Below are 117,312 nucleotides of genomic sequence, written 5' to 3' on the forward strand. Positions count from 1 at the left end.
TCTGGACCTCGACCGATCTGCTATGGAAATCTGTATTGTTGTCCTCATATTGATCTGGCAAAATTTTACACTGGATGCCTTTCTTGATGTAACCCTCCCCATTTATCTTAATGATTATGTTTAATAAATTTCTGAAAATTTAGCCTGGTTGGATTAAAGCCGTAAAACATGTAAAAGAGGTTCATCTGTCTCATTAAGTAAACATTATTTTTTAATTGCATAATTACAGATTAATTTTTTAATCCGTTGTATCGATTTTTTGAAATTCCTTTGGTACACCTGTTGTAGATTTGGTATTAAATGTACCAAGAGTGTGATAGTTATTCAATTTGCTAATGCTTTTGTACACTTTAAATTTAACAAGAATTAGAGGCCCAGAAATCTCATGTAAAAGAGGAATCGGAGCAAGCAGGGGGTTGATGGGAGGGGTACGTTAGTCGCTCTGATCGAGCCATTTTGAATGTTCTTTATCAGTAGAATGTGGCACTTGTGTAACGTGACAAGCCCTTTTAATCACATTCACTTTGGTCTTGTGCCCTTCCTGGCACACTCCCGTGGTGTGTTTGGCCAACAAACAATCAGTTGGCCTCCAAGTCGGAAATCCTGACAGGCTAATGGAATTAAAACTCCAGAGAGGACATGTGGAGACTTCATCCAGCAAAATTCCGTCATGTGACCAGTGAGTCACACACTTGAGGACACCCAGCAGAAATTAAGGGGAATCCGGAAAGCATTTCTTCATGAACCAGGGTGTAGGAATCAGAAGCAAACTACCAAGTTACAGTGGAGGAAATAATTATTTGACCCCTCACTGATTTTGTAAGTTTGTCCAATGACAAAGAAATGAAAAGTCTCAGAACAGTATCATTTCAATGGTAGGTTTATTTCAACAGTGGCAGATTGCACATCAAAAGGAAAATCGAAAAAATAACTTTAAATAAAAGATAGAAATTGATTTGCATTTCATTGAGGGAAATAAGTTTTTGAACCCCTACCAACCATTAAGAGTTCTGGCTCCCACAGAGTGGTTAGACACTTCTACTCAATTAGTCACCCTCATTAAGGACACCTGTCTTAACTAGTCACCTGTATAAAAGACACCTGTCCACAGAATCAATCAATCAAGCAGACTCCACACTCTACAACATGGGAAAGACCAAAGAGCTGTCCAAGGATGTCAGAGACAAAATTGTAGACCTGCACAAGGCTGGAATGGGCTACAAAACCATTAGCAAGAAGCTGGGAGAGAAGGTGACAACTGTTGGTGCGATTGTTCAAAATGGAAGGAGCACAAAATGACCATCAATCGACCTCGCTCTGGGGCTCCACGCAAGATCTCACCTCGTGGGGTGTCAATGGTTCTGAGAAAGGTGAAAAGAATCCTAGAACTACACGGGAGGAGTTAGTTAATGACCTCAAATTAGCAGGGACCACAGTCACCAAGAAAACCATTGGAAACACATTACACCGCAATGGATTAAAATCCTGCAGGGCTCGCAAGGTCCCCCTGCTCAAGAAGGCACATGTGCAGGCCCGTCTGAAGTTTGCCAATGAACACCTGAATGATTCAGAGAGTGACTGGGAGAAGGTGCTGTGGTCTGATGAGACCAAAATAGAGCTCTTTGGCATTAACTCAACTCGCTGTGTTTGGAGGAAGAAAATGCTGCCTATGACCCCAAAACACCGTCCCCACCGTCAAGCATGGGGGTGGAAACATTTTGCTTTGGGGGTGTTTTTCTGCTAAGGGCACAGGACAACTTAATCGCATTAACGGAAAATGGACGGAGCCATGTATCGTGAAATCCTGAGCGACAATCTCCTTCCCTCTGCCAGGAAACTGAAAATGGGTCGTGGATGGGTGTTCCAGCACGACAATGACCCAAAACATACAGCAAAGGCAACAAAGGAGTGGCTCAAGAAGAAGCACATTAAGGTCATGGGGTGGCCTAGTCAGTCTCCGGACCTTAATCCAATAGAAAACCTATGGAGGGAGCTCAAGCTCAGAGTAGCACAGAGACAGCCTCGAAACCTTAGGGATTTAGAGATGATCTGCAAAGAGGAGTGGACCAACATTCCTCCTAAAATGTGCACAAACTTGGTCATCAATTACAAGAAACGTTTGACCTCTGTGCTTGCAAACAAGGGTTTTTCCACTAAGTATTAAGTCTTTTTTTGTTAGAGGGTTCAAAAACTTATTTCCCTCAATGAAATGCAAATCAATTTCTATCTTTTATTTAAAGTTATTTTTTCGATTTTCCTTTTGATGTGCAATCTGCCACTGTTGAAATAAACCTACCATTGAAATGATACTGTTCTGAGACTTTTCATTTCTTTGTCATTGGACAAACTTACAAAATCAGTGAGGGGTCAAATAATTACTTCCTCCACTGTACATAGTAGTGACAACTTGAAGAAGGCTGTGGATGAGGTGGTGGGGCACCTTAGCTGTTAGTTAGCCAGATGGGTTTGATGAACTGAATGGTCTCTTCTTGTTTATAATTTTTCATGTTAGGGTCCTAGAGCAGTGCAGGGTATTTTTTTAATGTAATTTGGTCGTTTACTTATTTGGAAAGTCTGTTAAACTGTGTTTTTACTCTTTGTATTTGTCAGTTCCTGTTTAAAAAAAAAAAAAAAGCACGGACATACTTTAAGTTACTGTGTGTCACTTGATCGTCTCATCTCTTTCATTGCCTTTTGTGTTGTTCATTAATTCTAGCACAGATTTCTGAGGACTCTTTTGATTATAATCCATGTTAATGAGTACTGTCTGACACACCTGAAACGGATCATCTCATTCTTTAGTATTTCTGGGTTTAACTCATATCAACAGTGGTACATTTGTTTGTAGTCACCTCATCGGATGTGAGCCTTATAGCACAATCTAAGGCTGGCTTTTTGCTCTTTAAAGTTATTTTCTTCTGTTGGTTTCCTCACACGTAAGTGGCTTGCAGTAGAGACGCTTGCCAAATGAACAGCAGTCAGTATAGCTCAAGTATCAAGGTGTGAACCAAATATGTGCTGAAAAGTTTAACCTCAATATAGACAGAAGATAAAAGGGTCACTTTGCCTTGAAGTAATTCTGCATTTTGTTAGTTTTTATGTTAGAAGAGGGTCGTCTTTATGGAATAAACTGTGTAGCCAACATATAGCCATGGATCGCTAAGACATTTGTTTGGAAACAAATCACATATAACTTCTGGTTTGTCCAGATGTAAAGTCCCCTTGTGTGAATTTTATGTCAGACACTTACCGTAAAATTGAAATGCATGTTATAAATAAGGATAGGCAGGTTATTAAGATAAGTTTCCTTTATTTAAAATGCAGCAGCACGTCTGGTGTATGACCGTCTGAGGCAGGCAGGCACATTCCACTCCTTTCTTCAGATCACTACAGTGACTCCCTCTAGCATCACATACTAAGTTCAAATCCTTGATGCTTGCCTGCAGAGTAGTCAGTAGGTCAGACCCTATATATATATATATACAGTGGTGTGAAAAACTATTTGCCCCCTTCCTGATTTATTATTCTTTTGCATGTTTGTCACACAAAATGTTTCTGATCATCAAACACATTTAACCATTAGTCAAATATAACACAAGTAAACACAAAAGTTTTTAAATGATGGTTTTTATTATTTAGGGAGAAAAAAAATCCAAACCTACATGGCCCTGTGTGAAAAAGTAATTGCCCCCTTGTTAAAAAATAACCTAACCGTATATGTGCGACGCCGAAGATGGCGTCGGCGGCCATTTTATGTAGGAGGAGCCGGAAGTGGAGGAATGCTGGGAAGGAACCGTGAGGGAAGATGGGATTGATGATGTCAGGAACAATGGCGGAGGAAGGGCGGAAGTAACGTGCTGAGGGCAAATGAGGCTTATGGTGGCGGAGCGTCTTTTTTCCTGGAAGAAAGCAAAGGAGAAAGGTTAGTACCCCGCCACTCCCTACCGGCGAACGTCTTCCGAAGCGTGTTAAGGTCCGTCCGCTGTCTCCTATTCGCGCATGCGTGACACAACCAACCCCAGCCCAAGAACATCAGGTCAGGCGGACCTAACCGAGAGGTCGTGGATGCGAGAGATGGCATCGGCATTGGCCTGAAGGTTGCCGTGACGATAAGTGACCGTGAACTTAGAAGCGCAGCGTGATCAGTCACTAGAGTGAATTCGCGACCCAACAGGTAGTACCGGAGATGGGTTACAGCCCACTTAATGGCCAAGGCTTCCCTCTCCACTGCCGCATACCTGGTCTCTCGGTCCAGCAGTTTCCGGCTTAAGTACATCACAGGGTGTTCGACACCATCAACGCTTTGGCTCAACACGGCGCCCAGGCCTGTGTCCGAAGCGTCGGTCTGGAGGATAAAAGGGAGCCCAAAATCAGGGGTCCTTAATACAGGTGCCAACGTTAGGGCCTTTTTTAGGTCACTGAATGCGTGTTCCGCCTTGTCGTTCCATACCACATATAGGGGAGCGCCCTTCTTTGTTAAATTGGTCAAGGGTGCTGCCCTTTCAGAGAAGCGGGGTACGAACCGGCGGTAGTACCCCGCCAACACCAAGAAAGCCTGCACCTGTCTCTTGGTATTTGGACGGGGCCATTCCAGGATGTCTTTGATTTTGTAACATTGGGGTCTCGCCTGTCCTCGTCCCACAAGGTAGCCTAAATATTTGGCCTCCTTTAAGCCAATAAAACACTTACGGGGGTTAATGCGGAGGCCGGCTTTAGCTAGTGTCGTGAGGACAGCAGAGACCTGCAATAGATGCTCCTCCCAGGTGCCGGAATAGATGACGACGTCATCCAGGTAGACGGCACTATAGGACTGGTGGGGCTTCAGCACTCTATCCACCAGACGTTGAAATGTCGCCGGGGCCCTGTGCAGCCCAAATGGGAGGACCTTGTATTGCCAATGTCTACTAGGGATGCTAAAGGCCGTTTTTTCTTTTGCAGATGCCATTAAGGGAATTTGCCAATACCCTTTCGTCATGTCAAGAGTAGTCAAGTATCGAAAAGCACCCAGCCGCTCAAGTAGGTCATCAATGCGGGGCATCGGGTAGGCGTCGAACTTGGAGACCTGATTCAGACGTCTAAAGTCATTACAGAACCACCAGGAGCCGTCCGGCTTTGAAATGAGGACGATAGGACTGGACCAAGGGCTATGGCTTTCCTCAATAATGTCCATATCCAACATCCGTTGCACCTCCAGTTCCACTTCAGCGCGTTTTGCCTCCGGGAGTCTATAGGGCCTCGCCCGGACGATTACTCCGAGGTCCGTGACTATATCGTGTGCAATCAGCGAGGTCCGGCCCGGTGACGCGCTCACTACTTCGGGGACGGCCCGGATTGCCTGGGTTATCTCCTGCCGCTGTAGGGGTGTCAGCTCGTCACCGAGGTTAAGGGCAGACGTGCTAGCGAATAGGGAGAGGGATCTACGAGTGTCGGGAGACTCCTCCCTGTCCTTCCAAGGTTTTAACAAATTGACGTGGTAGATCCTCTCACTCGGCCGACGATTAGGTTAACTAAATAGTCGACGAGCCCCTTTCTTTCCTTAACCTCATATGGCCCCTGCCAGTGAGCTAGCAACTTGGAGTGGGAGGTAGGAACGAGCACCATCACTCGATCCCCTGGGTGGAACTCCCGGAGGACGGAGTTACAATTGTAACACCGGGCCTGTGCTGCCTGCGCACGAGTCACATGGTCCTTTAGGAGTGGCCTGATTTTAGCGAGTCTGTCGCGCAGTTGCGCCACATACTCCAGTATATTGGAGGAGGGAAGGGCCTCAGCCTCCCAGCCCTCTTTTAGTATGTCCAAAAGTCCACGGGGTTGTCGCCCGTATAATAACTCAAAAGGGGAGAAGCCCGTGGAGGCCTGCGGCACTTCCCGGTAAGCAAAAAGCACGAGCGGCAGGAGCTGGTCCCAGTTCCTGCCATTTGCGTTGACTACCTTGTGGAGCATCTGTTTAAGTGTCTGATTAAAGCGCTCTACCAGCCCGTCTGTTTAAGGGTGATAGACAGATGTCTTCAGGTGCTTTATTCACAGTAATCTGGCAACCTCCCTGAACGTATCTGAGGTGAAGGGTGTACCCTGGTCCATGAGGACTTCTTTGGGGATACCCACTCTAGAAAATAGGTTGACTAATTCCCGTGCAATATTTTTTGTGTTAGCGGAGCGTAGGGGAACCGCCTCTGGGTATCGGGCAGCGTAATCCACCATGACCAGTATATATTTATGGCCACGGTTTGAGGATTTCCAGGGGTCCTGCTAAGTCCACCCCTATTCTGTCCAAGGGAATATCTATCAGGGGTATTGGGACGAGAGGAGTGCAGTCCCTCCTAGGAATCTGGCGAATCTGACAGTCCGGACAGGATTGGCAGAAGCACCTGACCTCCTCGTTGATCCCGGGCCAGTAAAAACGGAGTTTTATCCTTTCTAGTGTTTTTTCGGCCCCGAGGTGGGCGCCTAGGAGGTGAGCATGAGCTAGTTCACATACCTCCCGCCGGAAGGTACGCGGGACTAGCAACAGCTTCCGCACCTCGCCCTCGTGGGTCGCCACCCGATACAACAGATCATTCTCCATAACAAAAAAAGGCTCACGTGGCATGGATCCGTCAGCTTGTGAGCTGCCTGGAAGAACAATCGCATTACGGGAAAACCGCAGGGAATCGTCATTCCACTGCTCCCTTTTAAATGAGGCAGGTGTGGAGCGAAACTGATGGTCCAGACTGCTCAGGGGGTCTTGTGAGCTGGTTAGTGGAAGCGTTCCCCGGCTCGTCCCTTCTCCGGTGGATACTTCCGGGTCAGGGTCCGTCGCCAAGGAAGCGTCCCCCGATATGCCTGCGCCATTAGTGCCTGCCCCAGAGCACGGCGTGGAGACCGCGGGAAGGGCGCCTCGCCCCCTCATAGCCAGACCCAATGAGGCCCCGGGAGCGGTGTGTGTCTTACCGCACTTTTTGTGTGACCAGTCTTGTCCCAAAATCACTGGATAGGGGGGTTCGGGCAACACCGCGACCACCAGATTAGACAACTGCCCCTTCCAGGTGATGTAACAGTGAGCGGAACGATATGACTTGGTCTCCCCATGTACACACGTGACTTGCAAATGTTGCTTAAGCCACCGTCGCGGTAATACATAATGGCAAGCAACAATGGTTATGTTGCTGCCGGAGTCAAATAGAGCCACCACCGAATGCCCATTCAATAACACCACTCCCGTGTTTGGACTCGCCAGGGGGTGCGACGGAGTACAGTCCCTTTCTGCAGTGGCCCAGGTGCAGTCCATCGGCTCCGTGGTGTTCAGAGGACAGGTCGGCAGTAGGTGGCCGGTCTCACCGCACTTGTAACAGTGCGGGGAGGCCGGCCTTTCTTTTGGTTTCTGCGGCGCTTCTGCAGTGCGTCGAGAGGGCTCGGGGGTGGCCGCCCATCCCTGTCGGTTCCCACGAGCTTGCCTTTCTGACCCCCCGGCTCAGTAGACCGCGAGGTGATGTTCCAAGACTTCCAGGAGTCCTGGCATGTCCTTGTAAGGATGGCGCCGGACCTGCTGGGCGAGGGAGCTAGGCATGGCGTTCACAAGGCCCTCACAGACCACCTGCTCTACTACCTTCCGGGGTTGGGGACCCTCGGGCCGTAGCCAGCGCCACATTTTACCCCAGAAGTCGAAGGCCTGGGCTTGGGCCGGCTTTTCTGGGTCAAATTGCCAGCTCCGCCATTCACTCGCCTGCAGGCCCGGCGTAATGCCGCAGTGTGCCAGGATCTCCTGTTTTAGGAGGTCGTAACTCGCAGCCTCCTCCTCGGGGAGATCGTAGTAAGCCTGCTGCGCGGGTCCCTTCAGGTAGGGCGCCAGGATGGACGCCCACTCGAACCGCTGCCACTTATTCCGGGTGGCCGTCCTTTCAAATAGCCCCAGGTATGACTCTATGTCATCAGCCTCTGTCATTGGGACTAGAGGTGGAGGCGTTGGCCGAGGTGGATCGGGTCTTGCCCTCTGGGCTTCAGCCAGCCTGGCCTTCGTTGCCTCCAACTCCCGGGTGGTAGCGGCTTGCGCTTGCTGCAGGGACAGGATCTGGGCATTCATCCCCTGCAGCACTGTGTTGAGGTCCTGTCCTTCTGTCATCTCTATCGGAGCAGTATCCTGCTGACTACGCCACTGTAAAAGATGTAACAATAAGCAGCATAAAGGTTTGGGGTTTTCCGCCCCGTATATTGCAGACAATCCACAAAAAAATACTTGGTCAAAATTATAAACACAACAGGTTCATATGCGCGATGCCGAAGATGGCGTTGGCGGCCATTTTATGTAGTAGGAGCCGGAAGTGGAGGAATGCTGGGAAGGAACCGTAAGGGAAGATGGGATTGATGACGTCAAGAACAATGGCGGAGGAAGGACGGAAGTAACGTGCTGAGGGCAAATGAGGCTTATGGTGGCAGAGCGTCTTTTTTCCTGGAAGAAAGCAAAGGGGAAAGGTTAGTACCCCACCACTCCCTGCCGGGGAACATCTTCCGAAGCGTGTTAACGTCTGTCCACGGTCTCCTATTCGCGTGTGCATGACAATATATATATATATATATATATATCCTATATAAAAGCGGTCGGGATTGTCCTTCTGTTCCGTGAGTGCTACGCAGGTGCGGAGTGTCACACACGCCTCGTCCATTTTGCAATGCACGATGGGATTTGTAGTTTCGTTTTTCCAGGTAAAAGATGATTTTCTACTCCAGACTATGCGATATCTTCTTCTTCTTTCTTACTATATAAAAGCGATCGGGATTGTCCTTCCGTCCCGTGAGTGGAAAGCGTAGCAGTATTCTGCTTATCACAGACTTACTACTTGCAGCTTGGCGGCGACATGATGTGAGCAGAGTTCTGGTGCTCCCATCGTTCCCTTGCTTTTGTGCGCGCGCTTGAAAAATAGACAATTATGTCTCTGGAAATAATTCATGTTGATGGAGTACAAATGCCTCACTGTGTAAATATTAGGGGGGTTCAAAAGGGTGACCTCAATATAGAAAAAAAGTTTAAATTTCATCACAAAAATAACAGAAACTATGAGTATTAAAGTAATACCGCTCAAATGCAATGTAACGAAATTAATGAGTTTGTATAAAATATCAAATTGATCTACATATTGAATTGCTTTAAGAAGTGTATATATATATAATATAAAAAGCCAAACACCACTGACACACTCATCACGGAATATCCCAGAACATGAGGACATGGGACTTGAAATTTGGAAGGTGGGTTACCTTTGGCCCATAGGTGCACGGTTTTAAAAATTTCGTGGTCTAAGTGCATTCTGTCTGTATGTCTGTCCACTTTTCACGAGAGATCTGGATTTAGATCTGGTTGTTTTCTATAATTTCCTTGAACTTTCCGGTTCACTTTGTGACTTCTCTCATAGCGCTAAGAACCATTGTTCACTTGCGGTACCGATGTATTTATGCAAATCCAAGAGAGTGGTTGTGGGCCAAGAGTGGGGGGGGGGAAGGGCTTCTTCATTCACTTGCCAGCCTTTGTTCAAGTTGGTCTACGTCTCGCCACGTGTTGGAGTGCACCTTGCCTCCACTTAGCTAGCGATACCTGTTTGTTCAACAGACATTATCATCTACAGATTGTTAAGGAGTAACATTTGACGTTTTTGAGAGAGAGATTAGAGCTCCAGGTGTTTTAGTGGGTAGCTGCTGATTGACAGCGATATCACGGCCATGTGCTTTTCTCCCCATGCGGGGAATGCTTTCCTGTCAGAGCTGAACACGATCAGATATACAGTAGTGCCAACGTCTTTTGATTTTTAAAGCTTGTCCTGTTTCATTACTATGTGGGCGCAGCCACGGGGTACAGCTAGTATATATATATATATATATGCGCGTGTTTGTGTATGTATATGTGCTCCTTCTTTTCCACACAGGTCTGCTAGTAAATGGCCTCTGAGGATGTCACCTCTACATGGTATTAAATCTCAGTCCAGACTTTCTTCATGTTTAGCTCCTGGCTGGTTGAACAAACTGCTCCCTGCCGGTTTTTGAATTAAGTTTTGATTCCTGTTTGTGTTTAAGAAGCATCTGAAGACTCTTATTTGGTAAATGTCTGTTGAACTGATGTTAGGTCTTGTATACCAGACAGTGTAACTTGCATGTATTTTGCTGAGAGCACTTCACTTGTGGTGACCAATGTTGTAACCTTGTCCTGTAACACTTGTTCCCAAACAGTCGCCCAGACTGATGCAATTCAATTATATTGACCTCTTTTATAAATCACTTTGGATAAAAAGGTCAGCTAAACAAAGAAATGTACATGTAAATACAGTATCATTCTTATGCTGAGGTCTCGATTCAAGCTAGCAGCATGGACATGGAACCCCAAGTTATGGAAAGGGTCTGTTTTATACAAAATAAACCCGTACACATCCACTTAGGCCAATTCAGGGGGCCAGAGAGTCTCCTGGCAGCACAGGCCCAAAGCAGCACCCATGTTTGATAGATTATACCTACCAGGGCTGCAAGTTTGAGGTAGCATCAAACTCAAGACAGGAGCTAACCCTGGAATGAGGTGCGGTGGGCCAGCAGTGCTAATTGCTCTGTCCATTAAACATTTGTATTTTTTTTAATGATTCAGACGTTGACAGCAGGCCATCTCATTGTCCCAAAGTGTCTTTGCACAGTTGAGTTTTGTGGCTCCTACTCAGTGGAACTCTTTCCTTACGTCACACAATGCAGGTCTGCAAAATTAAACTCATAAAAATTGTTTTAATTGTGAATAGTTCATTTTATTTGTATTCATAAACACAATAAAAAATATGTTTAGAATGTCCCCATCATGTCACATTTTTTTCATGTATGCAATATTCTTAAAAATCATTTTAACATGAAAATACTTAGTCAGTCTAGTAGTTTTAAACTAATATGTAAAAAAATAATACGTTTGCATTGACATTCATATAACTTACCTAGTTTTTGTCACTTCTAGTTTTTACGTTTGGTGGTCCACTTTTCCTGGTGCGTCTCCATGAATCATCTTGCAGCAGACTGCCATCAGACTGCCATCACCTCATCCCTGCTACCTTCTTTCCATATCCTTGGTATTGTAATAAACAAGCAGAAACCGCAGGAAGTGTTGGGTCACCTGTGGGCAGACCCCATGTAATAGGAATCTCAAAAAAGAGATACAGTTAAGAGATGTCTTTTCAGACTGGAGTCTGGTTTCGATGGCGATTCTTTTGGCTATAAGGTTTTCCAGCAGGAAGAGGTGGGTCAAGGCTGATGGACATCAGAAGTGACATCAGTGCTGGAATAGCCTTCGATCTCCTGGTCGTCAGAGAGAGGAAAAGAAAAGGTATTGTCATAGAGTGCCATCTCCTGGAGTGGGTAGGAGAATTATTGTCACCAGAGCCCTTAAACTGTGCCCTAGGTGCATGCACGTGACAGTAAACCAACAGAGTCTTTCTCCCTGGACTTCACTCACCACTCCAAGAATTTTAGGGAAAATTCCAAATGTGAATCCAAAAAGTGAGCTTTGAGACTTGTGAGCAAACCTAATTCCTCATGCTTAATGGTAACATTTTGGTTCAGCTACTGAAAAAATGCATCTGTTCCTCATTTACTCTTATGTAAGAAGACCTCAGCAAAGGCATCTTTTGGTCCTCATAATTCTTGTAAAATATCAGTGGCTGGGTTATTCATCTCTGTGCTGTGTGGCGTATTGACATGTCGGTAAAATGACGTGTTAATATGAAGGATTCACAGGTCTTCTACTAATTATGTAATGTCCAGAGCAATGCGTCTCAGTTAAGCCACCTCAGTACACTCCAAAATGAAGTTCTGTAAATCGGTCACCTTGCAGAGATGAAGAAACACTTCACTGATGCTCTGTAAGTGTTAGCAAGACCCAAGAGGGGTTTATCAAGGCCAATTTAAATGTGGTGAAGTCATCGTGTGTCCCACCCTGAACATGGAGCAGAGAAAGCAAAAGAGAGAGTTGTCTGAGCAGGTTAGAAAGAAAATTCGAGACAAGCATGTTAAAGGCAAAGACTAGAAGAGCATCTCCAAGTAGCTTGATGTTCCTGTGACAACAGTTGCAGATATTATTAGGACGTTTGAGGTCCAACCTCCCTAGATGCGGCCGCAAAAGGAAAATCGACCCCAGAATGAGCAGAAGGATAGTGAGAATGGTAGACAAAAGGCCAAGGACAACTTCCAAAAAGATACAAGCTGAACTTCAAGGTCAAGGTCCATCAACATCTCATCACACCATCCATTGATTTCTGAGTAACAGTGGGCTTAATGGAAAAAAATCTAGGAGGACCACTATTGGAAGATGGACATTAATCCAGACTGGGATTGGCTAAAATGCACATTGACAAACCACAGTGCTTCTGGGAGAATATCCTTTGGGCAGATTAAACCAAACTGGAGCTTCTCCGCAAGTCACATCAGCTCCACGTCCACAGATGAAAAAATTAAGCTTTCAAAGAAAAGAACACCATAGCTACTATGAAACATGGAGGAGGTCCGGTCATGTTTGCTGTGTCTGGCACAGGGTGCCTTGAGTCTGTGCAGGGAACAATTAAATCTCAAGACTGTCGAGACATTCTGGAGTGAAACGCACTGCCCAGTGTCAGGAAGCTCAGTCACAGGATGAGAAGCCAAAGCACATGGCCAGAAGCCTCCAAGAATGGCTAAGAAGAAAACATCGGAATACTCTGAAGTGCCCTTCTATGAGCTGTGATTTGAATCCTACGGAACATCAATGGGAAGAACTGAAACCCACAGTCTGGAGAAGACCCCCAACAAACCTGACACAGCTGGAACAGTTTGCCGAGACCAAGTGGGCCGGACTGCCTGTGGACAGGTGCACAAGTCCCATGGAGAGCTCCAGGAATGGCTGGTTTACAGTGATGGCCTCTAAAGGTTGAGCAACAAAATTTGAGGTTGAGGGTCCAAGTCACTGCCAGTTTTATTATTACGTGAAATATTCTGTTGAATCAAAACTCTAAAGCAAAATTGGATTTTTCTTAAATACGGAAGAAAGGAGGATGCGTGCCAATTACTTTTGTCAGTTTCAAGTTATTTCAGAGACAATTGTGCATTCCTCTTTTTTTCGTGGAGGGGTACCCACACATTCGTCTCCATCAATTGTAAGATTTACGTCAAGGCTGAAGACTCCACGTCATGTCATTTCTAACTGCTGTGCCAGCAGTGATTATTAATTTCCTTTTCTCTGTGTTTCCTCATAACGCTTGCACTTTTCTAGCACACACACAATGTTGTTGCTCAAACACTCCCTCAGTATTTACAGCTAGGTGGCACAAAGGTCACTGATGTGAAGGTGGCAATGTTCTCAGGACCAGAGTCAAAAAACAAAACCGTGTTAAATCAGCGGAGGTCTATTTTTAGACCGTCAAGCTCTGCATGGCAGCGTGCCATGAAGTACTGTGAGAAAAGCTGCGAAAGTGAAGTGCCTGAGAGAGGAAGAATGCTTTGATGATCTAGTTATTACAATTTATTTTTGCATGCAAGTTCAAATGCCTTCTCTTTGGCTGATTTTTGAAATTTCATTTGGCGCTACTTTGAGACCAGTGATAATACAAATCGGGTTGGAATTGATTTATGTTGTGCCAGCAGCAAGGTGGGACCCACAGCCTCATAAAGATGGCAGAGAGGAGGTTTGCGACATCATTGCTGCTGCTGAATTGTGCTCATTTTTCAGGTGCTCAGATCGCTTCAATGTGTTGGCTGCACAGAGCATAGTGGTGACGTCCTGTATGTTACATTATCATATGCAGATTTTAAATTATTCTGCGGTGCCAAGGTCATTGCTGCTGCCATACTCGCCCCATGTTCCGGAATTCTCAAAGTCGAATTTATGTATTCTTCCTTTGTTTTTGTAGGTTTTTCTCCAGGTACTCCGGTTTTCCTTCCACATCCCAAAGACACACATGTTAAGTGGCAATTCAAATATTTGCTTTATTAAAGTGTGAGTGTGTGTGACGGTGCCTTGCAATGGAATGGCACCCCATCGTGATACTGATGCGATCAGCTACAGCCACCCCCTTTATGCTGAAATTGGGTGAAGAGGTCTCGAAAATATCGATTTTTTTTTTTTTTTGTGGTGGAGAGAGTTGTAGCACATACCGTATGTTCATATGTGATAAATAATTTAAATGTCTTTATTTGTAAACTTGACAAAACAAATGTAGTATTAGATAGTGTTTCAGGAGGCATGTTTGACTTCACTGATGTTTCGATGTTTATCTAACTGAACCCCCACAGTCTACAGCAGGGGTCGCCAACTCCAGTTCTGGAGGACCACCGTGGCTGCGGGTTTTCATTCTGACCCTTTTTTTTTTTTAAATGAGTGCCCTGTTTGTGCTGCTAATTAACTTCTTGTGAATTTCTTCATCGTTCCTCTAATTGCTGCATTCTTTTGTTAAATGGCACCCAAACAGAAAGTGAGGGAGCCAAGAGAGGGTGGCACGGTGGTGCAGTGGGTAGCGCTGCTGTCTCGCAGTTAGGAGACCCGGGTTTGCTTCTCGGGTCCTCCCTGTGTGGAGTTTGCATGTTCTCCCTGTGTCTGCATGGGGGTCCTCCCACAGTCCAAAGACATGCAGGTTATGTGCATTGGCGATTCTAAATTGTCCCTAGTGTGTGTTTGGTGTGTGTGCGTGAGCCCTGTGGTGGGCTGGTGTCCTGCCCGGGGTTTGTTTCCTGCCTTGCACCCTGTGTTGGCTGGGATTGGCTCCAGCAGATTCCCCGCGACCCTGTAGTTAGGATATAGCGGGTTGGATAACGGATGGATGGATGGGAGCCAAGAGAAGACCAACAGAGTGAGGGTCTCAGACTCAACCAATTTCACTCCAACCAGCTGCTTAATTAGGTACTGATTCTTGTTGTTAATTAAACTTGTTCTTTAATTTTGTGGCTTGTTGCTGCTGTCATGGTGCATTAGCAGACATTTACAAAACTGTTAATTTTCTCTTTTCTAAGAGCGCAGTTAAAATGTTTTGTGGACCTGAGCAGATCGACATTCCTGAGACCTTCACAAAAAAAACAATATTAAATTAAAGAGTGATAACAATGAAGGTATAACAGACAGACAATAACTGTGTATAATGTTAACGTTTAGCCCCCCGGGTGGAATTAAAGAGTCACAGAGTGTCAGGGAGTACCGATCTCCTCAGTCTGTCAGTGGAGCAGGATGGTGACAGCAGTCTGCCGCTGAAGCTGCTCCTCTGTCTGGAGATGATCCTGTTCAGTGGATTCAGTGGATTCTCCATGATTGACAGGATTCTGCTCAGCGCCCGTCACTCTGCCACGGATGTCAAACTGTCCAGCTCCGTGCCTACAATAGAGCCTGCCTTCCTCACCAGTTTGTCCAGGCGTGAGACGTCCTTCTTCTTAATGCTGCCTCCCCAGCACACCACCGCGTAGAAGAGAGCACTCGCCACAACCGTCTGATAGAACATCTGCAGCATCTTATTGCAGATGTTGAAGGACGCCAGTCTTCTAAGGAAGTATAGTTGGCTCTGTCCTCTCTTACACAGAACATCAGTATTGGCAGTCCAGTCCAGTTTGTCATCCAGCTGCACTCCCAGGTATTTATAGGTCTGTACCCTCTGCACAGTCGCCACTGATGATCACGGGGTCCAGGAGGGCCCTGGGTCTCCTAAAACCCACCACCAGCTCCTTGGTTTTGCTGGTGTTCAGGTTTAAGTGGTTTGAGTCGCACCATTTAACAAAGCCCTTGATTATGTAGTGTTGGTGAGAAGAAAGGTTAGAAGAAAATTGAAATTGAATTAAAGAAAGAAATTATTGAAAAGTATGAGCGTGGCGTTCGTGTTACTGATCTTGCCACCGAGTGCAAGAAGTCAAAATCTACGATTTCGACTATTCTAAAGCAGAAAGAGGCCATTAAAGCAGCTGCTGTTGCAAAAGGAGTTACAATGTTAACTAAGCAGAGGCCTCAAGTGCCCGAAGAGGTGGAAAAACTGTTACTAGTGTGGTTGAACGAGAAGTAATTTGCAGGGGACAGCGTAAACGAGGCGATGTTACGTGAGAAAGCCAGGAAGATTCATGGTGATTTGCTGCAAGGTTACTTTTCTTGGTTGTTTATGGTTAATTTTTGTATAAATTAAGGATTTTTCAAATTTTCATTTTTTTCCCTGTGCTTAAAACTCATTTAAAAAAAGTGTTTACAGCGAGCGGTTCGGATGGCTTTAGCGCCAACTCTTGCAACGTTGGTTTTCTCTGTTGTTCAAGGTTTTTCACGGTGGTTCGTAAGGCTGTAGCGTTAACTCTTGCAGTGTTAGTTTTCTTGGTTGTTTATGGTTAATTTTTGTATAAATTAAGGATTTTTCAAATTTTCATTTTTGTCCCTGTGCTTAAAACTCATAAAAAAAAAGTGTTTACAGCGAGCGGTTCGGAAGGCTATAGCGTGAACTCTTGTAATGTCAGTTTTCTCAGTGTTATTCAATGTTACGGTTGTGCCCCAAGGTTCCACTGTATTGTGTGATGGACACCAGTTGTTTTGGCTCATTTTGTATCTCATTGTTTGGCTGCTAATTAAAGAAATTAAAGAGTTTTTAAGAGCATCCATCCATCCATTACCCAACCTGCTATATCCTAACTACAGGGTCACGGGGGTCTGCTGGAGCCAATCCCAGCCAACACAGGGCGCAAGGCAGGAAACAAACCCCGGGCAGGGTGCCAGCCCACCGCAGTCTTCAAGAGCAAGTCAAATAAAATTAGTTCAAAAGAAGTTAATTAGCAGCAAAAACAGGCCACTCATTAAGAAAACGGTGAGAATGAAAACCTGCAGCCACTGCGGCCCTCCAGGATCAGAGTTGGTGACCCCTGGTCTACAGTACTGACTTGGGATGTGAAATTTATGGTGTGGCATCAGAGCAGCTTGTCAAGGGTGACTGTATTTGGACTTCGAGCCTATAAGCCGTCCACCACAGGAAGGCCATAAACTGACTAAAAAAAGCAACTGGGGGATGAGTTGTACCTGAGCACTTCCATTGGCAACTGGTCAGGAAGGGACAGTAAATGAATTCTAATGGTGTAAAGTGTGGCTGCCATTCTGTACTACTACATTGGTTTAAGAATGGTACGAAGTTGTTCACCTTGCCTTCTCACTCTCACCATCTGCCCATGAAGAGAACAGTATGAGGAAGACAACTCTGTCTTGGAAGCCATATTGAGACAGGCATGTTGGGTGGTTTCAATACTCCATTCAAAAGCCATGTGGTAACAAAGCAAGCTAGACTGACGATAAGCCGAGAGCCGCCTATGGACCCAAGATGCACTTCTGCTTAGGCTGTAAGGTTATGGTTTGAGAATATACACATAGTATTCTACTTCCTTAATTTTTTGGGGTATTTTTATGAATCATCTATAACTAAATGTGTAACTTAACTCCTGCCTGTTTCTTTACTCTGTCTTATCGCCTGAGCTTACAGATGTAGCAGGGAAGGAGGGAGGAAGTCCTAACGTACCTGATCACAGAGTGGTAGGTGAATGGGATTTTAGACATTTTATTAAGGTCTACATAAAGGGGAAAATAGGGTCACCATTGGACCTTACAAGATAAAACAGTAGTATCATTTTTGAAGCTGCTACTTCCAATTTGGGGTCATGGGGGCTGTTGGAATCTATACCCGCAGTACTGGATGCAAGCCAGGATGCAACCCTGGTTAGGATGCCAGTCCTTCACAGGGCACATTTACACTCACACCTACACACATTCTGGAGGAACACACAAATAGGAATTTCAATACTGCTGCTACAACAATGGCAAATGTTGATCTGGCACGTAACTGGAGCTGTAAGGTGCCACCATGCCACCCTCTACCTGCCTGCTCCAGCTGAGGGCTGTGTTGCTTCACCGTACTCATAATATATTTTTAAGGAAACTCATGTCACATAACATGCTGAAACAGGCTTAATCCAAATCAGAGTGGCTGGACATCGGTATCTTATCCTGGTATCACTGGGCATTAGGAAACCCAAAACAGCCTGGGACCGGTCACTGTGGCAAAGAATGTTTTAGCAAAATGCATAAATATGCTTTATTTTGTAACAAAATGTAAAATACCATTTAAACAGGTCTGGACTAACTTACATTATCTGATCCTTCAGTCTCATTCCCTTAACTGCAAAACAGTTTTGCAAAACCCACCTGCCCAACTTCCCTACATATCTCAGCAAACTTTCTTCATCAAGATTTCCATTCCTGGCATCCCGAATCTCTGACACAACTGCCATCTTGCCTCTGAAGTAGGCCGTCACCAGTTAGATGCCCAGCTCCCCTCTCTTTTACCATTTCAAACTGGCCTATTAACATTTGCCATTTGGACTCCTTGTCAACAACCAACTTTTCTTCATATATGCCCTTCGTGTAGTGAGCACCATGCCAATGTGCTGTACAGAATACCTGTCTCTGTCTCTGTCTCTGTCTCTGTCTCTGTCTCTGTCTCTGTCTCTGTCTCTGTCTCTGTCTCTGTCTCTGTCTCTGTCAGGTATCATTTACAGCAGTGTTTCCCAAACTCGGTCCTGGAGACCCCCTGTGGCTGCAGGTTTTTGTTCCAACCAGATTCCTAATCAGTGACAACACCTGATAGCACTGAACTCATTTAATTAGCTGGGATTATTTTTCTTTTATTCTACATTCAGAAAAGCCCAGCAGCATGATTGTTACATTTATAAGACATTTAGAAATATTTCTGCTTTTGCTTTTGATTTAACTGCTTAACTTTCTTTTGTTGATTTCATTATATTTTGTCCTTTCTCTGTGCAGTTTTTCCCCTTCATTGTGTCTTATTAATGACAATTAAAAACGAGCAGAGCAGACACGCTGGCAAACAACACAGAATAATCAAAGCCTGCAACTACTTTAGAGTCCGACCCACCAATTAGTTAATAATGGATTAATTAAACAATTAGAACACCTAGAAAAGTAGAATGAAAATCAAGATGAAAATATTGTAAAAAAAAAAAAAATACATTATTCCCATATAACTGCTTGGTATATTTTAATATATATAGATTTTTTTTTTTTTACCAAACTTAGTTTTTGAATTTCTATATTGTTCCCAAAACACAGAACTTGGTAAATAACACATCATCACTTAATTAGCCCAGGAGTCCAATTAAAAACAGAAGCTGGTTGGAACAAAAGCCTGCACCACAGTGGAGGGCCACGGGACTGAGGATGGGAAACGCTGATTTAGAGTTAACTGGCATCCTTAGGATTTACAGAAAAATGTCTTAAACCAGGGGTGTTGAACTCTGGGCCTGGAGGGCCGCAGGGGCTGCAGGTATTCATTCTTTTTCTAATCAGTGACCAGTTTTCACGGCTAATTAAATTCTTTTTCCCTTCATTTTAAAAGAATTGATTTTTTTTCTTCATTAAATGGCAGCCAAACAGAAATGAGATGTGAAACGAGCCAAGAGATGACCAGCTAAATTGGGGCTTCAAACTCCAACCAATTTCACTTCAGTGAATTTCTTAATGAGAAGCTGATTCTTGCCGTTAATTAAACTCATTTTTTAATTCCACAGCTTGTTGCTGCTCTCATTCTTCCACAGCAGACATCTCCAAAACTGTTGGTTTTCTTTTCTAAGAACACCTTCACGGTGTTTTGGTGACCAGAGAGATCAGCCTTAATGAGACCTTCACTTTTCTTTATTTTTCAGATATTGTGTGATGGGCACAGGTGAGCTGCTCATGTGGCGGCTTGTTCTGTGTCTCATTATTATTTGGCGGGTGACGCAGTGGGTAGCGCTGCAGCCTCACAGTTATGAGACCCGGGTTCGCTTCCCGGGTCCTCCCTGCGTGGAGTTTGCATGTTCTCCCCGTGTCTGCATGGGTTACCTCCCACAGTCCAAAGACATGCTGGTTAGGTGGATTGGTGATTCTAAATTGGGCTTGGTGTTTGTGTGTGTCCTACGGTGGGTTGGCACCCTGCCTTGTGCCCGGGATTGGCTCCAGCAGACCCCTGTGACCCTGTGTTCGGATTCAGCGGGTTGGAAAATGGATGGATGGATTATTATTTGGCTGCTAATTAAGGAAAAAGAAACAGCAAAGGGACCTGAGTCAAGTTAATTAAAATTAAGGCAAAAAAAGTTAATTAGCAGCAAAAGCTGGTCAGTAATTTAGAAGATGGTTAGAATGACTCCAGGACCTGAGTTCGACACCAGTGCTTTAAACTACAGGCCACACGGTCTGCCGGCCTACCATAATGATCTCAGACCCTTCAGATGTGTCCGAGTCATGGATCATGATGATAACCAGATTTAGTTCTATTCCGCTGGGGCTTTCTGTTTGGATTTTGAATGTTCTTTCCATGTTTGAAAATGTGCAATCGGGCACACACTGGCTACCATGAAGTGTGCCTTCCAATGCGTTTTGGGTCCTACTGCTGCTTCCCACGAGTCAGGCTTCTGTGGGTGGATGGATGTATCCTGAATATTCCATCTAACTCTGGTATGCATTTAAGTTTTTAAAAGCACCAGTCAGCACAAAATGTGCACCTCCCTCACCACCAGCCTGTGACTTATTACTTTTAATAAACACAGGAAAGGAAACACGTTAGAACCGACCTGGAGCTGGTTAGTTCCATGATACGTGCCAGGTCTTAAGCAGCCAAGCATCGAGCTATGCAGTTAGGCCTTGCCTTATCTCTTTCAGGGGTCTGTACAGCCTTCTTCTAATTCCTAATTTAGGTAGAGAAGCTTTATCAGGACAAGTAGATGAGTGTCTGTCTATTTCGATGACAACCTGTCAGTTAGCTTTAGCACCATGACGCAGTTCAGCATTACCTACAGTCCCATGGACCTTTTTATCTTTACATTCAGTAAGCTGCTAACAGTTGCTTGTTGACCTCTATCCATTATCTCAATATCCTCACTGCTCTTAAAATAATGTTATGCTCACATTTACCTCTTGGCTTATGTTTTAATCCAAAGCAATTTATAAAACTCTAGTGTACAGAATAATTCCTTTAATATTCCTACAGCTGGACCACTTGAAAGATAAGTGGTGTGTTCAGGATCACCCAGAGACTCAGAAGTGGAATCTGAACCAGCAGCCTGGTAGTTTACAGTCCAGCTACTTAGCCACTGGCTGCTTATTCTGGTTTGAACCCTAAAGGCAGCCATAGCACCTGCACTTCAGAAGAAGTCATCCAGCCAGTGGCATAGCCAGAGTTCGTGCCGCTCGGGGCAGGGCTTCAATTTGCCACCCTTCAACATATTTGAATATGTTAACCTATTTAATTAGAAAATTAAAATGACGTATAGAGAAAAATTGAGACATTTTGCATAGATTTATTCATATATAGAGAAACAGCAATAATTTTTCACATATAATTATTTATAAGCATCAACTAGACAAGAATATAGTATAGATGCACTAATAAGCCGTGTGATAATTATTAGTTAAATATAATTACACGGTGAAAACCAGAACCAGTGTGTTGTACAAGTGATAGGTGGGGATGTTTTCTGCGCAGAGCAGGAACCCATTCGGATTGATAACGAAACGAAATTGTACATTGTAAATTAGGTGTTTATCTTCCTAGAAATTATTATCAGTGTAATGTTTATGTTTACTTATGTTATTGTCTCATAAATTTCAACTGCTGTATCTGATTGCATCACAGAAGGACAGTCTGAAAATTATTTTTAAAGCATCTGTGGGTAAAAATCAGAGAATTTAACTTTTTTCATTCATGAGTCATATTTTTCCGAACCCTGCTGCTTACACGCGAATTGTACTGAGCCTTTGGGCCCCCTCCGCCCGCCACTAGCTACACCACTGCATCCAGCTGAAGCTAAGCATGTTTGAGCAGCTCAGCTACTACTTGGATGGGAGATCAACCAGGAAAAGCTTGGGTTGCTGCTGGGTGAGGCTGGCAGGGGGTTGCCTACCCTGTGGTCTGAATGTGTATCTCAATAACCCAGTGAGGTGATGGGGACACTGTGTTGTAAACATTGTGGCGTCCTTCGGATGAGATGTTAAACTGTGGTCCTGACTCTCTGTGGTCATTATAGATCCCTGGGTATCCTTCGTAAAAAGCAGGGTGTGCCTCGATGTCCTGATTAATTTGCCCACCTTGGCCTAGTCATTCTGGTCCCCTAATCATTGCCTGTCTCTAATTGGCTAACTGTCTCTCACCACCTAACAGGTAATGTGTGGTGAGCGTACTGGTGAAAAAATGGCTGCCGTCACTTCATCCAAGTGGATGCTGCACATTAGTAATGGTTGAAGTGGCTCCTGTGATGGACGGCCAGCATCTCAACACGGCCGGGATGCCCATGGACTGGAAGGATGGGGAAGGCACCTACTTGCTGACACTACTTGTAATCAGAATATAAGTTTAATATATCACTGTGCTCTGCATAAATATTTTAAATCTGCTTTTCTTTTCTTCACACATGCACAGCTAACACAAAGCCAGATTTAGTACAGGGGCCCAGCATTTAGAACTGCTAGACAAGTTAAGGACAACTGCGAAATGGGCAACGTGCAATATTTCTGTGTGTCAAACTCAGCATGAAATTGTATCCTCTCTTTGCCTTGTTTGGAATGGCATGATTTACCAAAGTGGGGGCCTACACATGAAGAAAGGGTATAAAATCTTGGAACATTGCCCGGCACACGTTTGAAGCCGACGGACGGAGGGAGATAACGTTATCCGATCCTGAAAATCTTTCCAACGCAGAGACAAAAATGGCAGACTCTATACATCGGGCCCCCACTTTGGTGACGGTCTTGTCATGGCTTCCTCGTTTGTTATGCAGCGTAAACTGTCATTAAAGAAAGCTAAGTTATTTCTCCTATGTGATTTCTTACCGCCATATCACTAAGGGAGGTTTATCGCCTTTTTATATTATATCTATATAGTTTTGGGTTATGTAACATGCCACAATTACAAAAGAACTTATTCCAACAAGGGAGCTAGCTCCCCCTACTAGATACACTGCTTCCCCCAAAACGCTAGATGGCAGCACCCCTGCAGTGTGGCGGTGCCCTGGATTCCCGCAGGGCATCCTGGGACTTGAAATTCGGTTTCTCAGCCCTGTTGGGTGCCGCCAGGGGGCGCTGTTGAAGAACCTGGGGACTCATACTTTCCTTTTAGCCTGGAAGTATGAGGTAGTTACGAGGATGAAAGCCCCAAAGTACTTCCAGGCTGAAGAAAATGTCAGTTGTTCATTAGACCCGGAAATGCCAGTCAGTCACGTGGTTAGAAGGACAGAAGCACTTCTGGGTCAAGGATTATTTAAAGGACTGATGGGAACGCAGCAAGTGAGCCGGAATTGGGATGTAGAGGACAGAGCTTGCTGGGGAGTTTGGAGGAGAGAATTATGATTATTGTTTTTAACTATTTACTTGTATATAGTGGCTGTGGTGCTTAGAACAATATGAATAAGAAGAATTAGAATTAAAACTCTTCTTAGTACTTTTACCTGGTGTCCTGAGTGTTTGTCTGTCAGGTTAGAGGAGCAACAGCGACTCCTAGTGTTGCACTCCACACTCACTATATAAAGCGCTTTGAGTAGTGAGATAGCACTAAATGAAATGTAAAGAATTCGTCTTATTATTAAGGCCACATCACATTGCGTGACTTTCCCATCAATTTTCAGTCATTGCCTTCATTTACATAATCTTAGCAAGTTTGAGGCAGTCGACAGTGTGCCCCGTGATGCCAGTTGCATAATGGAACAGGCCCAACGACTCACCCCAATTTGTCTACAAGTCGCCCTGACGGAATCAAACAGGTTTGGGTGTGTCTTTAGTCATAACGGTAGGCTCTCCGTGCATGAGAGCTGGCAACCAGCGAATTCCCTTCTGGAAGTGCAGTGCATTTAATGCAGTGACAAGGAATAAGGAACACAAGTGTTTAGGACCTCACAAAAACAAGAGAAGGTCATCTGTCTGATGTCTCTTGCTTTACATACCATAATTCATTGTAGCTGTTAACCCTTTGTACCGCAGTGACTCCATCAGGCAGCACGTTATTGGCTGTCACAAAAATGGGCGAGGATGACTGTACTGGATAATTGGCATGCAGTCGCTAAATGTGACATGGCCAGCAATGTTCAGTCATTTAAATTGATAAGAGCAGCAAACTGCTGTCAGCAACTCTGACGTGGTCTACGACTTGAAGCCGCACAATGTGACATCAGTTCAACTCGAGGAGTTTTACAGATTTCAGTGTGGACAGAACTGACAACTGCAATTTTCATCACGATAAGTCTAATACTGTTATTTTTGTTTTTTATAGATTTGGCCCATAACTTGACTTAAGTCATGCAGAAGGGCAGCAGTGAGGAGTGAACCAGGTGTTTTGTGACTTTGTCTTGGGTATTTTTGGGTTTAATATTCCATATTTAACATTTCCATATTTATTTAGATTGTAAACCATTACTTCCATTATTCTATAACTGAAGCACTGGCAGATTTAATGGTTTGCTGGGGATTAAACCAACAGGCTTGCGATTGTGTAGAGTGTCTCTTGAAGTGAAATTTTGTTTCATTTTATTTAATTTTTTTTACTGTTGTTATTTTCTGAGTATCATTGGACCACATTCTGGTTCATTTTAAATAATTTTTTCATTGTTATTTTATCTTGTTGTTTAATGGTGGTGTAAAAGCAGAACATCAATATACCACATTTTAAAAAACAGAAGCCCACACATATTGATGTCCAAACTTTGGGCTAGCAACACAACAACCTTTCAGGCCCGGCCTTAGGCATAGGCAAAGTAGGCGACCGCCTAGGGCCCCGGATCGACGGCGGCCAGGCCCCCGGCCCGCCCCTCCCCTCGCATGTTTAAATCACGTGGGCCAGCGGGGGCGTGTCCGTGTGGGCGGCTGTCTATAAAAGCGGAGCGGTTTGAGTCAAGATCTCTATGGGTCGAACGGGCAAAAAAGGGACGCAGGGCGATGACCTCGTAACGTTACTAGAAAACGTCTCCTTGGTCTAATTTTCACGCATTTCGCAGAGCTTCCAGGGGGGCCCTGGACCCCCCCTTCGCCTAGGGCCCCATAATACCTAAGACCGGGCCTGAACCTTTGCTAGCTTAACATTAACACATTACAAAAAGATAACTGAAACACAATAGGTTCCATTAAAGAGTAGTTTTTCTTTAACTTTTGAATATGAATTTTGAATAATGCTTTGGTTTTAGTGGAAGGGTTATTTGGTTATTGTGTAGGTGCCGTCCGCTGGTGCATGACAAGCTTTTCAACGTCCTCCAAAGACAATGACCATCTTTCTCTCATTCTCGGAATACACAAAGTATGTTAATAAAACAAACTTAATATCAAGTATAATTTTGCGTATATTTGACAATTGAAACACAGCATTCTTGGCTATGAAAATACTGCTGTACAAATAAAATTCTTACCAGGAGTCAGGGTGATGAAGAATGAACTAAATATGACCAAACGTGAAAAGCAGCGTCATGGCCAGAAGTGTTACAAAAAGGAAAGAAAAAAAAAAACAGACGATTAAATGAGGCTGATAGGAGCAGGCGTGAATCTTAAACAAGATTCTGGTTAACAAGAAGGAGACAAAGGCAGGAGTGGATGTCAGAGCTGAAAATACAAACTCAAAGTCATACTTAAAATGCACTATACGTTGCAAAAGGTCGAACTGAAGCACAAAATCCTCAGCCCTCACTCTGACTGTTGTTCAGAACTGAATCCAAAAGCTTGGATGCCTGAAGCCATGTGCAGCCATCTTAAATAGGTGTGGAATTATTATATATTGTGTTTGTTCTATACATCTTGCCCCTCACCAAGATTACAAGGAGGAGATCCAGTATGTTCTAGGGCAGTGATGGCGAACCATTTAGAAACCAAGTGCCCAAACTGCAATCCAAAACCCACTTATTTATCGCAAAGTGCCAACATGGCAATTTAACCTGAATACCACCTAAAACTGAACACCAGCATAACCAAGGAGCTGGTGGTGGATTTTAGGAGGCCCAGGCCCCTCATGGACCCCGTGATCATCAGAGGTGAGCGTGTGCAGAGGGTACAGACTTATAAATACCTGGGAGTGCAGCTGGATGGTAAATTGGACTAGACTGCCAATACTGATGCTCTGTCTGTCTGTCTATCTACTGAGCTTTTAGTTTAGAAAAGCCACTCATACATTAACATCTTTTGTCTTAAAAGAAAAACATAATAACGGAGCTTTCAATGATACAAACAACTTTTTGTTGAAAGGTAAAAGTTTGCATTCGGTATGCTTTTGAACAATTAATGTGCTTTTTGCTGTTGTATGCATGCTGATAATTTGTCTAACCTTTGCTCATACTTTGTAAGTTTGAGAGCAACACATGCATCACTCAGGTGATCTGTTAGTCTGTTTCTGGTGTCAGATTTGATTTAATTCAAAGCTGAAAACAGCTGCGCACAAGCATAAGATGTTCCAAACAAAGTAAGGAAAGCAATCTCAAGTGCCTTCATTGACTTAAGATTATTTGGCAGAGAATTCCACACTTTAAGGATTTCATTTTCATAACTAACTGTGCTGTCCTTTGTCATCCCTTCGATCCTCTCAAGTGTTTCACGCAGGTCTTCCCTATTAAGCTCCGCCCCCAAAGCCTCTATTATATATTACGGGGTCGTGGATCAGGTGTGGCGATTAGCAACTCCCGGCAATAATTACATATGCGGACGACTCCTCACCTGTGCGCTTAAGCGAGGACTGCCCGCGTCACAAAGCTCCCGGAAACCGCCCGCCACTCTACCATAACCCTTTAAGCGCGAAGCGGCAATTATCTGTTAAAACTGGCCTTTTCAATTTTGAGCTGTGGACCCGCTATACCACATCCCCTCCAACCCCACCACGGGAATTACAGACTCAAAAGGCTGCAGTCCGTGTCGCACCCTCAAGCAGCATGTGTGTCGCCCGCCTTACCCCAGACAGGAGAGGAAGGAAGCGCTCCCATTGGGCTGCTGGGCAGAGGGGCGGGTGATGTGAGAAAAGTCCTCCGGAGCGCGTGAAGAGGGGGAGCGGTGAGGGGAGCAGCCCGGCCCCGCATTCCTCTGGCTTTATAGTAACGAACTCTGTGCTCGGGCGACGGCGCGCGTGCCCACTGAGAGGGCTCTGCGTGCCCCCTTTGGCACGCGTGCCATAGGTTCGCCACCACTGTTCTAGGGTGCTGTTCTGATCAGGAGGTAGTTTAATAAGGACAGGCCCATGAGATGAACACAAAACAGAAACCAAAGAGTCTGGCTGATGTGTATGACTGGGAAGACAGAAGATCTGCCACTACTGTAAATCCTTATCACTAGACAAATTCAAAGGTTTGTCATTGCAAATATTAAAAACCCAATTCCAGATTCAAAATAACACAAAATATTGAAAAATGTCAAGCTTCAGAAAATAAAGAAGAAGAAGAACTAAAGAAGTGTCACTTGCTATACACTCTGGAACTTATCCACAATCTCGGACAATGAGAGGTTGGAGATACTCACCCTGATACTGTCACTCAAGTGACATCACAGGTTACAACTTCTAAGACCACGCCCACTACTAATGGGTCTGCACATTATGGCAGCAAAGCCAAAAAATGGAGGTACCCATGAATAACAAAATGATGGAATAAAGACAATAAAAATATAATATTAAGAAATTTTAACAACGTAAAAAAGAAGTATTTAGATTCAGCACATTTCCTAACCCAAAGAAACTTGCAAAAAGCAAATAATACAGAATTAATCACAAAATAAAATAAAAACCTTTCAAAATCCCAAAATGTGCATTCATTCAAATGCTAGTTGGAGACCTGGCCTGCATCTGATAAGATACACTCCATGAATAACTGGAAAGACTTTTAGGAACAGCCTGGACTTTTTAAGAAAGATGGTCTATGACCTATGTGAAATAATTTTGTCAACCAAACTAGCCAGTTAAATATTCAGAGGACCTTCTAAGACATTGCTTTGATTTATATTAACTTTCACCATGTAAGGGTATCTCAAAAAAATGTTTCTGCTACTTCAAAATCAATTACAAAGTAGAAGATACTAAATTAACTGTGATGCCATCTAAAGTCATTTGTAACATATAAAATCCTCAGATATGGAAACAATTTTTTCAGAATAAAACATGATACAATGTTGCCCATTAACTTAACATCAATTATTTAGAGCGTTTCTTAAACTGTCAGTTGGGTTTGACAGGGTTAGGGTTAGGGTTAGGGTTTACTGTGTAATAAAATCAGTTTAGTTCATTCAAGAGCAAATTTTCTCTCAAGCGAGACTGAATTCTTGCCCTCTTATTACTGCAGTCCTAATCTATAAACAACACATTTGATTGTTTCTTTGGCAAGAAGATATAATAAATATTCCTCACAACACAGTCAGTCATCTCACAAGCTATGAAACAATTTAATCGTGATGACCGACAAGCTAAAATGCATATAAGAAAGAGAGTAAGAGGAGAGAATGACACAGAGAGGTCTGTGAAGTGAAAAGAGAGCAGCACTACTTTGAAATGTCTAAGTGAAAATTGCACCAACAATAATGCCACGGTTGAAATTACTGAGAACACATTTTTTTCCCCATTTTGGTGTTTTCTGTGAACATGTGTATGATTGTATGCATGGCATGCTGCTGCATGATTGGCTGATTAGCTTACTGTATCGATAAGCAGATGTACAGATGGTCATAATAATTTGTTCAGTGAGTGTAGATGAATGGGTGCTACGTCAGTAAAATTGTGATCTTTATTAGCAAGGCTGGTATGAGATGCAGGGCACAGTCAGACACATGCCCTGTCTTACCTGTATGGCTGGTCTGCCTCTTTTTGTCAAGTCTCATTTCTTCTGAATATGAATCACTACTCTATCCGATTTTCCATTCATTTTCATTTACTGCTTATGCAGCTGGGCTTTGACATGTTTTCTTAATCTGATAATCAAGTGCAGATCTTGAGCAGCATTAATTATAAAGCAAAAACTCATGCCAGTCCATCGTAGGACACACTGATGCACACGCCTCTTTGAATTTTACCAACTTCCTTACTTTGAACTGCAGAGATAACAAGGTGCAAAATAAAATGAACACAGAGAGAACATGCAGACTGCACAAAGAAGGCGTTCTGGCCTGGAATTGCACCACCGTCATAACATGATGAGGTGGCAACATAACTGACTGTTCAGGTGGGCTGCTACCCTTTATGGAAGATGGATACATGAGAGCAAAATATGTGGAAAAAGTGCAAATAGCAAGAAAGGAAATAAGAGAGAGAGAGAGAAACTTCAGAATAGAACAAGTTATAATAATTAGTGTTAAAGATTAACACATTTTATGGCAGGTTTGTGCTACAGCTGACCTGAACCAGTGCAGTTCAAAGTTAATCTTTAACTCGGCTAAAACGACAGCCTTTATCTAATCTGGAAAGAATTTGCTCGTTTACATATTAATAACATAAAACACTAATGTGCCCATAAGGTTGCTCCCCTACTGTACAAACATAATATGGAATCTAAAGCAGATAGCATTTAAAATGCACTTCAGGGTTATCTCTGTAATGTGCTTATTTGCATTTTAGATTTATTAAGATTATTTTATTAAGTTAAGCCCATCTTGGAAGAAAGACATGCAGACAACTCAACATCGGCCCAGTGTGAATAAGTGTGCCTTGTGTTGAACTGGCATCGCATCCAGTGTTGGTTCCTGTCCTGTGCTCACAGTTTCTGGGATAGAATTGTCCTTCTCATAAACCTATAAGGGAATAAGAGTGCTTGATGGGTGGACTGTGTGGCACAACCCCCTAGACAAAGGTTTCATTCTTAGGCAGGGCACATAACTGTTGGGTTGAATGATTGTGAGAGTGAGTGCATGAGACGAACTGACATCCCACCTAAGGGTGGTTCCTGCCCTGCACTGTACTGTAGCTACCTAGAACAGACTTTGTCTCCTCATGACCAGACGATGGAATTAACAGGCATAACAGATAGACTGTTTGTTATACCCCCATGGTCCAGGGATTGATTACAGTGTAGGTTAGGATATTGTTGGCCCAATATGAGTCAGTGTGACCCTGATTTGATGGACTGGCACCTTGCACTGAGTCAGTCTTTCCTTTGTGCAGTCAGTGGGTTCCAAAAAAAGGTGAATGTTGTAAATCTGTTTATTTAACTTGAAAAGGTCCATGGAGGCCACAGCCATCCCCAGCAGAGATACATTCAAATAATTGTATTTCCTCCTTATTATCCACTTCCAATATCCTTTAACATCCCCTCATTACTTGTCCAGTCTAAACAATCCAGCCTCCAGATGGCAGAAAGGCAGATTGGTGTCCCTGGACTACTGGGTTCAAATCAAGGACCAACCCTCAGGTGGAGCTCCAGTTCGCTTGGCACATTCGTGCTCAATAAATTGGTTGCCCCCAGAGGCAATAACACAATTTGCATGCAAATCAAAGTGGAAGATTACAATGGCCAGGTATCCTATCCACCTAATTATTCCAAAATAACATCAAATTGAGTTTTGAAGGTCTCTGAAGTTCTACTCTCTGCCACACCACTTGCCTTCAGTTTTCTTTGTGAAGAAAAACCTTTATGAGTGCTACTAGTAGGTAAAACATTAGGCTTACACTGAGAAGGCCATGATTGGAGAGGGTCCGATCATGGAGACCCCAGCACACTAGGAAATGATTACGCATTTGTCAGACATAGAAACAACTGACAATTTGATAGGGAATAAATAATTGGTCATAATGAATGGCTGATCATCCCATGAGTAGCATGGCTCATGTCTGATGCATTGATATGGCATATACATATATATATATATATATAACACAGGGTCACAGGGGTCTGCTGGAGCCAATCCCAGGCAACACAGGGCACCGGGCAGGGTGCCAACCCACCGCAGTATATATATATATACTATATATATATATATATATATACTGAGTATACTTTATACATAAAATATATGTTGTCATACCTTTCATAACTGAATAACCTTTATGGCACCATAACAATTCAATACATATATGGTCACTACAGTATTTGGATTTAATAATCTTCATGTGGGAAAAGGCTGACTTGCATAAATAAGTACAGGCGAATAATGCAGTCAAGGAGGTAGCTCTTGGAAGAACTTCTTATGCTTAATGATCGAGTGACTCACCTGGAACGATGCTTCGGTGTGTCTACCTTTGCTTTTGAAATCAGCCGAGTGAAAAATGACGGATGTCCGATTAACTGCAATTTTAGTTCCCTCTCCTTTCTCTTTCTCAGATCTCTTTTCGGAAGGAAGTCAGTTTCGTTGTTTTTTATGAACAGTTCGAAAGTGCCTTTCCACATTTTTCTTCTTTGGAATAGCAAATGATAGATTGACAGATCAGACAAACGCACTTCGTTTGTGACATTGTGAGAAAAAAATCCTCATCCAATTCCACATCCAGCCCATACCCTCCCCAAACAATTTTTCTTAAAATCCCTTCTTTAGTCGATATAAATTGGAAGGCTAACTAGACCACAGCCAGAGTTTTGCAGTAGCTTGCGTGTTTGATTGTGCGTGCGGGATGACCAGTGTGTTAAAAGAAAAGAGATCTCAGACTGGCCGCCCTGTATGTCAAGCAAGTGACAAATGCCATAGGGAGGATATATGATAGACTAACGTTTAAAAAGGTTTTTTTGAATGCAACACGATCTACTGTACCTGCACTACCTTTGTGATCTACTGGTCAATTGCGATCAACGTCTTGGACACCCCTGATTTAGAGCAAGCATCATAATCGGACTACATAAATCAACAGCATCTGTGGTGTCCTCATTCTTCTCCACTCTGTAAATCATTCATTTATGAGTACAAAGCAACATGCAATTTGTTAGGAACGATGACTAGAACAACTTCAGAAAGTGTTAAGCTTGTAAACCTGAGTTTGTCAGAAAATGGCTAGCTTGCACCTTGGCATGCTGGGTCTTCAAATGCCTGCCTTAATCTGGGGCCATTTCCTGATGCTGTCTAAATTCATGCCTGAGTTAAGACTGACATTTTGTTTACCCAGTTTCCTCATTAGGAACTGATCCTGCAGAATGTGATTTGCTTCTCTTAGTAATTTGACGTAGTGAGAAGTCAAGCAAAATGACACCTTTTATTGGCTAACTAGAATTATTACATTATGCAAGCTTTCAAGGCAACTCAGGCCCGCAAGATGTAATCAGATGTAAAAGCTTGCATATTGTAATCATTTTAGTTAGCCATTAAAAGGTGTCATTTTGCTTGACTTCTCACAGCTTCCATAATGCGGTACAACACCCTAGTACAGGGGTCCGCAATCCCAGTCCTGGAGAGCCGCAGTGGCTGCAGGTTTTTGTTCTGACCTGGTTGCTTAATTAGAAAGCAATTCTTGCCAATAAAGCACTAACAAGCTATGAAATTAAATTAACTCTGCTATGTCAGGTCATTCTCATATCCTAGATTTTCTTTCCCTTTCTATCATGCAAATGATTTGAAGGCTAAAATGGACGAGTAATTCTCAGTCCTTCACTTTTTTCTCTTCATTTTTCTTCCAAGTATTTAATTAAACCCAATAGTGCAGATAAATACACACAGGTGTAAATGTAAATAAGGTAAATGGAGAAATGCTGCTCTCTCTTGTCATTTGCATGTTATTAATAAGAAGGAGCAATTAAAATAGCTGTTTAAGACAAAATTAAGCAATAAGGGCTCAAAATCACTAAAGTGAAGCAGAAGTGTTACTTTAGCAATAAGTGCTTTTTATTAAGCAACTGGGTTGGAGCAAAAACCTGCAGCCACTGCGGCCCTCAAGGACCGTGTTTGAGGACCCCTGCCCTAGTACTTAGTAATTTGATGAAATCAAATCGCTTTGTGATTCTTTGGACTCAGACAGGGCTGCTTGCGCTCTCCCACCCTCTTCATCATCTTCCATCTTGGAACAGTCAACATTGCAGACAGGACCATCAACAACCTTCAAATTGCTAATGACATTGATTGTTGGACTGACAAAGTAAGTCTAACTTACTGATAATTGTAAAGAAGAAGAAGCTCAAGTGGCATGGGCACATCACTAGATCATCCAGCCTCACAAAACCCATCTTACAGGGCCAGGAGAACAGAAGAGTGGCAGACAGGGAACGAGTTGGGACAGCAACATCCAGGAGTGGACTGGATTGTCTTTCAGCAGCTTCAGAAAGCGCCACAGGACAGAGACAGGAATGACGGAAACTTGCCTGTAATGCCCCAATGACCTAATGGTTAAGTTATTCCTTATTTCTTGTTATTTTTTCAGCTGTTATTTAATTTGTGAATTAATATCAGAACATAGATCTAGTTTCAGTTTCTGTACCTGCCTTATTGTCTCCATGCATATATTTGTAAGTCCCTTTGGATGATATTTGCTATAAAATATAAATATGCATTCTGAACTGGTCAGCATGAGTAGGTGTGGGTGATTGCGATGTACTGGTGTCCTGTTCAGAGTTAATTTATGTGTTGTGCCCTGAACCATCTCTCTGCTACTTTAAAACTTGCATTAATTGGTTTATAATTTAAAAAATAAATGGACTTCACTGCTGGACTGCGTATGTCTACATATATTTGAAATGTTTCCTCAGTACTGGTCTGAGCAGCTCCATCTGTGGCTGGTTGTTTGACTTCCTTACAAATGGGCTCCAGTCAATGAGTATTGGCAACAAAACACTCCTCCACACGGTTCACCAACATGGATGTTCTGCAAGGCTGCAGCCTCAGCCCACTGCTGTATAGTACAGTCTCTTCACCTGTGACAGAATAACAGAGCATGAGGGCAACAGCATTATCGAGTTTGTGGATGATACCACTGGGACTGGCCTCATCAGTGACAAGGAGGTAAAAGACCTGACTGCATGGTACCACAACAACAACTTCTCCCTGAACGTTGACAAAACAGAGTAGGCCATTGTCAACTTCAGGAGGAGCAAAAGCAGTCCGGCTCCACTCCACATCAACGGCTCCCCCGTCAAGACAATTAGCAGCTTCAGGTTCCTGGGTGTTCAGATCACTGACTGCTTTTTCTGGTCTTTTAACATCACCTGCATTCTCATAAAGGCACAGCAAAGGCTGTGTTTTTTTCCATGGAGGCTAAAGAGCGTTTGGTGTGGAAACCAAAATTACTGGTTCTGCTGCTGCACTATTGAATGCATCCTGACTGACTGGATGCATCATGGTCATGGTATGATTTGGTAACCTGACTTGCCAGGATCACAGGCTACTCCAAAGGACTGTTGGAAATCATTAAGACTGACCTACAACACCTTCATATCATCTATCCCACCAGATGTTTGCTCATCCACTCATTCCCCGTTTTCACTTCTGCCTTCTGGTAAATGGTACTGGAGTCACACTACACGCTCCACCTGCTTCAGGGACAGCTTCTTCCCCCAGTCACTGGCGTTTTGGTAACCTGATCTTACCCAGCCTGTACTCTATCCACCTGCTGGTTTATGTCTAATTTAACTGTATTTTTCATGTGTACTGCCATCTGCATTTTCTCCCACTACTGTTAATGATAATATTTTACATTCATATAGAGCTTTTCTCACTACTCAAAGGGCTTTAAATAGTGGGTGGGGAGCTACTTTAACCACTGGTAATGTGTAGCATCCACCTGGATGATGCAATGGCACATTTTTTACCAATATGCTCCCCATACATTTAGCATACCTTTTAAAATCATAGTGTCCCCATCACTACACTGGGGCATTGGGATCCACATTCAGACCACAGTGTAAGCACCTCCTGCCAGCCTCGCCAAAACACCTCTTCCTGCAGCAACTCGAGCTTTTCTTAGCTGGTCTCCCAACCATATACTGGCCAGGACCAAACATGCTTAGCTTCAAGTGTTCACCTGTTCTGAAGTGCATGTAGTATGGCTGTTTGATAAATCTACAGTTTATATCTGAACAGTTCAGTTTTGCACTACAGGTGCTGGGCATAAAATTAGAATATCATGACAAAGTTGATTTATTTCATTAATTCCATTCAAAAGTGAAACTTGTATATTAGGTTCATTCATTACACACAGACTGATGTATTTCAAATGTTTATTTCTTTTAATTTTGATGATTATAACTGACAACTAATGAAAGTCCCAAATTCAGTATCTCGGAAAATTAGAATATTGTGAAAAGGTTCAATATTGAAGACACCTGGTGCCACACTCTAATCAGCTAATTAACTCAAAACACCTGCAAAAGCCTTTAAATGGTCTCTCAGTCGAGTTCTGTAGGCTACACAATCATGGGGAAGACTGCTGACTTGACAGTTGTCCAAAAGACGACCATTGACACCTTGCACAAGGAGGGCAAGACACAAAAGGCCATTGCTAAAGAGGCTGGCTGTTCACAGAGTTCTGTGTCCAAGCACATTAATAGAGAGGCAAAGGAAGGACAAGATGTTGTAGAAAAAAGTGTACAAGCAATAGGGATAACTGAACCCTGGAGAGGATTGTGAAACAAAACCCATTCAAAACTGTGGGGAAGATTCACAAAGAGTGGACTGCAGCTGGAGTCAGTGCTTCAAGAACCACTACGCACAGACGTATGCAAGACATGGGTTTCAGCTGTCGCATTCCTTGTGTCAAGCAACTCTTAAACAAAAGACAGCGTCAGAAGCGTCTCGCCTGGGCTAAAGACAAAACTGCTGCTGAGTGGTCCAAAGTTATGTTCTCTGATGGAAGTAAATTTTGCATTTCCTTTGGAAATCAAGGTGCCAGAGACTGGAGGAAGAGAGGAGAGGCACAGAATCCACGTTGCTTGAGGTCCAGTGTAAAGTTTCCACAGTCAGTGATGGTTTGGGGTGCCATGTCATCTGCTGGTGTTGGTCCATTGTGTTTTCTGAGGTCCAAGGTCAACGCAGCCATCTACCAGGAATTTTTAGAGCACTTCATGCTTCTTGCTGCTAACGAACTTTATGGAGATGCAGATTTTATTTTCCAACAGGACCTGGCACCTGCACACAGTGCCAGAGCTACCAGTACCTGGTTTAAGGACCATGGTATCCCTGTTCTTGATTGGCCAACAAACTCGCCTGACCTTAACCCCATAGAAAATCTATGGGGTATTGTGAAGAGGAAGATGCAATTCGCCAGACCCAACAATTCAGAAGAGCTGAAGGCCACTATCAGAGCAACATGGGCTCTCATAACACCTGAGCAGTGCCACAGACTGATCGACTCCATGCCACGCCGCATTTGTGCAGTAATCCAGGCCAATGGAGCCCCAACTAAATATTGAGTGCTGTACATGCTCATACTTTTCATGTTCATACCTTTCAGCTTTGCCAACATTTCTAAAAATCCTTTTTTTGCATTGGTCTTAATTGATATTCTAATTTTTCGAGATACTGGATTACAAATTGGACTGGACTGCCAATACTGATGCTCTATGTAAGAAAGGTCAGAGCAGACTATACTTTCTGAGAAGGTTGGCATCCTTCAACATCTGCAGTAAGATGCTGCAGATGTTCTACCAGACGGTTGTGGCGAGTGCCTTCTTCTACGCGGTGGTGTGCTGGGGTGGCAGCATAAAGATGAAAGACGCCTCACGCCTGGACAAACTTGTTAAGAAGGCAGGCTCTATTGTAGGATTAAAGTTGGACAGTTTAACATCTGTGGCAGAGCGACGGGCATTAAGCAAACTCCTGTCTATCATGAATAATCCACTGCATCCACTTAACAGTGTCATCTCCAGGCAGAGGAGTAGCTTCAGTGACAGACTTTTGTCACCGTCCTGCTCCACTGACAGACTGAGGAGATCGTTCCTCCCCCACACTATGCGACTCTTCAATTCCACCCGGGGGAGTAAATGCTAACATTAATTTTATTTTCATTTTTTTTTCATTTTTATTACTATTTAATTTAATATTGTTTCTTTGTATCAGTATACTGCTGCTGGATTATGTGAATTTCCCCTTGGGATTAATAAAGTATCTATCTATCTATCTATCTACTGAATTTGGGACTTTCATTAGTTGTCAGTTATAATCATCAAAATTAAAAGAAATAAACATTTGAAATACATCAGTCTGTGTGTAATGAATGAATCTAATATACAAGTTTCACTTTTTGAATGGAATTACTGAAATAAATCAACTTTGTCATGATATTCTAATTTTATTATGACCAGCACCTGTATGTACATTAAGCCATTCTTTTGCTACTCATATACAGTATATTGTTTGCATTTATTTATACATCATCTTACTGTCATTGCTCGCATTCTTTCCTATGCTTAACATCCCGCAACACTGGCACAATAACTTAACTATTCTCTCGCAGTGTCTTGCCTGAAGAAAGGGCCTGAGTTGCGTCGAAAGCTTACATATTTTAATCATCTTAGTTAGCCAGTAAAAGGTGTAATTTTGCTTGACTTTTCATGACAATAACAATCGAATCTAAAAGTAAGTACAATTTTGAACACCTCTGCAGCGATCCTTGCTCTTCCTTCGGTCAAGCGGTAAGCATTTGAGGTGGGGTTAGTGATGTTCCAGTGAATAGAAGAACTGTGATTGGTTATTGCGCTAGCTTAAAACCGCCTCCTGAAGCCTGATTGGCATCTTTAGGGTTGCCATGATTGGTTATAGTAGGTGGAATTCCCCGCCTTCCATTGATGCACCGAGGACTGCTGGCCATTGGTCGTTGCTACACTGTACTCGTGACAGAGGGGGGCTGGTCCAATTCAAAGAACATTTTTTGAGAAAAAAGGAAAACTTCCAAAGTGGGTGTACGGTCGTTTTTTAGGCGAAGCTGTGTCTTCTGTTCGTGTTTGCTTATTTTTTTTAATCAATTCGCGTAACTCGACATGAAGATTACTCCCTTTAGTTACTTGTTTTGTCGTTGCTTCTTTTATGTATTTTTTTTTTTTGCTTCTGCACGAGTTTCTTGAAGTGTGCACCTCCGCAGTGCAAGTCCGATCCGGTGCTCGCCGAAAGGAGCCTAAGCTGCGCGGGGCCCTCAGTCGCCAGGCAAAAGGAAAGGGAAACCGGCCAAAGAGGGCGAAAAAGACAAAGAACATGGCGAGAGTTAGCGGGCAGCGCGCCCTCTCGTTTGCGGTTTTCAATCATCTCTGCAATCCGCTCATCGCCTGACAAGTCAACTTTAGAGGGAAACGACGTTGCGCCCGCAGGCTGGAGAGGTCACACAATGTTGTCTTGACCGGTAAGTGATCCTGTAAAACACAGACTTAGTGCGGACAGAGCTCTAGAATACAGAAGCTACTTTCTAGTTTTATGATTATTTTTAGTCCAAGTGCATCCTAATGTCAACTTACAAAGCTTCATTTGGGTACCCCCAATGATTATGTTAACCGTGAACTCGGTTAGTGCTAGGGCAGGCAGAAAACTTCGTTGTCAAAATCAACAGGAGGGATATTACGTGTTGTTTCCCCAGCTTTTTCTCCATCAAAACGTTTGCATTGTTTTTTTACTATCATTTTGCATATTCTGTCATCCCGGCCATTCCTACATCTTCCCCAGTGCAAGTTCGAGGTAAGCCGGAGTCTGTAATGTCACAAATTGCTCCAAACTCGGACGGGATGCCCTTCATCGAAGCGGCTAAGTTAATACGGTTTTATTGGGTTTTCTTATTAACAGAATGAACATTTTTCTGCCATCCTGTCTTTTCCCAGCTATACATTTTTGAGATTCTTTATCGTGTAAACATTGCAAGATTAGAACTTGGGCTTCAGTCCATCTCACACAGTGTTTTAATAGTCGACTAAAGATGTGTTGTATAAGTTAATATTCTAAATAATGTTTCAATATCTGATATTTTCAGGCTCAGGTTTCTGTTGGTTTTTTGCTCCAAACACTTTATGTAGGCATCATTTGTTGCTTTTATTTGAGATGTTTTTAAACATGCAGGACTTGAAACTTTAGCTCGTTCCTGATAATGAAACTCTGAATTTGTTCAATCCGGCAAGTCCCTTTATTAGTTGCAGTGGGCACATGGCAGAGACCAGTACTAGACTGGATGACAGGTGAGCTCAGGTCCTCTTAGTGCTAAGGGTGCAAAGACACCCAAGAGTCCTCTGACCGTGGAGTTCAGACAGAACTTGCAGGGCCGTGGATTTCTGTTTCAGCTGTTTGCACAAGCAGAGCAATCAGAACAGATAATCCACCAGAAGCTGAGTATATTTGGGGCCCATCCTGTATTTGGATGGGAGATTGTCTAGGTAGAGTTTGGGTTGGTGAGGCCTGCAGGGGGCGCTTACCCTGCAATCTGTGTGTGGATCCCAATGTGTTGTAAAAATGTCGCCGTCCTTGGGATGAGATACTATAAAACTGAGGTCCTGACTCTCTGTGGCCATAGAAGATCCGTTGCAGTCTTTCAAAAAAGTAGGCCGTACCCCCAGTGTGTTGGCTAAATTGGCCACTATGACCTTGTCCATTCTGGTCCTCTGTCCCTTATTGGCTCGCCCCTTCACCAGCACTGTTACAGATTGGTGAGGGTTGAAGTGGCTCCCCTACTGTTTGTGTAACGTGCTTTGAGTGTCTGTTTATAAATGTAACTCTTTGTCGAAATCTGTCATATCAGTTGGTCCGATTGCCTGTTCCTGCTTTTTCTCTGCAGTTTCAGAAGTTACTAACCGAGCAAGTTTTACTTCTCCATGAGTTTGAGAAAGGTACTTTTTGCAGTCATAACCTTTAGTGCACATGCATTTATTCAACCTCAATTCGTTTTTTTTTTTATTTTATTCCCCTTCCACTCACTTATTTGCTAATATTCTGATCACCTTAACTGCAAATGTCAAATGAAAAAGACAATTTCCCCTCAGGGATTAATAAAATATATCAAATCATTTTTCCTCACTGAGTTGGCCTGTTAGGTGAGGATCAAATAAAATGTCGGCAAACAGGAGAGCAGTTAACTTTTCTTTGTTTCTGCATGAAGGAAACTTTATGAAGAAATGAAAGAAAAAAGTGGAAAAGACACGAGTGTGTTGCGAATCCAGTCAAGTCCACAAAACATTTTGCTGATTTTTCTAAGTTGATTATCTTGATGTGTGGGAAAACTAGAAGAAGCCATTTGCAGTATTCCACTGGCAAGTTGCATTAGCTGCAGTAACCAGCTTTTAGTTGAACACTTGTTTTGGAATGAGAAGCTGCGCAGCGGCACGTGGACTTCGTTTGAGACCCTGCCGTGTCACCCGACCAGAAGCGTAGCTCAAAGGTGGGCCTGAATGGCAGGCCCCTGCTTGTCCTGAAGAGGTTCATAATCAGTAGGCCCACTCAAGGGAGTTAATATGGCAGAGATTGCTAGAGGAGGAGGAGGAGGAGGGATTGTCCTGTGCGTTTAGGGAACAGACGAGTGCCTCCCATGTTCACTTCTTGGCAAACCGTCTACAGATCGTCTCACTGAGTCCACTCTGTTTTTCTTTTGTTCATTGAGTTAGTTTTTTTTTTTTGCACTCTGTAATTGTTCTTGTCTTGTGTTTCTTTGGTTTGCTAAAAGCGCTTGTCTTTTTTAGAGGTGCATTTTTTTTTCTTTCTTTTAAAGATCTTGGGTTGTTGAGGGAATGTGCCCTACTATTAGTTTTCCTCCTCTTGGTTGGCACCTTAGTACCGTAACAAGGCAAGAGTTGTCCCTGCTGCTACTGGCCAAATGCTGTCATGTCTCCGGCACCTCCAGCTCTACTTGTCTTCCATTAACTTGCTTTTGTTATCTTCTTATCTTGATGTGAAAGGAATGGATGGCAGCCTGCCTTCTAAAGACTGTCATCTAACACTGCTGCTTTTTTTTTTTTCCTCCCTATTATTCACTGCAGTACTTCGTCAGCATTGTTAATAAAAGTTGATAATTCTCAAAGTCGTTTTGAAGTCAGGCTTCTAACCAGTAATATCACACTTGGCAAAACTTCAAGATGGGTGGCCCTGGTCGCCTTTACTGTGTGATTACAATTTAATTTTTCATTTTCCTTTGTCATATGCCCCCTTTGATAATAGCTGCCTACAATGTGGTGGCTTTACATAACACATAATTGTGTATGTGTGTGAGTGGGCCCAGTGAGGGGCTGGTGCCCTGTCCCGGGCTCACTCCCAGTGACCAGTGTCAAATTACAGGAATTCTAGTTCAGGGGTCGCCAAGTCCAGTCCTGGAGGACCACCGTGGCTGCAGGTTTTCATTCTAAACCTTTTTTTTTTAAATGAGTGCCCTGTTTGTGCTGCTTCTAATTAACTTCTTGTGAATTCATTTTAATTGAATTGCTTTTTTAAGATTTGTTCCGCTGAATTGCTTCATTTTGTTCTTTAAATGGCACCCAAACAGAAATGAAATGTGAAGTGAGGGAGCCAACAGAAGACCAACTAAGTCAGGGCCTCAAACTCCAACCAATTTCACTCCAACCAGCTGCTTAATGAGGTGCCGATTCTTGTCGTTAATTAAACCCGTTCTTTAATTCCATGGCTTGTTGCTGCTCTCATTGTGCAATAGCAGACATTTCCTAAATTGTTGATTTTTCACTTTCTAAGACATTGTCGGGCAACCGGTGCCGTGGAATTTTCTAGGGGCGCCGCAAAAACTTTTGTAAAATCTTTAAAATTGCTAGTGTTTTTGAACTTTTGGTTGATTAAAAAGATAATGTTTAAAAAAATATATTTTATGTTGGAAAAACAGATAACGGTTAATCAGATTGTTGAATAAACGAATGCATTTATTTTGAATGCAAGTAAAATTTTTTGCTGTTCACCATTCATCATAATATCAACACCAGCGGTGTCAAAAACAACATCTCGTGAGACTTAAAAAGTCTCGTTGTTAGAAGATCTCTAAGCTCACTGTACGATAGAAGAAGGCGGAGCAAATAGAGAACGAGAAAATACAAACGTTACATTTCGTCTCTTGCCGACGAGAGAGTGTTGCTGTAGCTGCAGCTCTCACCACTGAATCGTCTGAGTATTACTATGGAAAAAGTAACCTTATTTTCGCTCTGACACCGCTGATCAACACAGTAAACTTTGTTAACTCAGTGACCTTTTCCAGTTCTTTGTGGTGAAAGACATTTTGTTGTGACGCAAGCATTCGATAGTTCTTTGTAATTTAATTCTCAACGATTATCACTCGCTTTTTATTTGCGGTAGTTTTAATTAAACGTTATCTAGAAAAATTCATACATAGTTTATTCTCGTCACGACTTTATTTATGTGTAGTCCCTCAAGTGCGCCGCGAAAGAAAATTTTTGGACTTAGTGCGCCGCAACTCGAAAAAAGGTTGCCTTTCGCTGTTCTAAGAGCAGCACTGTTAAAATGTTTTGGGGACCTGAGCAGACCAACATTCCTGAGACCTTCATCGTTCTTTGTTTTCAGATATTGTATGATGGACACCAGTTGTTTTGGCTCATTTTGTATCTCATTATTGTTTGGCTGCTAATTAAGGAAAAAGAAACAATTAATTAGAGCAAGTCAATTAAAATTAATTCAAAAGAAGTTAATTAGCAGCAAAAACAGGTCACTCATTAAGAAAAGGGTTCGAATGAAAACCTGCAGCCACGGTGGTCCTCCAGGACCTGTTCTAGTTTGGGGATGTCAGACTTGGCGACTACCTTGTTGCCTGAGGATGTCAGAGTGCATGACAGATTGCACAACTCCGTTCTGACTTTCCAGCACAGTTTCACATTTCCAAAGTATCGTGACAGCCAATACCGTGCTGCCTGACAGAGCCGGAGCTGCACAAGTGCTTACCAGGATAGCAATCTCGGGCCGTTTTCCCATTCTGCTGTGGTATGTCGAGACATTAGACCGACGAGCTTTTCTTCTGTTTCCAAGGTCAGTCAGTCAGTCAGTCCGTCAGTCACTGTCCAACCCGCTATATCCTAACACAGGGTCACGGGGGCTGTGCTGGAGCCAAGGTTCTCTTCCTTATTCTTCATAGCTGCATTATATGATTTGTACTTCTGCATGAATGCACATTGATTCTCGGCTCCTGCGCCCACAGAGCCCAGCCCTACAACTTAAGGACAAAATCGAACCAGTTTGTTTTAGTTGGTGTGAGTTGCAGACTGGTTGGACTGAGGTGCTGGGTACGTCTGACTGCATGACTGAAGGTCACAGGAGCGCCTCTGTCTCGCTAAGATTATATAAATGAAGTCTGCGACTGAAAATTGCTGCACAAATTGTGTAATCTGATAAAAAGGCTAGAGCGGGGTTGTAAATGTTGTGTTTGTGAAAACTCCAATTCGAATAGGGTTGTTGTTTTCCTTCTCAAGTTAGCCTTGCAGCTTTTCGTTTACTTTACTAATCACAAGTCACTTTCTGCTTTTACCGGACTTCCCTATTTGCTTGTATCGATTGTTTCACTTGTACGTATACCGATGCATCCCATCTATTTTCTGGTCAGCGTCATCTGTTTCCAGCCCTGCAAGGAGGTCCTCCAACTTAACAGGGAAAACGTGGGGTGATGGTTTCAGGATTGGCACTCCAGCCACCTCCAGTGTGGTGCGGAGGTGTCATCCGCTGCACTCGGGTCCCAATCCACGGGGTTTGTCGTGTGGTGGGTGCAGCAAAACGTTATCGGCACACCCTCCCAACCACCCTCTCTCTCTCTCTCTCTGTCCTTCTAGTACAGATGGCACAGTGTCTACTGCTCTTGGTTCAAATCCTGCATCCATGTGTGTGGCATTTACACACTCCCCTCATGCCAGCATGGATTTCCGCCTGAGTACCTTCTAAGTTTAAATTGACGTACACTTTAGATTAACTGGTAATTTCAGATCACCCCAACTGAATGTCAAGACATAGAAGAGCGAGTGTGTGTGTGTGTGTGTGAATAGGTTGGCCTTGCGTCCAGTGCTGTTGACCTCGTGACTCAGAACATTCTCATATCGTTAGTCCAATTCAATCTTTTCAGTATAAATTCCTAGAGAGTCGCCACCCATTCAAGTAACATGAAATGCAAGGCAGGGATCAATTCTGGGCAGAGCACCAAGGCATCCCACAGAACACACATCCACATTTACCCTGGCACCATTGTAATGTCGCTGGTCTGCCTGTGGCATGTCCTTGGGTGTGGGAGGAAATTCACTCAAGCAAAGCCTACAGCAGTACCTTTCTGGGATCAAATTGCTGTGAGGTAGGCATGCTGCCCTGCTGAGTTAGCGCCAGTAAAATTTGGTTTTGTGTTGGCGTCCTGCAGCAAGTGTACCTTAGGCTTCTGGGAATATTTTATAAAGGGAGGAGAAATGATTTCCACGCTTTGCACACCTGATTTGTGACTGGCCTTTAAGAAGAAACGGACGATGTTACATATACCCTGCTGTTTTTTTTTTTGTCTAAGACTCTGTGAAGTGCCTTGAGCGTGGGAAAGGCGCTATATAAATAAAATGTATTATTAAAACACAACACACACACACACACACACTCGGATGTTGACTAGTTTTGAACTCATTTGTTGAATGCTATCCTGTTATGTTTGGTCAGAAATACAGTAAGACATTTACTTGACCTCTCAGGAGAGCATTTGGTTAATCAGTGATCTGAAGGTATGGTTCACTAGTCGTGTGGTATTAACTTAAAGGTCCTCATCAGCTTATTTTCGTAGTGGTTTAATTCAAAACCTGCATGACCACAGCGCTTTATCTTTAGATGAGGTTGAAAGGTCTTATGTACTCCAATTTGTGCCCCAGGGGAGCTCCTGGTTGCAAGGAGATTTGCATAGAAATGCTTTCCTTCCACAACTTAAAGCCACTCCCGCGTAAACTATCAGATAAAGAATGGAAATACAGCAGACCTCTTTTTTTTTTTTTTTTTTTTGGCTGGCATTTTTTTTGTTTAAACTAAATCTGTAAAGGACGTGTGGTGGAGGTTTGAAGGTTATATTAGACACTCTGTAACCGGTTCTGTCTCCACTTCTGCTAGCAGAGTCATTTAATAACCTGAAGGTCAGCATATTAACTGCTTTAAAACCTAATACAAGATGTCTGTTTATTTTTTGGGATTGGCTTGTTGTTTCCTGTTCCTTACTTTGGTTAATGTGCCGTATATGAAAATGAGGTAGGACTGAAAGGGCAGGCCCTACAGGTATAGTGATAGAGACTTGTGTGTACATGTGCTGTGTCTCAGGCCCGTTCCTGCCATGAGCTCACTGCTGGTAAAAGGCGTTCCTCTCCTGACCAGAAAACAGTCAGTTTGAGGTTTATGTGGCTACAAAATTGGAAATGCATAATGAGATGTGTGCTCACTTAGGACGATCCCAGCCCTTGGTGATAAATTCAGAAAATCCATCTACAGTATTCTCAGACTGTGGACTTTCAAATATCCTAAAACACTTGCTGTGTTTTAGAGGTGCCGATTCTTGTCATTAATTAAACTCGTTCTTTAATTCCATGACTTGTTGCTCTTTTATTGTGTAATAGCAGACATTTCCTAAATTGTTGATTTTTCACTTTCTAAGAGCAGCACTGTTAAAATGTTTTGGGGACCTGAGCAGACCAACATTCCTGAGACCTTCATCGTTCTTTATTTTCAGATATTGTATGATGGACACCAGTTGTTTTGGCTCATTTTGTATCTCATTATTGTTTGGCTGCTAATTAAGGAAAAAGAAACAATTAATTAGAGCAAGTCAATTAAAATTAATTCAAAAGAAGTTAATTAGCAGCAAAAACAGGTCACTCATTAAGAAAAGGGTTCGAATGAAAACCTGCAGCCACGGTGGTCCTCCAGGACCTGTTCTAGTTTGGGGATGTCAGACTTGGCGACTACCTTGTTGCCTGAGGATGTCAGAGTGCATGACAGATTGCACAACTCCGTTCTGACTTTCCAGCACAGTTTCACATTTCCAAAGTATCGTGACAGCCAATACTGTGCTGCCTGACAGAGCCGGAGCTGCACAAGTGCTTACCAGGATAGCAATCTCGGGCCGTTTTCCCATTCTGCTGTGGTATGTCGAGACATTAGACCGACGAGCTTTTCTTCTGTTTCCAAGGTGGGTCAGTCAGTCAGTCACTGTCCAACCCGCTATATCCTAACACAGGGTCACGGTTACCAAGCTATGTTACCAAGCTTCACCTGGGAAAATGGTCTTCTGTTACAGTGCCAAAGGTTAATTGGAGGTGTCAGAAATTCTGTGTAAGTAACTCAGTACTTTTTTTTTTTTTTTTGTAGATAACATTTGTTTCTTTTTCCCCGCCCGGAGCTAATACCATTAGCTCACTTGGAGCTTCTTAGTCTTGAACATGCTACATAGAATTACACACAAGTAAAACATTCCTGCTGTCAATCAGTCAGTCATTAGCCAACCCGCTATATCCTAACACAGTCACAGGGGGGCTGCTGGAGCCAATCCCAGCCAGCACAGGGCACAAGGCAGGAACAAACACCGGGCAGGGCGCCAGCCCACCGTAGGGCACACACACACACACACACACACACACTAGGGACAATTTAGGATCACCAATGCACCTAACCTGCATGTCTTTGGACTGTGGGAGGAAACCCACGCAGACCCGGGGACGTGACGCCCTGTTGTCAATCAGTTCTTGCTTGGGTTTTGTTGATGTTCATTGCAAAACACATTTTAGAGGAAACTGTATTCTTTTGAATTCAAAAAGGTAATTATTTAGTAGGAATAATGGAACTTTTGGGTATAAATATCGTTTGGCCCTGTAGCACTTCCTGTTAGAATGACAGCTTCAGTCCGACTTGAATGGAGCGCATTTATCCTAAATCTTGTACTGTTTCAAAGTTTTGGAGAGTTAGATCAAAAGCAGAATATACTGAATTGTGGTTTAGTTTAACTTTTTACAAACAGCATTGGCTGAACATTTACATGGCCTAAGTAATAATTTTAAAGTTTTAAGCACTGAACAGAAAAGAAATAGTATTTTGAATTATGTACAGTGTCCACCTGGATTATGTACTGTCCATCGGGGGGGGCCTTTACTTGGCTGAGCAAGCTTTTAAACTGACCAAGGCATGTCCTCACTCCTGGCTCAAATGGACTGGAACAACACAGCAGCACTTCCCTGTGTCTGCTTTTCGAACCGGAGCCTAGTGGCACATCAGGGTCTCACCTTGAATAGGACACCCAGTTCTCTGCAATATTGCATGTATTTTACCACCAAAACATGCTTTAAAGTTTATGTGTAGAAGAGCTGTCAACAGTCCAGTCCAGCTGGAATTTAATTGTATATTATACTGCATTGTGAGGACAGAATAAGGAGTACTGTGTATACCCAAGGAGGCCACTTGCTAACCACATCTCCTTTGTGCTTTGCCTAACTTTCTGCCATCCACTTCACATCTCTTTTTATCTACATAGCTCACCACGTCGTCTTGTTTTCCTGTTGAGGGCAGCTGCCCCTTCTTCACTCACTAGCTGCCCCATTTCTCTGTATGGTCCCCACTACAGATGGTCAGTGGCGCTCTCCTACTTGTGGTGTTCATTTGCCTGATCTGCAAGCCCCATTCCTCTGCTGAGGCAGAAAAAGGACATGCCTAAGAATACCCTTCTCAATGCAGCATTACTACCGACAAATAATGACAAATAAAAAAAATACGTGGGGCAGCTAATTTTCTTTTTTTTTTTTTTGATAACATCACCAAATTAAAGTGTTCGTTTGATATTTTGGGGTATTTATTTTTTTCTGTTGTGTGTACGTGTGTTTGTGTATATGTGGGGGCTGGGTGGTTATCCCAAAATATTGATATATCAAAATGCCCGTTCTTAGTGGATACCTACAGTCTTTGACATCTTGCCGTATTGCAGCTTTTTACCTAAAGAGGAAATAGTGAATTTCTTGTGTTTGATGAGTGAGTGGGTTAAGTTTGCATATTATATATTGTGACCAGTAGGGGGCGTTGCAGCAACCCAACACAACCACAACATTGCAAGTCCCAGGTGTATTAAACAAATAATTGATTGTGTTCAAATACTTCTCACAGGCTTTTCTGAACATTGCAAAAATACAATTACAGAAAATCTTCTTCCTTCTCTCTGTCCCTTCCCTCTCTTCCAGTCCTCTTCAGTGGTCTTTGTCCTCATCCACCTGACTCTGACTGAACTGAAGGGAGCAGGAGTGGCTTCCTATATACCAGACCTGGGAGTTCTTCCGGTACTGCCAGGTTTCATCCAGGAGGATCTTCCATGTCTGGTGGAATCTCCCTAACAGGTGAAAACCTCCTCCCCACAGCTCCCTCTGGTGGCTCCTATGAGACCCAGCAGGGCTGCCTAATGAAACTGCAGTTCTCATGAAGCCCTGCTGGAGTGTATATGGTAGACCCACCAGAGAGTTGCTGCCACCTGTCCGGCAGGTGGTCTCCATCAATCCTTCCATTATAAAGACATGCTTCCATTTGGTTGGGAAGCAAGCTGACCCTTCTCTTTTATGACATTTTTTTTTTTTTTATGATTTGTACAGAATTTATTTGTATTGCACTGCTGCACATAAGTATTTGAACACCTGGCAATCGGCAAGAATTTTGGCTCTCAAAGACCTGTTACTCTGCCTTTAAGAAGCCCACCTCTGCTCCACTTAGTCATCTTAATTAGTAGCACCTGTCTGAGCTCTTTAAAAACACCTGTCCACCCCACAGTCAGTCAGACTCCAACTACTACCATGCGCAAGACCACAGAGCTGTCAAAAGACACCAAAGAGACAAAATTGTGGACCTCCACAAGGCTGGAAAGGGCTACAGGGCAATTGCCAAGCAGCTTGGTGAAAATATATATATATTTTTTTATTTTTATTAATTTTATTACAATCCATACAAAGCAATCAAGTTTTTACAAAAACAAAAATTGAGTTAAGAACAGATCGATCCCCACCCCTGAGAGAGAGAGAGCAATGACAAAACATTTATGTATAAATAAATAAATGTATACGCGTGTATGTCTGTCTGGCCCGAAAGTGAGAGGTGGAGTTGGGGTAATGGCTCTGCCTCAGAGGAAACAGAAAACTTGTTTAGCCACTAATAACACAAGTGGGGCTAGCACATCAGCAAAACGAAACCTCGGAAGAAAGAAAAAAATTGAATAGCCGCTAACATCGGTAAAACGGTATCCCTTTTACTTTTCCTGTCGCTGCTAATACACAAGCGAGGTATGTGTGTGTATGAATATATATATATATATATATATATATATATATATATATATATATATAGTGCTGTAAAAAGCCCAGGGTTCTAGAAACTATTGAAATCATATAAAAATGATTCTTAGATCGGTTTTATCCTACTCATAGGTGTGTGGAGCCTGAGCTTACCTTGGCAAAACTAGGCACAAGACTGAAACCCACCCTGGAACTTCACTTCCACTCTTACTTCAACTATTGAATCCACTTTATCTATTTGAAGGAACTTAAGTGCAACCCAGCTGCTTTGGGCAAAAGGTTGGAGCCAGGCCTGGATGGGGTTGCCAGTTAACTGCAGGAGTCAGGCACACACACCTGCTTGTGCATGCAGTCATCTGATACACTAATGTACAGTACAGTATATACAGTCCAAGTAAAAAGTAAGTGAACCCTTTGGAATTATCTGGTTTACTGCATGAATTTATCATAAAAAGTGTTCTGATCTTCATCTAAGTCATAGGTACTGTTATACACAATGAGCTTAAGCCAATGACACGCGAAAAATTCTACTCTTTCATGTCTTTATTTTACAAACGCATTTAATGTTCACAGTGGTAGTGGAAAAAGTAAGTGAACCTTGGAATTTAATAACTGGTTGACCCCCCTTTGGCAGCAGTGACCTCAACCAGGCACTTCCTGTAACTGCAGATCAGACCTATACATCGTGCGGGGGAATTTTAGCCCATTCTTCCCTGCAGAACTGCCTTAACTCTTCCATATTCATTGGTTGTCTTCTGTGTATGGCTCTCTTCAAGTCATTCCACAGCATCTCCATAGGACTGAGATCTGGGCTCTGACTGGGCCACTCCAAAAGGTGGAGTTTTGCTGTGGATTTACTGCGATGTTTGGAGTGATTGTCCTGTTGCATCACCCTGCCTCTTCTGAACTTAAGTTGATGGGCAGACACCCTCACATTATCCTGGAGAATTTGTTGATAAACCTCAATGATGGCAAGCTGTCCAGGCCCTGATGCAGCAAAGTAGGCCCAAATCATGATGTTCCCTCCACCATACTTTACTGTAGGTATGATGTTTTGATGTTGATAAGCAGTGTCCTTTTTACGTCAAGTGAAGTTCTGTTTGTTCCTCCCAAATAGTTCAATTTTGGTTTAATCACTCCACAGAACATTTTTCCAGTACCGTTGTGGAGTCTCCAAATACTCTTTCGCAAACTTCAGGCATTGAGCAGTGTTCTTTTTTGATAGCAGTGGCTTCCTTCTTGGTGTCGTGCTGTGGACTCCTTTCTTGTTCAATGTTTTGTGTATAGTTGACTCATGAACAGAGATGTTAGCCAGTTTTAATGGCTTCTTCAAGTCCTTTGCTATCACTCTAGGGTTTTTCTTTACCTCATTGCTAACTTTGCATTGTGCTGTTGGGGTCATCATCATTCTAGGCAGAAAAGCCATAATACCAAATTGTCTCCATTTATAGACAACTTGCCTAACACTGGACTGATGAATATCTAACATCTTTGAGATGACTTTGTAACTCTTTCCAGCCTTATGTAGATTAACAATTCTCAATCGTGGCTCTTTAGACAGCTCTTTTGTGCGAGGCATGATTCCCATCTGGATATGCTTCTTGTCAAAAGCTCAAACTCAAACTTTATAGTGTTTTATATCACTCAAAGTAATTCTAGGCCAAACCTCTGAACTCATTTCATTAAATGGACTCTAGGTATGCTAAATTCTGACTGCAATGAGCTTTTTAAAAAGTCATTAACTTAGGGTTCACTTACTTTTTCCAACCTTCTGTTTCACAGTTTGAATGATTTATTCAATATGGCCAAAAGTTCTCTGAAAATCTGTGTATCTTTAGTTATAGGAGACTGTGTTTGCTCATTATTGTGAATGACATGAAGCTACGACCGTGTTTTATATGGGAACTAGCAGGAGTACCTGGCGTTGCCCAGGAATCTATAACCGGTGAATTTCCCAAATGAAAGAAACAGAACATAGAAATGGAACAAAACTTTTTCTGATTGCCATTTTATTGTAAGTTCCTCCACTCTGGATTTTGTGTGCTGTGGCGTTTCAGACACCCTTGAAATAAACTTTGTTGTGGCATCTGAAGTGGACCTTCCAATTGTATGTGTTGTTTTTGGTGGTATGGGTATATTAGTGAAAAGCAGGACAATTATAATGTGTTACATTGTATTACGTACGGAATAAGTTCCACAGTGAGATGAATTCACATTATTTACGATACGTCGGAAGCGAACAAATAGCACCAGTTAGTCAGAAAGAGCAACATTGAAATCGTACTGTCAGTTGGAAAGGGAGCAAATAACACTACAAATATGGAAAGACAGTGAGAAAGAGTACCACTGAAACCGTAGTGGGAAAAATGGTGGGGAGGGGTGCTCTGTTTTAAAGGAGTGTCTGTGTTGAACTGTGATGCTATCTAACGGACGTTGGCGATGGTAACTACAGAGAGAAGTGACATACAACCGGTGTTGCGTTTGGGGAAAATGGTGAGGGAAGGATGCTGTCTTTTTAAGGTGAGTCTCTGTTCAAACGTGCTTGCATATAACTGAAGTTGGCGAATAAAATACAGCACTATCGGTGTGTGTGGGAGTGTGACGTGCGGAAACGGGAGTGTTTCAGCTGGTCATGTGCACTGGGTCGTTGACATTTTACATCCATACGGCAGTTCCTCTTCACCCGATCAAAGTAGTCCGCCTTCTCATACTTGGACACTTCCACCATCTCTTGGCAATTTAAAGAAACATGGGTAAAGAGCGACACACAGAGACCAGAGCTGCCGCTAGATGGAGCCACGGTGAAGTTCTGTTGCAACGTGCAGCCATCTTAAGTACGGGGACGTGTGGCGAACATTGTGTCGGTGAAAAGGTGCCCTGCAGTTCACCACAAACATTTTTCCGAACCAAACATACCCTATGACCTTATCCTGGTCACAAAGGAGCCCCATGCCCAGTTTGATGGCGATCAGACGCCCGGTGCAGATTTGTATGGTCGGACAAACAAACATACACACATACATCGACTCTGCTTTATATATTAGATAAGACATAAATATAGATAATTCCTAGGGGCTCACATACATTTTACTTTGACTGTGTGGAGATTGGGGATATTTTAAATGTGGGAGAAAAATCCAAGCGGACACAGGGTTTATAGAGATTGTGCGCATACTCTGTATGGCCAATGCTAGGACTAAGACTCAAACCCACTCTGGAATTGTGAAGCAACAACACTAACCATTCAACCAGTGGTAGGGTATTGGAAAATGCAGATTCAGATATTGAATAAATGGTTTACTCAGAGCTAAAAGTGCCAAAGCCTTATGTTTCATTTGAGCTCTCAGTTACAGCTCAGTGCAATATTCTGTTTATTCTTTGGAGTTTTTGCGCTTGTGTTTTTTATACTTGCATAGCACTGCCACCTCACAGGTTTAGTGTTGCCCAGGACTTGTCTGTATGGTGTTTGCACAGTCTCCAGGTATTCTGGTTTGCTGCTGCTTTCTCCAGAGACATGCTGATGAAGATGATCGATGATTCTAACTTGGCATTGTGTTTGTGAGCCCTGCTATGGACTGGGGGGCTGCTGGAGCTATGCGACCCTGAATTGGGTGAGTCAGGTGTGATAATGTTATATGATGTTACATTTGTACAGTACAAATCCAAGCAGTCTTTTATGTAAATGTTATAGTTTCTTTGTTTATCTTAGAAACTGCTTTGGAGTGTGGTGTTTTCCAAACGCACAATAAATTTGGTCGTAATATGATCATCAACTTCCAGTCTGTTAAGGCGCCCCTAAGGCCATTTACCATTCGTGGGAGGAAGTGCAGGTGGCGCAGAGGTTCATATACTTGGGGGTCCATATAAACAGCAAACTGGACTGCTCTGATAACACAATGGCACTGTATAAGAAGGGCCAGAGAAGACTGTACTTTATGAGGAGTCTCAGGTTTTTGATATGTGCAGCAAGCTGCTGGAAATGCTTTACCAGTGCGTTGTACCCAGTGTGCTGTTTCTTGGGGAAGCAACTTGAGGTCAGATGATACAAAACATACTTACCAAACCAACTTAACAGAAAAGCCAGCTCCACCACCGGACTGACTCTGGACATGTGCTTGTGGCAAAATTGGAATCCTTCATGAAAAATTCTGCCCATCCTCTCCAGGGGGGCGCTGGAGTACATAATAAGTGCCCCTGAGGATCTCTTCTCTCTGCTGCCATTAGGCAGTTCAGTGCTTTCTCCTGATGTCTGTTCTTTCAGTCCAGCCAAAAACCATAGGAAAATAGTGAAGACTTCAATTTGCTAGTTATTTTTTTAGCATATTTATTATTTTTATTCTGTCGGCTTATATTGTACTTTGAGTTGTTATCCGTGTATTTTATGTTTTTATGGTTGTTGTTTTGTGGCACTATGCATTTCAGTTTCCCCTTGTGGATTCATAGAGTATATTTTCTCTAATTTAACCTAACAGCGACAAATGTAGCGCCATCGACAGAAAGCAGTGCTTTCCAGAGATTCAGATGTGAAAGTTGCACTCCTTTAGTACTTCACAGTTTGCCGTAGAGTGAGTATATTGGTAACTTGCATTGTCTGGTTAGTTTTACTGCCAAGCTATCATATTTTGTTTGAGCAGTCATTGTAAATGGGGGGTAGCATTACTGGTGCAGGCAACCACAAGCCTTACAACTGTCACTGATGTAAAACTCGTATATTTTGACAATGAAGGCAAATGATTTGCTGGTATTCAGTTTCAACGCAAATGCATAGAGCTGAGCAAACTTGCCATTTCCAGTATGGAGTGCATACCATTGCACCATTGTTTCAAAAGCAAAAAGGAAATGATCTATAACTTGTAAAGCTGTCGGAATACTTGGAATTATTCTAACTTTATCTGAAGCATGTGACCCTTGGTTCCAAAGACGTACTTCCTTTCATTTTATTTTTAGTAAGTGAAGAGTGTGAGCCTGAGAATATGCATAACTTGGGAATGTTACCTCAAAAAAATATATATAAATAACCTTCCCACATCCCAAAGACATGCATGTTATATCAGTCTGTGATTTTTAAATTCGCCCCATTGTGAGCAAATGTGGCTGCAGTGGACTGGTGCCTTGGTGAAGGTTGGTTTCGGCTTCGATGTTTTCAATGTTCCTGAGATTGGTGCCCATTGACCTTTAGTATTAGTTGGAGGGCTCAGAAATGGTGTGAATGTAATACTGCATGTCCTTAGAATAAGTAATAAAAACAAATTGTGGTTTTCTGTATATAAAATGAATTTAAAAATAATAATTTATAATAGTAAAATCTGACAGTTGGGAGCAAAGAATGTGCTTATTGGTTATTGGGTGGGGTTGTGAGGGCACATCCAGCGCTGGCAGCCCTTTGTAACTTCTGGCTTGCAATGGGGAGTGCAGCAGTCAGTTACTGCATTAGAACAGAGGCCAGATGACATTTTTTGCTCATCTCCTGTGCATATTGGACTCATTAAGTAAACTTCTACTTGTCCTATCAGTGGCCTTTTTTATTATTTTCTTTAGCATGAACTTCCGTCCTACATTACTATCGGCCCTGGGTATGACGTCCAACCTGCAGGGAAACTTGGGGGTTGGTGGCAGAATTGGCACTCCAGCCACCATAAAAAAATCTCACACTGGTTCCATTCCATCTGAACTAGTGTGGTGCTGAGGTGTCACCCGTTGCATGGCTGCACTCGGGTCCTAATCTAGGATCCTGAGTTGGTTTGTCATGTGGTGGTTGCGGCAATACACTATATCAGTGCGTGCTCCTAACCTCTCTCATGAACTTCCATTATTTAGTTTTTATTTTCTTCTTCTTGTAAAGCTTTTCTGACTTTCTTGTGGAGATTCTTTTCCTGACCAGCCTCCCTTACTCTCGTCTTTTGTAGTCTTCCCCTAAACACAGTCCATCCACATTGTTCTGTTCTCCTCTATCCTAATAATTCCACATCTATGTTTCATCTTCTCTCTTTGCTTGCCTCTCTTCTCATGGCATGCCCATACAAATTTAGCTTTCTTTTCTGTTTTTTCTTATAAATTTCACCAACTGTAACTGTTCCTCTGATTCTCTAATTCCTGATCATATCAAGCTTTGTTACTCCACACATCCATCTCACAGCCCCATTCCTGTAGCATCATGTTTCATTTCATGCACTGTCCAGGTTTCTTATCCATAAAGCAGATATGGTCTGAGCACTATTTGTTGGTCTGGGCAATGTGCTTCACTGTAAGCAGTTCTCTGCCAACTGTTTGTTTTCATCGTAAACTCAAGTCATTCACTCCGAGGGCAACGGAAAGCCATACACGACCAAAGAACTGAAGATGCGGGCTTCATCCACCATTTTATTGGGCTTTCAAGTTCTTCATATGACAAGTGGGAGAAAACGGTGGACACACAAGCACATGGCATGTCTTTCGGGAAATGAGCCACAGTGACATTGGTTGGCAGTAAAAGAGACTGCAGCCACCTCTGTGAAGTGACCTTGGGAGCTTTTGTTTTGTGAACAGCACTTCTTCGAGGACTGGAAGTCCAAGTGTTATTTGCACCTTTCAAAATGAAACTTCTGCCACTGTAAATGGTTTAGCGTTTTCAAATCACCTGACAAGTCATGCTGATTGAGCAGAACAATTCAAATAGATTTTCCATTTTGAGATGAGAAGTAAATAATGTTAAAAAAAAGAAGATCCCAGAATAAAGACTGTGGCTTTATTTTGAAGATTGCTTTTTCATGTATTATTCTTTTGAATAAAATGATATTAATTTATGTATCTGAGAGATTTCTCAAATACTTTGCCGTCTGGTGTAGATATCATCCAGCTTCAGTTTTGCTCATTTGTGTGTGTGTGTGTGTGTGTGTGTGTGTGTGTGTCCGATATCATTTAGTGTCACTTGAGTGGTGATAAGTCCATTTGGTCCTGCGCTATACATTAGTTTACTGGTAAGGTTTGTAAGACAACGTGAGCTTTGTGGATTGATATAGAGCAGGGGTGGGCAATGTCAGTCCTGGAGGGCCGCAGTGGTTGCAGGTTTTTGTGCCAACCCTGTTTCTTAATGAGAAGCCAATTTTGGCTGATGAAGCACTTGTTGCTTAAATGGCATTTCGATGCTTCATTTTAGTGGTCTCGCTTGTTAAGTTTCCGCATCCTTAAGTGTTTGTTTCAGTCTTAAAGCAGCTGCATTTGCTGTTTTAATGGCTCCTTATTAGCAATAAGATGTAAATAACCCAAGCAGCCAGCAGTTCGCCATCTGGCTTGTTTCCATTTACACCTGTGTGTGTTCATTGGGTACTGTTTGATTTTAATAAAACAATTAATAGAAAAATGGGACAGACTGAAAATTATCTGTTTTAGGCTTCAAATCATTTGGATGAGCTCCTTGGAAAGGAACAAAATCTACAATATTAGAACTTAACGTTGCCAACTAAGAAGCCATTAAATTAAATAAGGTGTGAAGGACATGCCCAAGAGGGACACCCCTGCTGCTTATGTTCCGGGGAAGCCGCCACAGGCAGTCGAATACCTCCCCCGGGACACTTGGTGGCAGCCTCCCTGGCTGACGGTGATTTCCCCCAACCACCCGCAGGGCTCCATGGGAGATGGAGTCCTCCACAGCTTGGTTGGCGCCCAGGGTGGCCGCTAGCGGGGTCTGTCTGCTTCCAACAGCCCGGCTGGACGAGTCTTCAGCCCCACCGAGAAGTGCAATTAGGAAGGAGACGAAACTTGAGAAGGAGTTGTGGTAAAAGTAGAGAAATGTTGTGTATTTGTGCTTGTGCTTTGGGACTGTGTTTGGGCTCTGTGGCACAGGGAAGACCTGTCCCACAGCTGAAGAAAAATAAAGTCTTTGTACTTTTTATACGTGCCTCCGTGGCTATCTGTGTCGGGTCAGGCGCCTATATAGCGCCTTAGTTGCAAAGGTCAGAGATTGGCAAGGATTGGCTTCTAATTAAGCAATTGGGTTGGAATGAAAATCTGCAGCCACTGCGGCCCCCCAGGACTGACATTGCTCACCCCTGATATAGAGGATGTCGTGGACTTGATTACATCAAAGCATACCCGTATCATTTAGCTGAGTGTGACTCATCTGTGAGTTTCCATATCTGGGCCAGTTTTGCATTGCTGCCCTTAATGCCTAAAAATTAAGTGGTTAAAACCCGTACAAAAAGTTCATGAGGTGGTTAGACAACACATCTGTCACTATAATGTGGAACTACACAACAGAAATGTTTGCTTTTAACTTGCTTTAATCGGACTGAGCCCAGGTACATTGTGGGCCAGGAAGGCTATTTTTTTTTTCTTTCTCACGGTATTGTCTGCATTTGGTTCAGTATGATATGGGAAAAGGCCTCTCCACATTCTGTCGTCTTCTGGTAATGCCCCCTGGTTTGTTCTTTCTGGCATGTTCTCTCTCGCTCCCTCTCCCCCACCCCCGTCTAACCTGGTGCAGATTACAATTCCTTCACCCCTTGCTACCTTCTCCTAGGAGACGACTTTGATTTTTTTCCTTTTTAAAGAGATTAAATTTATTAGCTTCTATGCCAGCCAAAATATTTTTAGCCGTAAAATGGAAAATCCCAGTCTTAGTTAATTTAACGCATTGGCAGGATTCATTTTTATAAGCTGACACCAGTTTGGCCAGAGCCAATGTTAATAAATCATCATTTTATTCTGAAAATGATCTGAAAATAAAGATAAAACTTGATTGATTATTGATTTTTTTTTTTATTTTTTTATCCATTTTCAAAGGACATTGTGGGGGAGTTGGGCCTACCGGTGGTAATTTTAATATAGAGAACATTTTTTTTTTTTAGTAATTTCTGTACATATTTTTGTGTACATTTTATCTTTATCATTCCACAAAATGTAAATAAAACAGTACTATATACTATACTTTCCTTATGTTTACTGTATAATGTCTAATGTTTGAATTATTATAGACCTTCTGTTTTTGTTTATGGTCGCTTCTTAGTGAATCTTCCTTTCCATTGCATTTTTGAGGTAAACGTCATTGTATGAAGCATCCTTTCTCGTTATGGCATGACAGTGTGCCAGAAACCATTCTATAATCCATGAATGTAAGACATGAACGACCCTTGGGTGAGAGGCTAGTGGAAGATTAGTTTTCCCTTGTAGCTACTTGAACACTATGCTTTTCCTTTTTATAATGATTGTTGAGCGTCCTTACCTTGGTATTTTCATTGAGGACCTCTATTCATTGTTCTGCTTTTTTCCAGGCCTCACTTGCACCTCTGTTCAGGGTATAGGTCATGTGAAATTAAAATGAAACATTTACTGAAAAAGACATTTTACTGCCTGACAGTCTTTGCAGTTGGGCTTCACTGTAAGCTCCCAAAGACAAGAAATTTCATAAAATTTCTCAGAAAATGAATGTTTGAAAGAAAGAAATCTATTCAGTGCTCTAGATGTGCAGGAGATCGCTAATACCAACTCACTATAATGGTGGTTTGAATTTTGACTGAAGAGGTGAACACTTGAGCTCAAAGATTTATCGAAGTTGCTATTAGGGTTGCTAATACACAAGTAGCCCACACTAATTAGGATTGGGGAGTTACGACAGTAACGCCATCACACTTTGTGGGTGTGTTTTCATTGTATTCAGTCTTCCACAAATTTTTAAACCTGCATAATCCAACTTAAGAGTCATGCATATGAGCAATTAATCAGGTAAACCAGTAGCTCTTTTAAAGGATACGTTTATTTTTGAAGTGAAAGTAATTTCTACACAAACGTGCTATATATGCATTTGCCACCTGAAATTGCGTTCTAGACTTCAGCACTTTCCATAAATTAGAAAAGAAATCTTGCCCACACTGGTGCTTTACATTGTAGTCTATGATGCATGGAGGAAAAACTTAAAAACTTACAGAGTATGTCCATTTTTCAAGCCAAGACAGTTGTCAAGTATTGATCCTCATCTTGAGATTATACACCCCTTATAAGTTAGGTTCTACATGACACTTCCTGGAAAACAAAACACCAATATTATCAGATTCAGCCATTTTTAAAGAAGACTATCTGTATGTGATAACTCAGCATTTAGTCTTTCTCTGCACAACAGCCTTTCATACCCCACCCTGGGAAGTGGTTTCATCTCAAAAGACCAAATCATAGTAAACTTGTCGTGCCATGCAATTGGCTTTGTTTTGATTTACTTCCGTATTTATGTGAGAACTCAAACAAGTAACTGGAAAATGTATCTTTACCACAAAAAAATTGTACCAGGAATATGAGATAAAATGAGTATTTTCAGATCCCTTTTGTTGTCACAAACATTCTTGGGGAAGCACAGAAGACATGAATCGATACTTGGCAACAGTCTTGGCTTGAAAAACAGGTGTATTCTGTAGGTTTTCAAGCTTGTCCTCTGTGCCCCATGCCAGTGCTGGCAAGATATATATTTTTTAAATTATAGAATGTGTCTAATTTTTTAATACCATTTCACATGGCAGATGCATATGTAGCATGTTTGTGAAGAAATAACTTCAATTTGAAAAATGCAGAACTTATCCTTTTAAAGGAGTGCCATTTAAAAGTGAAGATTCCCAAGACTGGAGGGAAATTTGAGGACCACTGGTTCTTCCCTTCAAGTAGCAAGGAGGTCATCCCAACAGTTGGTGGTCGTATAGCTCTCTCCTGAATTGATTCCTTTTTATTTTTGGGATTTAGGAAGCTGTTTTTTTAATCATAGTGTACAGTGCATCCAGAAAGTATTCACAGCGCATCACTTTTTCCAAATTTTGTTATGTTACAGCCTTATTCCAAAATGGATTAAATTCATTTTTTTCCTCAGAATTCTACACACAACACCCCATAATGACAATGTGAAAAAAGTGTACCTGAGTTTTTTGCAATTTTATTAAAAATAAAAAACTGAGAAAACTCATGTACATAAGTAGTCACAGCCTTTGCCATGAAACTCAGAATTGAGCTCAGGTGCATCCTGTTTCCCCTGATCATCCTTGAGATGTTTCTGCAGCTTAATTGGAGTCCACCTGTGGTAAATTCAGTTGATTGGGCATGATTTGGAAAGGCACACACCTGTCTATATAAGGTACCACAGTTGACAGTTCATGTCAGAGCACAAACCAAGCATGAAGTCAAAGGAATTGTGTGTAGACCTCCAAGACAGGATTGTCTCGAGACACAAATCTGGGGAAGGTTACAGAAAAATTTCTGCTGCTTTGAAGGCCCCAATGAGCACAGTGGCCTCCATCATCTGTAAGTGGAAGAAGTTCGAAACCACCAGGACTCTTCCTAGAGCTGGCCGGCCATCTAAACTGAGCGATCGGGGGAGAAGAGCCTTAGTCAGGGAGGTGACCAAGAACCCAATGGCCACTCTGTCAGAGCTTCAGATGTCCTCTGTGGAGAGAGGAGAACCTTCCAGAAGGACAACCATCTCTGCAGCAATCCACCAATCAGGCCTGTATGGTGGAGTGGCCAGACGGAAGCCACTCCTTAGTAAAAGGCACATGGCAGCCCACCTGGAGTTTGCCAAAAGGCACCTGAAGGACTCTCAGACCATGTGAAACAAAATTCTCTGGTCTGATGAGACAAAGATTGAACTCTTTGGTGTGAATGGCAGGCATTGCGTTTGGAGGAAACCAGGCACCGCTCATCACCAGGCCAATACCATCCCTACAGTGAAGCATGGTGGTGGTGGCATCATGCTGTGGGGATGTTTTTCAGGGGCAGGAACTGGGAGACTAGTCAGGATAAAGGGAAAGATGACTGCAGCAATGTACAGAGACATCCTGGATGAAAACCTGCTCCAGAGCGCTCTTGACCTCAGACTGGGGCAACGGTTCATCTTTCAGCAGGATAACAACCCTAAGCACACAGCCAAGATATCAAAGGAGTGGCTTCAGGACAACTCTGTGAATGTCCTTGAGTGGCCCAGCCAGAGCCCAGACTTGAATCCAATTAAACATCTCTGGAGAGATCTTAAAATGGCTGTGCACCGACGCTTCCCATCCAACCTGATGGAGCTTGAGAGGTGCTGCAAAGAGGAATGGGCGAAACTGGCCAAGGATAGGTGTGCCAAGCTTGTGGCATCAGATTCAAAAAGACTTGAGGCTGTAATTGCTGCCAAAGTTGCATCGACAAAGTATTGGGCAAAGGCTGTGAATACTTATGTACATGTGATTTCTGAGTTTTTTTATTTTTAAAAAATTTGCAAAAACCTCAAGTAAACTTTTTTCATGTTGTCATTATGGGGTGTTGTGTGTAGAATTCTGAGGGAAAAAAATGAATTTAATCCATTTTGGAATAAGGCTGTAACATAACAAAATGTGGAAAAAGTGATGCGCTGTGAATACTTTCCGGATGCACTGTATATGTTGAGGCCCAGTTCTTAACTCTTAACTGTTTTTTTTTTTTCTTTCACTTGCACAATTTATTTAGGACAGGAATTTACAGAATGAACTGAACATTGTTTCTTGCAGGCTTGATTTGAGTAGTGTTTATTTGCATGAAGAAAGAACACACACTCTGAAATGCTGACCCTGTGGCATTCATGAACATGTAGCTAGTAAGTGTTTGATTTTTTTTCTGACTGCTTTATTTGAAAGGATTGACTTTGGTAAGCTCATCTGTATTACTAAACGAAGGTTGTATATATGCACGGATGCCAGAGGCTAGCAGCACCGAAAGCGCACGCACATAACGCCTCGGCGCCCCAGAGTCAAACCCAGCGGCTTCCCAGAGTCAGTAGGTGGCGCCCAAACAACACAACCTGTAAACTAAACTTCAGGTCACAATACAACCTCCTCTCGACTGCGAGCGCGCACATTACCGCATATACAACCTTCGCTTAGTAATGTAGATCTCCAAGCCGGGATCATAGGCCAGAAGCAAGCCATGCAGAACACAACCGCTGCCCGAACGCGAATGCGCACACCACCGTGTATACAACCTATTGACGTTGACCAGATAAATAACCAAGTGATTGGATTGCTTCCTGGAGAAAGCCATGTCTTTCCAAGTACTCTGTGTTGATTTTGACCACGAAACTGAGCATCTTAATTTCCCATTACAATATTTAAACACTATTAGCATGGCCGGATTATCACAACACAATCTTAACCTTAAAGTAGGGACAATAGTCATGCTATTAGAAACCTTAATAGTAAACAAGGTTTATGCAACGGCACACGGTTGATCATGAGCAGCATGAGAGAAAATGTTATTGAGGCACAAGTGCTTACGGGACCCCATACTGGCAATACTGTTTTAATGCCCAGAATTGACCTTACGAGTTCTGACCTGGAATTACCTTTTAAACTTAAATGATGCCAATTTCCCATTAAGGCTGCATTTGCCATGACGATCAACAAATCTCCAAGGACAAACCATGGACAAAGTAGGGATTTACCTGTCTGAGCCTGTATTTGAACATGGACAACTTTATGTTGCCTTTTCAAGAGTCCGGCGTTCATGTGACGTTAAAGTGAAGGTTTTAACTACTCCATACCGGGGACAGCTAATTCAAGGATAAGAAACCATCTTTACCAAAAATGTTGTTTATAAGGAAATTTTTGATTAACTATTTTGGATTTACCATTTTATGATTTTTTTTTTTTTCTCAATTTACTTCATTTAAACCTTTGCACTCTGATATTTGTTTTACTTATAAGTGCTGCAACTCAAAGACATTTTGGACTTAATGAAATACCAATTACATTTCAATTTTAGTTTTAATAAATTTGTTAATTTTAGTACAAATATATATATTTAATTAAATGAAAACTTTCACAGGACGCTCCCACCCTCCATCATTTTTCATCCCTCTAAAGATCTGAGGGAACAGAAAGTGATTGCCATTCCTTGATTCTTTAGAGAATCGGGGGTTTACTGGTAACATCTCTAGTATACTCATTCACACTTTCCAGTCTTTAAAATACTTCCTAGGGCTGTTGTCACATTACTCAACTTCTGGTTGTGGGATATATCAGATATGCTGACCTCAATTGTTGATCTCATCGCCTGACCATGTCCTTTTAAATGACTGAAACTTGCTGCCGATGTCATATTTAAAAACTGAATTCCAACCTTCCAGCCCAGTCATGCTTGTCCCTTTTTTCTGACAGTCAATATCAAGCTGCCTAATGGAGCCGATGATGTGGGGATGGGTAGAACAGCTACAGCGAGTTCAGCCCCTTTACATACCACATGACAGAATGGAAAAAACAAACCATGAGACAGCAGACAGACGAGCTTCTCTTAATATTGAAACTTGTGTGTGTCCTGCAGTGGGTTGGCACCCTGCCCAGGATTGGTTCCTGCCTTGTGCCCTGTGTTGGCTGGGATTGGCTCCAGCAGACCCCCGTGACCCTGTATTCGGATTCAGCGGGTTAGAAAATGGATGGATGGATGGATGTTTGGGCTGCCTAGTAATCCAGAGCCAACCTGCCAACCCCTGTGCATGGGGGGGTAAGTGCACTGTGGCATCCAGTGTTGAAGCAAATTGAATTATTTTATGTTTGAAAGGGCATTACTGCCACTATGCTGTCTATAGTGTTGGTTTGTTTGCTTTCACACACATATTCTGACTTTCTTTACATCGAATAGCTGCCAAAGTCTCCCTCACCTACATTGTGAGTTTTGGTATCATTGTAAAAAGTCTGAAACAGTCTTGTATTTAGCCAGTGATTCACTTAGATAGATAGATACTCTATTAATCCCAAGGGGAAATACACATATTCCAGCAGCAGCATACTGATAAAAGACTATTAAATTAAAGAGTGATAAAAATGCAGGTATAACAGACAATAACTTTGTATAATGTTAACATTTACTCCCCCGGGTGGAATTGTGGGGGAGGAACGATCTCCTCAGTCTGTCAGTGGAGCAGGACGGTGACAGCAGTCTGTCGCTGAAGCTGCTCCTCTGTCTGGAGATGATCCTGTTCAGTAGATGCAGTGGATTCTCCATGATTGACAGGCGCCTGCTCAGAGCCCGTCGCTCTGCCACGGATGTCAAAATGTCCAGCTCTGTGCCTACAATAGAGCCTGCCTTCCTCAACAGTTTGTCCAGGAGTGAGGCGTCTTTCTTCTTCATGCTGCCTCCCTAGCACTAGCTGTGACAGCTCCAGTGACTGAGCAGTTTTGAGATTTTGGCAGCTGCAGTCTTCAGATCTGATAATGCCTTTTGAGTACAAAGGCATTGCGAGTTGTTTTGAGATGTAAATCTGACACTGGGCAGTAATGTGATCCCACTCCTCATATCTAAAGCAAATACATTCCTGCAGCTTTCTCATGCGTTCAGTAATTTAATTTTTAAGGCAAAGCAAACAACACTGTTCTGCCCTTCTTCCACATTGTAACAAGTAAAATTTGTATGCCTTTTAGTGGTTGCGTCTTTAGTGAAATTAATATAAATCAAAAAATTAAAGATTAGTAATAGTAATTGATAAAGTGTGTGTAGCTGTGGAAAAAAAGAAACTATTATTTATTTATTAACATGACATCTTTAAGGCCTGTTTTTACAGACAGGGTTGCACACATAGGATGTGCGCTCTGCTCTGTTTAAGGCCTTCTTTCTACTTGCTGTGGGAAGCTGGTGTAAGACTGCAATGAAAACACTTTCATACTTGTGGTGACCCCTTTGATCGGTGCATTGATATTCTTCTAGTCAGTATGTGACAGTGTTTGGTCTGTGTCGCATAGCTGGTAATGTAAGTGCAGAGGAATTGAGTCTTTGCTGATGGAAGAAGAGTTGCGCTTGCTAGTACTGTCTTCAAGAGATAAAAAGGAGAAAGTGGAGTGTCCAAAAGCAGCAGAGTGATTTTATGATATTCTTGTGAGTGGATGACATAATTTCTTCTGCTCAGCCCACACGTCCAATGCAGACACATCAAGTATATACCAGTTTTTAAGTGGAACCCCAGGTCCCCTTCCAGATCCCATCAGCACCCGATTCTGCCCACTAATTAAAATCTTCAAGGGGGAAATATTAATTACAGTTATTCCCATGGTGGTTGTAATAGGTGTGGTCCACTAGGATTAGTTCAAGGGCCAGGCTACAGGATATGCACAAAGTTTTATATCTCAACTCGCTACTAGTCATAATTTCCAAATATTCCTGGGAAATTCTTAGAGGTTGCTGCAAAGAGGGTGGACAAGCTTGGCATATCACCAACACACTCTCTTTAAGATAAGCAGGCTGAAAGTGATATGAGGCAATACTTGTGCATCAGTTTCTATTATAGAAACTATATTAAAAAATCCTTCTGTCAGTTTATTCTGAATTACTTTGTCTGTGACCTTTGTGCATGATATAGCTTTGATGGACAGTAACAGTTGTTCTTGTGTCATCCAGATATTCATTCACTGAACTCATTTAATCCAATTTTTATGGTCGATGGGAGGCAGAGCCTATTTTGTGAGTTTCAGGGCTTGAACTAACCCTGCATGTGGTGCTAGACCATCATAAGCCCCACACACACCGGGTCATACTAGCTGTTAGAGCTAGGTTTAGAGACCATTAGTCTCTAAATAGGAATGGTTTTTAGGATCTGCGGAGAACACTTAAAATACTCACATTAGATTCTCTAAAGTGGAACATTTGTTTGTTTCAGTTGCCGAAATGATGTATAGAGCCTTTCAGAATAGTGTTTTCCACTCTTTTAACCTCTTATTGTCGTAATAAATGTGGTTTCATGCTAAATTAAATGGTAATTGTATTGTCACCAATCAGCTTATCCCGCTGTTCCTTTTATAAAACAAGGGCATGTAAAGAGTGTAAGATCTGTGATGTTATACTGGCAAGGTGGCCTGTGCCCAGATAGTGTTGGCCTTAGGGGGACAGAAGGAGAATCTTCAGTTTATGGGCTTGCTATTTTCTGTTTCTTGGATAATCTGTTGCAAATGCATTTGGAAGGTATTGCTGAACTGCGGTGGGTTGGCACCCTGCCTGGGATTGGTTCCTGCCTTGTGCCCTGTGTTGGCTGGGATTGGTTCCAGCAGACCCCCGTGACCCTATGTTCGGATTCAGCGGGTTGGAAAATGGATGGATGGAAGTAGTGCTGAATAATTTAGCGAGTAAGACAAGGAGGGCTTACTTTGACACATCCATTCAGTTCAGTTCAGTTTCCAGTTAATTTTTTATATAGCACTCTTTAATGAATACAGGCTCTATGCTGCAGAGCATTTACACATATTACACAAATATAATGAATTGAAATTTTCCTCAAACCTTAACATTTATGTACATAACCGCACACATTATGTAAAACACTGCAAAAAAGAAGACTAAATGATTAGCTTAAATCACTACACTATAAAGTTCCATTAACATCATAATTGATAATCTGACCAGTTGACTAAGACGAGAGGAAAGCAAAAACTTTGATAGTTTTAATGACTTTAGGCCAAGTGGCGAACTTTCCCATCCTGGACATTCACCAATATCATAAGTACAAGCTTGCTGTCTTTAAAGTTGTGACCCTTAGCAGGCCATTTAAACCTAAAGTATTCCAGGTGCTAAGGAAAAAAGTCCAGTGTGTACATGTCAGCTGCAAATGACTTTGTGTAAAAGTGCTGGTTATCTACTTGAAATACAGTTAATCAAGTTCTGGGGTATAGAGGATCCGCAACTGAAGCTTTTTACCATGGCCTTTTTAGATAATATGTAATTTCTGAGGTTGCCCCTTAATTATTTTATTGTGTTTTTTATGTAAAAGTCTGAAACTCTTAACTGTATCTGTAATGGTTTTATTTTTATTTTTTCCTTTGTATGTGTTATTTAGCCAATGAACCTCAGAAAATCATAGCCAGCTGCATGTTTGTTACAGTAATGGAAAAGCCTGTAATGCCCCTTGAGCAGTTGGAACCCACAATTTTCAGATGTTCTCCCCAAACACTTCAGTGTATATGAAGTATGCAAACATTTTAGCTCCTCTTGTCTTGATTTTAAGAACATGTTATCAATTTGGACCTCTCTGATTTGAATGCAGATTTACAAAAAATGGAAAAACCCAACATTAAATGCTTTCACATCTTGCATTGTATATGTCGATTCATTGTGCGTTTTTTATAACCGCTCCCTCCCAGCATGGTCCTGCTGAGGTTGGGCCTCTTTAGTGACAGCTGCCAGCCTTGCTTTGCTGCTGCATGTCACCACAGATGACATGCAGTCAAGAGACTTAGTGTTATCTTTAGCTTGTGAAATATTTTTATATAAAGTGAAAATGATAATGGTAGATGGCCAGAAAACACTCTCAGCAGTAGAATCAGACCACAAGACAATACAAAGAGAAAAATGCGTGAAGCAATAAATATACTGTATAGTATGGTGTTTAGGAATGAGTTATTGAGAACTGTTCTTTGGAATTCTACTGAAAATATTTTCCAGAAAAACTATTATTTTTTTTTTTTCTTCTGCATTAGGAACCAATGATTTACTGTATGCATGGGTGCTTTCAATTGCGGTATAGCTAAAGCTTATGAACTCCTTTTGGGCACTGACTAAACTCTTATCAGAAGTCTTAAAGAAAGGGGTTATGTTTATTTTTCTACAAAAATTAAAGTATGTTAAAAAAAAGTGAAAGGGAATTTTGATATGTGGCAAATTGGAAAGTGTGAATGAACTGTGACCTTTGGTTTGTTGGTGCACGCTAAGGAGCCATCACAGTGTATTAGAGGTTTATTCAAAGTGTCCTTAATGTTTTTTATTTTATTCCCCACCCCCAAAGAAAGCATGTTTTCTTCCTGCCTTCATCCCTGTAGATTTGCATAGTTGGGAGATAAATAGGTTTAGATTTCTCTGGTCTTTGTCTCCTGGACTGACAATGTTTGTATTGTACATAGTGTACTTCTGATCTACTGATTATGGATATGAGGTTTGCTTCTGATAATGGTTTTAGGAGGAATAAAAAAAAAAGTTTTTGCGATTTATTTTTAGTACACAACTGGACTAATTCATCTTTTCTTCTGGTCTGTGGGAAATCTGGTACTGAGCAAAGAGGTCAGTGGTATGGATCAGGCCACTATGGCAACTCTTGTTTTGTTCTTGTTTATTGACTCTTTTTACATACCATAGCTGTGACTCACTGTGCAATGGTTTGTTTGCTGTTATATCAAACAAACTTTATGATGTTTATATAGCACACATCTGACAAGTAGGTTTCCATTCAGGTAACCATGTCCTCCGTTTCAGACGACCTGATAGGCTTTAGTTTTCTTTTACTGTCACTGTATATTGAAGACTTGCTTGCTTAAGGTGCTTCTTTAATTTAGCATTTTTATTTTGTTAAAGTTTGGCCAGTTTGGATTTTGGTTATCAAAAAGGATTCATGTATTTCTTTATACATTTTTAAACTTTATTGTATATGAAATTTAACCTTAAACTTCATCTACTACATATGATTTGTGTGTTTGTGTTTAAGGCAGTTCTGCACTCCACACCCTGAATTCCTGCTCTTTGTGCTTTGACGACTAGTTTCTCATGGAGTGTGAATAACTTTTTGAAAGACGACGTTATATGCTGTGTAGTTATGAAGTCTTTTTTGTAAGTGCCTTATAAAACTCTAGCATATTACTAAAACTGGATCTGTCCTTTCTAAACGCACACCAAGTGCTTCTAAGCATGCCTGTATCGGACAGCTGCTGGTGTGCCTTGTCTTTAATGTCATTTGCATGAGATTTTCCTGTTGTGCAAGTTAATTTAACTGATGTATAGTTAACAGAGTTGTCACAGTCCTGCTTTTTAGTTTTTATTTAGCAGTGCAACATCCCCTATTTGTACTGAGCTTCCAAATCTTAAACTGAAGTTTTGTTTGTCATGTGTAACAAGTATTTTAGAATTATTTTGACGTTTGTTCTTTTAGTAATGATACAAGACACGTTAAAAAAAAGTCAATACATAAAATAAACAGAAGTATGAAAAATCAACAAAATATTTAGTAATTAAAAAAAAAAGTAGTATGAAAAAGTATGACATTTGACAGTTGCTGTATTAAATAATAGCAGTTAGACGACGTGTGCCACAGCATTTGTGGTGCAGCTTAAAGTTCGTCCAAAAGTAGAGACTCTTGGGCCTTATTTAAAATTTTTTTTTTATTTTAATTTTTATAAGTGACAGCCTGTGTTTTATATCTTTATCCCAATCTATTGAGCATCAATCCTTAGGGATAAGGAAGAACTGGCAGATTCCTCTGTTATTCCATTTTTTTTTTTTGCGCTGGGCAAGGAAGGCAGTCGATTTCCTTTTGTATTGGGAATGTATATGTGTATTGTGTTGCAGTTGCTTGGGGGGTTTGGGACATTTGTAGCCCAAGTATAATAAGTGTAACAGTTACTATCAATGAGAAAGATGTCTTCAGAAATGACCTTGGCAATGGCCTTGCAATATGTTGACCTTTGTTTCTGACTATCTGCTCTAATAAAGAGATACAAAAGGACAGAGCTGTGTGTTGCTAGATTTCATCTATGCAATTATTACGAGAGACACTCGGAGTTGTGCGGTGCATGGGACACGAGTGCTCGCATACTTAATGAGCTGGGTACAGCTGCGTGCATGACGCTGGCATTCCGCTAGCCGATAGCTTGGGGGAAGTGCACGGCAGAGTTCGGCTCCGAAAACTTCAATACTCAAAATGTAATATTGTTTCTTTGTATCAGTATACTGCTGCTGGATTATGTGAATTTCCCCTTGGGATTAATGAAGTATCTATCTATCCTATCTATCTATCTATCCTATCTATCTATCCTATCTATCCTATCTAGGATGATTAGAATAAGACACATTCTTGTATTTTCTGACATACATTTGATTCTTTTGTCTTCGGACCATTCAGCAATTTGGCTTCACAGGGGTGTCGCCTCATTCCTGTGCGTACCTTTATCATTGTTGCTGAACAGTTCTGATACTGACAATCACCAGATTTGGTATGGTTGTATGGTCATGAAGTATGAGCATGTGAGGCTTGTGGCAGAGGCAGCAGTGTTAAGAGACCCCAGTCTTTTAAACCTGAATTGGTGAGGTTTTATTGTCTTATCTTTACCAGCATTTGTCTTCTAGTAGAAAAATCATTTCTTCTTCTTCAGATGTAGTCACACAGGCCCAAATCTCTAAATTTCATGGCAAGCTTACAGGGGACAGTTGTGTCCTGTTCACATCCGTTAATACCATCTTGGCAAGAACCCATGTTTGTCAAGGTCCTCAAGAGCAATGTGAGTGACCACAATGGTGACTGAAATATTGAAATGAAGTGTGTTTGGGAAACTTGTCCTGGAGCTGTTGATATGAGCCATTACAGTATTAGCCTTTCCATGCACTTTATGACTGCAAGAGTGAGAGCCACTGGGCAGTTGGTAGGGTCTTAAAATATGCAGGCATAATAGGGGAAGTGTTAGTGTATCCATAGCTTTGCTGTTCACTTAATGTTTTGAGAATATAGGGTGTCAATTTTGAAAATTTAATTTAGCGGTGAATAGGTAGTGACAATATTAGATTTCTTGTTTATTCTATATAATATAATGGAATGCTTTGTTTTGCTAAAATTAATACAAAATGAAATATATGTATTAACTGTCTTCACTTGTCTTGATTTATTTGTATGAACAATCATTGGAACTGTTGGTGAACCTTTGGGGTTGCTAAGTGGGTTTATGGTATTTGGACACACTTTCACTTTGCATATGAAGCTTGCATAAACTAGACTACACACATTTTCTTCACAGTATCTAAATGTTAGATGTGGAAATTTAGAAAATTTAGATGTGAGGATTATATATGCAAATATGATAACTGTTTGTGCCTGGTTGTGAAAATTAGGTTGTCGTGCGTGTATATATAAATTTAAAATAAATACATGTAAATAGAATAATTAAAACAATAGAACTCTTTTGCATATACATCATCTATGCACCAAAACATACAAAACTTATATAGCGCAATATAATAACAAATTAGAACCACTTTGCATGTAAATAACTTGTATAACAGTCTGCACAAACCTTATGTAGAAAAAGAAAGTACAACTAATAAATAATATAAGAAACACATCTCTGGTAAATGGAGGGACTTAACTTTGCAAATAAAAGTCTTTTTAAAATCGGACACACCTTGACTTTCTTGCAGCAAAAGCATTTCTAACATCATCATATGATATATTCCTAGACAAGTCTCTGTTAATGCTCATCATTGCAAGGCCATTGAGACAGTCTTGTGATTGTCATTGTAGACCTTAAGTAGTTTTTTACGAGCTTCAGTTTTGAGACGCTTCTCTCTGCAGAAGCTACAGTTATGGGAGTAGACCTCTTCTCAGGCTCACTCTCTCACCTTAGTACCTCCTGACCCAAGGAACAAGCCAAGTGGACGGCAATGACAGGAAGAAGCTGCCTGAACTCAGTCACTCACTGGAGTCTGGACTGCACCTGGGTCGGCTGTCACTCACCCTGGCGAGCTGCATTTGAAGAGGAGGAGGATGGGACTGAGATCCAGCTGTGTGTCTATCTGGTAGGCTGCAAGTCACGGGAAGACTGTGGGTGAGTTCTGACTCTTGGTCCTGGCAGCAACTAAATGCTGAAGTTGAAACAGCTCTCCCTCACTGTCACGTGCCGCGCGGGGTACAGGTAGCAAGGAGGTCAGACAAGATGACTAGCACACTGCCTGCACTATTACTTGCCAAAGCATACGGAGTTTGCTGTGCATAGTGCAGACAGTGCAGGCGCTGCTGAGGCACACAACATAAACATTTCTTTATGTTTTGGTCCGAACTGGACAAATTTTTCTAAACAAAATAAAAGATAAGAATCTCTGCGAGGAGCTGCAGTAATGCCCCCTGACTAGAGTGCACTTTAGGCCCATGCCTGGGCAGCCTATGCCCAGAAACAGCCTTGCATACTCACAGCTGCAAACCTACTTATGCCCACCCCGTTTATATCGTCATCGACTGAGGGAACACATAGTCCACCAAACAAATTTTGGGGCACCAGCTGGGTCTTCCCTTTTAATAAATGCAGAGTCCCGGAAATAAATAGGCTCTCAGTGGTGCGAGTAATTAGAACAAAACAAACGCAATATAGTCAGGTAGAGCTGAGGGTTGCTTTAAGTCTCTGTAGTGTGGTCACTTTATCAGGTAGAAGCTCTGTTCTGCGGGCTGCTCTTTCTAGAATAAGATGGCCCTCACCAGAAGGATCTGATGATCCTGGAAAGTGACCCTCAGGTGGGCATGCATGACAATATATATATATATACACACACACACACACATATACTCAGTATAACCAAAAATATATATTCCGACTTGTTAACTTGGGACTGCCTTGCCGGTTCTTTGTGCTTCAAGCTGTAGCCTCGCACTTCCGGGCCAGACAGACAGACACACACACACTTCCACGCGTAGACGTATATATATATATATATATATATATATATATATATATATATATATATATATATATATAGATAGATATAGATATATATATAATGATATGTAAAAACTTTCCACATTGAAACTTGCCATAATATTCCTTACAGATACCTACATTCATTATTAATCTTGAGCTTGATCAAATGAGGTAAAATTCATAATTTTTCTTTTATTACACACTGCCAAGTACTAAAGTACTACCAAGCTTAATATGGATAATTTAAAATCAAATTAGTAACTCATTCATTGCTTGTTGGGTGTTAGTCAGTTTCTAGCTGATTTTTCCCAACAGAGAATGATAGAAACATTACATTAACATTAAATGGATTAAAATTCTGTGCAGTAAATGATGTTAGATTTTGTGTCTTGAAATCTTTACCTGGTACATTTAGAGATTGATGAAAAACTTTCGGCTAAATTGTGTTTTCCTGTCACAATAGTTTTTTATGTTTAATTGCTGAAGTATCCAGAATTCTTTTGGAACCTAAAACATACGCTTTACCTGTATTTTACAGTTATTTTTATGTGGTCGGTCTTGATGGCATTTAGGTAATCTTTGTAAAATAAAATATCTAAGAAGTGATGAATAAAGAATAAGAGCTGGCCCGAAATACGTACTTAGTGTGTAGCCTCTAATGACTTTATTTTTTTACGATATGTCTGTGAATACTCTTTAAATAATTTGCATGTCTTTCTTGTAATAATGTACTTATTTGTGAGCCACATAAGTGGAAACCAGCCAGTTCATGGTATTAGTCTGTTAATGCTTTCTGAAAAGGATCTGATAATTTTGCGAGTTCTAACATAAGTAAATATACAAATTAAAAATTGAATCATTAAAATATATATATTTTTCAAAAATGAAGAAATGTCAGTGTGTTTACATCTCTCTTTGAATCAATTTTTTCTTCCACAAAATGAGCTGTCTGGACAAAAAGAATTAACAAACTAATCCGTAAAGGAAAGACCTGGGCCATTAATCATAGTTTTGCGTAATATGTTGTGTTTAATGCTTGTTTAGGCATATTTACTTGTATGTTCAGCAGAATTCATTGTAACTGTTTAGGAACAGAATTACTATTTTAATGGGGGGTAAGGGGCTGGAGAATGTCTCCAAGACTTTCTGGAGAGACTTAGAACAACAAACAGTAATTGGTTTAAAGTACAGGTTTCCCAGCAAAGCAGTTTTTTAAAGAATTGTCTCCTTCTCTAATGATTGTAAACAGGGTTGATATATGTTAACTGCAAATCAGGATTATTATGAATTAGTATTGTGAAACTGTAGCTGAGTTAAATATGTAGATACATGTTGTTACTGGATCGTTACCAAATTCACTATAGCAGGTATTTTTTCTGATATAAAATCATCTTCTCCTGCTTTACAGTTCAGCTTGGGTTGTTTAATGTTAAAAATTGAATTTCCTTTGTTTAAATGACCAAATTTAGTTTGATTAAACAATCAAATTGTTGCATGCCTTTGTTCATTTCAAGTAGCATAGTAGGGTGAAGAGTTGCAGACGTCCATTGTATTTTGATGACTGCCATACTTGTGAGAGGTTAGCTCATCATTTTAATTCTATGTGCACTGGTAAAATCCATTTTGCAAAAATGTTAATCATCTTCTAGAGTTGGCTAGTTTTAGTTTAGGTAAAGTTCATTAATCCCATGGAGGAATTCAAATACATACAACAGCAGAAACATAAAAAAACAAGGATACAGGCTTACAGGACAGATAGTACATCCAATCAATCAGTTAATAAAGATAAACCTAACAAGTACATCGGGTGAAACATTGAATTACCAGCGTGGTATACAGGGCTTATAAACTGTTCTTTGAAGCATTTTTTGTATATTAACATGCTTGAATACTTCAAGTGAGACTGACAGAGCCCACTTCTTGTTATAAGATGCGTACCCTTGACATACGACCAGCCTGACCTGCGAACAACTTGATTTACGACCAACATCTTGCGTTACGACCCGAATGCGGTCACGTGTATCTGCTTGTGAGATTATAAACAAACAGCCGAGAGCGTTCGTAAGCGTCAGTCGGAGCCCAGATACATGTGTTTGTGGGCATAATTGCAGTCAGTGCAGTGATTTATCTATATATATAATTCACTAAGACCATGACAAGCAAGACGCATAATTGCTAAGGAAGGAAGAGAAGGTAACGAAGGTAAAGAAAGTAATCTTTAAGGGATGTTAGCTAGCGGGGTGGCGCAGCACGTGATGATGTCATCAGGCTGAGTCAGCACCGGCTTGCTTTGGAGTTTATTATTACAGCAGTTCACAACATGGCCAGCTTTGAACTGAGTGCTCGACTACTGTCATTATTATCTTGAGAAACAGCGATCACAATCGAAACGAAGAAGGAAATTGTGCGGAAATATGAGAGTGGCGTTCGTGACCGATCTCGCTAATATGTACAGCATGTCGAAATCCACCATCTCGACAATTTTACAAAGAAAAGATTTGCATAAGGAGGCTCCTTCTAAACAATAACCACCTTCCGTTTCATTCTCCTCCTCCTCCCTTCCTGCAGCCCAAAGATGTCAAATTAAATGGTGAGTACAGTATGAAATTGTTGTTTCTGGTAGGCTAGGCACTTTTTATAACTTTTTGGTTAGTACATTAGAAAAAATATTGGTGTTTTGGTAAATTATGTGCATTATATAACCCTTTTTTATTATGAAAAGGTTAAAGTAAGTGTTGCTGTGGGAGGTTCGGAGCGCATTATGGGTATTTCCATTATTTCTTATGGGAAAAATAGTCATGACTTAGAACCAACTTAAGTTACAACCAGCCCTCGCAAACGAATTGAGTTCGAAAGTCAAGGGTCCACTGTATGTCCACCTGCTTGAACCTCGGGTGGGGAAAGATCAATTAATAAATTATGAGCCGCAGATGAACCATAGTGGGAAAAGGGGATTGTGTGGCAGTTAGTTTGCCTCTGAACCCCAGTGAGCAGAGTACGGCCTTGGCTGGTGGCATATGTATAGTGTGCCGAGGGAGGACAAAGCAGCTGTGATCCATTATTTGATTTGGAATCATTTCTGTACCAATATTGAGGTATAAAGGCTGGTATTGGTATTGAAGTCAAAATTTTAGTATCGATCCAGCATTTGAGCTTGCATCACAGTATTGATTTCAGACTCCTTAAGCACTTGGAATGGTCATTGTGGTTTAGTGCTGACTGGGGTATCCAGTTACAGTACAGGATTTGGTGTAATCTTTTGCTTTTTGCATTTGATCTCACATGGCATTTAGTGTGTTATACTGGTAATGAACTGTTTTTTTTACACATCTGAGATGTGTTTCTTCAACAGTTAGAGCATTCAGTATTTCAGGATTGGGCCCCAGTTGCTAGACTACCGTTTTTTTCGACACAGAGTTTCTAGATTGAACTTCAGAGACTTTGAACATATTTGTAGTTTGTAGGGAGGAGTTTAGGTCCATAAACAGGAAAGTTGTTTTTTTGATAGTCAACGTTTAGAAAGCAAACAATGGGACAGTATTTTTTTAAATAAAGTGTTTGTGAAAACAAAAATGAGCTCCATTTAAAGCAGAGCATCCTTCCTCACAGAACACATAACACATTCAAGTTATGTGACAAGCGGTGAAAGCATTATAAAAAAAATGGTTAGTAAAATAGTAGAGTTGATGTATAATACTAGTAAAGAAAATGAAGGTAGATGTTATAGAAAGTCAGAGGGATGTGGTAGTGAGGCTTGTGATTCTGGGCTTTTGAGTCTTCCCAGGGAGAAGCGTTTTGTTCATTTTACTTGATCGTCTTTTGTAATACTGCAACTCTACTTGTGTGTGAGTAATTTTTTCCTTCCTTCCTGACAACAGATTTTGAAAGGTGTCATGGCTGTCAGATGACAGATTCTTATCATGTTGGCATGGACTCTGATTATATTAACAGACTACAAAAATGTAGAATTTCACAATTCAATTGAAATTGCAAATAGTTTTACAAAACTTGATCAGAAAAAAAATGTTTGTACGAGTTAGCTGTGGCTTAAAGAAAAGTGGAATTCATTTCCCTTTTGCTGTTTGTCTTGCTTCTCTTTTTAACAAAATTCAAAGAAAGAAAGGCAGAAACATTCCACCTTCTTTGCGATTCAGTCATTTGCCCTGTGCAAATGTATAATGGCGTGCGTCAACTTGTTCAGGCAGATACCATAGTTAAACATCGGGATGTGTAACAAGTAAAGAAGGCTGATCTGAAAAGCAAGGGTATACGGTGGCCTCCCTGTCTCAGAGTCTAGATGGTAAGTAAAGCAAATCTAAGAGGGAGCCTTAGAAATGTTGCTTATGTTTCTACACTATTTGTATATTCTTTAATTTAACCATTCCTGTAAATGGTATCTCTAGATATTTGAAAAGTTTATTTTTATTTTAACCTACTGCATTGTTTAGCTGTGCTCCCTGTGATTTGTGGTGAACTAAGGAAAATGACTTACGCCACATTCTGCTGGACCTGGAAGACAAGGTGCAGAGCCTTTATCAGTTTGTACACTGGCATAGTCCTTTATCTGGATGTACCTGTTCTGTATCTTTTAAAGATTTTAAACAAGGTTTTTTTTTAATACCACTTTAAATTTAAAAGCTGGGTGTGAAAATAAATAACCTACAGTATAGTCAAGTAATATAGCCCTGACAATTACTTAAAAACAAAGAAGCATTCATCTTGTCAAAGTGCCTGTCTTTTACTGCTAACTAAATTTACAGTAAAAATATCATTACGTAACAGAGCAAGTATGGGAACATGATATCTCTGAAGCAGAGATGTTACTTAATACAATTCAGAAGACCACAAAAGAGGAACCATTACCATTGTGGTTTTACACACCTTGTCTAAGCCATTTGTCAGAGTAAGTCAATGATCTGGCCTGGCAGAGGTTTCTTTAAACCTTCTAATAACTTGTGCCCTTCATTCCCTTCCCTCTTTTAGGCCTTAAGTATGGCCAGTCCATTTCTAACTCAGAATGGTTCTTGGGCCCAGCTTTCTTAGGGGGTGGCATGTTTTCTTGATAGGTGTAAGTTCTCTCAGTGTGTCAATCTGGAGAAAACTTTGTTATCCAGAATCGCCAATATTCCTCTGAGCTGCAGCCTTGTTTAGTGATACAAAATAAAGAAAAAATACAAACAGTAATGGTATTATGTGCTGCATTTTATTTTGTTTGATTAAGGTTAAGGTTCTTTTATTTGCCTTCTGTGCATAAAACCAACAGTCAAAGCACATTGGAATTCTTGTGCAGAGCTCTGTCCGAGTCATAGTAAAACATTAAATAAAAATTAAAAACAGTTAGAAAATATAGTAAATAATATAGATTGCAACACTATACAGAAAGGTGGTAATATCTACACAAAAATACAGTATATTGTAAGTATTACACAGTTAAAATATTGCACATTTTTCACTTGTCATTTACATGACAAGTGAAGTGAGGGAGTGTGAGGTTATTATACATATTCAATAATTTTGTTTTGCCATCAGTCTGACTGTGGCGGGGAAAAAGCCATTGAAAAACCTTGTTCTGTGAGTGATGACGCTGTCCGCTCTGCTGTGTCTCAGATTGTACATACAAGAGCCATGAAGTTTAAACCGTATTAATAAAAGTAACGTGTGTGTGTGTGTGTAAGTGCGTGTATGTCTGTGTGTATCTATTATGTAACATATAAAATAAATATCTCTTAAATATAATTTCTAGATTGTTTTCTTAAGAAATGTTTGTTTTACTTCTGTTTTCTAAATATTTATGAATATTTTGTAATTTTTTTTTAAGAAAGCATTAATTTTGCTGGCACTGGTAGGAGCTGTTATGGTTTATTTTCTTATCATTTTTCCTTTAACATGCCATTTCCTGAACTGCTTATAAAGGGAGGATTCCTTCTTCATTTTACATTGTAGATGTGGGTGTTGCTGCTAATAAAAATACAGTACTCTACATGCATGCATATATATATATATATATATATATATATATATATATATATATATATATATATATATATATAATGTATAGTAAATGTAGTGTCAAATGGGTTGATAAGTTATGTAAAGCTCTCACTTCAGTCACGGTAAAGCACTTAAAATCCACAAAACTACTTAACATCCATCAGAATGTTTACATACTATGCATCCATTTTTTAATGCATTTTTCATCTAACATCATTTGTTCTTTGGAGCTGGTGCTCTATTTTCATAAAAGCACCCTTGGGAATCACGGCTTTCCTGTTGATGTCAGATTAAAAAGATTGCTTCTTATGTAATTTTATTTGGTATTAAACTTTGAAAACTCTAAAATATAAGCCACAAATAGCTCACTTTTTTCCAGAACAGAACTTTGAGTTAAAAACCCAACTATGTTAAAGGTCCAAAAAGTCATTCTACAACTGTGGCACAAACACCCATTGTTTTCCACTCACTGGTAAAAAGATCAACCCATCTATCAGGCTGATGAACTGTCCTTTTATCTTGTGAAGAGGTGATGGATCTTTTAGTGGTGGCCAGTCCCCAGAGTTCATCAGAATCAGTTGACTTCTTAAAAGAAAAGTTTGGTATTTTTCAAGTCAGTTATTTCTTCACAAAGATGATACGTATGCATTTGCCACATGAAATTGTGTAGTAAAGTTAAGCGTTTTTCCATAAATTTAAATATGTCCGCACTTGTCCCTTAAAATGGAGGCTAATGGGGGCATGGAACACTGCCCGAAAACAAAAGCTTAAAAAGTTAGTGATGAAGTGGCAACAGTTTCAATATTTGAAAGTAAGACTTCCATGTTTCCGATGCATATTTGTGACAACAAAAAGAATCTGAAAATTAATTTTATCTCATGTTCCTGGTACTATTTTTCCCTAATGGTAAGGATACATTTTTTATTTGATTGTGTGAATTCTCAGATAAGTAAGTAAGTAAATGTTTACTGTGATTTGATCTTTTGAGAGGAAATCCAGGGTGATGAATGGTTATTGCACAGGAAGACTAAGTACTGAGGTGTCGCACATAGCTGGTCTTCCTTTAAAATGGCTGAATTTTACAATATTGATATTTTTTGTACAAACATTACATGTATAAACTATTTTATGATGTGTTTACAATTGCAAGATGTGGATCAATACTCAACAACTGTCTTGAATGTATTTGCATTTGCAAGAATTAGTGTGGCAGTTTTTGCATGGAATTTTATGTAGGGTGCAACACAACACCATTGGCATTTGAGTATTTACAGTGTGTTGTCATGGAAAAATTCTGACATGAGGTTTTCACAATGAATTTGTTAATGAGACCTCTATTCTTTCACATTTTGTCCTTTTCTTTAAACAAAAAACCTCAACCTCCGCAGTGATGCAGAGAAGAAGTAAGCATGCACATGAGTTATGCTTTCATTGTCTTCTAATTTGAAAAAAAAAAATTCCTTATATACTGGCAAATGAACAAACACGTATTTGGTTCCTTATATGATGACAACAGTTTGTTGCTTGTTTTATCATCCCACTCCATAACAAAAAAACTGGCAGGGTGTGTCGAAAGTATAAAAGTATGTTAACTTATATAAAAGCAATTCATAATGAAATTCATAGTAAAGTGTGTAATAAAATATAAATACATGAACATAGATAATGAAAAGCACTATATGACATCTAATGGAGGGTGCTATGCATAGGCACTCAGAGAGAGAGAGAGAAGCTGTGGACGACTCAGTGCAGGAATTTGAAGAACTTGGTGCATCTTTCTCTTCATCTTTTCATTCTCCATCACCCATTCAACAATGCAATCACAAACCAGGCCACAGCAATGCTGCTGCAGCCCCCCTACACAACCAAATGCACACCGTCTGCTCCCAGGTTGTTTGGCGAGTGTGATATTGATGCATTGTTTTTTTTTTGTTTTTGTTTTTTTCTTCTCCTATACTGAGCAGTTACTTCTTTGTTTCTGCTTTATTTAATTTAAACAACCAATACTGTGCACATAAGCAAATGTTCACTGTCTACCACAGTGCATGTGAATAACCTTCATGGAAGACCGTAAACGGCTTTAATATTTAAACACTTTGAGCATGGGAAAGGTGCTATATAAATACAATGTATTACTATTATTAAGTTGTTAATAAAGTGAAAATGTGACCGACTGCAATATTATAATTACTATTAACTACTCTTGTGATTATGTCCATTTTAATGAAATTGATCTTATTTTAGAAGAACTAGGTGTCAATTTTTCGACTCAGGAATGCATACTTTTTTCCATTGAATTTAATGATGACTGCTTGTTTGAGTTGACCTTATGAAAGGTTTTTCAGGAATCTTAAAGAGTATATATAGTACACACATTTTTAACCTCTTTATATATACAAGCACATTTATGTGAGTAGCCTTGAACAATTATCAAAGGTACAATTGAGCAAATTCATAAGCAGACAACTTGGGTATGAGGGGAGAAGACATTTTAGAAATTTTCTAGAATTATATGTGGAAGCAACAAAAAAATTTGATCAGACGTGTACATAAAGCTTTTCATAAGGTACACTAATGACTGCACCACTAAGGACCCCTCTGTCAAAACCCCTCAAACATGTGGATGACACAGCCATCATTAGGCTCATAAGGAGTGGTGAAGTGTCTGCATACAGAAGGGAGGTTGAGCAGCTGGCCCTTTGGTGTGGTCAGAACAATGTGGAGCTAAACACTTTTAAAACTGTGGTGATGACAATGGACATTAGGCGATGTCCCACAATATAATATTATCTCTCCTCTACTAAATACTGCTGTGACCGTTGTGCAAACCTTCACTTTTCTGAGATCCAAAATCTCTGGGACTTGAAATGGAAGACCAATGTAGGGTCCATCACAAAAAAAAGCACAACAGTCATTGAGTCTGTTCTCAAATCATCTATAACAGTGTGACTTGGATCAGTGACTAAACATAAAAAAACAGGCTACACCGAATAGTCAGGTCTGCCAGAAATATCGGTGGTGCCTGTCTGCCCCCCTTACAGGACCTGTACTACTCCAGAGTCATGAAATAGGAAAGGAAAATCATCAAAGAGCCCTCACATCCAGGCTGCAACCTTTTTGAACTACTTCTATCGGCCAGGCTTATAGATAAATATACGCCAAATCACGCAGATACAAGAACAGTTTTTTTTCCCCACAGGCTATCAAGCTTACAATAATTAATTTAGCTTAATCAGTCTGGGCACCCCAGCCTCCCAAGGTCTTGCAATACTGTTTACATATTGTTAATACTTGTTTTTCAGTGTTTTTTTATTTCAGCATTTCTTGCACTGCTCTGCACTTTGTATGTATGTATGTATGTACATATATACACTATATATATATATATATATATATATATATATATATATATATATATATATATATATATATATATATATATATATATATATAATTTTTTATTTATTTTTTTTAAATAAAATATTTGCATCCTCTGTCCTTTTTTTTTTTAATTTCAGGCGTGTGATTAACAGTTGTGTGTATGTCAACTAAGTAACTTATTCTTAGACAGTCATCAGAACTGGAGTCCAATCCCTTGTATGCGTGCATACTTGGCCAATAAATGTGATTCTTATTGATAGGTTAGTAAAAATTTAAAGAAGCGGGATTTTAAGGTATAGTGATATGTATATGAAACATTGCTTTAAACACTGATGACGTTTAAACTGGTTTTTACTGATGACATTTAAAAAGTTGTTATTTTTGGATCAAATAAAATCTGTAAAACCTTTACAGTACAAGGCAGATAGCACTTGAAGTTAAATGTTAGTAAATGTAAATTCTAACAATAACATAACAGTGTAGTCAATAACAATATTCAATAAAAATTAATGGGGGGTGGGTTGAGACTTGCAAATATACATTATAAAAAGGACTTGAGATTCATTGTCAATGCCAGACTAACTATAGCCACACTCTACACAGAGGGAATTGGGAGGTCTAAAAGAATGTTGGGTTGGATAACATGTTTTATTGAGTATAAGTGAAGCTATGGTAAAGATGTACTAACCACTTGCGAGGGCTCATCAGGAATATTGTGTGCAGTTTTGGACTCTGTTACAGAAAGATTCAAGTAATACTAGGGGAAATCCAGAGACAAGATACTACACTAGATTACATTACTGTGATACATAATGAGCTGAGAAGAAAGATTGGAGTTGACATTCAAAGGTGACATGATTGAAATGGTTATAATTATAAAGAGGACTAGTATGCTCTTTTTAGCTGTAACCTTGAAATGACTTCTTCAGCTAGAAGGACTTGTTCCACAAATGATACACACAGTACAAAAACAGAAAAAGGTACCAAGCGTTGCCGTAAATGGAAGCACTTTTGAGACATTTAAATACTGATTAACAAGATATTTATCTTCTGTTACTCCATGCTTTATCTGAATATTCTGATTTTATTCCACATCCAGAGGATGTGTGTTAGGTTTGTTGGCTACTCCGTACCTTGTTGAGGACATGTTCCTACAAATTCAGGATGTTTAGAGGACACTGTTGGATCACGTCACTATTAGGTACACCTAACAAAGTGGAGAGACACAGTGAAACTGAGGCTTTGAATCTGGTGGTGCTTGAAAAATATTAATTTCATTTTCTGTGTCTTATAAAGTGGCCACTCCACCATGCATGTTACATTTTACCATCCATGAGTCCAAACAGTCTTGCTCTATATGCTAAGGTAATTAAGAGTCACTAGTGATTATAGAAAGTCAGGTGGAATTTAGTCCTTTTCTTTGTGAAATTTTTATCTTTCATAGGGTATTTGCAGTACATATTTATCCACACTGTAGAAATGGACATATTGAGTGAGTGGTCTTGCTGCTGTAAGTACCAAATTGTCAAACTACAATGACATTAAAGTAGCAATAATGAAAAGAAAGGGAGGTGAAGGTTATAAGTAAACTTTTGCTCCTCTGCCCTCTTTTTCAGCCTGACCCCTTTTCTGTTTAAACAGACACTGACAGCTGTAACTCTGCTACTCATATTTAGGTGAGGCTTCCCAAATTAAGTCCTGAAAGCATAAATGACACGAAACAGGATTTAGATTTTTTTTTGTAGTGTGATCAAGAACCTTTAAGAGAAGATGTGATTGAGGGGTTTCAAATTATAAAGGAAATTAATAGAATTGATCTCTTCCAAATCAAAAACATGAGGACACAGTTGGAAACTTATTAGGGGTAAATGTTGCACACTGAGAACCACAAAATTATCTACTATAAAATGAAACACTAAGGTCTGTGTGCATGTGTGTCCAGTTCCTCAGAGCAATCCGATTGGCCAGTATGGCTTTGGGTGTGATTGGTCAGTATGGCTTTGGTGTGATTGGTCAGTTTGCTTTTGGTGACGTGATCAGAAGAGGAAGTGTGAGTGTGAGACACACAGGGAGGAAAAAAGGCATAGGAGGCATGCTGAGAGTCATCTTCAAAGAAAGGAAGTATAAAACTAATCTGGAGGCAAGAACGGCATATCCAAAATAATGACTGAGCCAGAGAAGCAGGATTTATGGGAACGTGGTTGAGAGGTTCAGGCACACGTGGATACAGAGGAAAGGCACTGAAGGTACATGCTGGGTGAGAGAGAGCAAGCGATTTTTAAATTATTTTATTGCTTCTCTAGTACTGAATAAATTGCCAAGACATGTGGTGGAAGGTAGGATACCTGAAATCTCAACTTGATGTTATTTTGGAGGAATTAAGTGAATAGGGTTGACAAGCTTATTGGGCTGAATGGCCTGTTCTTGTCAAAATGGTACACATTACATTAATTTGCACTGCCTGCCAGCATAAAGTGCTGAAGAATTGTATTGGATCAATTAAAGATATGTTTGTAATCCCATTATCTCCTTCCAAAAATTACTCCCAGAACTATGTATGCTTAACAAATCAGCAATACATAGGCATTTTAAAAACATTTTATAGCATCCATCTAAACTTAAATAAAAAAATATTGGTACATATGCACGCTATACCTCCCTATTTAAAATAAAGTGGGAATTGATAACATAACTGGCATGTAAAGATTCCCCATTTGACAAGTTAAGCACTATTATGTGCTTATTTATAAACTAAGGGGCTTCGCTCCCTGCTCGCTTCGCTTGCCCAGGAAGGGCATAAGGTGTAAAATTTAGGCAAATTAATATGCGGACAACAATTTTTTAGATGATCTGCTGTGGCAACCCCTGACGGAAGCAGCTGAAAGAAGATGATAATAGAGAGTAATCTCTTTATGTGGAGGTATAAAGTCATGGGAGGAAAAGAGACCAAAGGCATTGAAAATGTCAATGGAGAAGTGAAATAGATGAATGGTGGACAGTAAAATAGTTAACAGTTAAGTAAGAAATAAAATCTGTGGACGAATAATGGCATTTGATTTAAATGCATTTTCTTTGGGATATGTTCAAAGAAAAGAAGGATTGTGTTTACTAGATTTATGGTGCTTTTATCTGGCCTTCTCCCTCTAATATTAAAATAGTGAGGAGTTGCCATGTAACAGCTGTAAGCACTCTTTTGGCTCTGATTTACTGTCATGTAACAAGTTTGAAGTTGAAGGACTTGCTTTTGGTGAGATCACAGTACTCTATTTATTTCAAGTTGTTTACTTTCACCATGCTTCTTTAGCTGTACCCAGGCCCTCCATATTCCTTGAAGAGCTAAAGCCGTTACTAAAGTACTTTCTGGCTAATATCGCTGTGCTGTTGTCTTTATTATGTTTTAGTTTTGTCTGAGTCTTTTTCACTCTTGTTTTGGGGTTAGTTTAATTCCTGTCTTGTGCTGTAAGCAGAGGAATATGCCCTTGGTGTACAGCTTGTGTACTGCCTTTATTATCACAGTCCCATCCTGTCCCTTCTTGTTAGAATATACTGTATTGACTACTTACACATTTTATTGTATGACATTTATTTTGTTGCATCTTAGCTGCAGCTCTTAACAGTTTTGACTTGTCAGAGACTGCAGAAGAATAATTGCATTAAAGCTGCTATAAATAATTTACTTTCTGAGAAAGGGGAGATTTAGCACAGAATTACAAATTGGCAATCTGGTAGCACCTTTGAGGAGGGTAGAAACTCCCGCTTGAAAACAGCAAGTAGAAACAGTATTACACAATGATAACATTTACAAAAAGTCTGTCTTGTCATTGTGTTAACGTTCACTTGTACTATTTAGCATGCCTTTCAAAGGTGTGTCAATTTTAAGCTTACACATTTTCAATTCCTAGAAACGGCCTCCCCAAGGACAGAAACAAGCCACATTTCTACACATCTGCTGTATGTATCTCACTTGGGTCTTCTTTGCACATCCATGTCTCATATTAGTTATTGGCTTCTCTGTGCCTGTTCTGCAAATTAGTTTTTTGCAGAAGCTATAGAAAGTCCACACATACTTTCAAACTTAAATGCAATGAATCTTTTTTTTTTTGAGGAATTCTCAGACTTACTATCTACAATAATAACTAATTATTACATGTTCTTAATTTTAGGTAATGTCAACTTTCATATTGCTTACTAGTGTGACCCTAAAGAAGACAATTTATGGTTTTATTGTACTTATTTAGACCTTAGCAGGAATGTCAGCCACCCTAAGCACAAGGAAGGACACAAGATTTTTAGCAATTTCAAAAGGACTAAAAATTGATGGTCATGAATATTAGTATTTCTGGTAATTTCTCCATTTTATTTGATGTAGAAATACTAGTAACATTTATGTTAAGTAGAGTGCCCAGTGGGGGCTCTGGTGCCTTTTGGCCTTGGAACCCCTGGAGGTTTTTTTTCTCTCCTCCAGCTTAACTGGAATTTTTAGTTTTCTTCTGTTCTCCTGGCCATCTGACCTTGTCACTGGGCACATCTTTAAATATTTTTAATTATTATTCTTGGTCAATTTTAATTTGTTGTACTTTTCATGTAACAATTCTTTGACATCTTGTAAAGCACTTAGAGTTACAATCCTGTGTATGAAAATGTGGTATAGAAATGAATGTTTTCACAGCATGAATTTAACACATTTAGAATCTGATTTTATTTGTTACTCCCTAAAATGTTTATGTGAGGAACAAAAACAATGTAGCGGAAAATATACCTTTAATAAGTCCATGAACCATTTCTACATACAGCTATCTCTTGTGATTTGCGGGGAGTTAGGGGCCCAGGACCCCCACGAAATATGTTTTAGGCCCATGATTGCTATATATTGTAAGCTGATTGCACTAAAAAATGCAAATACTGGCAAAAGACACATAATAGAAAGATCACTGCACAAGTAAGTCAGGTGTGTGTGAGGTTGGTAGCCAAGACAAAATCAGCCTGTGATTGCATTATATGTGCAGAAAATGCCCTTTCAAGCACGCGGAAGTGTGCATTTCAGCCTAGTTGTGAGCCCCAGTCAGGTGACATACAGTAAATGGATTCATAGCAGTAACCGGTTTTATCGGTTTTCAAAGATGACATTGTATCAGAAATGGATCGCCATCCAAAGACTCTTGCTAACAGTAGTCCTGTGGTTGGTACAAGGGTCTGAAGGAAGTTGACACTACCTATTCAAGTTGGTCACATAACAGCTGACAACACTAGTAGTACCAAAAGGACCTATCAGAATTGTATTCTTTCATAAATGACATCAGAGTGTTTCTCTTGCTAGTGAAATTAATTTTTATTACAATTTGTAAACAGCTCATTAAGATTTTTCCTTGAGTGTCTCCCATATACTAGTGACATTAGGAAAAGCCTAACAACAGACAACAAATATAATGGCATACACTAAAATCAATAGTATATATGTGTGTGTGTGTATGGCACACACTACTAGTCAGACATTTTAGAACACACCAGTGTTGCCAGTTTTCTTCAAAATTTAATCAATTTAAATGCAATGAATGACATAAAATGGTGAAAATGTAAACAGTAACCTGCCAGTGTTTTTAATTTAAAGTTTAGGTTAGAAATATTAGAATATTACAAATTGACCTTCTTTAAGGGGACAACTAATAGGTTACAACCTAGAAATGCTCTGCATCATTTCAGGTAGATTCAGCCTTGCAACCTGAAGCAAACAATTTACACAAATGTCCCAATTTCTGTTGATTACTTCAAAGCCCTCTGTCTGTCTTACAGCAGAGTTGGAACAGACTGTGTTACTACACCCTCTGAAGTACTACTTGGACAATATTAGACTGTAGAAAGTTATGCATTCCGGTGATAATGGCAAGAAAACAGCAATTAACAAATTAAATGACAGACCATTATTACCCTTAGAACTGTAGGCCTTTCATTTAGAGAAACTGCAAAAAAAAATATATATATATATATATATATATATATATATATATATATATATATATATATATATATATATATATATATATATATATATATTATATATCTCAAAGTGTCAATGAGTACGGTGGTCTCCTACACATTCCACAGGCAATTGGAAACTGCAAGAAACTCTGATAGTAAGAGATCTGGCAGATTCAAAGTCACAACTGAATCAGAAGACAAGTTTCTCAGGGTCACCAGTTTGCGTGATTGGTGCTTCAAGCGCAGCTTAATGATGCTCAAAAAAAAGCAAGTCTCAGTTTCTACTGTGAAGAAGAATAGGACTTTTCTAGTGATTTTCATTCGTGACCTTCATTTGCATAATCTTACTGAGTCTGAAGCAGTTGGCGGTTTACTCCCATGAAATCAGTCACCTAATGTGACGTACCCAACGACTTACTCCAACTAGTTCATGACTCATTTGACAAAAAGTGCTCTTCTGGAAGTGCACTGCATATAATGTACTGAACACTGGTGTTCTGGACCTCACAAACAGAAGAGAAGCTAGCTTGTCTGATGTCATGTGTTTTACTTACCTTGACAGAATTGGGGGTGGTGGCAGGGGGGCTTAGAGCTGAATTTGCTATAGCTTTTAGCCCTTCATGCAGCACCAGCTCCATCTGGTAGCATGTTTATGGCTATGAAAAAATAAAAGGGCAAGCACAATTGTGCTAGAAGGTCAGCACTCAGTTTGAAAGTGTGACATGGGCAATGTTTTTCAATTTTTTAAAGTGGCATGGTCCGAGACGAGATCAGCAACCTTAGTCGACAAATCTGACATGCCCCAAAACTAGAAGTCTTGTAATGTGACATCGGCTTAACCTCTCACTGTTCAGATCATAAATGATTTGAAAGTCACTTTGGATCAAAAGTGACAGCTAAGTAAGTTTAATACAAGGAATCAAGCTTCACAACTCTGCAACCAAGTCCCAAAATACTCTGTCTGCTCTGCTTACTTTGACTATCAGAATCTGAATCACATTTATTGGCCAAGTATGCTTGCATACAAGGAATTTACCTCCAGTTTTCTATTATGACTCTTCAAGTATAGGTGCATGACAGACATACACAACTGAGATAAAGAATGAGACAACAAATGTTAATTTATGCATACAAAGTGCAAGGCAGCGTAAGGAATAGTGAAATTAGCAATAGCTATATGTAAGGATATTGCACAATATTGGCAGGAGACAGGTGCCCAGACCTAGCAAGAACAGATGAATTAAATATTTATGAGGTTGATGAATATGATTAATTCACACTACAAAGGATATGTAGATCACATGTTACTAATAAGTAGTGTTTAATCCATTAAAGATAGTAATGTGAATACACATAAACCAGCAATTGAGGTAATTTGGTACGAAGCCTCTGATCCTACTCAGATGATAGTGTCAGTGCTCTACAGAATTGCTTCCCTGTTTTTCCGACATAATAATTGGGTGGTGGAATAATTGTGCTGTTCTTAAAGCATCCCAAATTGTGTCATACTTCCTGCTGTACAGAATCTATACTTTTCATTCTCACTTACAATATATCAGCAGCAATTTTTGTGTCAAAGAAAAACTTACAGTACCTCCGGTGGGTAACTGAAACATTCATCCTTCCGTTATCAATTCCCTAAATCTAGTCGAGAGTCATGGAGGCTGAAGTGTTTCCTTCAGCTCTGTATGCAAGGCGGGAACCAGCCTTAGTTGGGGTCCCAGTACATTACAGGAAGCTGGGGCATGCCAAATTGTTTCATGATTATTAGTGTAAATAGTCTTTTGACAGTTTGTGGGGGGAAAAAAAAGTTAACTTTTAATCTTAAAAGAGAAGAATCTATAAAAAATTCCAAAAGCATTTATTTCTAATAAGGCCTTTAGTGTTACACCTCTGTTTTAAGAAAAGCATCCCTCCCCCTTCCGCTGTACAGAAGCAGTGTGCCGTTGCCAAGTGTTAAGAATTCCTGGAATGCAGAATTGCACTGTTCTGATAAAGTTTGCTTTGTTCCCTCAGTGACTTAACCCACTGAGAAAATATGGGTCTCAAGTAATTATAATAGCAGAGTCAAGACTTTTATGAAAATATAGTGCCATTTGCCTTTCACCTGCTGCTTAGCATGGCTGGATATTAAAATAGCTTCAGAGAAGCGAACCATCTTGACAAAGAAATGTTGTTGGCAAAATTCAGGTTTGTGTTTATAGCATAATGTATACATTTAGGGATTAGTATTATAACACTTTGTAGAGAGTTTGAACTCAGAATCTTTCTAGCACTTTATAAAAGTGTATATTTGACAGAGATGTAATGGAAAAATACAGAAACAAAATACTGAGCGAAAACACTTTTTTTTTTTCTTTTTTATTGCCATTTCAGGATTTGCCTCAGTGGAATAAAGAAGTGATCTCCTACTTTTAATGGTGATTATCTTCAGGTAGGTTGACATTTTTCATATGATTGTTTTTCAGAGTCATAGCCTAATTATTAATAGCATTTGCAGGATAAAATGCTATTAACCATATCTCATGTCAAAGGTTTATACTTCTAAATATTGCACTAATATAACAAGTATTTAGATTCCTTAGTATGGTTGAGCAGTTCAAAGGGCAGTGAGGCAGGCAGTGGGTTTGAACCTACACGTTACCAATGGTGTTTGAGGACAAGAGGAAATATTTACACACATACTGTACATTCTTAAACCTTCTTAATCCAGTTCAGGGGCTGGAGACTATTGATTTTAGAAAATACAGCAAGTTCCTGTTCAAGTATTGTCTTATATGCAATTAAGGCAGCTTTATTAACGGAACAATCAAGCATGCTCTAGCAAGATGAAAACACAAATTACATTTGTGCGAATCTGGCAGTGAACATAGTCCTGATATGGGTAAATGCAAGTAAGTATCATTAAAAAGGAGGAAACAGACTGTCCTGATGATTTTGAATTGTGAAATTCTTTAAGATGTTTTTTTTTCCACTAGCCTTTTAAAGTTTATTCTGAAGGCAGTATATGAATCTTGCTTTGTACTTGATTATCTATAGGTTACTAAGTGATTAAAGTAATTATGCAAAGGGTTTATTTCCTGTCCCCTTTGCAGGGTTCTTTTCTTGTTGTCTTAACTTGGGTTCAAGACTGTGTCAAACTCAAGTGCAGGAAGTTAATTCCATAGCAGACCCCAAGCATTTCCGAAAGGTAAAAAGGAAAAGTCCACAGGTCATTAGTTCCTTGATGATTCTGTTTAGTACGATGCTTAAAACATAATGTGTTTGTCTCTCTCAAAAGAAAAAAAAAGGAATGCAATGAAGGAAAAGCTCAGTGCGACATTTAGCTGCTTGTCAGTCTGTTGCCAGGGCGGTTAATACTTAGGCTTGTTTGTGCAGTTGAGTGACTGTGGAAACTGCAAGATATTGTCCGACCTTTTATTATTCCACCTACTTGGACAAGAACAGCAAGCAGTGGTAAATTAGCTGATTACTTTTGTGAACGAGTGCACTCTGCACTACTGTGTTCAAGGATTTATTTCATGTTCGTTAAGCTGAGAAGCAACAGAATCTTTTCTAGTTGGGATACTTGGGGAACAATTCAAATATTTGTCTCCTTCATGTCAAAGGTTTGAATGTATAGACTAGTGTTGAAGTTTTTTTTTTTATTTTCATAGCTTGTCTTTAACTAATAGTAATGTCATAATAAATCAGTAAGCCATTTACTCACTAAAGTGGTCTCAAAAAATAACCCAAAAAGGTTATTAAACAGGTGCATAGCACAACTATAATTATATTCATTGGAATGCTTGAACTGATACGGTTTTGAAGGCGTCAGCTTTACTTATCCAAAAATGAGTAGCTTCAAGGAACAGAAAATCATTTTGAGCTTCATAGCTTTAGGCCTTAATAGATTTCAGATTCTAAAAAAGTTCAAAGTTTAGCTATATTTCATCTTAAATCTCACTGACTTTTTCACATTGCTCTAGCAGATTATAAATCTCCTCTTAAGGAAAAACAATTTTTGCTCTCTTGGGTACTTTCACATTAATTCATGCTGTATTTAATAGCATAATGACATGCTTGTGCATGTAAACACTCTTATTAAAGTGTGCATTTTGTTTATATGGGACAAAAAAGGATGCCTACCTGTATTTCACCAGATTACACTAGAAGTGTTATAACTGCTAATTTGTTTTTGACCGAAAGCATGCAGCTTTGAAAGTCTCAATTCAGGACTTGTACATTTAACAAAACAGTTTCATACAAAGTATTTTTCAATGGTGAATGGTATCCCAAAAAACCTTAAAGCTGGTATTCTTGAGGTTCACATTCCAGTGTCTAAGTGGCTAGACAATGAGTGCAGTTTTTATCTTCTGTTACAAATGAACTATTTTTAGAGAGGCTGTCTTTTGAGTGCAGATTTTGTTGTAATGAAATGGAGGTTTGAAGCTGTTACATTAAACATTTAATATGTGAATTTAAACCAGTCTAAATTCTTTGTGATAATGGAAGATGAACCATGAAAGAAGTGCACAGGGAAGTCCAGTTTAAAAGTGTACATATTAATAAAATGATCAGTATATAGGGAGATTAAGCCTAACCTCTCGTCCTCACCCAAACATAAGTCAAAACTGATGCATGTGTAAATTGTTGTTTACCCCTAAAATATATATGGTTTTAGCCTTGTGTTCTAAGTTTATTGGGTAGAAATACAGTATGTACTATTTAATTATCTCTCAGATAGATGCCTATTGTAAATGAAAGAATGGAATTCAACCGTCAATTTGAAATAACTGGAAACAAACTTTTTTTTGTATGCAGAAGTTGCCTTTATTATCAGACCTGATGTTCATAGTACGGATTTCCACATTTGATTTTTTTAATAAGAATTCTTTGTATTTACATTGTACAGGGTGGTGCAGATCTAATTATGCAGATCCAGATCGTCTGGATGACTTTGATCTATGCGGGGACGATTCCAGTTTGGCGTGAAGACGATTCTTCATGTCGTCAGGTCGCACACTTCTCGATGGTCCGGGATATTTCGGGTGATTTTCTATGTAATAAACGTAATAAGTTATAGCGTAATGGAAATTGCATAATTATATCTGGACCACCCTGTATTTTTCTCACTACTAAAAGCACTTTTTACATAGTAAGTGGAAAGTCACTTCAATCACCACTAATGCATAGCATTCACCAGGATAACGTGATGGCAGCCATTTTTTGCTCCGTATACTCACCACACATTAGGTGGTAAGAGAGAGCCCGTTAGAGATGAGGGATGATTAGGGGGTCAGAATGACTAGGCTGAGGTGGGCAGTTAAGCCAGGACATCGGGATACTGTTTTCAAAGGATGCCCAAGGATCTTATATTACCACAGAGAGTCAGGTCATCCGAAGGACAGTGCCATTTTTGCAGCACAGTGTCCCCGCCTCTGCACTGGGGCATTCGGATCAGACCACAGGGTAAGTGCCCCCTGTTGATAATGGAAATCATGCTCTGTAAATGTTTTGTTATCATTTTGTTCCCTTTTAGTACTGTGAATTCATTCTAGATCTTTTAGATGTGTAATCCTTGAAGAAATGTAAATCGGCTCAGTGCTGACCGTTCCTCAATGCTGACCAAGGGTGTGACTTTTTTTCCTGTGTCATATAGACCACTGTGAGCTCTGTTTGTTTTGCTGAAGTTCATAACCAGGCTGCTGTCATGACACCACTCTGTTATCTTAGCCATGTCATTCACGCATACAGTCTTAGCAGTTGTTAATCAGAACAGTTTTTGTGATGTCACCAGTAAATTTCATGAGGCCATTGATACTGTATACTGGTGTGCAGTCACATGTGATAAATGAGTTCTGTCTGGGCCTAAGGGTGCAGTATATTATGGGGCTCTTGGGGCTCAATGTGCATGAATAACATTTTGTTGTCTGTGTTTATCACCTGTGGTTTAGCTGTTAAGAAATCCAGTATAAGGTTACTGCTTGAACTGCTTAAGCTCATTGTCTGACTGTGGAAAAGCGTGACGTGAACAGCTGCTTTAAAGACAGAGCTATAGTAAATAAACAACATCAGAATGTTGAAACATAATATCTTAAGGGTGCTCACTGTACATTTGCTGTACTGTTTTCTGACCTGTTAATTTTTCCAGAAATTTGCATTAGAATTATGGGGCCTTGATTAGCTCCGTATTGTTTTTCAATGTTTACCATAAGCAGTCTGTAAAGTCAGAAAATTCAATGCTTTAAAGATTTTAGTAGAGAAGCAACAAGAGTAATCCTTCCTTTTTGAACACTGCAGCGAAGCCCTATAAACAACATGGATATGGCCTCATACTGCCTGTCCCATGTGTTTGGTAAAAATGGCAAACTGGTTATGCTGGTTTCATGCTCCATCAATACTCCTATGTTGAACTTTGCAGCAACATCATTTTTATGAACTTTGATATACAGTTCTATTTGGAAAAAGAGAAAAGTTATATGTTACATGCTTGTGTGGAGAGATTCCTGTGCATACAGCAGAGACGCTCATAATTTCTTTTCAGAGTCTATTTAAATAATGACTTTCATTCTGACTCAATTTAATATGCCATGTTTTATCTATTAATCACTTATTTTATAGCTTGCCTTTAATGTTGAATGCCATCCCACTGGGCTTTGCATGTCACATTTTGTTTTCCTCTCAGGCGACAGGATGGGATGGACTCCCCTCACGTCTTTATAGAGAATAGCATACATACCTGACGTCTAATGCAGCTAGTTTCCTGCATTTAGTTCTGTGACATGTGGCGGAAAAATAAGCAACCAAAAAAAACGCATCATAAAGTTATGTATTTATAACAGTTGAGTAATAAATGTCTACTGAATGCACGTTCTTTGCATTTTTGTCTTTTTTCATTAAGTAAATACTTTATTTGGTGAACATTTTTTGCTGACAGTGAATGACTGCTATCAATACCACAAGCCTCCCTTTGTAAATAAAACCTCAGACGTTTTGTAGCCCTACACCATTAAAGTAGTATTAGATTTGCTTGTGCTCATATTTCCAACAACCAACTTGCTTTTTGTTTCTAGTTACATGTTTTTTTTTTTCTTTCTTTTCTTCCCTATAGAATCTTTGTTTGTATGTGGTGAGGCTGCACAGATATTTGCCTGCTAAATGGAGTCCATTGTAGAATTGAAACTCCACTGGAGAGCACCACTGGGCTGCTCAGTTACCAGAAGGATAAAATTGCAGATGTGCGTCAAGCACTAGGCAGCAAAAAACTCCAGCATTATTCAGGTGACTGTTCCTTTCATATTTGACTTAGGAATCTTTTTATTTCAGCTGAAACAGAAGATAATAGATATAAATATGCTCTCCATTTCAGGAAAAAAAAAAGTTTTTCAGTGTATTTATGAAATTTTACAATAATCTTGTTTATTCAAAGCATCACCTACATGGAAAAATGCACAAGTGTCCGGTGGATAAAAAAGAAGAAGAAAACCTGGCGGCCTGGGCAATTGTAAACATCCTCGACTGGAAGCTGTCTTGCAAAAAATTGGGCTTTCAGTCAGATGTTTGCATCTGTCTGCTGCTGCTTGCTTCTGCACAATCGTGTCTTCTTTCTTTTCATTAATTACAGGTCAATACGAAGATTTGCTGGAACTGTGTTACTGATTTGTTCTTTATATCAAAGCTATGAAACTCCTTATACTGTAAGGCTGTAGCACCTTTCTCAACACAAGTTACAAAAGACACATGTTGTTGCTGGTACCTGACGTCTATGCAGAAGGTTTATAAGCAGGTGGTTAGCAGTAATGGTTACCTTAAACTGAAAAGGTGAGAATGAGTGTCTGCCTTGTGAGTAAATGTTTCTTGTGATGATCAGGGACCCATTTAGGATTAGTTTCAACTTTGCACCCAATGCTGCTAGGACAGGGGCTACTGCCATTTCAGGCCTCTGTTGGCATAGGTCGATGTGAGAAAAGAATGGAGTGTTTGGGTGGGGGTGAACAATCAGATAGGCTCCAGCTGTTTACATAGCAGCTGTCTAGTCAGGTATCACCACTTGCAATGGAACACTTCCTGCGTTCCATTTGCAGGTTTATGGCAGTCACAAAACTGGCGTTGGTAGTTAAACATTTTTTTTTTAATCAAGCATCTCAGAGTAAGAAAGCAATCCTACCTGGCTGAAAAATCTCTTAGGTATAGTAGTAATTGTCGTCGTCGTCTTCTTCTTCTTCTTTCGGCTGCTCCTGTTAGGGGTTGCCATAGCGGATCATCTTCCTCCATATCTTTCTGTCCTCTGCATCTTGCTCTGTTACACCCATCATCTGCATGTCCTCTCTCACCACATCCATAAACCTTCGCTTAGGCCTTCCTCTTTTTTCCTCTTCCCTGGCAGCTCTATCCTTAGCATCCTTCTCCCAATATACCCAGCATCTCTTCTCTGCACATGTCCAAACCAATGTATTAGTAATTATATTCTATCAATTTTCCTAATTTATAAAACAGGTCTTAACTTCGTCAGGATTTTGGAAAGCTCATGGGCTGTCCTAACTCCAATCATTTCTCAACTTTTGCACCAGCCTTTGAACTCCTTTTCAAAGAATGAGGTAATAAACAGATTAATATATTTCCCCAGCACTCCATTCCAGCTGCATTCTGCAAATCATTGCTTATTGAAAATGACAGTATGCACATAAAGATCATTGTGGATGAGCGTGCATATGTGAATTACAAGTGATATCACAGTATCGGCACACAGGTGATCATGGATGCAAATTGTATTGTAGTAGCCAGCATATCACCCTGAAGATAGTCAGGGCTGGATGGGTGATTGAAAGCAAAATGTCACACAGGTACACAGAATTCTGTATTCCATAAACCCCTGAAACATTCACTTTATACTTTTCAAGGGCATTGAATAAATAGGGCCTCACAGAAGAAACTGGGTCATGGAGCGGGGCACAGCACGAGACTCTAAAAGATGAATGGGAGCACTGGAGGAGCGAACATGGCGAAACAGCCGTGGCTACTTTAATAAGTGCTACTTTACAAGGCATTTCCCACTGCCATAACAGCGAGAAGGTGATCACGTCTTCTGAAAGTACAGCTGTGGATCATTCATCTTTAAATAAACTTGCCCAGTATCAGAATTTACTCTCATTCCATGAGTTTGTGTCTCAGTCTTTCCATCTGTGTGCACATTACAGTATTATTATTGATGTTGCAAAGTGCTAACAATTACATGCAGCTTAGAGCAATATCTGACCTTATGTTTTTTATCTTTGTCTTCTTCTTCTTAGTACTTTGAAAAATGTTATCATCATCATCCTCATCATAATCTTTGTGTTGAAGCCTTAGCATTAGTATCAGAAAACTACAAAATGCTGTCATAAATGCCATTTGGAGTCTTTGGGGGCTAATAAGTTGTGACATCATTTATTCTGCAACGTCAACTCCTACTACTTACCGAGGGTGGGCATAGGATGCTTTATAACCACTTCTCATGTCCTTCTCTGGGGTAGAACAAATTCTTATCTTAGTCAGACTTTTAGTGTAATTTCTAAGATTAATTCTGAGGTGCTTGATAAATATGGGCATTGTTCATGGCTGCTTCCTGCCTTGTGCTAAGTGTTGTCCGGATAAACTCCAGAAACCTGTGAAACTAACAGGGACTAACCAGGTTAGAGAATGTTATGTTCTACTTTACATAACAAAGGCAATTTATTTGACTTTTATGTGACACTCTAACCATAGGGCCTTAGTTTGTCCCCTTCCTTTTCTATCTGGGAGTGTGTGGCATCTAATGGCCAGGAAGTCCTGCCACCTCTGGAGTTTTCTTGTTGGCCTCAAATTCCTCTTAACCCCTTCCACCTACCGAGTTGTGTGCCACGGCATGCACTGCAGTTTTCTCTCTCTCTCTCTCTCAAATGGTGGTGTTTATGCTTATGCTCCTGCCTAATAGTTTTCCACGGCAAACATAATACATACAAGACCATACCTGTATTTGTAAAGTCATTGGCATTGCTTTTATCACTATTAGATAACCACTTTCATTGATAAAAAACAAAAGTAGTGTTTTACCTTATTTCACCAGATCCTGGGTTATTCTTCCTTATGTTTGCAAATTCTGAACAGAACATTCATTCTATTCATTTTTTTGCTAGCAAGAACTAGTGAGATGGTGAGCCCTGAAGACACCATAAATCCACACTGGATATTTTTGTGTTTCAACAACTGAGACGCATACGGACGTTATCCTGTGGCTAATTATAGATGTGTCATGCCCACTGTAATCCTTGTTGTTTTTGAATAAAAACCAAGGAAGATTGTCATACACAAGTTGAAAATGGGTCCTCTTCAATCTAATCTGGATAATCACAGTGCTGGGACTGCAGATAAAATATATTTAATAGGAATTTGGCAAGCTAGACTGCCATGTTGCATCTGTTAACCTAGATAGAATATTTAAATATTTAAAATATTTAAATTCAAATCTTGAACCATTTCATCAGCATCCAGGACTGGATCCTGCCATACACTAATGTTCTTCTGGTAAGCTGTGGGCCTAATGTGTCTCTTTATTCAGTTTTATTAAAAATGTAGTTTTATTTAGTAATTAAGTTTCTGGGCACACTGTCTTTGGTTGTATACTATTCTTTTTTTTTGTATAATACTGTACATTGTATGATTGTGGTCGGCATGGTGGCACAGTGGTAGCACTGCTGCCTCACAGTTAGGAGACCCGGGTTCGCTTCCCGGGTCCTCCCTGTGTGGAGTTTGCATGTTGTCTGCATGGGTTTCCTCCGGGTGCTCCGGTTTCTAAAGCAGTCCAAGGACATGCAGGTTAGGTGCATAGGCGATCCTAAATTGTCCCTAGTGTGTGCTTAGTGTGTGCTTGTGTGTGCTTAGTGTGTGTGCGCGCGCCCTACAGTGGGCTGATGCCCTGCCCGGAGTTTGTTTCGTGGCTTGCGCCCTGCTTTGGCTGGGATTGGCTCCAGCAGACCACCATAACCCTGTAGTTAGGATAGAGCGAGTTGGATGATGGATTGTGTGATTGCACGGTGTCTTTACTGTTTTTTTATTTGCTTACTGAGATAACAAGCATGAATAAGAATTCCAGTGTTTTCTTTATAGATACCATATGCCTATAAAAAGTATTCACTTCTTTGGAAGTTCCCATATTTTATTTGATACAACACTGAATCATGGTGAATTTAATTTGCCGTTTATGACACTAATCAGCAGAGAAATAATCTTTACTATTGAAGTGAAAACAGATTTCTGAAAGTAGTAAAAAAATATTTACAAATATAAAAACAAAGTAATTGCAAAAGTTTTCAAATGACACACCTAAATCATCACTGGTGCAGCCACTTGGTTTTAGGTGGCAAATAATTAGTTAAAAGGAGATCAGCTGTCTGCAGTCAACGGGTTTCAATTCATGGTAGTATAAATTCTTTGTCTGCAAGGGCCAGCTTGTGGTGAATCAGTATGGTGGCCTAAACTGCACGATGAAGACAAAAGGACACTCCTGTTAACCGTATGTAAAGGTGATATAAAAGACCAAGTCAGAGGATAGAGAAGAAAATATCCAAGACAATGAATATCCAGTTAAATCAACTGTTAAGAAATGGAAAGAGTATGGCACAACTGAAAATCTGCCTGGAGGAGGCTCTCTACAAAAAAAAGAAGACCACTAGTGAGACTGAGAGACCTACGAGAACTCTGAAGGAGTTACAGGCTGTAACTGTGCAGACAACAACTTTTGCACAGGTGATTCTCCAGTCACAGCTTTATTGGGAGTGTGACAAAGAGAAAGACACTGTTTAAAACTTTGAGTCTGAAATCTTTAGAACAATGTTCCATTGTTTTGTGACCAATTGTGTCCACTAGACTAAACACCATGTTTGACGTAAGCCAAAAGCTGATCAGCATTAAAACCCCATTACCCAGACTGCATCATTTTGGGGGGGTATGGTTCGGTGGGGTTAGGGGCATGGGTTTGGGGGGAATTTCTAGTTCCTCTCTGCAGCCGGCTCTTGAGGTCATGTGAAGGCAGAGGGTAAAGTGAAAGCAACAACATGCAGAGAAATCATAGAGGAAAGTCTGATGCATTTTAGAAGAAACTTGTGTCTTGGGGAGATTTCTTTTCCAGAAAGACAACTTCAAGCATAAAGTCGAAGCCAGACAGGAATGGCTTAAGAACAACAATGTTAATGTGCTGGAGTCACTGAGTCAGGGTCCAGATCTCAATCTAAGAATTGAGGAATCTGAGGATTTGTGGCTGGAAAAAGACTGATTACTCACAATCCCCCTGCAGTCTGATAGAGCTTGAAGAGTTTTGCAGAGAGGAATGATAAATTTTGTTGAAGAAGAAGTGTGACGAAATTAAAAAGATGTTTCATGCGGACATATATACAAACATGGCGTACACATTAGGTGCTTTTGCATTCTATGGCTCCAGCAGACCCCCGTGACCCTGTGTTAGGATATAGCAGGTTGAATGATGGATGGATGCACCTGAAAACCAATCCCAAGATTTCAGTTGAGGTTGTGGTAGTTGGAGTTGAAGTAATGTATCAGTACAAGGGAGAAAATGGCACAAATTTTAATTTAAAGAAAAACCAGAGAGGCTGTAGAATAAGCTTTCACTTTCCTGAAATTCTTTCAGAAAGAAACACCGTACATCACAGTCAGCTGCTTATTGACAGTAAGGCATGCAAAGCAGAGAAGAACCTTTTACCAGAAGAACTACACTGTTAAACACGTAACAATGGCAGTATTATCTCGATTTAATCTGTTATTGGCTGAGAATGTTATAATTAAAAGTCTTCTTTCTGTACTGTTATAATGTTAAGATGGTTATATTTTATTACACTGCACACTAGACCTGAAATAATATAAGTGCTTACCAGTGTTGAGTAGTGTACTTTTTGTATTTTTATATAACATCTTGTGGGACTTCACATTTTTCACCATTGTTACATGCACAAAGAAGAAATCTTTTAAGGTATGCAAAATGCTCTTGCTGTAAAACAAGTGAATCAAACTTTTCTACTCGTTAGTTGGTTTGTTTTCTTAGTTTTTGTTTAGGGTGTTGGCAGGAAGTTTTTGCCTGTGCCGTGCTTTTTTTTCTTTTTTTGTGCTTTTTTCCTCTTTTGGCGTCATCTCTTTCATATCAAATATCAGGAGACACTTATCCCAGACTATCCCATTAACTTTGTGGCTGCTCTGTAAACAGAGTATGGCTTGACTCCATGTCTCTGTTTGTTCATGGGATTATGCAGGAGACTCCCTTCCACTAGAGGAAATGGGGCGGTGAATACTCTCATTCAAGTTTACTCGTATTATTCCCAAGTAAAAATGTCACTTGCCTGGAGAGGAAGGAGGTGTCAGATGAATGGGAAAGGCCATTGAATTTTAATATACTGCACCAGAAAGTCCCGGGGTGTGTGCGTGGTGGTTGGCGAGTGTGACAGTAAAGTGATGGTAGCTGAACTCCATTAATCTGTAGAGCAGCTCACTTACATGTGTGACACTTTTCTGCTTAAATTTTGCGGCTTTTAATTAGCAATTTTTTTTCCAAAGAAGTGCTACGTTAAATTCTATTTGATGTTCAGTAGTTATTTTATAAGATAAATAATTCATTAGTTTTCACTGTATTTTTGGATACTTTTGAATCTTAAATCTTTTTACTTTTTATTGCTGTACACTGTGATGTTGTGTTAATGCATTTAAACCTTATCTGAGTTGCATCTTATTTTACTAAATTTATTATGCTTTCGATAAGGTCTGCCTAAATAGTGGTCCACTGGAATCTTTCTTTTTTGTCTGCAGGGCATCTTTTAAAAATAAAGCAATTTACATTTTTACTGCATGCCATGAATATAATTCTTAAAGTGTATTATTGGTCAATATTCATAATCTCTGTTTTTGTAAAATAGTTTTACTGTCATTTCATACATTAATAAATTAGAGTTGGATGCATTACACATATGAATCATTATAGGCAGCCCAAAAACAGCTTTGCATGCTCTTTTGTTCTGTCCCGTACTGTGCCACAACATATTTGAAGTCTTTTTCTGTGGAAGTGTGTTGCGTAATTTCTTTATACAAGTTTACCAGAGACGGCATAATATGGTCAAATATCCAAATAAAATTCTTGTTTTTTTAGGCTGATTTGATTTTTCAAATTCCTCCTCACTTTTATGTTTATTGTGAATGTCAGCTTGGTTTGTTCTTGGACCAAAGATTCACTATGAGTGATGCCTTATACCTGAGGTACCACACTTATGGATGTTCTGTTCTAAAACTTTGACTGTTCATTGCAGCAAGTAAATAGTAGCTTGTTTCCTTTCTTGAACAACTGATAATAACTTTCATACACTGATTTTTCTGTTTTTGTGTTATTGTTCCACTTTCTAAGAGCCATTCTATCATTTGTGACACACATTTCTTCTGCCTCCTTCAACTCACCGTTTTACACTAATCTACCGGGTAGCTATAGCTTTGAGTGTGGCAGGAACATCTTTTGTTGTCTGAGTCCTGATTAACTGCTGTGTAGATTCAGATTTATGCAGCAGTGGATAAAAGAGAACATTTTGAAATACTTAATCAGCCTAGTAAAAAATCTTATTCATGATTATGAATGTTCAAAATTACATCCAGCACTGCAAAGAATTAAGTCGTCCCTGCTAGACCACAACAATGGTGTGGGTCTCAACAGTAAAGCACTACAGTAGCTCGCAACAAAAAAGGCAGTTATGACTGCAAAAAATGGAAAGACTTTTGCCACGAAAGTTCATTTATAAAATATATTGTCAATCATGACATTGAAGAGATCTTATAGTATATGGAAAAGCAACAAAAGTAGAACACTGTCAGTTGGAAACTGAAAACACTAGACAAACATTTTCAGAACTTCTGCTTCCTTAAACAATTTAGCTGGTTGTGATTGTCTGCCTCAGTCTGAACACAAATATAAGTTCAGATTAACTGTATCACATAGGAATTTGGAGAAACATGAAATACATTTGTACTTAAATTGTACTTAAATTAGTGTGTTTAATCACTTAATGATGCCGACCCATTGCATTAGTTTATCTGAGCAAAAAATGTTTTGCTGCTGATTTTCATTTGTACTCGGCATCTGATACGTCTCATTGTAGTGTCCAACAATAGTCAGGTGTGGAGTTTTTTGCCCTGATATTGATTTTTGATTGTTGTACTGTCCTGGTGATCTCTTTCACCATGTTTGTCACTGATTACTCCAAGATTAGCAGGGGAGAAGTCCAAGTATGAATGCAGAGAGTGAATTTTTAGCAACGTGTTGCACTTCATGGTGTTGCATGTTGTCAGCCAGTTGGATATACTGTAGTCTGGTGCTCTGATCTGTAGTTGTCAAGAAAGTTTTCAAAAACATCCTTAAATGACTTCCATGAAATTTCCTGCAGCCCTACTAGTAGATCTTTAAACCGCTTGTCATTCATGATCTGTCTAATTTGTGGCCCAACAAAAATGCCTTCCTTAATCTTGGCATTGGTTATTTGTATAAATATCTGTGTCAAATATATATCAAAATCCTTCACCAAACTTCTTCATTACCTTCACAAAATATATATAAAAGTTTTATATGAAGAGTTGTGTTGACAAGTTGTTTATGTGCCACAATTTTCTGCTCTGGAACCAAATGCCTCAAGTTCTTTGTAACACAACGGGTCTCTTTAGCACGGCTCTTCCATTCGCAAATGAAACAACAGGATTTGGGATATCTGAGTTGAATTAATAGCAGCAGTGCCACTACTTTTACGTCACCAAATATGTTCCAGTTATAGTTAGTGTGCTTATAATTTGAGAGGAAATTGCAAAAATAGACAATACAATAAAATGGTATGTAATAAAAAACTTTAAAGGTATTTTTTGTGATCAGAAGCCCAAAATCAAGATTATAACACACAGCACTTGTCAGGAAGCAAAATTTTGGTGAAATCAGTGTTGCCAATATTTCATCATACTTTTCAGTTGAACTATTGACTGGTTATTCGGCTTGGTTGAGTGTTTCACATAATGCATTTGTGAATTTGATCCCCTATAATTCAATTAAACTTTAATAATCAATTTTGGCTGGATCTGTAGTACACAAATGTACCAACAGACAGAGCAATTAAAATAAATAAGTAGGCAATACAAACCCACACCTGTTTGTCCATTGGCATTTAGTGTGAATGCGCTGTTTTTTGTGCACTAAAATGTGCACAAGGACAGTTGGTGAGAATTCAAGTGTCAAGAGTCATGATAGCTGAATTAAAACTAAACTGTCACATTACTAATAGTTTCTGTTACCAGGTTGTGTGCAGCGCATTCTTTTCTGCTTGGCTGTGTAATTGAGCCCTGCAAAGAAGCAACAACTTTCTGGCACGTGTACTACTTGCCTTACACCCAGTGCTGCTTAATAATAATGCAGGTATTTTTCCTTTAATAAAACCAGCATTGCGTTAGGTTACTTGTTACTTTAAAAAGTTAATTGGGCTACAGTAACATAAATAAATCTTGGTGTTACCTTTGATAGTAACCTCTATTTTGAGAAACAAGTAAATTCTGTAGTCAAGAGTTGCTTTTTCCAACTTTGTCTATTAGGTAAGATCAAGCCTTTTTTATCTTCTAAAGATCTTGAGAAAGCTACTCATGTTTTTATTTTTTCTCGCCTTGATTATTGCAGTTTGCTGTATTCTGGGATTAACAAATCTCTGATACACAGGTTACAGTTAGTCCAAAATGCTGCCACTCGCTTTCTGGTTGGGGCAAGGAAGTCTGACTCTGTTTCTCCTATTTTAGCTTCTTTACACTGGCTGCCTGTCAGTTTTCGAATTGATTTTAAAATCTTGCTGCTAGTTTTTAAATCTTTACATGGGCTTGCTCCGGCCTATTTATCTGAACTGTGTGTTTTACACCAGCCATCCAGAGTGCTTAGATCTTCTGGTCAGTTGTCTCTTGTTGTCCCTCGTACTAAGTGTAAAACTAAGGGGGACAGGGCCTTTGCAGCTGCTGCTCCTCGCCTATGGAACTCTTTACCTCATCATATTAAGGAGTCGTCTACGATTGAACTTTTCAAAGCGAGATTAAAGACTCATTTCTATTCACTTGCATTCCGTGACCTTCAGTAATACTGATGGTTTCCTCTTTGTGATCATATAACATTATTTCTATTTATTATCTATCTTATTTTATTTTCATATATTTTATTACTATTTATGTTTTATTGTTTATTATTTTTTCTTTTATTCTATTATTGTAAAGCACTTTGGCCGCAGCATTACTATGTTGTTTTAAATGTGCTATATAAATAAATTGACATTGACATAAATTACATTTAGCATGTTAACCCCAATACACTGCTCCCACTGTATGTTCAGCTCATCAACATAAATTTAGGGGTTTCTGAAATATTGAGACAGATTATTTCAAAAGGCAGAAAGAATATTGTGATCAGCCTGCCTATTTTCTCAGGAAATTTATCTTGTGAATGTTTCAGCCTGTGGCTTCTGAAAGTGTGTGCAAAGCTAAGCAGGCAAAAAGAGTGCAACGGACGTGCACAGACTACACAATCCTTAACCGTAACCCGATTAAGGCTTTACATGGCCTAATAACTGTATTACTAATGGAGAAATCTGTGTTGGTTAATCTAGTTTCTCAGAGACCAATAACCCAGTTTTTCTATCCAGAATAAGGGTGTACATGCATTTTAGAAACTCTGTGAATAACCAGGTTATTAAAGCACATGGAAACGCATATGTGTGTATTTTACTTCGCGTCTTTTTCATATGCCAGTGCCTAAAGTAGAATTCTAGATATTTCAATGAATTTGGAAATTTATGATGAGCCTTAAAGGTGCAATTGACCATAATGCCACCAAATCAAAATGCCATCTATACTGCTACCAGGATCACCTGAACCAGTAGGGTTTTTATCATATTTGTACTGTGTTATATATTAGTGTTTCTCAACCAGCGGGTGGCGAGCTTAAGTTTAAAACAAAATAAAAACAAAAAAAACAAGTTGCAGCGGCTGAGTACCTCACGTATTTCCCTACCATGTTGTATCTGCATGTTCTAAATGCTAATTTATTTCTTATTATAGTTTCCATAGTATTGCATGGCACAGAAGTAAGACTTATCAGAATGTAATTACCAGGATACATTTTGCCTGCCTTCTCAGGGATTAGAACTACATTTGTAACTTTCCAGGCCTTGGGTACTTCTCCTTTGTCAAATTTTTTAAATCTATAAACTCTGAGCTTGTTTTTACTTCTACATGGGGTATTCCATTTGTTTCTTCTACTTGTTCTCTAATAATATGGCCAGAATCTAGAGTAGCACCAGACCTGGGAAAATACTTTTAATAAAGGCAAGTTTATAAGCAAACCGTGAAAGCTGCATACAGAGGATGTACACCATGTTCTGTTTAGAGTACAACTGTTTGAGGAGCACATGCTGATAGCTTCTCTACAAACTTGCCCATGGTTTGTTGTCCAGTGCGTGTGTAATCAATGCACACTGGACTGCTCTGACCCAAATTTCTGGAGGCACGCGTTTGCAGATGCACAGGCCTGCATGACGTGACTGCTGAAGAAATTTACCTCCTGCAGACCTTCGCAGTTACGCAGATACACAAAGTATAAGTGCGGCTTGAATAGGAATACATACAATGAAAAAATATACACACATTTAATTACATTTATTATTCAAAAACAGATATATATGTTGTACCATTTATAAAGTTCCTGTTAGATGATGCGTAATAAGAGAACTAAATTTTGCAAAAAAAGACATTTATAGCTTTGTTCAGTTGTGACTCTAAATGTGAGACTGTAACAAATGACTAAAAAAAAAAAACTGCTTAAATCTGAGCAAAAAGCATTTGCTGTGTATTTGCAGGAGAATGTGCTTTAGATTATTTTATTTAGAAATCTTACAGTTCTCTTAAATGTGTCCAGAGTCTGTAGCACGTCATCATCAAGTGGAGTTTGTTCTGTTTTGCTTCTTGTTATGCTGTTGTGGCAGTTGCTGCTACTTCTACATTTCTAAGCTCCTGCTCCTACCCATGGTAAGTAACATTAGAGATCTTGAGAGTGATACAATCCATGATGAAAGAACAAACTGTAATTTTCTTATTAGATTTCCTAGAAAAAATATGTAATATTGTGGAATGTCTGGGAAGGAGTGGGCGGCCAGTTGGCTTAGGTCATCACACTGCGATTTGGCCTGTTCTGACTGACTGACTGACTGGATACTCCAGAGGTTTATTAAATGCTGACAACTGAATGTTTTTGTTTTCTTCTCACGTCAACTGGGCATACCTCAATTAAAATGTTAATGAACTTTTCATGTTCATGATTTGCACGATCGATCTTATGAGTGGACATTTTTTTAAAGACGTGCATTTGACATTGTGTACATTTTTAATGGCCTCTGATTGAGGTGAAATAAAGAGGCAAACCCATTGTTAACAGGTGGTGTTTGGCTTTTCCTATGCGTGTAAAATGAAATGCAAACAAGAAGAGGTAATCAGGATAGTGCAGTTAAGAGGTTTAACTAGAAGGTTAAATGTTGGCACTTTTATATTGCAAAATGGTTTGGGATAAATATTAAGGGAGGAGAGTATCTCTGGCTATCTTGGCCACTTCACTGCTGTTTCTCTACCACCTTCATGTTAGTGAGTATTGTTAACTGCAGCCACAGCAAATGGTGGTGGCAAGTATACTGTACCTCTTTGTAGACTATTCTCATGACTCTTACAGTAGCATGTACAGTGACATGCAAAAGTGTGGGCACCCTTGCTTAAAATGTCAGTTACCATGAACAGTTAAGTGAGCAGAAGATGAACTGATCACCAGGAGGCATAAAGTTAAAGATGACACATTTCTGTAATATTTTAAACAAGATTACATTTTCATTTCCATCATTCACAGCAAAACTTTGGGCACCCAGCATGGTCAGTACTTAGACCTCCTTTGGCAAGCTTGTGAACATTTTTTGTATCCAGCTTAGAGTCTTTCACTTCTTACTTGGGGTATTTTCGCCTTTCATCCTTGCAAAAGACTTCTAATTCTGTAAGATTCTTGAGCCGTCTTACATGCAGTGCTCTTTTGAGATCTATCCACAGATTTTCAGTGATGTTTAGGTCAGGTGACAGTGAGGGTGAGGGCTAAACCATCAATTTGTGCCTCTTGAGGTATTCTGTTGAAGATTTTGAAGTGTGTTTGAGATCAGTATCTTCTTGTAGGACCCATCCTCTTGTTAACTTCAATTTATTTTACAGATGGTATGATGTTTGCTTCGAAAATTAGCTGGTATTTATTTGAATCCATTCTTCCCTCTACCAATGACATGCTCCAAAGCTCTGTCGATCCACCGCCATTCTTTTTCCGGAATTCAGCATCATTTTTCTCCAAACATACCTTTGAATGTTGTGGCCAAAAAGTTCTATTTTGACCTCATCAGTCCACAATTCTTGTTTCCAAAATGCATAAGACTTGTTTAGATATTCATTTGCAAACTTCAGCTGCTGAATTTTGTGGCTAGGATGCGGGTAAAGTTTTTTTTTTTTCTGCTGATTCTACCATGAAGGTCACATTTGTTCAGGTCTTGCTGCAGTGATAGTAGAACGGTGCACCACCACTCCAGAGTCTGCTGAATCTTCCTGAAGATCTTTTGCAGTCAAACGGAGGGATTTATTTTCCTTTCTAGCAATCCAATGAGCAGTTCTTTCAGAAAGTGTTTTTGGTTTTCCAGACCTCAGCTTGACCTCCACTATTCCTGTTAACTGACATTTCTTAATAACATTATGAACTGAGCAAACAGCTACCTGAAAACGTTTTATCTTCTTGTAGCCTTCTCCTGCTTTGTGAGCACCAATTCTTTTATTTTTCAGAGTTCTAGGCAGCTAATTAGAGGAGCCCATGGTTGCTGTTTGTTGGGACAATTCAGAGAATTTCTACAGCATTGACATTTGCATCACCGGAGGTTTCCTAATGATGTCTGTGGACAAGCTGTAGTACTGATGAGCTAATGGAGATCTGAGGCCTGAAATATCTTGGGTTACCCAATGTTTGCATGGTGCTCCTTTCCTGTTTTCACTTTACAGTGGTACAAAACAAAAATGGTCTAATCTTGAATATAATGCTGAAAAGAAATGTGTCACCTTTAACTGTGCGCCTTTTGGTGATCAGTTCATCTTCTGCTTACTTAACTATTCACATTAATAGATACTTTAAGCAAGTTTTTTTATATAGACTCTCTTCTGCATACTTAACCATTCACACAATGTATTTTTTGACATTTCATGTTTATTTTTTGACTTTTCATATTTACTTCCACAATTAATAAACCATTGTCAAATTTGAAAGGAAAAGGTTCTCTTTATGTGTGAAAATGTAAACCATTTACCATTTCAATGAGCATTTCAAAAAGCTGGTTAATCAGATGATATATTAGAGAGAACAGCTGACATTTAGAAGAAATTGAGTAATGGCTACCCATATATACTTGTTCCACTCAGCCAGTGTTCTGCCCTTCTGGTTTTATACGTGACATGCTCTTAGAATTTGCTAGGAAAGCACGGGGACTTTGGATCACACTATTTTATAAAGAGCGTGCAGCATGGTGATAGCTGCAGTCATAAACTTTCAGCTGCATATATTGGGAATTGAAGACAAAGTTTATCAAAAAGAGGTCTTCACTGTAGAGGAGAAACTGCTTAAGGCACATTTGCAGTAAAATCTAAAATATTGTGTGTCTGCATCCTACACTTAGTACAGTAACAAGATGGCTTTAAACATTCAATCTGTGCTCCAGTGGTACCACAGAGGATTGACTCTCTGCTCTTGCCAACAGTCCCATAGTTTTCACTATGATTTAAATAATTAATAAATGTTCTTGTATAGGTTTTTTTTTTTTTTATTACTGACACAAAAGCCATCAAAATGCTGTTGTACTGAGTGTTACACTGTCCTTCACAAAACTCTCAAAAAGAATCTTACAGATGAATTGGCAAAGCTTATGCTTCTGTTGGAGAAGGTATGGTAGAGCCTCCTGCCTGACGAAATGTAGGGAGTGCTGTTTGAATTTTGAGGGAAAAAATAGATAGCACTGGAATGTCTGTTGGTTGCCATTTTTAAAATCTCTGCAATGTTATCTAAAAATGGTATTGGTTACTTTCAGTATTCCTTGTTTCACTACGTTTCTGGTGCTCTCCCACTGAAACATTGTTGTAGGTCTTTGAATACTGTTCTATTTTTATATGGGTATTGTTGTACGAATGGGTGTCTGGTTACACAGTTATCCCTGCCCATCCTTAAAATGAATAGAAATATTGTTGTTCTAATAATATACATTAAGCAACTAAGCACTAAAGAGAGTTTTTTATAAATATCTTCTTTTTACTTTGCTTTTCCAGACAGATCATATTCAGTGAAATATTAAAGTTCCTTGAAGAATACCCTGCTAAGCTGAACAATGGTATGAAATATTTTGTTGTAAAATGCTTTTATTTGTGTTCATATGTTTAATTGCAGTTAAACCTCAACTTGTTAAGTGGGATCTGTAAATGGATGGATGTTCTTAGTATAGACAGTATAATAGAGAAGAAATGAGTGAAGTGGACAGAGCATGCACAGATACACTATAAGTGAGGGCTGGAGTAAAGTCCAAACGACTGTATACACGATCAGATGTCTGGCCACGGGAGGTGCTGCTATTAACTCCACAGTTTCACAACTTTGCTGTTGTATACTCTCCTTTCCAAATATCGAAGTAAGGAATCACCTCAAATGCAATCTGAACTCAGAAAGTACTTTAATTCCTGTTGCTGTGCTTTTCCTGCAAGGACGCACAGCATTAATGGCTCAAGTGATATAAGAAAAGGACAAACTATTCTCACAACGTGCAGCAAGTAAACAAAGTAACGAATGAAGTATGAAGCCTGAACGTTCACCCCGAATTATGCAAGAAAAGTTCTACAAGTGTTTCTAATATTCTGCCATTAGAGGTTGCCATTTAACCTGACAGAGGACTTTCTGACATACGCATTATGCATTTAAAATGTCATGACATTTTCTAACCTGCTTAATCCAGACTAGGGTTCTATGCAGAAGGCGGGGTGGATGCCATATCCCAGATAACAGAGGGTGCAAAGCAGGGATACTGACTGAAATTGCAGAATGACATCAGAAATGAACAGAAACATCTAGGCTGCTGGTGTTAAAGAAATCTGCATAGACTCATTAGCAGGTTATGTACAGTACTATATTATGCAACAATACAGTATCTCCAAAAATACTGTTGAGGCAGGAGATCATTTCTGAAGGGGTAAAAAAAATATCTGAGAGTGGGCAAATCAAACCTGATATGAATATGCAGTGGTGCCCCATACTTTGAACTTAATTTATTTCAGGAGCCACCGTTTGAACTCTGAATTGTTTGAAGTCCAAATCTGTTTTCCCCATTAGAAATAATGGAAAGTGAATGAATCAGTTTCCAGACCCTAAACAAAACCCATTTTGATAAACTTAAACAGCAAATACACATAATTAAAGGTAAAAATAACACAGTTAAATGTCATAAATAATACATTACAACATGAAAACAATACATATAATACTTTATAATAAAGTGAAAATTTTATTTACTGTACCTTAGTGAGGAGAGGTGATGTCCAATTGTGGCTGGTGGAGAGGAAGAGAAAGGTTGCTGTTTGGAAAGGGAAAGGGGTGGGGGGGTTGTACTTCATGGTAAGTTCCTGTTTCACCTCAAACGTTGATACTACAATACTACAACCTTCCTCTTCGGCTTCATTTCTTCAACACTTCTCTTTAATGATGTCATGGTTAATAGATCGGGTTTATATATATATATATATATATATATATATATATATATATATATATATATATATATATATATATATACTGTGTATATTTTTTGTCTCAAGAATAACCCAGAGACGAGACACTGGGAAGATTTGGGGCAGCCTCCCATATAATATTTCCCAGCTGTAAAAACTGTCAAAAAACAAAGACCTGTTCACACAATGGAGTCCAAAACAAAACTGATTCCTTGGTGGTAAGATGGCGGCTTTAAAGGCCTGTAGGGGAAGTGATGTCATCAGGAACAGAACCGGAAGTCATCAGGAACAGAACCGGAAGTGATGCCGTTGGCTGCCCCAAAACAGGGCTTGATTTCCCGAGAATGGTCTGCAAGGAATTAAGAGAGAGAATTAGCGCACTTTGCCACCCCCTGGTTCGGTGTGGAACTACATTTCCTCAGGCCCTTTCGTTGTCCCCTTATCACGTGCGTGACAATTTATAACCAATGCTCAACACACTCACACTATCAGTTGCTGTATTTTTGCACTGCATGTGCAGGTTAAACATAGAAGCATTGTGTGAACTCCATATCAAAGTTCTCTTGAACTTAGTGTTTGAACTCTGGAATGTTCAAATTATGAAGCACCACTGTAATCGAAATGCATTTTACTTTCTGAAAAAGGGGACCAGAACAAACAGTTATTTCTATGGGAGACACTTTGCGATGCAACTGAAAAGAACAAACCAAGATTTTGGAAATTTTAGTGTGTTACAGAACTGATATAGACAGTGTGGTGTCTACAAACAAACATTTGCTTTTAATAAAAGTTATTTCTTGTCCCTTTCTTATCAACAATTGATGGGGTGTTAATGGAAACCAAACTTAGTATTCCAACACTTTAAAGCAAATATGTCCAGAAATACTTAGAAATAAAAGACTTTCTACATTTTTGTGTCCTACTGAAATGCAAATTACATGCATGTGTCTGTTGCCAAATGGAAGTTTGAGTTCACTGTCCTGATACTTATTATGTAAGGCTATGTGATGCATAGCTTATACAGTACAATACTTAAAATGACTTGGAAATTTGAAATTTCTCATTCATTTTTAAAAATTCTTCTTCAGTTTGTTGTAATTTAGGTTAATGAATGGTATACTGCTGGGATATCCTCCAGCTGCCCATCACCCTACTCTAGATAAGCGGGTTGAGAAGATGGAAGGACGGATGTAGTCCTTTGAACATTCATACATTGCTTTAACAAATTAAATGTTTTGAGCTCAGAATGTCAAGAGTTAATAATGATATTAGTTAGTTAATTCCTTATTTAAAATGTAAATCTTTAAATAATTTGGGTATACTACATGAAAAATACAGAAAGTTATTGTTTTTCGTTAGCTTACATTACTGACGCATATAAAGCATGGAGCGTCAAACTATTCAAGTTTACAAGTATTGACTCTCTTACAGGGCCTATGTCTGTTTCACCCTTAATCCAGTTAATTTATGGAATCGGTAAAGTCATTTATTCTGCAGAAAAGTTTTAATAAGCTCCCCTAATTGTTTTTTTTTTTTTTAAGTAACAGTAAAGAGTTATTATATTTAAATATTCCCTTGCCTTTCAAAAAAACAGATGCCTTTCAATCAACAAAATTCATCCTGCAAGTATCTCAGTCCTCCTTTATAGTCAGGTTTATGTTGCTTCTGATGCCCCGTGCAAGAATTTTTGCGATCTGGAATTTTCCCCTTTTATCTTTGTACTTGTCAGCTTGAGTGTGATAACGATTATGATGTAAAGTAAATATGTCTTTGGAAATTTTAGTATACTGTAGCTTTAAGACCTAAAGAATTTGGAAAAATGTGGTCCAAAATAAACAAAAACATTTGGTGAATGTACACTGTGAAAGAAATATAAGGTCAGAAGTGACATTTTTGACTTGTGGGTGGTCTGTTTAATTAATCAGAAAAGATACCAGGCTGTTAGACAGAGAAGTTAATCTTACTGTCACATTTTGTTACTTCGAAGATGGCCCAAGTGTTGAAATTATTTTGACAGTTTTAAAGTACTCTAATTTATATTATTAATAATGAAAAAAATAAGTATTCATAATTGCTAAGAAATCAATATATCTATTATTACAGCACTTAAAATGTCTATAGGGGTCAACATTAATGCATTGCATAGTACAGTCAACATTTTTCTTATAGGCTTGGCTGTGTAGTAAAACAAGCCGAGAAGAAAGTCTGCTTTGTCAGATGTAACAAAGTAAATAATTTAACTTCTTCACAATCGTTACACAAACACGTATTACAGATGCAGTGGCATATGGATGTCAGTAGGTAGGAATGCAATTCCTATTTGTCTTTACAAGCTGGTGTGCTACTTTAAGGTGCTGCAGCTGCCACAGTTCAAACCTGTCTGGTTATATTTTTGTATTGTTTAGATATAATGCACCCATGAGTGTAGTAATTGATAGATTTAAATTCTTAACTTTAATTTAAAATGTAATACAGTATAATTGACAGTTGTAAGAATTAATGCTAATTCTTCTTTACTTTGTTTATTCACTTTAAGAGGATAAATGTCTGTCTGTGTGTCTGTCCAGCTGCTTTGTTGGCGCATCACAGACATTAACACTGCTTTTGTAAATCCCATACCAAATGGCATATAACAGAGACACATGGATTGCATGATGGACTGCAAACATTAACATTGAGGTCTATATTAATTACTTAAGATTTTATTTGCATTTCAACCCATTTTAGGTGGATAGCATAGCTAACTGCTTCAAATTACATCAGTTAGTCACTATCCAACCCGCTATATCCCAGAGCCAATCCCAGCCAGCACAGGGCGCAAGGCAGGAAGAAACCCCAGGCAGGGCGCCAGCCCACCGCAGCCAATTACATCATGTTAACTTAAAAACTGTACATTGTAAAGATATGATTGCTGTTTTAACAAATGGTCCACTTTCTTTCTAGTTCCATCTTGTACCCCTCTTCCTTGACATTAAGGGATGATGCTGATGGATGATAAAACATTGTTTTTTAGCTTTGTTTCCATTTCTTGGATTGCTGTCGTGTTATCTCTTAAACTTATACAGTACGTAATATATTTGAGTTTTAAGTATTTTAGCATTTAATAAAGCAATGATCAAAAACACTGATATGTTTCTTCTAACTATTCACTTACCTGGCATATAATCAATATTGTAGAGATTACAGGAGAACAATGTATAATAACAGTAGTCTTGGTTAATGAACATTAAATTTAGTTTTGTGTTAATTGTTATTAGGAAGCATAGTGGCACAATCCTGTCCTTTGGGTACACTGACATTAAATTCATTTGCGATTCCAAATTGCCCCAAGTGTGAGTGTGGGTTTTTTTTATACGGGTGCTGCTGTAGACTTGCACCCAGTGCTGCTGGAAAAGATTTCTGCCCCCTTTGACCTTGAAGGGGGTTCAGTTCAACTCTTGATGATTTTTGGCACGAGAATTCATAATCCCTTTTGTCTTTGTTCACGTAAGGTAAGGTACATTTGTAATAAAGCTTGTCTTGAATGAACAAAGATCCTTTTCATAATCATAAGCATTCATTTAAAAATGGTCATGTAAAATTTCTAATCTGCAGGTTTGGTGGCTTAATGTAATTAATAAATGTTTTTTTTTGTTCTTTGGTTTCCTGTAGGAAGATTATGTATCTTTATTTAATGACAAAGTATATTTTATATTTAAGCTGTCATATAAACAGTTTTATTAACAAACATTGTTTTAAATAATAAGCATAACAAACATTTTTTGAAATACCTAAAGAAACCCTGTATGCCAGGCCCCTTCTGCTGAGTACAGCGAACTACAGCTAACTTAGGGTGTATGGATGCTGGCCTTGCAGGCTCTCGTTCAGCTTTGATTAAGCCGGTGAGCGTTTCTTGTTAATAGTGGTGTAGTATTTTTATTTTAATTTTCTGTGATAGACTAGAAATAGGTATAACTAAAAAAACTTTGCATTTTATTTTTTGCCATGTTCGATTTTTCAAAACCCACCCTTTCCCTGTACATATCCAGGAAGAGCTACTGTAGAGCCTAGTTGGGCAAGAACCTCCACCAGGCAGCCCTTGGCCTTGCAATTGAGCCCATTTCATCACAAGGCACAGCCACATATACACAAATGTCACTTTAGAGTGGCTAACTGACACATCGGTCAGTTTACCACTGAGACCCTGAGGGAAATCACCTGAACACACAAAGACCATGCAAGCCACGGCTAAGCTCTACCACCACAGGGGCTTGTATAATAGGAGTTCCTAAAACATTTTATATCCAGAGGTTTTGTTAATCTACCTTCACTTGACTTCAGTAACAATTATTAATGTTTATACTTCAAAAGGAGGTTTAAATGAGATAAAATTCAGTATGAGTGATATATAGATTTGAATAATGATTGTGCATTAAGAACCTAATGAAAATATTGTGCTCTCTTTGCAGCTGGATTCACATCGCGGCATGTCATGCTACAGATAACCTCTTTGGGTGACCACTTATTTAAATGGAAATGTGTTCTGGTGAAGTGAAACGAAGAGTTTGAAACTCTGAGCGGCAGGTGGTGTAAACATCCTACACTCTCAGCTTTGGAAAGTGGAGAGGCTGGGAGCAGGGTGTTTGCGCTGTCTCCCTTGGATAAGCAGCTCCCCTTAAAGTTTTTAGTATTACTTTATTTATTGAACTATACTAAAAATAGCATCTTCAGTGTGGCCAAAAAATAAAACTATAACAGAGAATGCAATAAACTAAGTGAATGTTGCTGCCTTTAAGCCCAGTGCTAACAGTTTCATTATTTATTGTAGTAAATGAAGAAACATAGTATCATCCTTATCAAGTTATCTTCCTTTACTTTTTTGTTTGCATTATCAAGCATCTTTCTCTGAAACTACGTAGTAACCCGTATTCTTTGGAGTTTTCATTTCTTTTAGAACCGTTACAAAGCAATTCATAACATGGTACTCGGTGTTTAATGGAAGTAAAAAGTGCTTTGTTACTTAGCAGATATTTTTTTATTGCTGTGAAGAAAAGGTGGGTTTTAAGCCAGAATAGAATAGAATTTTTTAGGTAGTGGTCAGGGAAATAAGGAAGTTGTGGGTTCAGTTTCACATTGTTCTTTTACAACTGTCTTTAAATCGTAAATATGTCAAAATAAAAGATTATAAAATCTGAAATGTTTCAGAAAAATAAAATGGCTGCTGACTGTATTCTTTCTATGCAGGGTCAAGCTGGCAGTGCATTTAGCATAAAGGTATATTATGTAATCATTTACAAGCTGGAAATCTTTATTTTTGTAGACAGTCGATACGAAAACTTTATCATCTTTAGTGTTTTAAATACAGACAATTTGTGTGTTGGATGGATTGTAAGACAACAAAATCTGCAGTCACAGTCCTTCTTCACCCAGCATGCAATACGAAATGCAGTTGGGTTCAACAAAACAGTTGACCTGCGAGGTGAGGGGATATATCCAAAAGGAAAAAGTAAGGACCATACTGAAACAATAAAATAAGTACTTCTGCTTTTTAGTTTTACCCCAAATTACCAAGCTTTAGTTTGCTTCATGGGATTCTGGCAATAGCTTGACACGTTGGAAGTAATTCCACTGGCCAAATATCTTCATTTTTAAAAGCTTTAGT

General features: G+C 40.0%; 1 long non-coding RNA gene across 1 annotated transcript; it reads left to right on the forward strand.

Moving 5' to 3' along the window:
* The first annotated feature begins 37,507 nt into the window (after nt 1–37,507).
* LOC120516796 lies at nt 37,508–116,865 on the forward strand. The gene is made up of 5 exons (XR_005630916.1): nt 37,508–38,180; nt 90,177–90,234; nt 94,894–95,063; nt 110,226–110,287; nt 116,120–116,865. It is a non-coding gene; the product is annotated as an uncharacterized LOC120516796 (long non-coding RNA).
* The last annotated feature ends 447 nt before the right edge of the window (nt 116,866–117,312 follow it).

The sequence above is a fragment of the Polypterus senegalus genome, chromosome 16, assembly GCF_016835505.1.
Source record: "Polypterus senegalus isolate Bchr_013 chromosome 16, ASM1683550v1, whole genome shotgun sequence".
In the NCBI taxonomy this organism is placed as follows: domain Eukaryota; kingdom Metazoa; phylum Chordata; class Cladistia; order Polypteriformes; family Polypteridae; genus Polypterus; species Polypterus senegalus.